The following is a 128,676-nucleotide window of genomic DNA, read 5'->3' as shown; positions in this document are numbered from 1 at the left end:
CGGTCCGCTCGGGCCCGCCGGCGGGCCGGGGTGCGGCGGCCGGGGTCGGGGAGCAGCGGATCCTGGGCGAGAGGTTCGTGCCCGGGCTGGAGCGCCGCCCCCTTGCGGCCCTGGCCGGGGTGCGCGGATCGCACGTTACCGGCGGGCACCGGCCGGGCTCCGGCGCTCGGGGAGGCTGGAGCAGAGCGCGGCCGCTGCCGCCTGCCCTGCCCGGCTCCGATCGGGGCTGGCCGGGCYCTCTCCGGTGCGGCCTGGGGTGCCCGTGCCGTGCAGGGGGCGGCGCAGGCTTTGCTGCGGGGTGACCGCGGCGTCACAGGTCGTGCGGAGCCACCCTGCTCCTGCCGCCCTGGGAGGTCTTTGGGTATTGGGCTTCTCTTGTTCAGTTTCACACGTGCTCACAGCAGCCTTTCAGAAGTTTGGAAACAGCGATTTGAGCTAATTTGCAACAGCTACTTTCCCCACTTGATGTCACCTTAACATAGCTTTCTGTTTACTTCCTTGTTTATGTCTGGATATAATTTAATAAGTGGGCTGTAATCAAGTATCTTGAAGATGAAGAAAGGAAATACGGTTCAGTACAGAAGCTGCTAATTTGTAAAAGCAAAGGATGACGCGGAAAACCTCATTATAGGCAATGCATTAAAACKGTAGGCACATAGTGCAGTGCTGAATAAAATCTAAACCCTGCTTAGTCTGGGGGTATATGTGCATTTTGCCATTGCAAATAGGAATCTGGAAGGCCCCTCCAATCTTGTGATCCAGTCTCAAGCGTCCAGCATGTGTGTGTCCTGTTTATTAATGATTGTCTGCGGGGATGATAAACCTATCCTAATGATGATGTGTTAGAAGAAATTCGTCATAGGATAGTCATGCCTTGCTGTGCTTGRGTTATGCTTCCTGTTTGGGTCTTTGTTGCACCACTTCCACTTCAGGGTGAAAGCACCTTCATAAGCCAACACACGGGGACCGTGGCACAAAGGCCAGTTGTGGCACCAAGAAGTTGTCCAGCTGCCCAGGTATTTAGAACTGCAAACTCACTGCTGCCCTKTGGTTTGCGGCTCCCACGGTCAGTCAGGTGAGAGGCAGGACACATGCGTTCCAGTTGGAGCAGGCCCTCTGCTGGATTTCTGGGAAGGAAACCAGCTCGGAGCAGCATTTACCGTCCGTGACAGACATGCAGCCCTCCCACCCAAATGGTTCTTTCTTAGGAGAGACGTTGCCAGATGTATCAGGAAATCCGGGAATCAGTCTTCATGACTAGAGCAGAGATGGGACTCCCTAGAACTTGAAGGCTGAATGTTGATGGAAGTACTTAGAGTTAATTGCAGTTAAACATTCTTATTTTCTGTGTGTGTATGTACACATACATATGTGTATATATATTKCTACACATGCATATGTCTGCACTGCATAGATGTAATGCTAGAGCAATCTGCTGTAAGCAGTACTTCATCATTTCATTTTTGGGCTTTGTCTAGATGCAGTAGCATGCTCTGTTTGCTAAAAAGTGCTTGGGTTACTGCAAATAATCTTTTAGAAGTGGTTTTCTTCTATCCAATATGCTCTAACATAAAAATCTCATTGAATTTCATAGGCAATCATTCATATTGCTTATTCYATTAACATAAATCATTGCAGCTCCTATACACTATTAGATCATGTTTTGTGCATATATGGCTTTCTCAGCTTCCTGGCTCATTTACAGTTATAGTAAAACACATGAGACCTTATTAGTGAAACTTGAAAATGCTTAACTGTTTTAGTTAGGAAACTAAAACTTACTGTTTACTTCATGCTGATTCTGTGATCATGTTATACTTCTGCCATAGGAATTTTTAGCCAATGGCATAGTTTGTGTAGACTCTAAAATCCTTTGTCAATGAATACATTCAATTTTTTTTAATGTTACAGCTTCCAAAACTTATCATTTATAGTTTATTTATAGTTTCTGTGGAAGATAATGTGCTGTTTCCTAGCCTTTGTTAGATTATGATCTCTCCAATATTTTTTTCTGAATTTTAATGATCTTACTCTTTGCCTAGGTCTTTCAGTGAAAGGACACATATTCTTGCTTCATGTTTGCTCTTCATAATTAAGACACAAGCTAAAATGTAGATTAGCTTCCAGATTTTGAACGACTTTTTTTGTGTGGTATGTCTGAGCAATCTGTGTCTTTCTATTTTTATACTGTTTGCATAAATAGTGATTGCTGCTGCTTCACTGTGTGCATCATCTTTAAAGATAATTAGCTTTACGGTTGCCATTCAATGGCTTTTCAGCTCATGCTGCAGATCAGAGAACAGAGTGGACAGGGCAATCAAGATCAAGCAGCTGAAGTAATGAATATAATTTCATCTCTATAGTCTCCTTGTCACGCCATCTTCAGAATATTTTTTGCTTTAGGATTCTTCATTTACAGACTTGTGCTCTGATAATATTTAATGTTAATTTTCTCTTTCAAAAAATACTCAGTCCTAATATCCTAGCTGGATGCTATTCATTAATATTCTGAGAAATCAAATTGCACTTTAGGTATCTGCATCTTTGACACTTTGTGATTGTAGTTTCTGAAGTTCTGATGCAGAATAGAACCATTGGTATCCATATCCCAGGTGTGTCATTTGGAATGTGTGACTTAGGCTAGTCTTATTTCCCTGATTGCCACATTTGTGGAGAAATTCAGAGTCTGTAGAATTTGGTCTCATGCTAATACTTGTAGAAGTTACCCGTTTYTGAATCTGTTGATTTTGGTATTTCAAGGAAAAAATAATGTTTGCCCAGTTCTTGTGCTCTCTCAAAGTGCTGCAGTCTCCCTCTCTAACATACAAATGTTTACATGTATGTATATGGTAAAGGGGTGGGAATTAGCTTTATGCCCATGTGTAAAAACTTTCCATTGTTAAACAATCAAGATATGTTTCATTGCCTCTTTAGGTCATTAACCTGTGCCTGTTTTTCTAATCTCCTTTGTCTGAATGGCTGTGTCCTGCTTTATCTCTAGCTTTCACCCTGATGAGTACACAACTGGAGTACAAGATCAGTATCTCTCCCTTACTGGTTTTATTTTCTTGCGGCACTGAACAGTAAGTGAGCCAGAGGCATTTGTCCTGCAGGTCACATTCCTTTAGCCACTTTGCAGTTTTCTCAGTTTCCTCAGAGATGCAAATATTTCGTGTGATGTCCTCAACACGGCACTCTTGATGAGGCTTCCCTTTGTATTGTTTCTCTGAGCTGCTTCTGTGGCTTTGTAGTGGCAGCAGCTTTTACTGTGGGTTTATTTTCCCTCTCAGAATTGTTGCATTTGAATAATTATACTGCCCATTGTAAAACCTAGATAGTCCTGTGAAAATACTAGTTGGACTGAGGATAGTGAGGAGCTGGTAGAGGTTTCTGCTGCTTTACCCTGTGTACAACTGAGGAGTATGGTGGTGTCTCTCTGCAGAGAGAAGACTGTTTATGAGAGATGTAAAAAGTTACCAAATCTCCGTGCCATACATAAATAAGAGCTTAGTCTTTGGTGTTACAGATGTAGGAAAGAAACGTAACTATGATGAACAAAAGGAAAAAAAGTGGGGAGAMAATGAAAACTAGGATAGGATAAATAGAAACAAAAATGGAATCCCCACAGACAAACTTTTTCTGTGGTGTGTTGATTCTCCACCTTCTCCTACTATATCCCATTCCTGTGTTAAGACGTTGAGCTCGTAGTTTTACCTCCAGCTGAGGAGAACTGGGCATGATTCCAGTGTAAGCTGTCGTCAGGCTTTTTTCCCTCTTCACGCCTCTCTCTGAATTAAAGTGTACATGCATCCTTAGAGTAAGTTCTGCAGAAAGTGGTTGACCTTTAGGATTAGTGTTGCTGCAAAGACAGCCTTATTTATTACTTTAACTGAGTTGGTGTTTTCTAACTCACACACTGAATGCATGAAATGTTATTAAGAAACTTCTATAGAAGAGATAAATTGATTTATAGTAAAGCAAGTTATGTTGCCTTAAGTAAAGCTTTATGTATTTGGAATTGAGAGAACACCGAAGATGTTCTCACTCCAGAGATTTCTGACTAACTTTCCTTAGTAATTATGTGAATGTAAGTGYATGCAGAATTCTATTCATTTTTTCTTTGTATGAATGTTTTTCTTTTTGTATTGAGAGTCTTAGAAATTCCGAATCTTTATGTGTGGTGGAAGAAGACATTACTGTTTTAAGGCAGCTGCTTAGCAACACTGCTTGGCTGTTTCACAATCAGCCAGCTCTTCCCACACACTGCACTGAAATGTACGTCATTTCACGGTGACTTGCATTCCAGCTTTTCTTTTGAGTTAGTCTTAGATCTTAAAGAAAATTAAATAATAAGAGTTGGAAAAAAGTACAGGAACCTTTAGTGTCTTAACTTTTTTTTTTTTTTTTTTTTTTTTTTTTTTTTTTTTTTTTTTTTTTTTTAAGATGATTAATGCTTTAATATCCTTTTGCAATAACCATGTTCCAGAAGTTCTGGCTAGAAAAACCTGGGTGAAACCCAAGAGCTAATTCATACCACTTGGGGAAACCCCCTTAAAGATCCCCTCAGTTGGGTCCCAGCATTTGATGTGTAGCTGGGTCATATTCCCATTTGCATCTCCAGACTTTCAGTATCAGCAAAGGTTGCATTTAGTAAGAATGAATGCTGAAGGAGATAACCAGTGAAAGAACTAAAAAAGCTATCTGTTTACATGAACAGGTAAACAGGAATCAGAGGAAGTAAATACAGGAATCTGAACTTCCAAGTTTGAGATTGAGATTACCAAACCACTTTACCTACTGGCAGCTACTGAACACTTTTGCTGTACTTAGCACTGTAATGCAGGTTACAAAGCCTACCTCTCAGTTAATGTCAGTGAAACACAGGTAAGGTGATCAGACCATTTATGCTTCTTGTGTTTTGTGGTGGGGTCTAAGATTGAAATATTTTCCCATCAGGGCTTAAACCTACTGTTTTAATACTAATTTGTAAGTTTTTCTACAGTTCATGTAACACTGTAATAAAACACTCCTACAAACTTTTTCCAATATATGCATTTCCTTAGAAAATTTTAAAGATGAAGCTAGAATTTCAAAGTGATGTACTGGTCTAAATTGCTGATCATTCCTACAAACTCAAAATATCCAATATCAAGATTATTACTCAAAATCATTGCAAATCTTCTAACATATAATTCGTTACAAATTAAATTTTTCTTGTGAATTCACGGGTACTTGGAGCAAACCAGCTTTTTAAGAGGTTGGTGTACCATTTGGTCTCGTATCTTGAAAGTTGAGGGCAGTCAGTGCTGTAAAGTCAGGTTTTTAACAGGCAGTGAGGGAGGAGTATCTGATAAAATTAACCTAACTGGATTATAAAGGATGTGCTGCTTTAGTACAGTGTTCCACATAGAGCAGAAACTTCTCATCATACCCTTAGGAGAGGAGCAAGTGTGTCCAGCATTTTCTGTCATGTACTTTATTATCTAGGTATTAGCATATTCTCAGACCTGCTAGATAAAGTCATCGGTGATTTTCACAAGACAAGAAGAGGAAATAGGATAAGAAAAAACTTGATTCTTTTGATGTTTCTATTCAGTCACTGCAGATGGAACTAAAGKGGAATGAGTATCTTTAAAAAGGATGAAAATGTGGGTTTCTGCAATGTGACAAATATAGTATGTTGTTTTGTGTGTGTGTGCATGTGCAAAAGCAATTTAATACAAGGCTTCATACCCAAATTCATAGCAGTCATTTATTCAAGTAAAATATCCTTTCAGAAGACATAAAAATAACATTGCATTTCCACATTAACTGGAAGGGATTTATTTGTTAAAATTACCATGCAAAAAATCTTTTCCACTATTCTCATTGATAAACTAAAATGGATTGTTACCTGTAATTTGATGAGTCGTCAACTTTGGAAATTGGCATTAATTTCGTTTGTTGTGACAAGTGATACTGGTGTGAAAGAGGTCTCAAGAATACCAAGTACTTCTAAGTAGTTAGTCATTGAAACTTAATAATGGTGGGGGAAACTAGGGATTATAAAATAGGTACGTGATGTACCTTGTTTAAAATTTAAAGCTTCTCTCAGCTAATCAATGTAAAACGCTTAAACTAAAAATAAGCRATTGGCTTTTCTGTTGAGAAAAGCCAATTGCTTCCTGTCAATAGCTATGTATGCTTAGGGATAGAAATAATATTTAGAGTTCCTGAGTTTCTTGATAYACTGAGCTCGCATATTGCTTCTGAAATTGTTTAACCAAAAAGGGCAATAATAAAGTTTTAGGGATGAGGTGCTTCCTCCTTGACTTGGTTGTTCAGTATTACTAAAATATGCTAAATTACTAAATTAACTTCATATTAAGAAACATGGCCATAAATGTTTGCTTTTCTCTTCCATGAGTCAGAGTATATATCTACAAAACCATAAGGTGCTTGCTGTTATGTTGCCTTTGCTAAATTCTCTTCTTTCTGTGTGGCATGCAATCTTCTGTTGTCGTTTGGAAATCGCACATTGCTTGTCGTCAGTCCTGTATTTTGCAGTGCCCATGTGTTCAGATGTTGGTATAGCGGTGCTCTCTATCTGGTGGGAGGCTTTGTGATGTTTTCTTAGCTTGTGTAGAAAGGCTGACTAGCACCCGGGTGATAATGAGGCTTTTTGCAATGTGTTAATTAAATTTTATAAATGCATGTTGAGTAGATCCAGTGGAACCGGTTTTTGAAGTAAAATACAAACACTACACACTCAGACTTCCTCCATAAACAAATGATTGTGATTCATCTTGCAGTGTTTCATGAACTGTACATTTCTTTCCTGGTTAGTTGTCTGTTCATTGAACCTGGGTTGGCTTGCTCACTCTCCATTTCATGCTACATACATTTCATGTATTTAACAGGTACTAAAATGATGTATAAAATAAATTTCAATTTTTGTTTCTTCTTTGAAGATCCCTTGTAAGGTGATACTRAGATTCTCAAGAGCGAACAATTTGTTAAACACAAGGGTGGAGTTGATAAAACTTCACTAGCAGAGATGCATATTTTCATATTTGGCACCAGTGTTTTCTACTTGATGGCAATCTAMAAATATTTACATACTGCAAAAGTAAATGAGTTATTGTGGTAGCTGTTGCTGTTTCTTGCTTTGACAGGAATGAGTCAACTCTTCRTGTCAGAGTTCAGTCACAGACTATACACCCAGGTGTGGAGTGTTGCACACACAGCTTCTGCTGCAGTTGCCATTTTGTCATCTTGGATGGAGTCTGTTCAGACCTCCTTTTCCTTTTTTATTCCTGCTTATTGTGCTTTAGAGTATTAACTGATAGTTGGAAAGGAGCATTTCCATTCATCATTTATGTGTCAGTGTTTCAGCAGTTTTTTCTTTGAACTGCATATATGTTGTCCTTAGGACCCGTTTGATACAGAGCATATGCGAACTTGTGGATGTCGTACTTGTTTCCTAAGAAAAGCTCAGAGGGCTCCATGCAGGATGGTCAGTGTTGTGACAGGTATTGAACTCAAGGCAGAGTAGGGATATTCTGGATGAGAGGAAGATGGCTGTGCTATCTGTCTCCCACTGAAGGTATGCGTTTCTGTACTGTAGAGCTGGGACACGGWATATTCTGGAGAGCTGTCCATCACTAGTGTTGGCCAGGAAGGGTCACCCAGGCGATGAGGGAGCAGATCCTATTGACACGCTAGATCTGGGAGGARGAGAACTGAAGTTCTGTATTTGCAGTTTGATGTGGCTGGCCTGGTGGTCTAGGAACACTTCCTGCATTTCATTAAACGCTATATATGAATTTGATACTCTTAGCAGGCACTATAACAGCTGGATGAGCTCTCTTGCATAGTAATAGTATTGTTTTAAAGCAAGTGCCAGATGTAGAGGCTTATTGCCCACACGCACTGATCTGTTCAGCTGCTAATATCAGCTTTCTACTCTCTTGTTCTGTCTGTAGCAYGATTTTCCCCCTTGCGTCCTCAGATATTACCCGCCTCAGCAAACTGGCGCCTTGACATTCTGAGGGCACGTTGTGCTGCTGATGGTCCCAGTTAAGTGACAGTTAGATTTGCCCACTTTCCCTTCCCATAATATGTGGGTTTACTTCTGTGCTGTGTCACATCCATAGAAATCTTCCCTGAGCTCACCGGAAAAATCCCTCACTGCTTCTGGGATGTTCATAACAAATCTGCAAGTTGTTGGATGGACTGTGAGTTTAACAGGGTGGTGCTCATCAGAGGTTTCACATTAAAATGCTGACAAGCTGGAGCTGTTGCATTGCACCTGTTGTGTTGGTCTTGCTGCTGTTGCAGCTGCCACCTCTGTCCCGCCTGTGTTCCTCCCTGCAAAGTCTGCATCTCTTTAGGAGCTGAGGTTCTGGAGAACATAACTGTGAGCGCTCCGGAGCAGTGGATTGTCTTCCTCAAGTATAACAACTGCCAGTGGTAATGGCCAATCAGGGCCTTGGAGCATTACTGYTATACATTTAATAAATTACAAACCAAATATATTTTAAGGCAATACAGATCATTTGAAGTTTCTGCTGCTCAATATGGGGCATTTGGGATTATCTGTTTGAGTCCATTTTGGGATGTGTTGGAAGAACCATTTATAGTTGCACTCTTCAGAAGAGAGTGTTTTGCACCGATGAGTGACAGTTCTTTATCATATTGTTCTCACCACAGTGCTTAAGCAAAATGTGTCAGAAGCATTTAATAGTTAAAAGGTTAGGTGTTTTCTGTTTCCTATACTAGCCTTAAAATTTCTCACTGCTACTAACATTTCCTGTGATCCACAGGAAAGATTAGATGTATTAGTGTAGCAATACTTGTAGTGTGCTCTATAGATTTATTTTGAACCTGTTTGCCATCAAGCTTTTCTGTACTAATGYTTCCACCTGGAACAGCAATGCTAGCAAATGTTGTCTGTTTTAAAAACACCTCTAAAAGCTATCAGATTTTCTTTCTGTGAGTGATGCATGTACATGTAAAAAAGCACAGCCGCTGTCCAACATGTTGACAGTCTAAATAAATCAAGAAATGAACCAGAGGGGATGGGGAAGAGAGACATGTCTGTTCTTAGATGAGACTCAGTAGATGGATTTGGTGTATTTTTTCAGGTTAGATTTGTGGTTGCTTTTTGTTGGTGGCGATTGTCTCTTRCAGGTATGTAGCTTTGACCTGAGATGTGCCTTTGTTTAGAACCAGTTCAGCATCCTCAGAGCAGTGAGATGTCCAGACAAAAAGGAATTCYATCTAGTCCTTCTTTTGAGGAAAGCATAACAGGAAAGCAGCAGAGTACAGGCTGATCAGCAGATCTTGTACTGAATGCCAGTTAGGAACATCATACTCTTAACATGAAAATGGGGGTGAAGCAGGATTTTGGGTGCAAGATATGAAAAGTCCAGTATGTGCAAGTAAACCTTTTTCTGGAGTGCCTGGTTCTGAATACTGAAAGTCATAAAGGATAAGAGRGTCCTGAAGATCCAGAGGGAGGTGTTGAGAATGATCATAGTCTAGGAAAAAAAAATCAGAAAAAGTGTGGATAGGCAAATCTTGTTTTTTCTCAAAAAGAAGACTGATGTGACACATGGTAAGTCTTCAGGGAAGTAAATAGTATATAATGGAGAGGAACAAATTTTTCTATTTCCATTGTGMGTGGGGCAGCAAGTACTAAGTTTAAGTAGAGGCAGAGGAAATCTAAATTAGTAATTAAGAGGAGCATTCCTTTCTAATATTCAGGATAGTCAGGCACTGGAATGGATGGCTAAAAGTAGTTGTRGAGTCTCCGGCATTAACAATACTTTTTAAAAAAACAGCTTGGAGAAGTAATGACCTGTACTATTGATTGAGCCTTTGGAGAAGAAAGGATTAGTGACTTCATGTGGTTTCCTTCTCAATCTTTTTTCTAGATGTGTTTCAAAAAATGTGCTAAAGTAATKCAGGAATATCCTGGAAAAATAGCAAAAATTTACAGTGTGGCTCTGCAAAAATGTATTGGTTTACATCCATTCCTGTTTTCCTTCCCATTTGGAATATTTTGATAGTTTAGGTAATGTAAAATATACTATAAGTTGAACTSTGCGTTATTCCTGTTTTTTGGTAAGTTTATTAGAAAGGTCATATGTAAAAAAAAGAAACTTGTATTAAAAGAAAAAAGGAGCCTGCATTCAGGCAACTATTGAGTTTTATAATTTCTCCAATAGTTCAAAAACATCTTTGATGTTTTTTATATCTTAAGCTAAAACAGTATTGCTTTGGTGGCAGCTCAGACCATCATATGTGAGTTATAAATTTATAAATATGAAAATAATTTGAGATTTCAGAAAAGCAATGCATTTATTTTAAGTGGCAAAGTTACTACAATCCAAATCTGTCATTGACTGGAAAAGCTAACAAAGGCTGAAAAATGCRTTTGAATAAAAACCCTTAACCATCTGGTGTTGTTTATGTCTTGCAACTGTGTTGTACTGGTCATCACTTAGTCCACATGATCTGCATATGATTGTTCAGAGGTTTTTGTTTGTCTTGCTTTATAGATGACTTTGATGAGCTTGTGGTGAGTAACAATGATGTTGTGCTCAGAAATATCGCTGAAGATTTGAGGAATCGCTTACCCATGGAGGCAATGTTTACTTCAGAACATCAAGCTGTTCAGAAAGTAAGAGAATTGTTATKGTCTGCTTTTGCTGAACTGCAGAATTTAGTCTGATTTCATTTTTAGCAGTAGTTCACAATAGAGAATGAGTATGGATTGAAGTATAGAAAATCTAGCTTGGTTCTCAGGTCTGTTGCTCAGTGTTTGCATGACTCCAAGAAAGTTGCTTCGTAGTTTTTAATACTTYGATCATAAGTTATTTGGCRTAGTTTTCATTCTGTGTGGTATGGCACCTGTCACAGTGATTCTTTAATGCTAGCTCCATAATAGACTCTAACAGCCCACTTAAAGAAAACGAATACAGAACCAATGTTTTGCTTTTGCTGCAATGTGGGCAGCCCAGAGATGATATCCAGCTCTTTTCATATTCTGATGGCTTGGAAAGAGGTGGGCTGTGAGTCCTGTGGGAGGGGAGTACACCTTTTCGACTTGAGCTGTCAATATACAAGGAAAGTTAATGCATTTCCCAGAAAAGTGATGTGTGGCTTTTCAGTGGGAAAAGAGGATTGGCCACWTGCAGCAAGCCTGGAAAAGGGAGAAAAGATGAGTAGGAGGATGAAGATTATACCCCTTGAAATGATGAGAAGGCAAGCATCCCAACTGGTACGCTTTTGATTGAAAGTGACACCCATGTTAATCAGAGGTGCTTCTAGATAGAGGCCTAAGGCATGAAGAAGAAAATAGTTGAGGCTGAGAAGCAAAATTGACTTTTCTCCTCAATTTAAGTTACATTCTAATTAAAAGAAGAGGAAAAGCTTCCTTGACCCTGTATCTTCWCTATAGCCAAGCAAGCAGTAAGGAGACATCAGGTTGACATCAGGTCCCCTAGTCAGTTATGAAAACCAGATTGCTTTTTGTTTGTTGACTGTCTTTTAATGTTTATTTCAGTGGAGTTTGATGATCCAGTTTACAAGCAGGATTTCTGTTGTTTAGTTTTGCTTTCTAATTGTTGTTTTGAGGGTTTTGGAAAGGTGGGATGGTGGGACAGTTAAGACATGTTGACAGTGTAAGTGCAGTTAAGAGGCTTGGTTAAGCCTTTCTAAGGTTTTGTTCCTCTTCTCAGATACACCAGCATCCACTGCCCATGATTCATGTTGATGCATTCCTTTATGATGATGATGYTGTTGATTCATTGTGTGAGGAGGGGAAAATGAGTAGGAGCTACTGCACAGAGTGTGGCTCTTACAAAACTGCCTCTTTAGGTAAGTGTTCTTTCAGGAACAAGAGAAGCAAATTGAGTTTAACTAAACTGGTTTGTGCAGTGACTCAGCTGGACAAGACAAMATCCAGCTGATGGAGGACTTTGTCCAGACTGGTGCAATGCACAGCCCAGAATTATTTCCCATAACCAATGGAAGGAGACTCCTACACATGTAAGTTGAATTCATTTGCTTTGTATGAGGGACTGGAGTTGCCCACAAAAACTGGGCAGGTAAGAGGCAGGCTGTGTACCACTGGAGAGGAAGATGCACRAAGAAGACAATACTGTAGGAGTCCATGCAGTAGCCTTGGTCTTCTCTCACTCTGAAAAATGGTTGAAAGCACCATCTGTCTTAAAGCTTGTGTGTGGTGTGGTACAGATCAGTGCTGTTGTCAGTATAGCACAGCCATTGAAGGAATGGTTTATATGGAGAACATCCAATTCATTAAAACCTTGGAGTTGAAATTAAAGCTTTTAATATATCTGCCCATAAAATGTTTTGCTCAAATTCAGTTGAGCCTTAGGTACCACATTTCCTTTTTCAGTTAAACAGTTCCAAGTTGCTTTGTTTTGGATTCTTTARTATACATTACTATGCAGAAAAAGATAATTCAGTTTCATGAAGGACTTCAAAATTCTCCACATAAGGCAAGGAATCCCCAGACTTGGGACAGACTGCTTGGCAGATTACCTCTGGTYTGGAAACCCTGGTGTTCCAGGGTGYCCAGCACTAGTGCAGGCAGGAAACCATAGTGGTTTTCCGTGAAGATAGCTCTTCAGGTTGTTATTTCAGTGGTTGATAACACATTAGTTAGTACTGCCCACCCAACACCTTTGTTCTGTTCTTATTTCCCAGAGTTTATTTCGCATTCCTTTTCCCTCATGGAACTGAAGTTTCTTTATCAACATGTACTGCCTGACCTGACAGGAAAGGTAGTGGTTGACGTTGGCTCCAGGCTTGGTGCAGTGCTATTTGCGGTAACTTCCAGCACAGGAATTCATATTTTATTACTGTGACAAACATTTTCCCTCTTTTCTGACTGCCTACTCTCATTGCTCGATCTTGGATAGGTCATTTTGAGAGGCACCTCTGATCTGACTTTCTGAATAGTGTAAGGTGCTGTTTACTAGCAATTTCAGTTCTTCCTCTGTTCCTCGCAAGAGAGAATACAAATGATCTTGCTTATGGAGAGGAAAAGTCTGTTGTCCAACAGAGTAGCAGATTGCTGTCACACATGCTGCTCTTTTGCTAGTTCCTGCTGTCTCTTTCATAAGTTTGTCYTCTTATGTCTTGACCATGCCTATATATAGATTAGCTATGTTAAATTCCTTTATGAAGCTGACAAACTGTTAAATTATACAAAGGAAGACTTTGATATGAATTTGTCTCCAAAAACATATTGTCCTGCTCTGTGTTTTAAAATGCACATAAAATACTTCATCGAGAAACTTGAGTGCAATTTTGATTGCTTTTGGCATGGCTGGTGCAACATATGGCCAACAGCAACGCAAAACACACATTACTACTTTCTTTAAAAAGTCAATGGCTGTTYAGGGCTCAATTTTGGAAACATCGAGCATGTGATTCTACTCATTTGAATGGTCTAATTTTGGGACTRCTCAAATGAGAAAAGTTACTCCCATTTGTAAATATTTGCAACATTGGGTCCTTAAATRGTAACATTTTTGCTGTATTTGTTTCGAAGTAGTTAAATACTTGTATTATTATAATAGAAGATATTCTCACAGCACTCTTTTAAAAAAGAGTTCTGCTTTGTAACATGTTCTTGCTTTGGAGGAGGAGTAATTTCATCTTCAAGGGTTGTTTTTCTTCTCTCTGAATTGAATCGTTTTGGAAAACATTAAATATTAAGTTGTAATACATGTGTATCTCTGATAGATATTCTGTATCTTCAGCGTGATTTGTCTTTGCCATTGCTGGCAAAATGTRATTATTGTGCTCAATTGAGACTGTGGCACTTAAAGCAGTGTGTTTGTTYGGGCCCTGTACCCTGAAGTATTGGTACTTTTTTTTYYYYWAMMWTYYCMAAWWAWTYCCMAAAWYYTWWKYCMAAAMMAARSYWWTTTTTTTGCTTAATATTAAGGCATAATTTAGCAATTTTTTTATATGTACCTGTATGAAGCATCTGAAAATGTCATTAATACAGTAACTTAGAAGTGCTGACAAATACTTGATATCAAAATATCCTACTATRTTATTGGTACATTGTCTTCTATTTTCACTCATTTTGACTACATGTTATATGTCTCATGTTTTTGTTCTTTTCTCTTGATATTTTCTTCATCAATTSTCCCAAGAAACAAAAATGTGTAGTCTTTTCTCTTCACACTATTTTCTTAATTTGTTTTGTACACCTTTTTTCTTTCTTAGACTATTTTTCATCTGTTTTGCAATTGAAGTGAACTTAGAGCTTTACTTTTCTTTTTGTTATTTTGACATGTTTTGGATCTCTTACCAAAATTCTTGAGACATAAGTGGGAATTTCCAAATCAGGGGCTTAGCTCTGAAAAATATGTCACATCCACTGAAAGACATTTCTCAACTTCCTGTTTTTTTAATCTTAACTTGTGTTTCAATCTCTTCTTTTTAAATGAAAATTTTCAACTTGTTTTAACGGCATCACAGTTACTAAATTTCCTTTTCATAATGTAGGGTTATCTTTATAGCTCAGCTTCCCAGCTGTGTGGAGTAGAAATGAATGCAGACTTTTGCCAGTTGCAAGAAATGATGATTACAAAGTACAAGTTCATTGACAGAATACAGGTAACTAAATATATGTTTTATTTTATATATTTTTAACCAATGTGTACAAGGTATCTGGTTTAAGTGAGTGGCTGGTAAATCAGCATTCTGAGAAGTTTCTGTCTTTGCTTGTTTTGATCCTAAACAAAGGCTTTGCATTAGGAGAAAAAAACTCACAGTAGAGATGAAGAGGGAAATTATCAAAAGGTGAATCACTCAGCTTTTTTGTGACTGGATTTACCCATTGGCTCACACAAAACCGAYAGATATATATTAGCAGTTTCTCCAGTGAAATCAATGACATTGCCACTCACTTCTGTGAAACAGAGTGTTTGAAGAACTTCTGTCACAAATACAAAACTAAATGTCTGTGATTTGCTTTTGTTAGCAGAAAGGTGTTTGTAGGAATTGCAAGTTTGCATCTAAGGACACTTAAAGGACTTTCCTTTCATAGAATGTCAGTGTATATATACCTTCCACAAACAAAATGGCTTTCAAACAAAGTGCTGTCATTATGAGAACCATTTCCTATTTAATGGAACTAGTTCCATTATGGGAATAGCTACTAATATTTTAAAGAAGAAATAAATATTCCATTCTGAACAAAACCTGCTATTTTGTTACCAGCAAAAGTTGGTAAGTAGAATATGCTGGGTAGGATACTGGCTTTAATCCTGTGTTGTATGCATGCACTCTTGAAYGAAGTCACACAAACTGCTGAATATAGTAATTTCTTGGGAATTAAGGTAACCCAATTTTAAACTAGAAAGAGATAATAAAAACAAAATATTTAACACATAGTAAGCAGTATCATTGGGTTGCTCAATTCAGTCTCAGTTGCTGACAGTTTATCTCTAACCTTTGGGTTCTGCAAATGTTTTGTGTTCATAACACCTTATTGTGATGAAACTGAAAGTATAGTTAGGAACTCTGTCAAGTTAATTCAGKGGAGCTGGAGATCTATAAACGTGCTTTTCAGCCTTGTATATTTTTTATTATAAGCTTTTATGGTTTTCCTTCACACCTTGTAATTCTGCTGAAGTATTCATTTTGGAGCATAAAGATAAGATAATGGGTTTTCAAAGCAGTGCCCCAGGACTTACCTATTTGAGTCTCATTAGATGCTAATTTAGTCATGTGACTCCTGTTATCACACTGCTTTGAACATTTCAATCTTGAATTTTTATTTCACCCCCAAATGAATCCTCTCTAGGGGTACAYACCAGCTGAAAAATTGTGAGAATGCAGTTGCTGGTAACAATTCATGACACAAGTGTGAAAAACTTCTAACACACTCTGCTTAAATAGAGATTGTTTTTTTCAAGATATTTTGAATTTGTATTAGAATATTTTCCTAAAGGATAGCAAAGTGAAGTTATATCTTTAGTGGATAAATCTCTGAATGAAMCTTGTGTTTCTTTGGTCAGCATTTGGTTAAAGTACGTAGAAGATTGCTCAGCATCTTTTGCTATTTGAGCACTTAGACACTGGAAGGAAAATAAACAGTTCAATAGATCTCAGGGAATTTGAGACCTCAACTCAGAAATTGCCTATAATCATGAAAAGTGTGTATTCCAAGGGGCAACAGTGCAGTTTGAAAAACAGTTGCTGCCTCCTCTGTTGTGCCAGCACACAGCCAAGCAGATCAGAGAACTGGTTCAGGTGAAAAGGAGCCCAGCAATGTTGGGGTTTTGACTCGAGCAGTACTTGGAGTCTGGCTCATTGTGCATATGCTTATGTGGTCCGAAATTYCCCAGCAGGAATGAGGATGTGTTTGGGGATAATGAGGTGCTTAGGTCACTATGGTCACTTACTCTGTAAATGCAGATTAATTTTAGGTCAAGTCTTAAGTATCATTCAAGTCAAGGAAACATCAATAYACATTCAAAGTTTTCTAGCAGCTTAGGTATTTTGTGAATTGTGGCTTAAAATATTAAGACTGCCATTAGTATCCTATCTTGTGTATGGGGTAATTCTTCCCCAGGTGAAGGGCCCTGCATTTGCCCTTGTTGAATTTCAGGTTACGCTCTGCCCATTCCTCCARCCTGTCCAGGCCCTTCTGAAGGGCTGCATAACCCTCTGGGGTATTGGCCACTCCTCCCTGTCATCAGTGAACTTGCTCAGGAGGCATCTCCCCTTCATCCAAGTCAGTCATGGACGAGTTAAACAATACTGCATTGGTTTGTATTGATCCTTGGGGGATACCAGTRGTGACAAGGCTCCAACTAGACCCTGGGCCATTTTTTATGACCCTCTGGGATTTGCCAGTCAGTCARTTCTCAATACACCTCACTGTCCACTCATCCAGTCCTCACACCTGAGTTTGCCTGTGAGGATGTTGGGAGAGACAGTGTCAGCAGCCTTGCAGAAGTCACAGTARACAATCAGTGCTCTTCCCGGATCCATCCAGGTAGTTGGTTCATCACAGAAGGCAATCAGGTTRGTTAAGCATTACTTACTTTTAGTGAATCCATGCTGATTACTACTTACCTCTACAAAAGATATTCCAATTAACRTTTCTCATCAGATTTGGGATGCAGAATAATAGAATATCCTGAGTTGAAAAGGACCCACAGGGATCATCRAGTCAGATTGACAGATTTTTCTGTCTTTAAGCGAAAATCAAACACATCATAGTGTTAATGAGCATCCATATTCTCTTCTCTCACCTGTTTTGAAAAGTGACATGATGTGCTAATAYCCTTTTTGGTAGGTGAAGGTAGATGAAATCAAAGCAGCTCCTCCTATGCTGACTGGAGAGGCAGTTGTTTAGTAAGGTCCTTCCGTGCTACCTTTACAGCATTCCCAGTCTCAATATGCTTTGTGAGAATTCAGCTGTCAAATCTGGGTCTGTAGTGTCTTTTCTAGCTATAATCCTTCAGTAACCCACTGACCCTGTGAGATGCCTTTTAATATTCTCAAGATAGCTTCAACTAGATTAACTCCTTCCCTGMAATCACCGGGCATTTGTGATAAAATATGGGTAAGTTAAATGTAACAGCCATCACATACATCATCTCCTCTTTTATGGCACACAGTTTTAAACAAAAATTGAGATGTACTTTACCTCACTTAACATAATGGATAGAATATTTTAATTAGAAGAGTTAAATCTGATTTTTAAAATACTATGTAAAATACTAGTAAAATACTACTAAAATTCTGTGGTTATGGTAATGTATGTCAGCTTTATCTGCTATGAACCCAGTGAATTGCCTGTTTCTGTGACTGGTTCAAAAGGGTGGTAGCAGGTGCTGTATTAGGCTGACAGGCGTCATGACTACTCAAAGGCTGTATTTGTCTCTTAATTTATGCCTTGGGAAATTTTTCTCCTTCAGGTGGTTCATGCAGACATCTGTACTCAGCCCTCACTTCTGCAGAAGGCTGATGTTGTTGTAATGAATAATGTCTTTGAATATTTTCTTGACAGACAGGAACAGGCCAGGTAAGCTCTGTGTCCAAACAAGTTACCAATTTCTTTGGCAATGTGTGTGTAACCTTGTGAATTATGGAAAACCTTAAGGTTGTGCTTTTTGAAGGCACATACGTAATTTATATAAGGAAATTGTTTCAGACTGCCTATATTTAATTGTTATACTTAACTGCTAAGGTGTTCTGGCAGTTGTTTATTGTTAAACCCACTAAACACTGCTCCTTTGTTTACCCAAATGTTGCCCTGAATCCTTGCACTGATCTTTTAAAATAGTATCTTGCTGCTAAAAAATCTGAAATTACCATATCAGCATAAAGCTTAATCTTCAGAAATAAGACAGATCACTGACTTGTAGCTGTCAGAGCTTTAATATATACAGACTATAAAGCATGGTTATTAATGATATTTCTAATAGATCGTCATAAGGATGTGGTAGCAAACAAACACGTGGCCAAGGTTCTCTTTCAGGTAAAAGACACTCACAGATGAGATTTTGTAATCCAGCAGCATCAGTTTTAAATGTAAATAACTCGATCATCCGAAGTTTAGAATGGACAGTCAAAAAGGAGTATCTGTGTCTTTACTTGGTCCCAGCCAAGTCTGGCATTCTGTACCAGTCTCAGCTAAGGCTTGTTTTGCTGCCCTGGATACCATGTGGYAGTGCTCACCAGAGAGGCACAGAGTGGATGGGTGAAGGATAGTGGGTGTTTCAAAATGCCAAGAGATGCATTTCCAGGCACCTGACWGAGAATTCATTAGATTCTGTCATAACTCAGGGATAGTTGTTTAGTGTTGCTTTAGTTGCATGAAGACAAATGACATTTGAATAATGCTGGAAATCAAATTCTCTTTAGCCTAAATTGCCATTCTATGAGAAAAGATATTACTTGCAAAATAAAAAAAAAAAAAAAGGAATGCTGGGGGCTATATTTAAATACTCTGATTACTAATGTCTGAAGAGAAGTACTTTGTCACGACTGTACACGAAGTATGTATGTAAAGAGCAGTTTGTTGTGAAGCTTAATAAAGCACTGCACTTCAGGACTGGATTTTTTTCAAACCCAAAAATTTAAAGGGACCAAATGTCAGTGTTTAATTCTAGTTCAGAGTGAAAGTCTTGACAATACCAGTTAATATGCATGTATGTATGAGAATAAAAAGTTACAAAATCTGTCATTGTAAGACCATGTATTCCCTGTGGTTTTAACACAAAGCTTGATTTTATTCCTGTGAATATATTTGCTTAGATATTGGTARTGACTAATAAGTATGTATTGCAAGTCTTTAAGCTTAGTCTACCTCTGGCCAATAACCTGTAAGTTTAAGATTCCTCGTATATCAGAGATGGGTATTTTTTCCCCAAAAAGAATGTCACCTACCTTTACATGTGTTTCAGAGCTTGGGAATTTATTGCTTGTAATGTAAGGAAGAGAGGGTCGTTATTAGTGACCGTTCCAAGTCTTGAAGAATCACTTTCAAAGCTCCAGGTAAGTTCCCTCAGCCAGTTTTGGCTGACACACTTTGCCATTTTCTATCAAAGTGGCATTTCTGTAGTTGAAGTTAGCTGCTTGCCAGTATTGCTATAAGGAAGGATATGTAATTTTGTGCAGAATTAAAAGGTGTAAGAAGACTTTGGATTCTGTTTCGAGTTTGACCACCAACATAYCTTCCTGTGCTTTGATTATGCTCATGAAAAGTGAAAGTCCCACCCTGTATCAGTAGGCTGCATGAATCATTGTATTATCACGCRTATTATTAAAATATCTGTGCTGGGAGATTAAATACTTGAACACTTCCAGGGATGGTGACTCCACCACTTCCCTGGGCAGTATCCCTTCCAATGTGTAACCACTCTTTCAGTGGAGAAATTCTTCCTGATGTCCAACCTGAACTTCCCCTGGTACAGCTTGAGGCCATTTCCTCYCATCCTGTTGCCAGTTGCATGGGATTAGRGGCCACTCCACCTGGCTACAGCCTCCCTKCAGGCAGTTGTACAGAGTGATAAGGTCTCCCCWGAGCCTGCTTTTCTCCATGCTAAACTTCTCACAGGACCTGTGCTCCAGATCCTTCACCTGCTCCATTGTCCTCTGGACTTTCTCCAGTGCCTCCATGTCTTTGTAGTRAGGGGCCCAGAACTGGATGCAGGATTGGAGGTGCAGCCTCACCAGTSCCGAATGCAGGGGAGCAATCAYTGCCCTAGTTCTGCTAGACACACTCATTTTGATACAGGCCAGGATGTCAMTGSCCCTCTTGGCCACTTAGGCCACACTGCCATCAGACTTCTTCCCAGTTTAGGGGTAGATCTTCGGAAGTACAATGTAGATATAAACTTTTAGAGATAAAACTTGTCTCTATTTAGTTCTATCTTTGCACATTGCCTTGAAATGTGAGAAAACTCTTTTGTTAAGCCAGTGGGAGAAAGGGACATATTAAAGGAATATCATCCCACAGGACACTGTCTTCTGATCTGTTTTCTTCATAGAAAGYTACTCATAATATGCTGGTAGGAGCTTTTGGAGGCACAGATTAGGGAGAGATATAGTCTCCTGTCTAGCCAAGTGACTACCGTAGGTGTCTCAAGTCAGTTACATAGCTTTAAATTGGAGTTGGAAATAAACACAAGGGCTGTGCATCTTTCGAAGATGTTGAACGCCCTGTGCTGTTCTCTGACTATTAACCACTTCCARTGGACCACGCTCTGCTCTCTGTTCTGCCACTGATCATTGGTAGGTCATGTATGTGATGCCTAAACAAATTTTGTGTTCTAGCTTTAGTTAGGAAGAAAAATGCCGATCAGACATGACAAGGTTATGTATAAAGTGACTTGMTCACCACAGTAGTTAGTTTTAGAGAAATTGAATCATTTGTTGCCTGTATACTGATGGGTGAAACAGATCCTCAGCCCCAAGAGCAACAGTGGTGTCATTTGAACTTTWCTTGGAGCAGGCTGTAGTCACACAGAAGCTGAGACACCCTTTGTAGCCTTAATACAATACTCCCTGAGTGTAAAACAAAAAAATACCTGCGATTCTTCCATGATACTGTTAGCTRCTCCTTCAGCACATCTGTCAGAATGTCACCTTCTGATCAGGATGCTTGAGGTTTACACAAATGCATATGGAAAGGCAGTAGTAATATGCTAGCAAAATATCTAGACTATTGACTGCAATAATATTTGAAGTTATTTTTATTATCTCCTATTAATTTATCATTGTCATATCATTTGGAATGACTAATCTCTCATACWATGTCTTGCCTTCTTAGTGTTGTACTGACCTTGAAACCCCTGCTGTTTCTTAACATGGTGTTGATTTAAGGATCTGCTTTCATTGTTTCAGACAGATGTGCAACTCAGTCAATGGGTCGAAGAGGTGCAGCTAAACTACGATGTGTATCTGGAAAAGGATGTTGACAGAGAAGCACTCGAACAGATACATTTATACAAGATTCTCTAGTGCCTGGAAAAATTTACTAGTATCCTTATGRTATATATTTTGGGCTTAAAATTAATTTGTATTGATTTGTGTGAATAAATCAGGTCAAAAATCATKCTGTGATTCATCTGATTCATATATACGGTTTTTAATGAAACAGAGTCTTCTGAAACAGATTTTCTTGTGGAGGCATTTTGCCTCCACAAAGAACAGGTTATTTTTACTTTTAACTAGGAGATATCCTCATGGTTTAATTTTTGCAGAAATGTTATAAAGACTGACTACATAGTAATGCTAAAAGAATTTTCAGTCAGTAGCATTGTGCACTGCCAATGTTTGCTAAATATATAAAACCTAAGAATAGTGAATCCTTATAAATGTGAATGATAAGAACGCATTTAGCATAATGCTACTTAAAAGCTGTAGTGCTGTTTCATTTTGGTATAAACCATTTATTATTATCAGTAATAATATTTATTATTAACAGGATTATTTTTAGTCTTCTCCTGTGGAAGGAAGGRTTTTTTTCCAGGGTCTGCTTGATAACCAGGTTATCTACTGGCATCTGTTACAAGAGAGACAAGTTCATTTAGTTAGTTGTCATTAAGGTGGGTATTAATATAAAATAGTGAAGGACACCAAGTAGCCATTGAGAACTAATACAGCAAGTCCAGGATGATGGAACTCCTTTCCACCTCCTGCACTTCTGCTGCAGATGGTAGGAACTGTAATAAGGGGTTAAGAAGCTGAAAATTCTGAACAGGTGTCAGGGCTTAGCAGAGGCTTGGTGGTGGCGTAAAACACTGGAAATTCGWAACAGAGCCTCCTCAGAGAGAAAAGATCCACATACGCCCACCACATTTATATTTAGATTTTACGTTCTAAGGATGTAAAGCTTTTAGTCAGCTGAAGAATGTTTCGGGTTTTAGCAAACATTAACAATCCCAAGTGCAAAAATACTAACTTCAGGAGTTTTGGACRAAATGTGTTGTGAATTTAGAAGCACTGTTAAAAAGTTTGCTGCATAACTTATGTCTAGTGTAAATGGGAAAACATTGAATTGGATTTCAGTCTTCAAATGATGTGCAGGTCAATGACTTTGATAATGCATGTAAGCAAAAAGGATCAGTGCCTTCAGGCACTCCCTGACACAGTTATAAATGGGAATGTACAAAGGATAATGAGTTTTAAGAAGTCTTACTTTCATGGCCTGTTAGGAGTGGAAGACGATGTTTTAATTTGAGTGATACTGAACTGCTGCCCAATTGCTGTGTTGAATCTACATGCATTTAAAAGTGAATAAAGATGGAAAGCTTTTCTTAAAACATTTATGTTAGAACTGAACTGTAGATTACTTAGTTGCCAATGAGACAAGTGCCTCTAGGAAAGAAGCCTAGGAGAGGCTAAGCAGCAGGGTGTAGGTAATGCAAGGCTAATAGATCTAATGAGGAGAGAATAAAAACTGAGAAAAGAAACGCATGTGCAGTTCAGAATGAGGAAATGAGCACTGTAGTAATCAGTACAGTGGAATCTGTGAGTGAATTGGAGTATATAAATAGGCTGCTATAAAAGGAAAACTGAATGGGTCATAAAAAGCTACTTCATAACCCTACTACCATGTGAGAAAAAAACCACCATGTCGGAATGGTTTTTACTTTTTTTCCAGAGGTCCTGCAGGATCTCCTGAATCAATTGTCAGCACGTAGAGCTCTTGATACTGAGTATGATCTGTGCCCTGCACCTTGTTTTGGTAATATGGGAACTACAACTTCCATTGCAGTTGTTTCCCCTCTTCATGCTGAGTCTTCAAATACTTTTTTTGGGTGTTGATCTCAGATAAAAAAAAAAATTTCAATAGACTGGAGCAGATCACCAGCATATTTAATGACATCTGTATCCTCTGACTCTGAAAATAGCATGCTCACATCTGGTGCTCATATGCAACAGAGGGTGCAAAAGGGAAGCTCCCCCTGTCTCTTTCAGACATCAGGAGAAACTCAAGAGGTGAGTTCAAGCTGCTGAAATGTGTGTTTCCCTCTCCTGCTCTTCATGAGTCCTTGACTAAAACCCTCACATCGACATATTCACAGAGACAAGGTGGTGGTAATTCAGTTTGGGTTTGTTAAACTGATACTAAGAAATACAACTCCTCTGTCCTTGTAAAAACCTCTTTCTAACTTGACTTCATAGGGCCAGAGCTCACAGGGCTGCTCTTTAAGCTGTTATGAGCTAATTGGTTCACCTACTGAAGAGCTAGAAACAACTAGTGTATGAAAATTGTCTCTTTTCCAGCTGGCCCCTCTTAGACCTGTTATACATTCACACACAAGGGTAGCAAAGGTAAAGTGTGATGAGGTTTGCAAAACCTCATGTGAACGTGGGCAAATCAGTCCTCCTTGTGCATGCTCAGAAGTCTTCAGACGTCAGCTGAAATCYTCCCCAGAGTGTGTGTCTTGCCTCAACTCAGGTTTTGCTTGTTCAGCTCGAGGAAGCTGCCAAAGGTATATTCAGCATGTCGAGTCCTTGTTCTTGGTTGTGTTTCTGCTGAATTGCAAAGTGTTTGGCCAATGATTGAACTTTTCTCTTCTTTGGTGTCTACAGTGAAAATGAGAACAACAAATCCAAAATTGGAGGAAGGGTGTGAATTAATCGATTATCAATTGCTTTGAGATTGTCATATAAAAAGTGTTAAGCAGCTGAGCTCTTCTTTTGTAAACTGACCTAATTTTAAATACCTGAAAGGCAAAGAAAATAGCAGTACCTCTCTGAGATACTTTCTGGCTCTTCACCTGACAGCATCGAAAAGGAAGCATAGATTAACTGCACTGTAGTGCTGAAAATGTGTAAATAATTACCCAGTGCTCTCRGTTTTTACACTGCCTTTGCTGTTAGATGACCACTGGTGTTGGGAGGAAGGGAGAGGAGAGAAACACACCCCAACTGGTGCCCAGATTTTTGGGTCTGCATGCAGGACAGCCCTGTGRCAGCTGCTGCGGATGCCACAAGCTGCCAGCACTTTGTGCCTTCTGCCCCCCTCAGCTCTGGGGCTGCACAGCTGGTGTGTGCTGCGACTGCATGTGAAACACAGCTCTGGAGGACCTGACAGAGGCCCCAAGCCCAGCTAAAACAGCAAAGCACCGTGGTCATGAACAACTTGTAAATCACAACATTTCACATTTGTAGACCTGAATTAGAACAAATCAATGAGGGGGATGCATCTGCAGCGCTTGTTACCACCAGGAGTTTCTGTCACACATGGAAAGCAGCTCTGCTGTTCCCCAGTAGCATAACTTCCCATGCAGTATCCGGGTTTCTGCAGAAAGCCATCTGAAATTTAATGCCATCAAGAATGACTTCTGTACTAGTAATAGAAGAAAAAAACTTTCTGGATCCACTGTAATAGCACAAAAGATGTCAAGCCATAAGAATGATGGATTGACTTTGCAGACAGGAAACATTGCACATATTTTTACTTGAGACTTTGTTTTCAAAAAATCACCAAATGCCTAGTGAGGGCAGCCCGGCTCTCAAAGGTGCATCATTTTCCATGTATCTTTTTTCACRATAAGCAATTCTAGGAGGGGCTAATGACCCATACTAGGGAAAACTTGACAGTGGAACAAGTTTGAAAAACCCCAAGTCCAGCTCCTTCATTCCTCACAATATGTATCCTCTGTTTCCTAGGTTTCTCTTGTCTCTTGTCTCTTCTTAGTTGTATTTTCTCTCCCTGCTGTCAGTGCCAGGTCCAGCCTGTGGTGCTCTGCCTGAGTGTGGCTGCAGCCTGCATGTTTTCTTTGTTTCTGGAAGACAGAAATAGCAAATGTGACTGGTAACTTCAGCTGAGCAACTTCTAGGGTTCTCTGCAGACTGGAATAATGATGGAAACTTTTTAAGGGGCTGCTTTGTACTCTCCAGGAATTCCTTGTGGGGACTCCAGTGAAAAGGGCACAAYCTGCTCCATCTCTGAGGGCTCACAACAGACTCTGGCTCTGGCTGCCCCCTGCCTACCCTCAGTAAAGCAGGAGTTGACGTGCACAATGCCACCACTCTGCCAGCATTTTAACAAATGGCCTCGTATGCCTTTGGRCTGTCACAAGCCCTCTGTAGTAGAGGGGGTTGTACTTGTAGAAATAGGAGGTAGAAGGTGGCAATGCTACTTGGCCAGCAAATGCATGTTAAATGTTCCTGCTGGAAATGTCTATACTTCCACTCACTCATTATTTGAGAGTAGATTAATGTGGCACAGTGTTTTGGGAGAGGAAGAGAGATGGAACATCATGTTTAAATACGTACGTTTTCAAAATTACTGAAACTCAGTGTAGCTTGTRTCTCAAAAGACTGACATATTTGTGTTGCCCTAGGGGTGAGTCTTTTCCAACAGGAGCAAGGTAGCAGTATGCTTGATGGTTTAGAACTGATCACCTCCAGAGTCCCTTACAGCTTGTAACAGAGGAGTCTGCTATGTGAAAGGGTGCTGGAGTCATTCCCCATCCAACAAAGAGATCTTAAAATCCCAAACCCAGGAGGTCACTATTAGTTGTAAGTCTTTTGTATTAGCATTTGCTTTCCCCCTTTTTTCCTGCCGCATGACCTGTGTGATGTCCCAGCTCCTCCTGCAGTTTTACTACTGCTTTACCTGGAGACCCTGTCCTGGGGATTTTTGYATTCATGCTTCTCCAGAGACTCAATTCCTCCCACTTGGTGAGACAGAAGGAAAGAAAAACAGTTTTCATTCTTCATCACAGGATGTATCAGAGTCCTAGGTTCTTCCTGATCTGCCCCTCTCTCTGTGAAAATGTCTGTGAGGGCTTACTTTCCATCCCCTGGCTCAAGCCCCACCAAACACCTACAGGGCAAGTGGAGGAGAGGGRAGGTTCTGCATCTTTGCTCAGCTGTGCTTCCCCAGGTTTACCCAAACAGGGAAGGCAGCCAGCCAAAACTGTCAGCCTGAGCTGGAAATATCAAGGATGGGGAAAKTTGGCAAGAGATTTCCTGCCTAAATTTGAAGCTAGAGAGTTGCTAGCAGCCCCAACAGAAATCAGGCCCCTCACACAGTATTGTGTGAGCATATGTATTGTGTATGTGTATATATATATATATCCACCCACATAATGAGATTCTGCTTATCCTCCAGAGTCGGCTATGYGCACAGACAAAGGTAGGAGAAAGGAAATAATACTTCCTATCTTCCAGATGGGGCATTGAATTTTGTGTGGTTATTGTGATTGTTTAATGAGGTAATTGCACGCACATGGTTTGCTGTAGGATTGTTGAGTGCACTTTTTGTGGTCATTATATTTAGGGACTTAAAATTGGGAGCATGGAAATACATAGCTKTTAAATAAATAGCCTCTATTTTAAAAATAACATTAAGAAGATAAATAATACACAATTTTCTGGGGGTCAGTAAGGGAGGGGAACGGAACATCACTGACAGCTTCCTGGCAAAACAATTTAAGACACTAGAATACAAGCACCAAGCTGACACACAGATAAACATTGTAAGGGCACTGGTGTAATGAAGAATTTGGGTGGAGCTGCCTGCTTCCAACTGCTTGAACAAAGAAACTATAAAGGAAAAATTACCAATTTTAGTAGTAAGCTAAACAACTGACAAAACATGAGGCTTAGTATCTTAAAATGAGACTAAGTGTGAAGTTGCGGGAGCGCTTGCCAGCTAACTAGGAACAGTATTCTCTGCTAGAAATCACAGATACCTACATGTTTTCTTCACTCCTGTATAAGGTGTACATGCTGAGGATGTAAGTAACAAGTACGTTTGCTTCATAATATTGAAAGCATTTTGAATAGTAAGTACATTTCAGTTAGGAGCTGTGACRACGAGGGAAATTGATTCCTTGAGCTGATAAGCTCAAGTAATCTTGAACTACTATGTTGCAAATATGCACTAGGGGTGTCACCATCRGAAGTCTACACAGGAGCATCTCAGGCCATTCCCACTGATCCTTTCYCACTTGTGCATGTTAGAAAGACTGGACCAGTGACTTACAGGTCATTGTCAGCACTCCATTCTTGCCAAATAACAGAGCTGACAATAACCCAAAAGGTCATCAGCAAAAAAATCCAAACCAGAGCCAGGCAATAAGGGGTCACTAAGCATTCAAGGATTTTATAGTCAAAACTACCATATGTGTGGATACAACGTGTRTTGTTGCAATACTGTGAGTCTGTGTTTCTAATGCATTTACTGGAATTAGTATGGACCTCCACTGTCTGGTTAAAATCTGTGTGTCATAGACTGACTGTCTACTTCAGTGTCATAAAGGTGTCAGCCAAAAATTCTGAAGCAGCAGAAAGATTTGCTGTGGAAGAATCCATTGCTATGGAATAATCAAAAATGTGTACAGCTTTTGGCCCTCTTTCGCGAGGGGGCTGACTGTGGAGTACAGTACATGTTGTTGGCCTTTTTTTTTATTTTTAATGACTCACATTTTGGACCTTATTCCTGTTTGTCTTTCAGTGCCAAACAGAAATTACTATTTAGGTCAAGCTGCTGTTGTGGTACTAATGGAAGCAGACATCAGTTTCATCGATAGATTTCACAGCTATGCATTTTGCAGAGAGAAGTTCCCTCTCTAGGCTACTTCTGACATTTAGCTGTGATGGTGTTAATACCAGCTTCTAGTGCTACCCCTGCCATTTTACTTGTGCACACTCAGCTGGGGGATAGAGCTGGGGWGCTGCCTTTCAGCCACAGCTTTTTTTTCATTCAGGCTCTAAGTACAGCATCTTCTCCTCATAAATCCAGCTTTCAGGCCACTTAATGCTGCTGCTGCATGGTCCTGGCTCTTCCCTTTTCAGCTCTTCCTATCCACTGGTGTGATCCTGTCTCTTGGCCCATCCCTGGCTGCTGCCAGCTCTGCTATGTTGTGCTTCTCTACAGGGTTGTTTTCTAACTCTGGCTCCCCAGAGTCTTGCTTACTGCTTCCTAGTAAGTGAAGCTTTGGAGAGGAGGCTCAGCTCATGCCCAGAGGTTTTTAGCCTGTGTTCTGCTCCATGCCTCGACTCAGGAGCTGCTGTGTCTCTGCAGTAAGGTTTGCTGCACTGCTGCCCTGGACCCAGTGCCTCAGGTATGTGGGAACAGGACACCTGCTAGCTTAGGAGCCAGAAGGCTGTCACCAGCAAAGGAGGTCACTGCAGGCCTCTGATCYCTTCCCATCAGGTGACAGAGTGAATTGAAGTGTCTCTGCAGTACAGAGTTTACCCAATTTAAGCATCTTTCCTTTACAGGAGCCACYATGACCCATTAGATGGTCCTGAGCATGCGAATTGTCAGATAAAGCTAAAGGGGTGTGGAGCTGGTTTGGCTGCCTGCTGGTGTAACCCCATGTGTGCCAAGGCTTCACTGAATTTCCTCCAGTTCTCATCTGAGTAATATTTGGCTCTCCAGCTCTGAGTACTGAGACTTCTGAAGATGGGTCTTTAGACCTGTTCGTGCACAGGTGCTCAGCTCCTGAGCTACAGCCAATGATATGGGATGAGAAAGAAAGTACAAGAATGGATTTAAGCTACCTGTGAATTTCTACCTTATCTGTATTATTTTGCTTGCCCTAATTAAAATAAATAATACTTTAATTTGTAGAATAGCCAAACATGAGCTCATTAGCAGTCCCAGGGCCTCTTCTACCAGCTAATGCCTAGAAGGCTGGAAGTACCTCTTAAGGCTATTTTCTTCCCTTCCATCTTCAGATTTTTGGGCAGGTAAGAGGAACCCTAAAATCACCTGGTTTTTGTTCACTTTCTGAGAGGTCTTTGCTAACAGAACAGCATGACTGAGCACAGCCTGATAGTTAGGTCTGGTTTTACTTACACAGATAACAAGATGGTTTCTGTGAAATTTCYCAATCCCTTTCAAAATGATCCTCTTCTACAGTACATGTATGATATAAAATTCAACACTGCATTATTTTTTTCTGCTCTTCTTGGTTTTGTCTCTTGTTTTTGTATTTGGATATATTCAGTGGGGTTTTCTTTCSTGGTCCACTGTTTCACCCAAACTTCGCATGCAGAACAGTTGATGCCACCCTGAAACTCTCTGGTAACGCAAGGATGTTCTTACCACTTATTGCTTTGAGTTGATAGTCATGCTCTGAATTAACAGAAGTTACTTGCAGCACCCACATTTAATCATGACTGTGCATATGGTTTAGCTCTCACAGATAACAGGGATGAGTTTTTATTTAGTGGCTAGAAAGAGGTATTTCACTAAGACTTTGAAGCAGACCATTCAACCAGAGCTAATGGCCTTTCAATAATAAGGATTTTTTTTTTTTTTAACTGTCTTGTAGCTACAGTGTTATGGTATCCAGACTTGGGATTATTCCTTTGTCCTTCCTGTGAGTGGCTGCAAAGGGCATGGAGAGAGTGGAGAAGACASAGCTGGTCAGGAACTAATTCTGTCCCCTCCCCATGCAGGTCTTAATAGTAATGAAGGACCCTGGCAGGGAGGAGAGTTGACAAACATCCTGTATGTGTGGATGATGTCCCTGCTCACAGCCTAAACTGACTGACAGATATCCAGGCTCCAAARCAAGTATTTCCAGCTCGTGGGAATGGGCTCACCTTCCTGCTGTGATCAGGCACAGGAGAAACGAGGTGCAAACTGCTCAGCATCACCAGAGCAGCCTGGTGGCTCTGGGCGGGGAAGGCAGTCACACACTGCTTGGTGCCCTAGAGAGGAGGTAAAGCCTACAGACCCTGTGATCACCTGAGCCTCGGGATAAGCCCTGTTTAGCGCTGCACCATGGCTGAGCCCTTTCCATCGCTCACAGCCTGAGGAGCCGTCTGTGTATTGTTGCAGCCCCTGGCTTTGTCCAGTCAGTCAGGACTTCTCCCCATAGATTCCCATTTTGTTTCTGACATGACCCGGACTGTTTTCTCTCCCCTGCCTTGCAGAGCCATCCCACCTCTCCCAATCATGTTTCCTCCTTTACTCTTCCTACAATGTTTTCAGAAATGAGCTACATAGGCTGTCCAATTACCTCACTCCTCGGTGAGGACAGAGGTCAATAGACTGGGATCTCTTTCTGCCCAAACTGGTTCACCTGGATGCTGGCTCCCAACCAGCCTTCTTGTGAGGTGRGAAAGGGGCAAGGCAAGAAGGAAAAGTAGGAAAAATCAGGAACAGCAAGACTTGTTCTGAAAGAATTGGGAAGATTGCTGCAGGCAAGGAGCCTCTGTATCTGTCCCTGGGAGCTGGGGTGATGCACAGCTGATGGACAACCTTCCCTTTGTCCTCTGTGTGCCCCCTATTCCCAGGACAGTTTTAGGGTATCCAATGAAGAGGAAGAGGTGTATCAGGAGGACGAGGGAGCCAGGAGTCCATGGAGGATGGGCAGCACCTAYTGAGCATGCAGCATGGGACAGCAATTAGCACTGCTCCTCCCACCGGGAGCAGCCCTCTGTCAAGCTCTGCTCTTTGCTGCTGTGCTCACTGGCCACAGAAGATCCTGAGCTGGAAGTGACCTGTAAAAGCCACTGAGTGCACCTGTTACCTGTGTTTTCCACAGAAAGGCTTTCCAGGCTGGCTGTCAGGAAGGTTCTTTTCCATCTCCGCTCTGCTCAGACCCTGGTCTTTGAAGGAGTTCTCCCGGTGAAGCCTAGGCTCAGCCTAACACCTTTTAACTTTTTAACACTTTTAAACCACCCCTACCAGTGTTTTTTTCAGAAGCCATTTATGACAACATATACATTAGATACAGATTGCTTAATCTGCATAGGTGCCAGACACAGAGATGCACAAAATTTGGCAGGTAAGCCCAGACACAAGGTGTGTGAGTGTTGCAAGAGGGAGGAGACGCAGCCCTTGTTTGTTTTCCTGTGGGATTGCTGCTGGCAGTGCAGAATGAGTTTAACTGGAACCCCAAATGTTTTGGATCAAAGCTGTGAAAGGGCTTTTAAACATATTCTGCTCTCCTCCTGCACCGCACCAACACTCACTTATGCTTTGCTTTGAGCAAAAACTTTGACTGTGGTCAMATTATTATGCGTGTGAAGAAAGCRCCACACGAGGTGGCTGCAGCACGTTTTGCCAAATCAGCTGAGTCTGAGACATCCTTGTGGAAGCCTGTCAGGTTCAGCACATTGTCCATCTCCTGTCTTCCCCACCTCACTGCCAGGGGCCCTCGCCCTAGCAGTGGCCAAAGCAGGGACTTGCTGCCTCCACTGGCCAGACTCGGCAGAGAAATTGCCCTTCTCAGCATCTGCTGTCGTTTCCCGCTGCTGGGACAGACGGCACTGGGAGAGGGCACAGCAGACATGGGGGAGGTAAAGCGTTACAGACTGCTGCTGCTCAGTCCGGCACAGCCCATCTGTCAGGGCCTTTAAAATGCATTCAGTCCCAAGACGGACGTTTCCAGCACAAATTCAGCAGTTTTAGTTTAATGCTATTTAGTAGGATCTGCTCATAATGAACCAAAAACTTGGATAGGCACCTCTGCCAAATCTAGCTACGCAGTTCAATGCTGTAGCGTAACCAACTTGCTGCTCTTCCCTGCAGAGCGGAACAAGGCAGATAACACACYTCATCCCTTCCTGTGCACAGCCCAGGGTTTTGTCCTAAGCCAATAATAATGGTGGGCATGAGCAAAAACACCGACCTGTAATCCTCACAAATGCTCGAATCCTGCTCCGCTATCTGGCAAAAGAGACTAACTTCAGTTATGATATCTCAAGATGGGAAAACCATTAGCGTTCTGCAGACCTTTTGCTCCTGAATAAGAGGATCTATGTAGAATTTAAGATGTCTTAAACTGTACACATTTTAGCTGATTCGTCTTGAGTTTTCTACGTGGAGACATGGCAGAAATTTGCTGAAAAGTTAATTGAAATTTTGCCTGTTGGCAAAAGGCCAACTACAAGTAATTACTGTGAAGACATCTGTTGACAAGTGAAGTTACTTAAACCCCCTTTGATTTCGTCACTTGTCTTTGTTAAGCAGAAGGCACATCATCGGAAATTCTCTATCTGAGGATGGCAGCAGATTGGGGATGTGGTTGTGTGCCTTTACTTACTACACTCGGAACACTCCCTCTCAGAGGCTGAGAGGGATGGCCAGAAAATAGGGAGGATGTGGTTTCTGAGTTCTGAATCATAACAGTTTTCCCCCAATACTCTTACCTGTAGTAATTAAAAAATTCCAGCCTGGTAATTAAACTGTAGTTGGTCTCACACTTTATGAGCTTTGACACTAGCTTCTTAAATTTCATGATTAACCAGACTAATCAAATTAATTTTTTTAATTAACAGTTCTCCTAAACTGATACTCAACTGGAGGCCAAGCTGAGCAGCAGCATTTTAGAATGTTCTTTTCGTTCTTTCGTTCTTTTCGTTCTTTTCTTCTACTCCTGTTTGCATTTCTTTCCAAGGAACTCCAATTCCCACCCTAACTCTTTTTTGCAAAACCTTGTAGTAGAGTCAGATCCAGGCTGCACACTAGAAATAGATAATAAGAATGAAAATATTCCAGCAATTTGATCTTTGCTATTTCAACCTGTGTTTGAATAGATGACCTTCAGAAATCCCTTCCAGCCCTATTTGTTCCACTCTTCATAATATCTATGGGAACACGATGACTGAAAAGTGGTAGGGGCCTCTTGCACCTAGATTTATTTCTAACTGGTAAACAAGTTAATTACATGTGTAAGAAATTTAAAAAATCAACCAAACCCAACCAATCAACTCACCAAAAAACAACCCCAAAGAACCTTAGGAGGCTTCTAGAACCTTAAATATGTACCTCAGAACAGCTGAACTCTATTTCTCTATTTTAGACAGTAAAGATACAATTAATATTTCTTCTCAGATCAGGCTAGAGCACTTGGAAGAAAATCTTGTAGTTTTGTCAGTTTTTATCCTAGTGCTGCCTGAATAGGGGATTCACTCGATAGCTGGTTCACTTCTCTCCTGCATCTGGATAACAGCAAGTGAATAAAGACACAAGTGGTTAGCAGTGGTTCCTGCAGGACCCCAAGAGGTGCCTTTCGGAGACCTCTCAGCTGACTTCAGCTCTGCCTGGATTACCTTGGTCCCTGACCAGAACAAAACAGTGCAACCCACAGATATTGCCCATGAGAACTTGTGCTTGCAGCCTGAAGCTCTGCTGCACTAAGCACCAACTCCAGAGGCATGCACAGGATTAGATATTGGTGTAGTACCTGATTCTTTATGTAGTTTAACACCAAACTCCACATTCAAGGTTCACTTGATTTAATGATGACCTTTTCTAGTGTTTTCTCAAGTTAGAGATTAGCTGACATGTATAAACCTGTTGTCACTGTGATATTAACCTTTATCCTGGCTACTGTTCAGCTTATCTCTGAAATTCATCTTCAGGCTTTGGACTACTTTTACCCCGAAAGATGAGCAATACTAAAATGCAACAATCTCATGGTCACAGCACATCTTAAACTGCCTGTGCCTCATGGAAAAATCTGACAGATGCCTTACTTAGAAATGCTTTGGTTTAGGTTTGTCATTCTATTTTGTTTCCTTAATACGTTTCTATGAAAATAAGGTCATGGTTTAGAATTTAATCTCCTATGTATTCCCGACTTCAGTCATAACTTCTGTCCACATCAAAATTAGCTGGGACATCATCTTTACAGCACACACCAGATTTGAAAGACATCTTTTCGTCTTCTTTTTCATGTAAAGATCTGAAACCTAAGCAGAAAAATAATCAAAGTTTTCTCATCTTTTTAAAATTATTCTCAGAGTGAATTGATTTTGTGGTATTGATTCTAGGAATACTGTCTGTAAGCAGTTATATTTTTTGCAATATATTAAATAGTAAAAACAATTGAGTGCATGTATTTATAAAAATAGAATAATTATTTTATATATATAACACGTGCACTTACATATACACACATAATCATAGAAATTCAATCATCCAATGTATCTGCTCCTTACACTAGTGCATTTATTTTTCTATTCTAATCCTCACTAGAAAAGATGATAATGACCTTGCAGTTGTCTTTTCCAGAGCAGAACAGCATATATATTTGAAACTTATTGGGGAAAAAAACAGCCCATGAATTTCCATGCATAGCTGAAAAGCTGAGTAAGAGGCATTGTAGCAACATACAGAATAAACCAGGCAGCACTCTATGCCTAAAGGTACATATTCACTACAGGAAAGTGGATTTAAATTCCATGTCAGAATGCCATCATCTACCGTAGCTGAAACAATGCCTTATCTTATTTTGGTTTTAAGGTGGGTGCATTTAAGCTATTAAAAAAAAGAATCCCAAAGTAAGCAAACCCACTTTGCATGGAAATTTCCTGATTGTTTCTCGCTTCAGAGGGATCCAGGAAATAAATGGTGAACCCATGCACACTTCAAATCAAAGTCCAGMACCTGATTAATGGGCTACCTGACCTTTCCCAGGGAGATGCAGCAGGGAGGGCTGGAGAGGACTGGTGTAAGGAAGAAGGGCTGTGCAGCTCCATGGGGCTCTCCCTAGCTGGGGCAAGAACTGCATTTATGCATAATAATTTCTGAACTGCATATTTTCCAGTCCTTTATGAGTTGTCTGCTCTTGCTTAAGGGYTCACCTACATGCTGGTTTTGGGATCCATTTACCTGTAGATCAGTTCAGAAAGAGGTGGTTATTTAGGTATAAACTATMGTGCTAAAAGCACAGTTAGCCTAGTATGACTGTGCTCACCCTAGCAGGGCAGTAAGTATTCTTTAATTATATTCTTAAATTGAAACATTAAAACATATGTTTAAATCATCCCYGTGAGCAAAGATAACAGATGAATGAGCTACATTGCAAAAGCTAGTTAGAATACTTTAATGTTTATAATGCTAATATTGGTACTTTGGAATTACCTGCATTGTMACTTAAAAATAAATTCATAAATATTCCAATTTATTTTAATTGTGATTATTTTGTCTTCAGCTCCCTTGTCAATGTGTGGCTGCGTAACAATAATTGAACTGCACCTCATGAAATGCATGTACCCAAGATGGTTTCTTAGCTTCCCATGAATTGCTTTAGTCCACTTGGTATTGCAGGCTGGGACTCATCTGCCTTACCAGGGTAACGAGAACCATTTAAATAATTTCACTTGAGGTCTCGGTTAGCATTTTTTACCACCATGAAATGATCTAAGAATTAAAAGATGACAGAAAACTCCCTCAAATCACATTTTCAAAAGTATTTTCCGAAAGTGACTATGTTAGGAGACTTTATTGTCACCAGAAAGCCTCTGTTAATCTTACAAAGCATCTGCAATGAATAATCTTCCCCTCCCCCATGCTTATTTGTTGCCAGAAACAGCTTATAAATGCTTGGTTGAAGACTGTGCCAAATTTTGCTTTTAGGCACAGTTGTAAACAGAGAATATTTCTATTGATTTTGGTAGAATTATTCCAGATTTACGCAGATGTAAGTGAAAGCCCAATTTTTCCTTGGTCTTTCCTCATCGGTGCCACTTGGTGCCCTGATCAGGACCAGAACTGCTGCCTCTGGTGTCAGCGGAAGGCAAGTGCTTGAGCTGAGTCTGCCCATAATTTGACAAATTATTATAAACAGATTTGAACAAATATTTCTTTACAAAACAAACTGGTCAGCAGGCTCCAGGCTTTATTCTCCTGATGCATTTTACAGGAAATAATATTAAGTTAGCTATTATGAAACTACCCCCTCCTCACACAAACATAATTGCTTCCAGCTTGCTGATTATTACCCTTTCCTTAACTGATAGAGTGAGAAGAGAAATAAAAATATCTCCATACAGTAGGCCAAATCCTCATCTGGTATGAATCGACRTAGCTCCATCAAAGTCAATAAAACCATCTTGATTTACACCAGTCAAGGAGCTGATGCACTATAATTTTTTTACTTGCTTTTAAAAATAAAACCTTATGTGATTGTGTAACCAACATTGCAACAGAAACCAGTATTTCTTTTGTGAAATCAAACGTGCCCTCCCTTTGACTTTCAAACATTTTYACTTAGATAGTCCTTCTGCAGCTTTTTTCCCTTCGCCTTCTGGCAGAATGCTCCTACCACCCTTGTGTCACGAGTGAGATACAAACTGGACTGAAAGATGATCAGGCACAAAATATTAATTTCATGGAGTAATGAGGACAAAGAATGAAATGCTACCAMTACTCATTCACCCAAAAGGGGAAAGAGGGCTAAGCAAAATACAAGATAATTAAAATTATTTCTGACATTTTCTCTGATCTTGATCAACAGCTCTTGAATTAACAAACATATATTAACAGCACCAGGAGATTAATAATTCCTACTCAGGAATGACAGTACTGTAAACTACAATTATAGATTAAGTTTCTTAAATAATCTTTAAAATAATACAATGAGACATACTACAAGATTTACTAAAGCTGATAGAAACTATGTGCTCACTCTGGACAGATTTCTTAAGTCTTTTTTTGGTGTTCTCCTGGGGCTGTGAAACACATGGTGGCTTTTTTGGGAATACTCTTTGTCTCTTGTACTCCTCAAAAGCACAGCGAGCTGTTCACAGCAGATCTTTTACATCCATTTCAGGGGGTTCTAGGCATTTCAGTAGGTATATTGTCAATAAAGGCCTGCTCTTTCCCAAAACCTTATTTTTTTTGTTTCATCTGCATATTCATAAATTCATGATAATTTCAATAGCATCTTGAAAAATTAGAATTTCATTGTTAACGCTGACATAGTTTTGTACTGGTTCAGCAAGGACTTTTAAGAAAAYGTGCATTTATTAATTCTTGGTATTTAGCAGCCCCAACAGCATGCTGGTGGTTTTATTAAAGTTAATGGTGATATTTGCAGGATTGCAGCTTTAATTTTCAATAGCTTTTTKAAATACTGTAAAAGATTAAAGTGTAACAAAAAATTAGATTAGCATGAATTTCCAAATGTTTTCATTCAGAATGCAGTCAAGATTAGGCTTGCTTTAAAATATATAACCCATTGCTTTGAATAACATCTTGAAAATCATTCTATGATGTCTGGAATTCGGTTGCAAAGACTGAATTGGAATTCAGTCACACATTCTAGTCTCTGTTTTAATACACATTTTTTTATTCATAGGCCAGTCTGAAACACATTCAGAATTGACTGGAAAACTTTTTATAATAAGACTTGAAAATATGTGTATCATATTTGGTGTATATCAGTACACTACTTATTTTGATTTGGGAAAGATTGCTTATCTCTATTACCCTATGGGCCCTTTGGCTTTGGGATCCTGCTTTCTCTGAAACCATCATTTTAGACTGCAGCCTTTATTTTGTGATGAGGCTTTTCCACCTGGTTGAATGAATGTATGAATAACTGAGATACTGATGCAGAAAAATTAAATTCAGGTCCTTCATTACCCCTCTGTTTCCATGGCAAGATATGACTTGAGAATATGATTCCTGGAGAAAACAGTGGTTTCCCAAATACCCTATAAGCAAGTATTTATAGGCAGGCATTGTCCAGATCTGTGCAGAGGAAATGAAAAATAAAACAGAAATTGACAAACACTTTTCTTTCAATCGGTATTGGAAGAGTGGCCCTGTCTGTAAAGAAAGGCAGTGGTAAATCTTACCAAGCAATTCTGTCACACATAGGGCAGGCCAGCCTTGCATAATATCAGCAAGGGGTGTTAAGTCCTGTTGGGGACAAAAGTTGTTCAAAAAGTCAGGTCCTGTCCTCCCTGGTAAGGATGGGACCAAACAAGTTGCTACAAAATGAAGACAATGAACCAAAAAAGATGTTACTTAGCTAGAAAGTGCAATCTTTCACAGGGCCTCCGTTCAGCTTGCAATCTCTTGGGAGGTTTCTGAGGCTGGGGGAGGCTGCCTTTCAAGCTGCCAGTTCAATAACCCAGAGCACGCAAGAGGCTGCTCTCTACAAAGCTGGCCCTGTTTCCTACAAAATAGTGGAGCAACAGTCTCATGCCAACACGGACCCTTGCAAGGTTTGAGCTTTTCTTGTTCTTTGAGGAAGTTGTCAGCAGGTATCGAGATGGATGATCTGGATGCTCAATGCACAGGCCATTTACCAGCAGGTTGGAGACCAGAGACCTGGTCGGTGTGCTGCCCCATTTTGGGGAGATAGATTGGCTTCAGCTCTGATTGCTGAAATTTTGTCAAAGCAGGGTGCTTCCTGTGACATGCTTCAAGCTCAAAAGTAGTTTCAGCAGAAAATGCAAATGTAACCAGTTCCATATCAGGGTTCTTTCCTCTAAGCATGAATCACATCTGGAATTAAGTGTAGAAGGTTTAGGTAACATCTTAGACTGCTTTTATTCCAAAGTATAGCAACGAAAAAGATCGAAAAAGAGCACAGTGCTGTCTTGCCTTGAGCATGYTGAACGTTTGTGGCATCTTTAGATGGGATTCTTGGCTGTGGAGACTAGAGAAACCTGAAAGTGTAYGGGAAGTGAAATCAAAACAGCTTGTTACCCAACTCGCTTTTTCCACAAAGTATTGAAATATTAAGAACACAGGCAAATAACGCTTGGATACAACTCTGTTTGTGTTGAGTTCCATTTGTTTATCTGAAGCCAAACTGGGTGAATAATTTTGCATTCTTTATCTTAGCAGTGAATTGTGGGGTTCTGAAATTTGAGTAAGATAAGATCACAAACAAGTAAAAGCATGTGTAGGCTGAAAAATCAATATGTTTCAAAGAACAGTTGAGAAACAAATTATTCCTGCACTAATACGCTGAAAACTAGATTTAGACATTCTGCTAGGGCTGACAGTATTACTAACAGTAAAGCACTATTAAAAGAAATTTGAACTGCCTTCACAGTCAGATGTTAATCACCTAGAAATAAGGTGGTCAAAAGACTGAAAATGGTAACTCTAAGGATTTTTGAAGCTTCTCAGTCTTTGCATAATAATTAGATTTAACAACCGTAGTTATGTTTAATTACTCATGCTGAGGTCTTTCCATTTATCCTGTAATTTTCTAATATTTCACTTAAATTATTCAGAATAGCTACTTTCTTGCTRAGATGTTTCTATTTTTCAGTTTGGGACTCAATGTCAGTATCACCAAAGAGTAGCAGAATTCTTGCCCACTTAATCACATTCAGACCTATACCATGCCTGACTGACATCAGAAAGCCATTAACAACCAGCTTATACCAACCCAAGTCTGTTCTCTCAGTGATGACACATCTTAAAAATAGTTTCCTCTAAATGAAATCTACATTTCTGTCCTTAATTGTTACCTTCTAGGAGTCACTTGGTAACCTTTGCACTTTGCTGAAACGAAACACTCATTGCCCTTGAGAAACACCTGAATAAGCTATCCCTAATATACAATTCAAGAATAATTAAAGGCAGTAAGTGAAAACTGTAGGCTAGCAGCAATGTTTCCTTTGCCCCCAGAATCAGCCCCTGCTTCCCCTAGAGCATTTAAAATGGTGTAGAACTCAAACACTTGACTGTTCAAAAATAATCTGCAGAACCACCGGTCTCTGTGTCTGGTACGTAATTCACAAGGGCAGAACTAAACATCACCTGTTTATCTTCCTCTCTATGCGCTGAAGTCTCCTGAGTGCTGACTTTGTCAGCAAGCAAGCTATACATGTACTATAAACATCAGTGTATTTATAACACAGAATTCCCCATCCCCTCAGCAGATGACTGWCTTTTTAAAAAAGCTACGCAGACAGTAGTAATCTCATCCCCTTTGAAGGTATTTGTTTGGTCAACAGCATTCTTTAGAGAAAAGCTGTGTTGAYAGGAAAAAGGACAGGTTTTTGAGTTATGAGGCTGTGGAATGATTGCAGTAGGGAGGACTCAGCAGCTACAAGTAGAACTGTAAACCAAGATGGGTGTCAATTCAGCCCTTTGACAAAGCCAGAGTGACTCAAGTGGCATGTTGAAGCACACCACACAGAGTCTTAACTGCTTAGTTCTACATAAATATATTAAAATGAAAAAAAAAAAAAAAACCAAGGAAAAAACCCACTCAGAAATCAGATGAAATCAGATGAAGCTGAGCTACATCTTCCCAGTGTGGATCATACCAACAGTACTTAAAAGTACAGGAGTTTGGACTAGAGGCCTCAGCATGTGAGAAGCTTCCAGTCCAGATTCTTTGATTTTTATGAGATAGGGGAGAAGTGCTGATTAAGGGAGCTGTGTAACTTACAAAATGAAAATCCTGACTTGTGATATTAAATGGCTAAAGAAAGAGTAGAAATCAAAGAAGGCTGACCTATTTTTAACCTATTTAACAATGACTGGAAATAGTTCTATCTGCATGCCCTTCAAGTTCCAAATTTATTTTCTTGGAAGTTTTTCAACAGCTGGGAAATCACTTGTAACTTGCCAATTGCAGTGTAACATTGAATAATCAATGACCACAGCCATTCTAGAAGAAAAGCAAGCTGGTCACTGAGCATATGTGTTTAAAAGGATGATTATGACTGGATGGCGAAGACCAGAAGTTGGAAGGGATCAGGGCTGGAAGCAAAGGTAAGGCCAGAGGCAGCAAGTGGGAGTGCTGCACACAGGAGAGAAATGTGTTGTTTGAAGGAAGGTGAAAACTCTTGAGTAGTGCTAGGAGCCTCATGCAGGTTGTGTGAGAAGCTGCTGTCATTTCCAAGGTAGGGGGGCTTTCTAACCTGGAGAAGCCTGAATGAAATATCAAATCCGATCAAAATTGGCAATTTCTGTTGGAATCTGGCCTGTTGGAATCTGTGAAGATTTGTGATGTTGTGAATTGATCCTGTCATTTACAGGTCAATAATTTCTAACTTTAACAGCCCATTGACAACTGTCCCAGCTCCACGTCTGGGGTCCTTCTGGACCCAGTGACTGGAGCTTGTTTAGATTCCAGAACTGGTATCCCAGCCCWTCTGAGTTCCCAGTGGTCCTCCAAGTTCCTCTAGCCCTTCTAATCCAAGGCAGGATGCACTGTGGCCATCTCAACATTTGCAGAGGCAGCAATCCACAGCCACGTACCCTGGGGGAAGAGAAYGCATTCCTGGGGAGAGCCTGGGTAGGCTCCTCCTCCCTTCCTGAGCAGAGGTAGGAGCAGGGAGCCTGTGGAAGGCAGAAGCGAGCCAGCAAGAGAGCAAAGAGGACTCTTTACTATGCAGGTCTCTTGGCCAGGCCATTCAAAGGTTGGCTGTGCTGTTACAAGCCCATTAGATGGTAACACCATTTAGCCTGTGCCATTGATCCCTCTGTTGGAGCTTTAAACATAATCCAATGGAATCCATYGTGAAGTCCATAGAATCAAACTGATGGCTAAAAAACCCACTTGAGAGCTGTATTCAAAACAAAAATCTAAACAAAAGATGGCATTAACAAGGTCCAAATGGAATTCATACAGTAATACAGACATGGTCTTTATTTTTTCTGCAAAGTTTAATGTGGGCCTGGTTTGAAACTTACTACAATATGCATTACTTGTTATGAGTAAGAAAACCACTTATGACAGAGTACCCAATGGCATCTGCCGCTACAAGTTACTTAAAAGCATTCTTAAATACTATAAATATCCCAAGGAAATGTGACTTCTTTCTCCCACAAAAACTTTTTGTAACATCAGAGCAAGCTAACTTTGATGTACACTACTGTTGTAAAACTGGATATGACAGTTCAGTGCTGAGCTATGTTTCTGATTGATAAGGATGCACTTAAACTAAAACTAAAAATTGAGTTTTCCTGATGGTCTGAACTATTCTGGAACTACAAGTTCTATGAAACTGTATCAAGTTCAGAGATACAAAGGAAAAAAAAAAAACAAAAAACCAAACAAACCAACAACAAGCTGAAAAGGGTGACATTAACAGAAATGTTATAAATTTTTTATTTTTGAGTTTGGGTAGTAAAAGGCAAGGTGAAGTTCACCTTGTACAGATAACATCTACATACCACTTTCTTTGCAAAGTGTCAGAATAGGAAGTCATCTGAATCATCTGGTACATAGTATTTTTCTTACCTTTTTACGAGACAAAGTTCATATAAAATCATAAGGAGATGGAGCAAATTAGAAGGTGAGTGTTGAAATGATGAAAAGATCACTTTCAAACATGTACCTGTGTTGCCTTTTAATTTTTTGGTTGTCATGTGTTCCTGTTGCTACCATCCTTCCAAAATAGGATACAGATGAAAATCTTTCTTTGAACCAGGGTTTCATGCACCTGCAGAAAAAAAGAGGACAGGATGTGATCATTTACACCAATGAAGCAGCTTTAAACAGGCTGAAATCAGCATCTTTCTCAGGTGTCCTTGTTCTGCTCCCTTCTCAGTCAAACCTAGAAAGAGACAAGTCTGAGTTTGGAGATCATTAACCATCATTTAATTTTGCTAGGCGAGCCATACAAGTTTATGTTGTCTCCAGATAAAGGGCTTTATGTGTTACTTACTACACTTGAAATTATTATAATCCTATCCTTGCATAGTTCAGGCTGCTTAGCTCCTTGCCTGTTGGCAACCAAAGGTTTAGTTTGAGGGTGTGAAGTCCTCTTTTTCACCTAACTGGCATCACCTATCTCTTAGATGCACATTGAATGTTCCTCCCACTAAATGTCTGATTGACAAAAAAGGAAAAATAACATTTTCTTCCTGGCATAAGAAGTTATTACTGGAAAGTTTGAATTAATATGTCTATCAGGAGGATAATAGGGCAGTATCAATCATTTCAAGTCTTTGTAAATAAACAGATAGTAAGAAATCTTGTCTTCTCAAACCCTGTGCTTTGCCCTCATGTCCATTCAGTGCCCCAAATGACCCTTTCTCTCTTTTCTTTCTTCTTTTTTCACACACAGTGTAATACCCAGTCAGCCCCAGGATTTGTTATTAATTATAAAAGGGTAAAGGTTTTATATCACTTTAGGCAACAAGAACACTAAACCAAAATTTCCATCCCCTTGCTCTAGGCAAATGCTAGACAGAGGGTTGGGTTTTTCGTTCTGTTTTGTTTTGGGGTTGGTGGGGTTTTTTGSTCCTAGAGGCAGTGCCTTTGCTCTTCATTAATTCACATCAGCCTGGGAAAATCACATGTACTGCCTGGAGTATTTCTTGCTCAGGCCTTCAGCAATAGTTCAGTTCCTTGCTTTGGAGAGCTGCTACCTGCATGTTTCCAGAGTTACCACCGTACAAAGACACRTACCTCAGAGCACCCTCCAGTTAGCCTGAAAGAAGAGACAGTAGGGCAGCCAGATATACAAATCAAGCAGATGACTGTCAACAGATTAAAACCTTTTGATGTTGATTATTAACAGTTTTCAACATTGCAAAATATTGACTTCCTTTTATTACTCCACAAATTGTCATTACTTCCTCATCAGACAGAAGCTTGAGAACACGTTTGTATAAACAAGCAACAGGAATTCTAAAATGATACCTTGGATGATTCACAAAAGACCAAGGAAAAACAACATGCCCAAACCCTATCAGCTGACATTTAATAGTTTCTCAATGCTTAATTCTATCCTATCTCTGAAGATGAAGAATTAAAAAGAAACCCAGAGGATACAAGAAGAAAGATATGATGAACATTTTGTTTAATTATCTTGGAGTTTGTTTTGTTGTTTAAAGAATTAATYAGCTGTACCTAGCCCAGGGGAAGCACTCTGGAGGCAGAGACACACTGCAGAGCAGGTCCATGCTTCCCATGCCTTTTGTTTCTCTATGTTCTGGGAATCAGAGTCCAGAAGCAGGGAAGTGTGCACTGTTTCAGCAGGTCTGTGCCTGGCAGAACTGTTTCTGGAGAAGTGAAAATACTTATGGCTGGAACAGTTAAGCTGGCTCTAGACCTGTTTTGAGCTATTGGAGTTGAGCCAAGGACCTGGCTCAACTGATAGATTTTGTTTTCAAGTTGCATAAGCACAAGTAACCTGCAAGACTTGATTAATTTTTTTTTTTTGTACAGAGGTTAAGTTCAGATAGGATTATTTAAATAGCAAGTGCAATAGAACCCATATAAGCAYCTTTTATTTTACCTTAATCTCCTCGCTCGGTGCTGCATCCTTGCTTGTTGGCCTTTGGGCTCTGATCTTACAGCTGCTCAAGTGTTCTGACATACTGAGCACCGCAGAATCTTTAAAGATTCTGCCCATATTCCCTCAGAAAAACTGTAGATCTTACTCATCCATATTATTTTTATTAGGAAAAAATAATCAGGTTTCATAATGAAAAGAATAATTTTAATGTGATTGAACTTATGTGGGCAACTTTCCCTCCTTCTGAATACTTTTTCATCTTACTGTGGACTCTTCATTTAATTTCTTTAGAAGTTCAAACATACTAACAAGTTTTTCCCCTTGCAGACCTTTTGCAAAGACGTTTAGAACATATCCATCTAGGGGGACATAATTATCTCTTGAAACACATTGYTTGTCAAAAGAATTAATATATTACACTTCAGTGTAAAGGAAAGAGCGTGTAGGTCAGCTGACAGAGACAGATTTTTATCTTTACTACTACTATAGGAGGGAAGCACACATACAAGTACACATATTTCAGACACTTCAAGACAAATGTCCCTTTGGTGGGACAAGCATATCCTTGCACCAGTCATCTGATACAAGAAGAAGCAGACTTCCTACATAAGCAAAWTCCAGACAAAAGGAAAAACTAGTCTATGCACAAAGCTTTCACTGGCTCATCTAGACCCTTTTCTACTCCTACTTAATACCTTTAAAACTCCGTGTTAATGTGCTAAAGTTGTGTTTACACCTTGTTTTTCCATGTGTCCACCTGAGAGTTCACAGCACAGCAGGTAAACTGATGCCAAAATAACTCTAGTTAAACTAGTTCATGGTCTGGGCTGCATGCAAAGCTTATGGTACATCTAAGAGTATGATTTAGGAGTAGACTGTGTTAAAAAAAAAAATCAGGAAAGTTCTGTCCTGCATTCCCTAACACTGTGAAGCCTAACAACTTACATGAGCTTTTATCTTTCCCTAAATCCTTATGAATTGATAGTTTACAAAATAAAGGGAAAGAAGGGACAGATTTAATTTTAGAACAAAGGATGGTCACATGCACAAGGTCTATACACTACTGAAATATGAATCACTAGTAGATTCATTCTGGTGTAACTGAAGAAACAAAGTCCAAATTATTCCCAGGAGTATTTTGTTGTTTGACCTCCACTGGAACTGATTACATTTTATGACTCTGGGCAGAAGGACCTCTTAATTTCCGCGATGTTTTATGTATACCACGCATTGACGCTAGCACTGGACGTGTTCTGGCTGGTGTGGGAGCACAGCTCAGCTCCCAGCGCTGAACCGAACGCTGGTTCTTACACTGCCGGCCAAAGGGGTGCCAAACCCACTGCCTGCAACCCACRGGCTTCAAAGCTTTTAGGTGGCCTGGAGCCAAGAGACACTTCCCACCCAATTCCAGCAAAGGTCTAAAAGGTCTAAGCAGGTGGTGACCTGCTCCTTGGTGTCCCTGCAGTGCAGGGCTGGCACCAGCCCCAGCACTGTCCCAGTTCCCACCCCGCTGTTTGGAGACATGAAGGACGGATGTGCTGAGGAGGCCAAGGTGATGGGCTTTCTGTGGCAGCTGCAGCACCGAGCCTCCAGCACTGAGCCTACCTCCTCAGGCAGCAGGCCTGGGCAATGGCTGCCTGCAGCCCCTGCACAGCCCCTGGAAGATGGTCAGTGAGCTGCGAGGGCTGTCCCTGCATCACCTCCTCAGCTCGCTCGGGTTAAGCTTTAACCAGCCCCTTATCCAGAGGTGAGCAGGCACACACTCCATCTGCAGTGAGGCCAACCCAAACGGGCAGCTGTGAGGGTCTGCCCCTGCTTAGCTGCCATGGCCCATTAGGGCCCCCCATATGGATGTCATGGCCCCCAAGTGACACCTGTATGACTGCCATTGCCCATGAGAGACCCTCCATATGGATGCCATGCCTCACTAGAGACTCTCATCATCAAACTTCTCACRGTTTAGACACAAAATGTGTAGCTCCCGAAAGTGTTTTTCTTCCAGATCCCACTGTTAGTGCCAAAATCCATCCAAATCCCACTGACAGGCTGGCCTGCAAAGTGGTGCCCACCAGGGTGGCAATGATCAGCCTAACAGATACAAATTTATGGCAGTGAATAAAACCTGTCTGGTAGCATTTCCTCATTTATACAGCTGGGCTGAGCTTCGCCAGGCGAAGAGCACTGCTTCTATTTGGTTCTGCAAAGCTGTGTATGTGTTGGACTCAGAGATGGGCTGTACGCACAGGCTGTTGTGGAACTCATTGAGAATCACACCATCAGCACAGACGTGTTTCCTGGCATACCTTTCCCTTTTCTCCTCCTGATTTTTTGACAAACTGTCCTCTTGCCTAAGAGATTCCTAAAGACGGTGTGAAAGAAGTATTACTGGGGGCGGGGGGAAGGAAGTGCTTTATTTCAACTTGTGTCAGCTGCTAAACATTTTTATCCAAGCATGTGAGCATGCAATATGCACAAGTATTAGATAATGCTGAGGCTGTAGCTCCTTTTGCCACTAACCTCTCAGTTGCACAACAGGCAAGAAATGGAGAATTGAGGTCATGCATATGCCTTGCATGGTTAAAAACCTATCTATGAAGCAGGAAATTCTATCACTGAGCTTCAGTTTTGTAACAAAGACACAACACAGCCACTYACAAATATTAGAAAATAAAAATCAAGGCAGTTCAGGATAGTGATGGGAAGGTATGGACATTTTTAAACTTGTTTTGACCTTTTAAATATTTTTTCTTGGATAGTTACCAAGATAAGGTGTAAAAGGARTATCTTGCCTATTTTCTCCTATTTCTCATTATCAGCTGCATTTATTTCACTGCACCTCAGATGAGTCAGTGATACAGAGTGCAACCAAGCTATTTTTGAAGGAGGGGTCTTATCGATTGCATCCAATAGGGACTAGGCAGAGCTGCAGATGATTTTTTTTCACTGAGTAAGCTTGCAGCTAAACGTAAATTTCTGATTTCAGGGGGCAACACAGTGGTTGGTATGTTGATCTAAGTGGTCCTGTCTCTACAGATCTGGGTTTACAGATTTATGACATTCTAGAATTATAACAAGGATGCAAACTTTTAAAATGTATGTTAGGCTGAGATATTTATGCTGATTCAACCTCAAACATGGGTACAATTTAGAGATGTATAATGATACACTGAATCACTAGAAAGTATTCCTGTAGAACAATAAACCATGTGGATATAAGCATTTTTGCTACTTTACATCTGTGTCTATATTGTAGTCTATAAGTTCCATGTATGAAGGGAATTCTAGGATTGCCTTTGCCTTTGTTTTTWGTCCAAAAACTTCTTGGATGACTGGAAATTACAACTGAAATAATTGCTGGTTCTTAATTCTTAAGTTACTGAAACTATCAATTTTGTTCTATCAATTGTGCACTAAATTGGTACTGGTAACAAAAAGGTTTACATTTTTTTCTCCTTGCTGTGAATGCTTAGCAACTGTATGGTAACAATCCAAGTAACTTTCCAGCTGTCCTAAGTATTCCAAAGACAGCAAGATTAAAGTATGCACTCGATTTACCACCTTTAAAAGTTKTTTTTCCTTTAGTTCTGTTCTCTGTGCATGCTTTATAGAAACCAGACATATTTATGAGCGCCTAACTTTTAAGAAATGCAGAAATTCTATCGGTGTTTCCCTTTGTCTTGGGTGTGAGGCCCCCAACATGAGTATTGTGGACAGTGCTGTCCACCTAGAACATGTCTGTCCCTGGATCTGTGGGGAAAGGGAGAATGACCATGTGGGCTTGTGCTGTGGAGCTCTCCTTTCAGACGATTTCCCTAAACTATTGCCTTTCCCTAAGGACTATCTTCTGTGGCTGTGATGTAGTATGGTTGGCTCCCCTCCAGCTGTAGGACTCAGCACACTAGGCTTGGRGCATCCTGTAAAAGCATGAAACAAACTGAAGCTTGCTTTGTACCTGGACAAGCTATCAGTTTACTCCAGCTTGCTCCAGCCCTCTTCTACCTTGGCTCAAGTGGTCTAAGCACATGCAGAAGCATCGTGGTGGGGCTGTTCCACCTGTACACAATGACTCACCCATGTGTTGTCAAGTGGGGAGACATGCAGAGGCTTTGTCAGCCAGCTACCCTCTCCTTCCAATTCTGTTCTTCTGTGGGATCTGCCATCTGAAGAGTGCCTGGAYAGTTAACCCCTTTGCCTTAGCTTTAAAGCCTTCTGTGAGAGATGAGTAGCAGGACAGAAGAAAATAAGGTGGAGGTCAAAGGAGTCTCATATTAAAGGGATAAGTAAGTCAGAATGCTGGTCACAGTTGTGAGTCATCACATTTGTCAAATGAATGACTCAAAGGAAATCCAGCACGGTCTGTATTTGATTGGGCAGATGTATATGCTTCAGATTGACTCATCAYTGTAAACTTTGACTAAATAACCCAGATAGCTACTGGGCCAACTTCTTTKCATGTGCTTCTCTACAGAAATTGCACTGTATGGGATCATTTCCATGTGCAAGCAGGTTTGTCTAATCTCTGTATAAGTGACCAAAAAAAAAACCCAACCCAAACACATCCTTGAAATTGTTTGTTCTACTCATCGACTGGGCAGAGAGATGTTCAGTGTAAGCAATTCAAATAAGATGAATGCAAACTTAGTAAATGGTAGGTTAGTATTATGCAGCTTGAAAGTTTCCAATCTTGAATTCGACTGCATAAAAATATCTCARTGACACCAGTCCAGGTTTCAAGCAGGCTGATGCAGGATATTTAAATCTATTGGAAAATGCCATACATTGCTCCAGTAGTGACAATGTGCATATGTAGCAAAAATTAGGAAATCTGCCCATCATTCATCCAAAATATTAGTTAGAAATAGCAATTCAGCATATTTTAGTGTAAGAAAATTACAATAGTGTCAATACTCTGTATCATGTGCACTACAACTGTAAGAGAGAAAATGGAGTAGCAATCCTCTCAGAGTTTAAGCTGGTTTCAGAGACACTGTTAGGAAATGAATAGTGGTTTCACAACATCATTTTATCATTTTGTAACTAGGTTAGAGGCCAATCATACATGGTCATTGCCATAAAGTAGATAAGGTCAGAGTTCCTCCCAACTAGAATGAAGTTATCAGCTTAAATACATTTAGTAGTATTTTCTGAGGGAGAAAAAATAGGATATGATTTTAAAGGAATATATCTCTTAATTTCTGCAGTTGCACAGAAATTAGACATGCAATATCCGTCAAAGGCAGCGAGAACCATGTGTCTAAATCCTATTAAATGGTGAAAAAAAAATTAAGAACATGAAATGTCTTTCACAGAATAAACCCAGTGATACAAGAAACATCCCAGTGTTTCCCGAGGACTTTGTTGAGGGATGGGCTCTGTTGTCCTGGGTGTTCTTTAACCTCACCAAGGGCCAAAGCAGACYCCAACCATGACTTACTGCCTTGTATAGCAACAGACACAACAATTATGCCTGCATTTGCAACTGTGGGGTGTCTGTCTTAAAATTTTTAAGAAACTACCAAAAAATGTGACCACACCAAAAATCCACTGACAACAGGGATTGATTCTTTACCTTTATTTGTGACTCGTGAAAGCAACAAAGTGATGAATGCAACCAGCAACTGCAGAATAAGGAACCTTCTGTCCTTGTGATTACAGAACTACTTTAAAAGCACGTTGAAATACAACTACACTAGAACAAAAGAAAGATTAAATGCATTGTGAAAAATCATCTGTACACTTTGTTGTGGCTTTTTTTCTGACTGAAATATGTTACTTATAAGTGAGTATGTTATTAAACACTGAATATAGTGCTTTACAGCCAGTAAAAGACAATAGACCAAATGTTACTGTTACCCACAGCTGGAGTGGATTGATAAAACTAGCACATTGTCTTTGCTCACACAGTTTAAAGTCTAAATAAAGATCTATGATCAAAAGAGTAAATTGACTTYGCAAGGTGACAGGGAAAGGGCAAAAGGTGAAAAAAAGCTGTATTGGTAAGTTATAAAACACATAACTGGATAAATATTTTGCTGGGTGCCCTAAGCTTTAAAAATGTGATCTACAGTTAATGTTTATTTTACAGAAATGAAGGTTTTCAAAACAGTATTTGGAACAAAAAGGGATGACACTATTCCCCCAAAATCTACCCAGTACATTAAAATGAGTCAATGCKTACCTATATATTATACTTCTTCCTTTGAATATGATCCAGTCAACTGGAAAGGTAGACATTATTGATATAATGTCATTTCACAGAACAACTCACTAGCAATCTATCATTTACACATTTTCACATTTATCTTTTCAACCATATGTTTTTCACAAAAATTAGAGTCGAGAACTTAGCATGCCATTTAAGGTCCAACTGCACTCTTTACGAAGACATCCAAATATTTTTTTCTCTAACTTCAGCCAAACCTTGAGAGAAAAAAGTGGCAWTTTTGGGGAAAAATATAAAARGAATAAAAAAAAGCCAGAGAGCAAGTGGCTAAACACACTCTGCAAAAATACTCTCCCAGTTGCATGATAATATCGGTAAAATTGAGTAAAACTTCTGCTTTTGCACTGTTTCAAGTRTATGATTTGGATAAATATTAGTTATTCCAATATAAGTGTAAGTGTAACTTCAAAGTGACAATCCTTCAGTAAAATATTGCATGTGGTCTACTTGTTCCAGAATAAYGGTAGTCATATATGAAATTATTTTGTAAGGGATATAGTTGAATAGATATTTTGGAGCATCTTTATGTAAAGCAGTTCTTGGTAGTTTAAAGAGGGGAAGGAAAGGATAAGGAAATGAATCTGTAATACTGGAGAGAACCAGTGAAAAGAAATACAAAATTTTCAGATTATGAGGAGCTTTCAAGGAGCAGCTGGGCAGCAATGGGGGAGGCTGTCCCAAGCCAGGGTTGACTCTGTTCCTAGGAAATTGTTCTACCCTTGTAAAGCATAGAAACCAAGAGTTTTGTAAGAATTCATGTTCCAAATACAATATTTTAGAAGTTCTGTGAATGAGAACGGCAATCTCCCTGGCTAGAGAACTACATTTCATATATCTGTTAGAGTCATCTTTTAAAGAAAAAACAGCTTCATTTTTGCTGCTTTGTGGTAAAATCCCCATCAACAACCCCACTGAATGTTGTCAATCATCCCATTCCTGCATCTTGAATTAAAACTGCTTTCAGTAATTTGTAAAAAAGTCCCAAATTATTGTAAAGATTAAACATATTGTTAAAATAAAGGAAAGTAAGATTTTTCTGATGTTTCAGAATTATTTTACATTGATTTCTCAATGCCCACTTAGTAGACATTTAGCTGGTGTCATAAAAACTTGTTCTAGGTCCTGCTGACCTTATTGGAAGAAGAAGCAGAGCCTGGATTTGTACATTTTAAAGAACAAAGGTGAAAACTAAATGAACTGCTTCTCTCTATCACAAGAACATGAAAACACAGTGCAACCCTATTACTCACTGAGGATCTGTTCACTGGAAAATCACTGAGGGAATAATGAGGGGGGAAGAACAAGAGGAGGAGGAAAAGGTGAGAATAAAAGAGAAAGGGGGCAAGAGAGAGCAAAGAGGAAAAGGGAATTTGCTTTTGATGTCACAGTTCTATCAGCTCATGCATTTTTCATGGATACCAACGAGTGCTAAAATAATGCTGTGCTGACAATACAAGTATGAAAAAAGCAGTCAGGTTCCCAAACACCATGATACTGGCTTCAAAATAATAAGATTTACAAAAATTTGAAACTCAAAGCTTTTCTTTCCCTTCTAATTCATAAGCCTTTTGGGGGTGCCTATTCCACCATTTCTCTCAAACTTGAGAGTTAGGAACATAATTATTTTTAAGGTGACCTGAGGTTCCAATTTAATTGCATCTGCTGAGGAGCTTAAAACAAAGCTAAGTGTTGCAAAATCTCACTGTAACCATAAAAGCTGGCGACACTAAATGTCATAACCATGGCATACTATACAGTTTTGAGGCAAAGTAGACTAAAAATTATCAGATACTAGACACAAGTGCATTAATTCAAGTAGTATTTGTGCCCTTTGCTAGAAAKAAATTGAAAACTGAAAAGGAAGCCAGCTGATAAATGAAAATAAAGTGGTAGGGCTCAGGAGTTAACCTGTTTTGCAGTTCAGGCTTTGTAAATTTAAGGAAGTGAACATTAACATTTCTCAGTGCTTTTGTTTAAAACCTGATAATTTTAAAATAAATTAATTCATGGATTGTATGTACACATTCTTTTAGGTTTTARTCACACATGCAACAGCAGTGCCGGTTACTGCCTTTACTTGCAGAAGAAAACAAACCATGCGCAGGTGCAGGAAACAGCACGGGACCTTTATTTGCAGGAACGGCATTTCAACTTGTTAAATTAATTAGGTATCAGCCTTCAGATATTAATCACCTCAATAGTTCTTTGGATTTTCTACAGTTATTCTGTAGATTTTTCGTGTAGACGCTGCACTTTGTTATGATGAATTATAATGGATATGGACTTTCTGTGGTTTTTGTCTTCCGAACTGGCTAGCACTCTGAGGAACACAATTAATTTAATACTCTACTTTTAATTACGGATGACACTATAAATGCATTAGTGTTAAAAAAAAAAGGTGGCGAAAAATGAATACAGTAATGAAACCATTTAATGATATTTTCGGTGAACTGGAAGGAAAACCGATGTTAGGGGGCCCACGTACAACCCTCACGCTCATCTTAATTATATACAATCGCACTTTCTGCAAAATACACCCGTACGCCCCCGCACGCGTCGATAGCACTAGGGCTCGGGGGCTGTAACTGGGAAAGCAAGGTCCCCGGCACCGCACTGTCAAACGCCGAAAGCCGCAGGCGATCAGCCCCGCAGGAGACGCGCCGGGGCCCCTGCTCGCAGGGCAGGTACCAAGGGCAGAGCRGCGATCGCTCCGGGGCCGGGGGTCTCACAGCTGCTCGGCGGCCCCTCGGCACCGGCGGCTAATGCCGCTGGCGGAGGCGCGGGCGGGCAGCGCCGCACCATGCAGCCTCGCCGCCCCGCCGAGCCGAGCCGCGACCGCCGTGCCGGGGGGGCCGCGCTGGTGCCGGCCGCAGCCCAACCCGGCCCGGCCGCAGCGCCGCGCTCAGAGAGCCGCCTTCCCCCCACGGGCGGCCGGGCTGGGCCCACCCCTTGCACCGGAGGTCTCCGGCTGATAATTCAAAAATGGAGGATGCGCCCTCTCAGCCATTAATTAATAATGTAGCTCGCTGTCTTCCTGTGTGACACACGCTGGAAGGCACCGAGCGGCCAATAAAGATGTAGGGGAGAGCAGGGTAAGGCTCCTCCCCGCAGCTCTTCCTGATTGAGGGCTTGAAGAAGTAGATCAAAAACTTCCCAGGAGCCGGGGGGGGCTGAGGGAAAAGGAAGAAACGCGGTAAGGGGTACCGCTCTCCGTACCGACCGAGCAGCGAGCGCAGCCTGCGGCCGCACCAGGTGGGCAGGAGGGGAGGGAGCCCCGCAGCCCCGCTGGACGGGCCGGAGGCCGGGCTGCCTCCCGAGCTGCGGCCGCGCTAGCCCGCGGCGGGGGAGCCCGGCGGCCGCAGGGCCGGGACGAGGCGCGGGGCGGAAAGGGCGAGGACCCTGGTTAGGCTGGGACCCAGCAGGAAGGGAAGGAGGGAGATAAGTGGTCGGCGCTGCCCCTCCTGGGTGTTTGCTTTGCGGAGAGGAGGAGGAGAAGGCGGAGGCGGTGGGGGAGTGGAAGTTGGTGTCCGGCCGGGCGTGTGTGGGTCAGAGGCGGGGGAAAGGGGGTGACCCGGAGGCAGGGGAGCCGCAGGAGACAAAGCGCGGCCGGGGTATCCCCGAGCCGAGCACGTTGCGCGGCTGGCGCGGGGGTTGCCGCCTCCGCCCGCCGCTCGGCGTCATGGCCCCATTGTGAGGCGGGCGGAGGCGGAGGAAGGTGCCGCCGTTGGTCCGCGCGCAGTCCCAGGCAGGCAACGGCGTGTCGGGCACACAAAAGGCTCCGCCAAGCGCCGCCGCCACTCCCGCTCGCTCTTGCCTCGGCTCCCCCGGGAGGAGGGACACGCCGGGCCCGCTCCCTCCTCCCCGGGCTCGTGGGCGCCGCTGCCTCGCTTCCTCCCTCCGTGTTTTAATTTTTCTTTATTTTCCCCCCTACCCCCTGAAGCCGATCCTGGGGCAGGAAGAGAGCCGGGAGCGGGGCGATGCCGCTGCTGCACCGAAAGCCCTTCGTGAGGGTGAAGCCCCCCGCCGACCTCCGGCCGGACGAGCGTGTTTTCTACTGCAGGGTCACTAACGAGATCTTCAGGAACTACGAGTAAGAAACAGCCCTGTGTCAGTGTCCGCGTCCCTATGTCTGTCCTGCACTCCCCCGCCACCCCCCTCCTTGCGCTCCGGTGGCTGCGGGGAGGGAGCGGATCGAGCCCCCAACGCCTCTGACACCTGGGCGGGCAGGGAGGGAGGGAAGGGGATTCCCCGGAACGCCGCGGGGAGCCTTGCCGGGGGGTGTGAGGGGGACCGCGGCTGGCGCCGAGCTTGTGCCCTCGCGAGGGGGGTGGGGGAAGAGAGGGCGGATCTTTCGCCCGGGGCAGGGGGAATCCCTGCCCCTCCTCGGCTGGGGTACCCCGCAGCCCCCTTCAGCGCCGGGCAGGAAGGCAGCCGGATCCTTSCCCCGGCTCCTGCCGCTCCTTCCGCGATGTCGCCCCTGCCCCTGCCRGGGAAGTGAAAGTTGCGCGTGTGAGAGGCGGCGGGCGGCAACGAGCGTCTGCCGGGCTCGGGCTCTCCCTCCCGTCCGCCCCCGCCGGCAGCCGCGTGTCGGTGGTGCTCGGCGCTAGGCCGCCCCGCGGAAGGGGCCGCGCGGGGCCGCGTTCAGCCGGCGCGGCGGGGCCGCCCGCACGGCATGTGCCGGTCGCCCTATTGTTGTGACGGCCGGGCGGGGGGCACCGGCTGCGGGGCCCGCTAGGCTACGCCGGGCTGGGCTCCCCGGCCGGCTCCCGCCGTGGTTAACCCCTTGCTGCCGGCCCTCGCCGCGCCGCTCAGGGCTGCGCTCGCCCCGCCTCCACGGGGAACCGCCGGCTGACCCGGTTGGAAATGGCCGGCAGGGGAGCGCGGCGCGGGGTCGCTGCACCTGTCCGGCGAGYAGGGGTCCCGCCGCCGGAGCTCTCCCGTCCCGTCCCGGCCAGGCAAGCGGCACCGCCGGCGGTCAAACCCGGCCTGAAACCCAGCGAGCACACCTGTCCTTTTAGGGGCTTTTTTTCTAATGAGGCTTTTGTCGCTCTTCTCGTCCTTTTTTCTTCCTCTCTTTTTCTGCTTTTTTTCCTTTTTTTTTTTTTTTTCCTTTCCGCGTGTAAAAAGCTGAACAGGAATGGTGAAGTTCCCGTTAACAGTTACAAGCGGCTGGTATGGCTAGTCCCGAACTTGTTGTTGCTCACTACACCGCTTGTAAGAACAATGGACAGAAAGTATTTAGCGAGAGGTTTTTCAAAAGCTGATAAATTACGTGTTTTCACCACCCTTCTAATTCAACGCCATCCCCACCTACAAAAAGCCCCCACATCCAAATTCTGATTTTCTTAAAGATGYGCAGACAAACTAGGTTAAATCTGAAATGCTTTCCCTTTGCAACTTAGGAAATAAAGACACATCTAAATATTTTTCATGTTTAGACTTGCTTTTGTTACACAAATACTCTTCACTTAAAATTTTAAAGAAGAYGGACTAGGTAACTTGGAAGGGTAATGCTGTACTATTGCCTGAACTATATACTCGAGGGTTCAATATGTTATTGAGACTTCTGCAAGGGATATTGGAGGGCGTATAAGAGCCTAACAAGGGAGAGCTGACAGCTTCCTGTTTTTGTAGGAATTCAGTCCCACTCCCTCAGTTTCCAATATTTTGAAGCTGCTTTTCTGATTACAATTGTTATCACATAATTGCATGTGTCTCATGTCTCATGCATTTGTTGACACTGCATGGAAACATGTTTCAGGTACATGTAGTTTTACTAAAATTCTAGAACAAAAAGCATCCTTATAAAATATCTGTCCTCCAAATGTCTGGTGATTATTTCAGGTATTCTGACAGACTTCTTTATGCAGCAAAGGTGTTATTAAGATGCATGAAAGACCAAATTCCTTATATAACCAAAGTTCACAAATTGAGGGGTAAATTTAGATGTGTTCACAGAGGCGATCCCTAGAAAGATCAGTAGGTGGTTAGCTCAGAGGTCAGGCTATTTGTGGTATTTGGGAAGACTGGAGAAACTCTGCTGTGCTTGTTTTTCGTATATGTGTGTGGGGCTTTTTTTTTGTACTGTGTTTCTGTTGTTTTTGTTTCTGGCTTTTTTTGTTAGGTTGGGTAAAATTGGTGCATTGAATTTAAAAATGTACTTTTTATTTAGCAAAGTGTTCTGGCTCAGATGGATAGTAAATTTAGGTTAATGTTCGTTATGGTGTAATTGCTGGAGAACATRGAGTTGTCTTAGGAAGTTTTAAAGATGCTGATTCTTGTCTCTGCTGGATGCTGATGCATAATGTCTTCTGAAAGCAACATTCCCTATTCCTTTGCCTAAGCAAGGGCAATTAGATTAAATGGGATAGGGAGGGCCCACTTCTTAAAAATTGAATTAGCTGTATCATGAAAGAAAGCCATTGTGTAAATTGGGCTTCTCTGAACCTACATTTTGAGGGGAGAATTAAAAAATTACAGAGTCTGACTAGATCAAGAGTGTTGTACAGATATGTATAATAACCTGAATTCACCCCCTTCCTCAACTATATGAAAGCTTTTAAATAATACAAACAGTTAAGACTCAAGGTTTTTTTATGCTTGGTTTTTGGGGTTGTTTGGTGGGTTTTTTAGCAGAGCAAACAAACTTACTGTTGAAAAGCTGCTTTCAGGCCTGTGTCAGCTTTAGTAGAGTTGAATGGAAATCACATATTAATRTTACTCTTTTCTATATATGAAATTGATATACTAATATGAGAAGAATTTGGCAAGACTACTATTTTGAGAAAATGATTTTCCTGTTAAGAATGTATTTCCTCTTTAATCTGAAATACAATCACATAATTTTGTAACCATTGCAAAAGTGGGGCCATGTCCAGTTGTATTTATCCCTAGTAACAGAAACTGGGGGAGCTGATGTTTTCCATACTTGGTTATACTCCTGGTTAGAGGGACAGATYGGCAAGGAGAGTCTGTGGGGTTGTACTATGAAAATTAAGTATGGATCTGCATGAGATATATGGGATGCATGAAAAACACATTGAACCAGTGGGATGTTACCACCAGTCTTTTGACACCTTGTCTGTGAAAGTTAATAGCTGATATAGATGCAGAGAAATCTACTATTAAAGTGTGGGAAGTCTTGCATGTGAAGACAGTTTGAAAAATAAAATGATGAGTAGTACAGATACAGTGGTAGGAATGTTTCTCATTCTAGAACATGAGAGGGGGATGAAGAACAGTTTCTCTTCATCTTCAGAACCTAGTGAAACTTCTTTATAGGTTGGCCTATGGAGTTCTTGGTTACAGTCAAATAGAGATTTTTCAAAAGGTTTTTTTAGTGTCCTTAGTTAAATTAGGTGAATTTTTGTTTTTCCTTGGAGAGAAATTAATCACTTTCAGGTATATTCCTTAATGCATAATTTACTTGTAAATATTAAGGAATAAATTTGTTATAGGGTTTTTTGCTTGTTTGTGCATTATTTGTAGTACATATTCTTGATTACTTCTGGAGATGAAGAGTATAAGAAAACTCAGATCCAGAATGGCAGARTTGGTCTTCTATGATTACCCTCCTGTGGTACACTAAATGACTTGTTTTTAACATAACTAAGAAAAAGAATGGAAATAAATGGTTTGCAACAAATGCTCWTGAAGCACTAAAAGCACTAAAAATATAGTAGATCTTAGACTCGAGGGGAATACTTGGTTAGTTCAAGCAAAAGCCACCCGTAATTTCTAGGCTGGATTTTTACATCCATTGCAAATATGGTCAGCAGAGATTGCAAGTACTTTATTTCTAGCTTCTGTTAATGAACTGCCCCTTATCAAATACCTACTGAATAGCAGCATTAAATTACTACTCAATGATTTGCTGATAATTTTATAGTTAGCCTTACCTTGCATAGAAAACAAACTAATTAAATGAAAAGAGACATCCAGCTGAGAAGTTGGCATTACTTACAACTACAAAGACAGCTTAGTTTTTTAGTCCATGCTCCTCAAGTAGTTGAGTTGATGTGGACATCATCAGGGTGCTGCAGTTGGGTTTGACTTCTTGCATGCAGATGTGACTMTGCCAGTGAACTTTGTGGATGTTTTGTATGAACTTCTTCCTCCATGTTGTCAAGAGTCACAGAGATCTTGAACCATCAGGGAAGCCCCAAAGGCCATAATACCCTAGATGAAGATGTTGGTAGGGCTTCAGATGTGATGTAGCAGCAGAGGCTCTTGCTGTTGTGAAGCTGAATGTAGAATATGATCAAGGGCATTATTACCCTTCAAGTAAAGGGAAAGGCTRTGACTGCTGTTGCTGCCATTCCCTTGGTTTGGTAGCTGTTGTGTCTGCTCTTTGTATCATTTTGTGATAACTGATGTGCGCTGGAGAGAGACAGGGACAGAAAGAGTACTTTTAGTGTTATACTGTGGGATTTTGTTTTCTCAAAACAAGTTAAAGTGAGATCCTTAAAACTTAAAACATTGTTATGAAACTTTGCTAACGGACTAAGCCACAGATGGTTTTGATGCACTATAGGTAATGATAGCTAAAGACAAATAATGCTTTCAAAATTGAATGCAGTTTTTTTTCACACTGTTTTTTTTTCTTCCCTGTAAATTCACAGGGGAAAAATCCACACAAAACAAAAGAGGAAATGAGGGAGAATGAAACTAGATAGACAAAATACGCTTGTATGCAAATGGAACATGTTCTCTTCAAATATGTTTCAGTTAAAGTAATCTTTGCATTTTGGACTTGTACTAATCATGAAGTAGAAATTTTTATAGAGAGTTTGTTGTTTGGGATTAAATTTTTTTTAAGAATTTTTTTTCTCCTCTAAGTTCAATGCTGCTGCTTTAAATAGCATGACTGCCCAGTTCCCTCACAAAGAATAACAGCAGCTCTTAAAGGGACACTGTCAGTGTGAACCTCTGTCTCTCCCTTGCTTTCTGATACCTCCTTGACTTTTTTTTTTACTTCCATAATTAAAAAAAATATATATTCTGGTGCATTTTTTAGTAATTCTAAAGAGTGTTTTTCTGTTTCCTGGCTAAAGATAATTACCAATAGCCTCTTTGGTAAATGAGACACAAAAATACATGTAGAAGCACAGCTGAATGAAGATTTAAGTAAGTRTTACTTTCTCTATTGACTATCAATCCATAAAAATTACTGCCAGTCTAATACAGAAATATTGAAATGCAGGGCAGGAAGAGACCTGAAGAGATCACATTTTATCTATTCTATCACTTCACAAARAACCTCAAACCAAACTCACGAAACAGATTTCTGTCTAACCTGTTCTTTAGTATGTTTAGGTAAGTATAGTACACAATAAAGATGCACGAAGMATGACTGACAGCCATCTGTTCTTCATATATTGAAGAATAATTTGTCTTATCCTCTCTCCTTTGTTCTTCTTTTCTTGTTTAGAGTAAACAGGCCCACATTATCTATCTACTGCCAAATATATTAAGTAGATAGCAAGTGATATAAAAATCTGAAATTTTGTAGCTATTAAATATTCAGATAATGTATCTATTTCTTCCTCTTATGTCCCTTTCCCCTTCTTGCAGCTGATGTTCTTCCTAAAGAATATCACACTCAGAAGAATCCTGTGCTCATACAGAAAGGATTATCTGAGCCAAGACTCTCATTGTCCTGAATCCGAAATTTCCATTTTCATTTACAAAATGTTTTGGTTCATCTGCAATGGAACACTGTCATCTGCATCAGTGTCACTGATGAATGTTTGCCAGCTTGGGTTTGAAGGGAGACTGCAAGAAAAAACACAGTGTGAACTGTAATTACTAGAAATTACTTGTACAGGTCTATCCTTTTAAAAATGGGACCTCTCTGTGGTTTAGTTTTAGGGTTTTTTTTAAGGAATGAAGTGAAACTTCAGTATAGGTATCTCATGTAGCATGCAGTTTTCTGAAAGTATTGTGTGCTTTGAAATAGCTATGTTGGACTGATGAAAGAGAAAACAAACCTCGGTTTGTCATGTGTGTTCAGTAGGTACCTAGACTAGTCCATTAATATTTGTAAATGCAAATAAAAGCATAGTCTGAACTGGGGCATGTTGAAAGATTGCTTTGCTGTCTGTTCACTGATCCATAGTATATGATGTTTTAACATGGCTTTGTGAGTAGCTACATCATCTGCTTCATCTAGAAAATGTTTAATAATCTGCTGTTCTTCTGATGCTTGTCAAAAATGGACAGATTTTGGCTAATGATAGCTCTTCATTCTTGATACCAATATAATAGCTAGTAAGCAAGCATAACAACAATGCAATTTTATCATTAATTGGAAATGTGTGGGAGGAGGAGAATCAATATTTACTAATGGAAAAAGGGAGAAAAAGAATCTATAGGAAAAAAATATTTCAATGCTTTTTGTAAGAGCTGTGCAAACAGTGAARGAATAAAAACTATTTAGAGAACCACTTGACATTAATTTTTTACCTCTCCCATCTTTTCGTTTGTGAGTTAAGGCACTTGAAATCTGGAACTTACTCAAGTTGCAACATGTTTCTGTGATCTTAAAGTTATTTCGTGTTTGTACAGTTTTAGGTGCTCATCTTGCAAATATTTGTGGAAATGGGGGAGATGTGAGTACGATATGACAGCTATTAAACTCATTTTTTTWAAAAACTCAATTATTATGCATAATAATAATCATGCATAAGGCCTCTTAAACATGAATATTAGTTTGCAGCATTTCTAGGTCTTGGTGCTCTTACTGCAGTCTGTAATGAGAGGAGACTTTGGTTGCACAACAGCAATTTACCATGCCTRGCTGAAAAATGGCAAATAACTCTTGATTATCTACAAACTGTAGAGTAGAGCCGCTTTTACATTTCAGGCTTATAAAACATATTTGTAATTTGCTGCTGTATTRACTGTGAGCAAGGTGAAAATGTTAGTGAGAACTCAACTGTTTTCTTTCTTTCTTTCTTCCCCCTCCAACCTTTCTTTCTTTTCAGTGATTTTTTTGAACGCACCATTCTGTGCAACAGCCTTGTGTGGAGCTGTGCTGTCACAGGTAAACCAGGACTCACATATCAGGAAGCACTGGAATCGGAGAAGAAAGCCAGACATAATCTTCAAAGTTTTCCAGAAGCACTCATCATTCCAGTTCTCTACTTGGCCACCCTTACCCATCGCACCCGACTTCATGAGATCTGTGATGAAATCTTTGCTTATGTCAAGGATCGGTATTTCGTTGATGAAACAGTGGAAGTACTTAGAAATAATGGTGCAAGGTAAGTATTTTTAAAAATAAATACGGATTTCTTTTTTTGTTTGGTGTTGGCGGGTTTTGTTTGTGCATTTTTGAATCAGGGTAATAAACTCCATAAAACAGATGCATCCAAGTGAGGTGTGATGCTTAAGCTGGYGATACTATTGCTATGCTTGCCTATATTAACTAAGAGCAGGATTGTGTTGCTCTGCTTGATACCTTTCCTTAGCTTTGAAGCAGCTGTGGAGATATTACAGTGCTCTCAAGTCTTGACACTGTATGTTTTTTGGTCTTTTGGTGCATTTGCAAAGGAATACTGTTTTTTTCGTGTGAGAAAGGTGGGTTGTTTGTAGGGTGGGATTAAATGAGAAATTAGAGGAGGCTATGAATTAAAAAAACATAAAAGTTTCGATGAATCATTCAGAATGAATGGCCAAACTGTTGAAAGCTTGAAATAATTGATAAATGTTGGATTTTTACTTTTTATGTAGTGCAGAAACTGTGTTTTTCGTATCAGACAAATATCAGGGAATTAACTGTAAAATGTTTGTAATAGTTGATTATCTGGGATTTAGGTTGATATGGTTTTATTTCCCACTCCAAGTGTTTTGCTTACTGTTATACTAGTGTATTTATTGCAAATGTTTTTACTGTTATCTTAGACTGATCAAAAACTAGAAAGAATTTTGAGCTTCAGATGCTTTCTTTCTTGTATCATTGGTACATATGCTCTGTAGTRTAAGTAAGCTTGAGCCTTTCTTTAAAGCAGTTTCTGGGAGAGATCTAGGAAAGATCTATGTTTTGTCTGAATGAGTTTACAGTTTCATCTCACTGAGGTTTAAAATAGGAAAAAAACAAAAGCTCAGCTTGGAAATACCTGCAGAATGGGTGCTGAAGCCTTTGTGGATTCAGCTGTTGCTGCTGCATTTTTTGGTGTATGTAGGGTCATTTTATATTGCATTTTTTTTCAGGAGGAAGGCAACAGCTCACACTTAGAGTAGAAGGGACTTGTGTGGGTCGCCTGATTACTTAGTTGGTGGTGTGAAGTGTGGTGTTTGTTGGGTGATAGGAGTGGGCTGATTCAAGATGGTCACTGGAGAGCAGTTATTCTGTGTGATTTTTTGTAGTGGCTGATCCAGATGCTATTTATGACAAATTTTGTACTACACTAGGAGGAAAAGTCTTAATGCTTTGAAGGAGATAAGTTATATCAAAATTGGTATGGGTATGGGCATAAGGCCAGTGCTTAATAGAAAAGCTTTTTGTCTCTTCACTACTCTAGTCTTTTCAACCAGTAAAGTTCCAGTCTGCAAAGCTGGGAGAAGAGCAACTTCAGTAGAGTTACTTTTTTGTGGATGGAAAACCTGTTATCAAAGTTTCTTTATATCTTTCTCAACTTTATACTCTTCAAACAACTAGACTGAGGGTACCACTGGTATTACAGTCATTTTACTTGAAGAATGAGGTGTTGGTTTGTTTTTTTTGTTCACTTGTTTTATTTAGAAACTCAAATATTATGAGCTGTCAGTATAGTCCAGGTGTTGGTTTTCATTTGCTTAATGAAATGCCTTTGTTTTTTACCTTGAAAATACTGTCAGTTTCCAAAAGAATAGCAAAAAAATGAGATTATTCTTCTAAAAGTTTTTCCCCTCAAGAGTGATGGTTTTTCTATTACTTTTTATAAATATTTGCATGCGTGCATCGTAGCTTTCCAAAGATGTTTCCAAAGGTAAGGCTGTGATATGATTGTCTCCTTAAGAGAGTGCTATCATTTTTTACCAGTCTTTTATTCAGCATTCTTGGTTACTGGCAGTTGTGTTGAGATAAACACAAAATTATTAAATATGTATGTTCTACTTTCACTGATCACTATATGAATAGGATAGAAGCTAAATTTCTTAAGCCTCTGAGATGGTCTGGATGCCATTCAAAAGATGAAATGTCAAATAAAATTTACTTCCATCAAAAACTAACCTACCAGAGATTGTATGTTTTAAACTACATAAGTATAACCTGGTGCCTGGTAAAATGAAGAATAAAAAGCTTGCCTTAGCAGATTGTATGCCGCTGATATTTTAGACAAAGGTGTAGCAGGGAGCTAGTTCAGACCTTTAATACTAAATTCAGGAAACACTGCAAATAGCATGGTAATATGGAGGGACTTTTGTGCTTAGGGGTACATAATTACAGAATGCAAAATGGTAGGCGGTGAGGCGTAGTTATTTGTCTGCCAATTAACAGTTGACTTTGACCTGTATTTTGAAGTGCTACATTGGGGATTAAGTGTACCAACTCATATTACTTGTACATAATATGTCCTTTCAGCAGAGCTGTTTGCACGTGTTTGTCATGTGCAGTTAAGTTTCTGTGCAAGTTTTCTTGCAAAAATTATCAGTCTATCTATATTGTAATAGTATGAGACCAGTAATAGTAATATGTAATATGAGACCAGCAGAATTTGACAGATCATTAAAACCCAGTTGTTTTGTGGTGTTGTAAATTCTTCTACTGCTTTTATGTATGAAGTTTTTTGCACATGTAATGTCAGCAGGATCATTTCGTTTTCTGAGCTCAGGGCATCATTTAATGCCAAGCCTACAACATAATGCATGTGTAACCAAGGATTGCTCAAATAATTTAAATTTTGACATTTTATAACTCCTAACTGTGCATGTATAATATTCTTGTAAGGTAGATTGCTTTGATGCAGCTTTCTAGATTTTGAACCAAGTAAGCAGGAGGGGGCCCAAACACTAGAAAGTTTAGCATTTTGGCTTAATGTAAATGTTTTTATCTTGAGCATATGAAGTAGTCTATAATACTGCGAAGAATGACAGGTGATCTAGAAAGAGACGATCAGTGTCTCATTCAGATGTTCAGAGTCTAGGTAGATGTTGGGTTTTTTGGTTGTATGAAACCTGTTTGTTTCAGTTGTTGCAGTGTCTAAYGCCCCATTACTTATTCTGGTCTTAAAGTTTCTTCTGGTTTCTAGCATTTTATTGTGCTGTTTGGTTTTGAATTAGGCTACTTCTGCCTTGTTACTGAGGACTGGTAGGAGGAACTCAGGAGAGTTTAGGATATGCTGTCCTTCTCTTCTTTTCCTATGTCTGGCGTCTCTAGCAACCCTTGTCAACCAGAAACAAATTGCAGAGAAATGCCYCCAGTCCTATCAAGTGGCTTGTTCAGGCGATCTCTAAAAATTATGGGTGCATTTTGGYAAACTGTTAGAAGTAACAGGGAGATAGCTCTGCTTGCTCTTTAACCCTTTCAAGGGATGTATTGATTAAAAATGTCCAGCTTTCTTGGCTTGTGTCCAACTTTTCTGGCCAAAATGGGGCTAACTTTTCTCCAAACTAGCAGCTGTACTATGCTTTAAAACACAAGGTGCTTGGATTTCCAGTTAAAGAAAGTAGGAGTTGTGAAACAACATTTTCCTCATACTACCTTCACAAAAGACTAAATTATTATTTGAAACAAAAACATTATAGAATACAAAGAAAAAAATTCAAAATTGAGTTGCTATAGAATTGAAACCAGTTGACACTGAAAATACTGTCATTTAGAATGTCAAACTGCTCTTTATGGAAAGTAGTTCATTGAAAAAAGCATGGAAACTGAAATTTTGTTGGGGGGTGGAAATTAGGGCAGTATTTCATGTTAGTTGTGGTCAATTAAGATGTAAAATAGCTAATGATTTAGCTCACACTTTATTGAATGAGAGGAAGAATGTTGATCACGTTAATAGAAATTGCTTCTTATATTTGATGTTCAGAACTGGAAGTTCAAGCCCCATCATGTACTTGTTGGTCTTTTGATCTTCCACAAGGAATGGCATCTCTTGCAGTAGCCTGTCCATTTGTTGCTGTCATAGTACTGTGTTTTATTATTGGTACTTAGAACTTGTGAAATTGATTTTCAGCCTCCTGATGTTATCTGACAGCAATTACATGAAAGCTGGAACTATGCAGTATGGAAGGCCTACCTGAAATAATAACCTCAGCTAATGCCTCAGACACACGCAAAAAAATCCCTCCAACAGCCTAACTTACTCAGCGATAGGACCTGTTCTTTTCTGTTTCAAGTCAGCAGCATGCTTTTTGGGTTTTATAACTATTTAAATTATTGGAGGAAAAACTAGACTTGAAATGTGTAAACAACCAAATGTAATTTATTTTCTGTTCTGAGTCTGGTTGCTATCACAAGAAATAATGGCTATCTTCATTAGGCTATACAAGTAAGCAGTGAGAGAATTAGTTAATTAAGCTATAAGCTTTCGATCTGACTTGAGCAATGAGATCTAAGGGTTTAGCTTGGACAACTCTACTAGTTCTTCAGTTCCCCCTCCSCTGCTCTAAAAAATAGCTTATGTGGTGATGTCTTCCCTTTGTGTAGGTTGGGGTATAACAAATTCTTGTCCATCATTTAGTATGGGACTTAATTAAAAAGTCAACCACTTACATACTGAAATACGTTGCTGAAAGGTTAGTGTATAAGAAATAAGAAAATAATACAGAATGTGGCAGTACAAAAGAGGAATATATTTTTTTCATTGAATTTGACCACTAGATGACACCACTGCAAAAGAATACTTGCCTGAGGTCTGTGAGCAAGCAGCACCAGAATGTTTTTAAAAATGAACCTACTTGCAGAAGTAGGAGATACAGCAATATTCCTAACAGAATTTTATCTCATAATAGGTTTGATATAGGTTAACATCCTTTCTCTGCTTTGGATGATCTGATAGTGAMAATTGTCAGGCTGCAGGAAACAGATAATTACAGGTCAAACTTTTTTTAACTCATCAGTTGTTTGATTGGTGTCCCAGTGCTTTAGGACTGTTCATAGTGGATTAACCACTGCATTAGGCCAATTAAAAGATTTGCATACTGTTTTCATCTCTGTAAGTCTTAACTGGGACAGAGGAAGCATGTTGCTGATCATGACTATAGCTGATAAGGACTTAGGATGTTAGAAGATAATCTTTGCAAGAGATAAAGTTATGGCTAATTTTCCAAATTTTTCATTCAAACTGTCAACTTAGTGTCTGTCTGTCTATGTACTTACCTACTGTTGTCTTCTGAGCACTAGGATAARTTACTAAAAGACCACTGGGTTGTAAGTGACAAAGTGTCTTCCATGTTTAGACTCTAGTGAGTTAGAGAGATAATTCAATAATTTAAATTATTTTAACTATAATTACTAACTGTAGTGTGTAGTCTATTTTTCTAGTGATAAGGCTTAAATGTAAATTGCTGCATACAAAGGAAGCTTTCTACTTTATTTTGAAAGGTGAATCTGAATTCCAGAAAGTATCAAAACCAGTGTGGTGTCTGTGAAACAGCATCTCTGATGGTACTGGAGAGCAGCTTACCTATTCGTAGAGCAAGTACAGTGTGCATTTTTTCAGCAGAGCTATTTAAGGATCAATCAACTTATGGCCTGGAAAAATCATTATTTAAGGAATTTATTTTCCACTGCCCTTAAATCCTTTGGGATATGAACATATTTGTTTTGTTGACTAACAAATATATTTGTATTTGACTAGTGGAAGCTATGAGATGATGATGTATGGGAGAGCACCTGCAACTCCTTTCTTGTACATTGTTGAACAGCTGTTGCAACAAGTGGCACTGCCAGTCTCTGTTAGCTCTCATTTCTGTGTGCACCTCTATTTTTATAAATTCAAAGGTAAAAGTTTTGGTTCGTTTGTTTTACGTTTTGTTTTTAATCAGTACAATGTTATGAACCAAAGGCTGGGCRGTCAAAATGCCAGTAGTACTGTCAGAATTCCACAGGAGACACCTGATATAGCTTTTCTGTACATACTCTTGTCCTAAGCAAAACCATGTTTCTTACTGGTCTCTTTGAAGCATACAGTCTTAACTGTAACTTGACAGACAGCTAAGACAGTTAAATGAAGATGCTAAAAATCGAAAGCAGCATCTCTTTCCGTACTTTAGGAAGCCATTATGTGCATAAAACGTGTCTCCTTGTTGTGTGCTTTTGTTTTGCGTGTGCATTAAACAGTATCAGTTAGCTTAGTAAAAGATGTCACTTATTCCTTCAGATCTTGTCTCGCTTTTATCTCTTTAATTACTCTCAAGCATATGAGAACCATTGGGACAAGGATATGAGTTACTGCACTTATTTGRCATTTACTTCTTAAAAACTTACTGAAAGCTGACAAAACAGAATGATGCCATATTTTGGTACTTTTTGGCACTTGCTACTACAGCTTCTTGTATTACCCTTCTGGGGGTTTCTGTATTCAACTAACTTCACATACTGTTACAAAATGTGGGCTTTTTTAATTTTGACATTTGAAAAACTTTACTTTCATTTGTGTATCTTAAAAAGTGAATTTACTTCTAACTCACTGATCATTGTGGTTTTTATTTTAAAAGTTGGCCTCAATGTTGCAGTGTTCCCCCACTGTCTCATTTGAAACAGCCATGTGCATCCAGGGGGTGGTTTTTGTCTGCTTACTGTAAAGCATACAGAGGCACATTTATAACTCAGCTGAGCCTTCAGATTATCTTGGTTTTTTTTTTTACTTGAAATAGGGACATAGCAGAGTGACACACTATTATTTCTGTCAGAGTATTTGGTACCAGCCAGATCAAAAACTGGTGGGCAGAATGCTCAATGGAGGAACTGYGATACACAGTCTCTCCTCCCAGAGCCTCCAACACCAGCCTTGGTTGGATGTAAAGGCCTATGTGGCATTTGGGAAGAACTTTCCAGAGAAGCAAAAGTGACAATAATTGCATGGTCAAGGTTTTTCACTTGATAATCGTGTAAGAGTTTTGACCTGTTACATAGTGGAGTGCAGCTTCTCTTCTTCCTCTTTAAATKGTATTCTTCTGCTACTCCAACACCAGTAGAACAGATACCTGTCTGTTCTGCAGCTCGTRATAGCTTGTGTACATGTTTTTGAGTTGCTGAGCTGAATGAGACAATGTTGGTTTTTTCATTCTAAAGAGAAAGTGGAGAGGCTGAGGGAGTATCAAGGAGTGTGAGAGAAAATAGACTGGTGGAGTTACATCCTTCAGKCCCTGAGAGATATGCTGGATGGAAGCTTGGCAAGTGTCAGGGGAACTGTGACTCTCTCACTGTCAGGCAGAAGGGGGTGTTCTTAAAAGGTGAGGGTGAATGGAAACAGATTCCTTTCCAGGGAGATGGGACAATCCTCCCCAGCCTCCCTTTCCTTTCCAAGTGCCCTCATAGTGATTTATGAGACTCTGCAATATGAGGGTCAGGCAGATATAAGTGGAATTGATTCTGCCTTGGGGCTTGCCTGGAAGAAGTTGGTCAGCAAGATGGATCACAACTTTGGGTTTTAGGAAAGAAAGAAGAGTAATTGTTGTAGGTGACTCCCTGTGCAGGGAAACTGAGGGTCCCATATGCTGTCTGTCCCCCAGGGAAATCTTCTGCCTCCTTGGGGCAAGAGAGATGTTATCAGGAGACTCCTTGTACTAATTGAGCCCTCTGACTACTGTTGGTTGTTGTGTAGGGTTGGCAGTGCCAAGGTTGATGAGAGAAGTTTTATGGCAGCCAAAAAGCTTCAGGGCACTGGGGCAACAGATTGAAGGAGCAGGAGTATAGGTGGTGTTTTCCTGAATCCCTTTGGTAACAGGAGGAATCTTACAGAGATGAGCCAGGGACTCCTAAGGTATTATAAGCTAARGGGAAAGCACCAGAGAATTATCCCAAAGGAATTAAGGGGTGTGTTCCTCTAGGAAGGTRACACAGCCAACAGCCCAGCTGAGGTGCCTTTACRCCAAAGCATGGGCAACAAACAGGAGGAATGGGAAGCCACTTTGGTGCTTGAAAGCTACAATTTGCTGCCATTAATGAAACATGGTAGGACAAATCCCATGACTGGACTGTGAGCATCGATGTCTGCAGGCTGTTCAGAAGAGATGGGAGGACGGAGAGGCAGAGCCGTTCCCCCCTACATCAACAGGGGTCTCTGAAGAACAGCCATGTGCAGGTCAAAAGCCTGCTGGTAAAAATGAGACACTGAGACAACGAGGGAAGCAAGTGGTTAGTGTCTGCTACAGGCTCCCTGCTCAAGGGGAGCSTGTTAACAAAACCTTACTGCTTCAGCTACAGCTATCATTGCACTCACAGGTTCTTGTCCTTTTGGGAGGCTTCAACCACCCTGACAACTGCTGAAAAAGTGTCACAGTGACCTGGCTGAGTAGGGACCTGATGGCCAAACTAAGGGAAAAGAAGCAAAGGTACAGACATTTGAAGCTAGGACAGGTAACCTGGGAAGAGCAATGCAGAGCTGGACTTGAACCTTCAAGRGATGCAAAGAATAACAGGAAGGGCCTTTACAGGTGCATTAACCAGAAGAGGAAAGTCAAAGAGAGTGTAACCTCCTGATAAACAGTGCTGGAAAACTGGGAACAATGGATGAGTAGAAGGGTGAAGTAATAAAAACTTCTTGCGGTCTTTGATGGTAGCCTCTCTTCCCCYGCCTCTCAAGTAGATGAACAGCTCCCCATCTACCTCTGCATTTATCTGTAATCAATATTTGCATCCTGCATATGCCCTAATTCTCATCTGATCATTCAGTGAGTTTAAAGTAGGTGATAGGACACAAGCTTACCCAAGCTTTCACATTGGGTTTGGGATTTTGGGAGTTAGTTTTTTTTTAAATGTATATTCTTTTTAGTTTTTTTGTCAGGTTGAATTCAGTTTAATGGCAATCAGTAAATGAAACTGACTGCCAAAACTGCAAAAAGCAAGCACCATGTATACATGTATATGGCAGGAAAGAGGAGTGGCAAAGAAAGATCTCCCCTTTTGACAGGAACCGTTAAATGATCTCTGCATCCTTGTGGAGCAGCAGCCTGAGGCTGCAGGTGCAGTTTGCTTTTGTATACCTTCAGCCTGCTTTTCCTAAGTGTTCTGGGAGTGACAAGGTTCAGTCAGACCTTAAAAGTTCTCTGTTAGTTGTGTTAAGCTGCAGTTCAAAGCACAGTATTCRTGGAAATTGATGGAAGTTCTCAGACCTTTTCATTTGAGAGAGTAAAAAAAATTACGTTGGTGATAGCCCCTCTGGTTTTGTGTTGAAAACTTTTAGACTCCTGTGTTCTTTGTTTGGTTTTTAATTTTTTTTTAACAAAGCAAAGATAAAACCATAAGGCTAAGCATTTACTGGAGCACTTTTCCATAACGTAAGAGACCTCAAAGAACTTAGTTTCTAAGCTTAACAAAAAACAGATCTKTAAGTATGAGGCCATCCTTAGGGCAAACCAGAGGATCCCGTTGTTCATAACAGCCTGTAGYGCAGAAATAGGTAAGCAAAATTAAGTACAGTGTCAGTGTCTGAGCTAGACTTGCTGGGAGTATTGTGTAAAAGTTTCTGATGGCTCTATTGTCTATTTTAAAAGCCTTTTGGATTCAYTCAGTGTGGCTGTCTGCTTTTTTACAACCTTTATTGAAGAAAGTGCTTCCTGACTGATGAGGATATTAGGGTACATATGTACATTTGATGCTGCTGTCTTTTTAGATTTAGCTGCCCCTTATTTTATGGGAAATAGTGAGCATGGTTGATGTAATCTCTGTAAAGATCTTGAAATATCTTTTAGGAAGTAATTCCAGTAGTATSCTTCATTTAAATGTCTTGCTTCAGYTTTCAGCTATGCTGTTTTATGTGCCTTATAATATAAAATAAAAGTTGTGATGAGTGAACTCCGAGAATGATCAGGTTGATAAGAAAGGCAGCTGTATTGGGGATTTTGCTGCTTGCTGAATCAAGTGTGTTGGATATATAATTTCCATTCTTGGAGGAGATGCGATGCCCTATAAAWTACAGGGCCGCTTGATGGATCAGGAGGTAAAATCAATGTTGGAAAGCTCCTCGGTGAGTCGAACATTGAAGTGTTTCYGTGCAGGAGGATGGACGGGGGGTGTGTGCACTGGAGCCTCTTTGTCCGTGGGGGCGCGGGGCGCGGTGCGGCGGTTGCGCAGTGGCTGCGGCGGGTGCGCGCTCCCTCTAGTGGGGAGCGGGGCTSACAGAGGAGCGTGTCGGTAGCCTTAGCCATTGATGCTTTCGCTGGTTTGCCAGTAGAAATTAAAAGCGTTTAATTTAAATGGGACTCCATAACGAATATATTGTGTTATCTGAAAGAAAGCTAGTTCTATTAAGAAGTCTTTCAGCAGGTTACCTTTCTTTTTTCAAAGCTGGGTTTTTCAATCCCCAGCCTAATAACATACATTCTGCCGTGCAGTCAGCTCTGTGTTATTTAGGATGATGGGGTGACTGTGATGTTCCGAATACTGGAAAATCAAGTTACTAGGGATAGACTTTTCTCGTAGAACTCAGAGTCTCATGCTGGGCCAGACCTTAATAAGCCTTGTTGGACTTGGACTTACTTTGTGAACAGTCACCAGGTTCTACCTCCATTATACTTGGGTGCTCTTGGTTCTTTATACAGAGTCTAGTCAGATTTTTCAATTAATAACTTGGTCTCCACTGGCTGGGAAGACGTGTCTTCCAGCGTCAGAGCAGCCAGCTTTGGAAACAAGATAGGCTGCATTGGAATGGCAGTGTGCCAGTGGCCAGCAAGTCCAAGTGGGCTCAGGCTGCCTCTGCGTGCAAACAGTTCTGGTGTCCCCRTGGATACTGTGAGCATGGGTCATATTATTGTCTTTAGGAGTATATAAGGATGTGAATAGTTATTTTTGTTTTTTATTAAATTTTCATATTTTTTAATAACCTGCTGGAGCATCCTGGAGCTTTCTTCCTGTTGGAGAGAGCAGCTACCTGGTCTAACTGCATTACTGAGCCTTGCTAATGTCACAAGAGTACTACCTAGGATATTTTAATGTTAYTATGTTCTTTGAATTATTTGTTTTTTTCTGCCATTACCACACTCTTTCATCTACTCCCCCCCCACCTTGTGTGCAAGTTTTGGGTAGTATTGAATACTTGAAGAAAGGCATGCTCAATAAATATTTTGACATTGCTTCCTTTTTGCCAGTGTTCAGTTTAGACAGAAGAACACTTAGAATTTGCCTGTCGTGGATTTCTTGGAGTTTGTTTATTTTTAACTTAAGTGTGACACTGCACTAATTCAAGTCCAGGGCTTCATATATTCTCCATCTTACTTATTCCAAGTGGGAGTGCTTGGTGCCCAGAGAAGAGAATTATTATGTGTTCTTTTTCCCCCTGCTTTGAGCTTTTAGTGTGTGACATTGTCCATTGGCTACAGCAGTTAATATTCATGAATCAGACAATGCTTTTGGGTGTTAAGCTAAAGAATAGGAACCATGGAATTCCAGAAAGGGGTGAAAGTTAGTAGTTAAGAACCAGCTATAGTAAAGTTACCCAGCATGACGTGTTGATTAATTATACTTTTTGATATGTAGTTAATTCTGCCTTTTATAACTAGCATTCAGGATGGCAAAGGAATAGGCTTGTTTTGTCAATTTTGTGCATGCCAGATGGAGCCTTAATATGTGTCAACAGATAAATGGGCCATTATTAAGATTAGATGCATGATGATCATTTCAGCCTTGTTTATTTAGGTCATCGACAGTAGTAGAAGATGATCTCTCACAAGTAAAAGTACTTAGGATCTGAAAATCTTTTACGTTTCTTAGACTGCTGTCAAAATAACAGAGTTTTGTTGTCTAGTTTTAAAGTAACACATTAACTTTTTCATTTACTTAAATGAGAACTGAAAAAAAATTCACAACCACAAGTAACTTGATTTGGTTTCCTGAGAGGTGAAACTGATAGCTGTGTAAGCAGACAAATTTGTTCATTTATTAAGTGGTACTTATGAAATTAATATTTTATCTAGTATTTCAGTGCAAGGCTTAGTTATTTTCTTATTTAGTACATATTACAGTGTTCAGTTATGYGTCTATTGTTAAAATAACATCTGCTACAACTTTAGATTCCTTGTACTCATGGAAGTCTTTTGACATTAATAACTGTCTGTGTTTTATTTCAGGTTGCAGTGTAAGGTTTTGGAAGTCATAGCTCCAGCCCATCACAATGGAATGGCAAATGGCCACACCAGCAGTGCAGATGGGGACACAATTGTCATCAGCGACAGTGACGACTCAGAAACGCACACTAGCTCTGCACAAAATGGGTACATGATAATTTTGCAGTATAATTCATTCAGACTTGGTAGAAATAAGACTAAAGTAGATGTGTCAGAGTCTGACCAAAACAAATTACTTGATCTGTATGGATTGTGAGCACTCAGACAGCTGAAGGTGACAAGCTGAACTCTCACAGATGCAGGTTATGCTAATGCACTGGAAAACTGTGCATTATGAGAAACTGAATACCTKCAGAATAATTGTTGTTAATCTGTTTGCAATTACAGTGTTTTTGCTGAGAGATGGTAGAAGAACTGTGTGTACCTGTTGGTTGTTCTCTGTGCTGCAAAATGTATGCTGCTGTAGCAGAAAGTGCAGCAATGTTGTACATTTTTGCAGTCKGGTATCACTTCACTTCCATCATGGGACTCAGAATTGAGATTGCCATATGACAGGAGACACATACTGGAACTCCCTGAAAAGTCTTCCCGGAGACTTCATGTGTCTGTGTCCAAAAAACCAAAAACATACAACATATGTTCATATAAATATATAATTATATTTAAAGGATTTGATTATGATTTTAGTTGCAGTGAAATTATGTCTTGTCTTGAGGAACTTTGTACAGGCTGGATATATTATAGCTTAATAACATTGAATAAGAGAGCTTCTTGGCTGTAACTGTGGTGTTTAACTTGGACTATTCCTTTACTGACCAGTACTTGAGCCTATTCTAGCAGTGAAATGAGAAGAAAGATACCTATGTTTCACAGGCATGATGATGAAAGAGGAGGGTTTGAAGTGAAGCCCCAGTCTAGGATCTAGTGATRTACAGGCTTTGCAGGAACTGTTACTGACTTTAATATGTCACATGGATGCAGCAGTTAATCTTGTTGATTGATTCATTGTGAAGTCATGTTCTGACATGCCTAGAATAACTAGGGTGGAGTTCCTCACTTGGTTAAGGAAATAAGATGGAATAAATAATTTTTAAAATTCTGTCTCTTGAAGGCAGTGTCTAAGTTGTTCATGAACATGTCCTACATATTTGAGAAAATAAATGCATTTGCAGTATTYCAAAAGGCATATGGCATTTGAAAGGAGGTTAGTCTTGGAATTAGGCAAGGATGCACAGAGCTGACTGTAGGATTCATCCCGTTATAGTGCTGTCACTTCCATGCATGCAGAGCTGGTAGGAAGACTGTCTTGCACTCCCAGTCAGTCTGTGGTTCTCCAYAGCAGAATAGTTATTTTGACAGTGCAGAGAAGGGAGGGAAAATAATTTCTTTTGCTTACAAAGGGAAATCTTGGGAGAATGTACAGACTTCTGAAGCAGTGTTCTSTGATATATCCAACTTAACATTTATGCTACAAGTTAAATTGCAAACCTCTTAAGGCTTTAAAATGCTTACTGGAAGTTTTAAGTGAGTCTGTTTATAACTAATATGAGAGTGTAATAACAGTTATTTTCTAGACATACTCTGGGTATATGAAAACTTAGAAAGTATTATTTGCTGTGTGTGTAWAACCTATCTGAAAGTAAAGCATTGTTGTAAATTTTTGTTTGCGGGCATATAAGATTCTTTATACAATTACTCATAACAATGAGAAATCCCGCTGAGCTGAATGACATTGTTTTGCAGCCCTAATCTTTCAGAGACGGCATTTTGCTATTTATGGAGAGACTTGCTTGTAGAGAGTATGGATGTTAGTCACCTTGGGACCAATGTCAGGTTGATATGTGCAGAATGAGAGTTCTGCCTTAGCCTGCACACAAATCTCCAGGTTTTGAGACCCAGCCTTTGTGCAAAGYGGCAGTGCTGTTAAACAATGGTGCAGCAGATGCTCAGGGTGTTTGTGAAGGAGGGGGAGGGGAGCACAGCACAGATTGATAGGCCATCTGCAAATATTTTTTCCTAAAGAATCTGTAAGGCTAGAGAATCTTAAGAAAATAGATGTCATTAGAGATCCCAGCCTTTCTGTGACCCCAGTCCTGTCTGTGTGGGTCAAAAATAGCCATGCAGTCTGTACAAATGTTCCTGCTGACCTTTTTTATTGTGTTCTGTACATTAAAAAAATGTTGGGGTGGTACAGGGAGAAGGAAGCTATGATGCTCTCACTCTCTCTCAGAAAAACAGGCTGCCTTCTAAGGCCTGGGTTACAAAGCAAAAGGTGGCAATCTTCTGAGTTCTTAAGATGTTTAGACTATGTCCTGGGACCCTCTGATAGGATAGTGGTCACATAGAATTGCAATATTCCCACCTTAAACTGCTAGACTTAAACGGGTAAGGTTGAATTCTTGTGTTGGCTTTAGCACTCAGCAGCAGCCTGCACGCTGAGGGGCATTTGTTGCCAAATTCTTACCATTCACCAGCAACTTAATTATTCATGGCATTCCTTTTGCTGGGGCTATGAGTAATGTGAATCATCAAGCATCGTTAGAAATAMTAGAAAAAAATACTTTTGGTTTGCTGGCTGGTTTCTGGCAGTAAATTTGGGTGTTTTTTCAGTTTGGAGTGAAGACTAATTTTGGGGAAGGGCTAATTGTTTCTGGAAATTTTGGGATATGAGAGGTGAAAGTTTTTGGAAATAATAGTATTAAATTGGTAATACTGATGGTAAGGTCAGAACCTTACCATCCATGCTTTTTACCATCTTCAAATGAGTTTTCTAACTTTATTTGGAGAAGAAATTATAAACTGGATATGTCAAATGTGGGCAYAGCTTGTTCAGTAAAGCTGTACAATATCTTCAGTACAAAAAGTCTTTCTTCATCTTTATTTCCTAGCTTTCTTCCTCGCTCATTCTTCCATCCTTTGAATCCAAGAATAATGATGAGGGGTGCCAGTCTTCTTTATATTATAAGGAAAGGCCAAAGTACTTGGGTCAAAGGCATTTTAAAATCTTCATCCAAGGATTAAAAGTCAGGATTTTGTTGCCAAGTGGTGTTGTCTTTTCCCTGGAGTGTTGTTGTTGACAGTCTTCAGGTTGCTCTATTTTGTTGTTGAAGTTTTAGTTAARTTCCAGAAAATATTTGTAATTCCAAATGGGCAGTTGTTATTATTGCATGGTACAGAGTTGCTTGTCAGTGGCAACTTTCAAGGATGTGCAGAGGCCAGGTTTGCAATGGAGATCAGTTTTCTGACAGGTTACCTCTGTGTAAGGCTTGTGCTGGAGTATGAAGAGACCATAAATGATTGTGTTACTTAGCTAGCATTCTTCAAGGGATTTTTTTTCCATTCCCAAACTTAGTCAAATAGARGAAGAAAAGCCACTGCATCTTTCTGAAAAAGTGGGACAGCAGTTATTTTAGCACTTCAGGACAGCATTCCTGGTCTTCTAACTCTCAGTATTTTAATGTGCAACTTTTCTGCTTCTGTTAAATGCMATAAGGCAAGACYCAGATCAGATAGGGTAGACTSTTGTGTCTTCGACAAGATAATTGATAAGGACAAGGTTGAGGGAGCTGCATTTGTTTAGCCTGGAGWAAATGAGACTCAGAGGAAACCTTATCACTCTCTACAACCACCTGAAAGGAAGGTGTATGTTGGTGTATGTTGGTCTCTTCTCCCAGGTGRCAGATGACAGGATGAAAGGAAATGGCCTCAAGTTGTGCCAGGGAACATTTAGATTGGATACTAGGAAAAATGTCTCCACTGAAAAGYCAGGCATTGGAATAGGCTGCCCAGAGAAGTCATGAAATTGTCATCCCTGCTATCCCATCTGAAAGTGTTCAGAAGGCCATGTGTATGTAGCACTTGGAAATGTGGTTTAGTGATGAGCAGGGTGGTGCCAGGTTGGTAGATGGACTCAATCTTAGAGGTCTTTTCCAGCCTCAACGATTCTATGGTTCTAAGGTCTCAGAAGGAGAAGTTAGTTCTGTTACTTAATAGCAAAATAGAACATTATTTAAATAAAGTCTTATTAATTTAGCTCTGTTGATAAAGTCTGTCCATAAATACAGCACTCTTTTTAAAGTATATTGCCTATGGCAAAACCCSTCTCTTCCTTATAAATGAGTGAATTTTGTTTTGTTAGCACACTAGACCTGAATGCTACTCACCTAGGGAGAGGTGTAACAAAACAGTTAATGGAATGTTAAGCCTGAAGAAATACTTTCCATGAGGAGAAAAATAATCTAGTTTTCTCTAGCAATACCTGTAAAAGGGAAGTGCACTTTGGCTAWTAATGTAACCTGATAAGCATTTATTTTAAAGTGTAAATGTGTTGCCTTATGATTTCTGTTGTTTTCTGTTATTTTATGTTGTTGATAAAGTGTTTGGTTTGGGGTTTTTCCTCTAAGGTGGTATTTTGGAAAAATATTTTGGGTGCTTTTTATTTGTTATGCAATGCAATTGGTAGCTCAGGGGCTATGATTTTTATTAATTTTATTTGATTCTGTCTTTTGGACTCCTTCCTCATCATCTTTTTGCCCTTTTTCCCCCCTTCCTGTTGCCATCATGATCGCTCAGAGTATTGAGGAGACCATTTTCTGACTTACAGGGATGTATCATTACTTGCTCTCTCTTCATTCTTCCTTCCYTTCTTATCTCCCATTTCCTTGCTGTGAAAACATCCCCGATTGTTCTTCCTGTTCCTTGCAGGAACTGCTTTTGATGCATGTTTAAATATAGTAGCAGAAAAGTTGGCACAAATTAATAGGTTCTCTTTGGTACCAGTGGAAGTTCCAGCCTGTATTAAATACAGCTGGGTATTTTCAAGAGGTCCATTATGTAGACATATAAATATATTAAATGTGTACAATATGAGSTTGATGTTTGAATGTGAACTTTTAATTTTTTTTTTCCTAGGGAGAAGAAAGCCATAATTGATCCTTCTTTGTTCAAATACAAAGTCCAACCTATCAAAAAACATCTATATGAGCCTGTTATCGTTAAAGCATCTCAACTAAGGTAAAAATTAGTATGTGGAAGTTAAAATTGTACTTTATAACTGTGAATTGTGCAAGATATTTTTGATATAAAATGGCATTTAAAAACAGTGTTAGAGCTGTTAATTAAAAGCACTGGAACAAAATATTGTACTACAGGCCTTCTGTATCACAGATTCCAGGCTTTGCTAGCATTAACACAGGTACCAACTCCTTGCAAGTCTCCGCTTTTGTTGGCGCACAAATGAGACCTGCTGTTGTTGTCTTCAAAAATCTGATTCATTACCCRGTGTGCAACAAGCCAGTCATTACACACTTGAGAGGAACATTGATTATTTATTTCAGAGATGCACAAGCTTAGGTGATTGATCCAGTGGTATTCTGTAAATCAAGCACATTTTAGTAAGCAAAAGAATTAGTGTTCATTGGCTACAAATTACATAATACTGAGTAGTATTGTTTTCTRTTGGTTAATGATTCCAATTAATTGATTAATTATTGCATTTTATGCTAATTAGTCCACATGCTCWGTCTTTCTCTTTTGAGTCAGTGGGTTTCTTGGGTCRGGGGTCCTGAGTCGGTGGCYACAGATCTCCCCCTGAAAGATTACCTTTTACCCTGTTRGAGCTGATTCAGCACAGTTGCTCAGTTGGGTTTCCTTATCGTGGGAGTTGTGGTAGCTGTCTTTGTRACCTTKGAATTCTGAATTCTTTGTGTCCACTGTCAGTGGGCATTCTTCATCCCAAGCTTTGTTAACCTCCCCCAGGTCTGAGACCATTGAAACATGTCCAGGCCTAAACCTTAGCAAGGCAGTCCTACCAACAAATGATACATTTTTCTAATGCCTGGACATCATTTGCAGGAACCAAATAACCAAGCTCTCTTTTTCATGGATTAAATTTCCCRTCTTGTTGATTAGGCTTAAGAGTATACAAAGATCAAACATCAAAGAACATACTTTTTTAAGAAAATTTTTATATATTCCACATGTTGCAATACTGTGATTTCTGATATTTTGACTGCTGTTGTGATTGATGGAGTAGGTGGTGAAAGTCTGAGAACTCAATAAATGATAAACAACTACTGCCRTTGTGAGCACTCTCTGATAGCATTGCTGCTGTGAAATGTTGGAGCAGACATGGACAATCAGATTGATTTAAAATAGAAGGGTGTAGAGATTTTGCTTCCTAAATAACAAATTTGTCTCAAATTTAGTTACAATACATGTTTAGAGTAGATTGTGCATCAAAACTTACATAAACTGCATGCTGTAAACAAACTTCAATTTGGGTGATTCCAAGTTTTTTAGTTCYAGCACAAATCAGGATTTGTTTTCATTGACTGCTCCTGTGTAGTTTTTTCCTTCCCATGAATTTGTACAGGTTCGCTGGAGTGCCAGGAGCTGGTAGAGTGCACACTGTCCTGTAGAAAGGAGTGGCATGGCTTGACTGAGTTGTGTCTATATTCACTTTCTAATTTATTTGCTTGCCTCCCCGCTTAAGAGATGTGAATGCTGCTTTCCTGCTGTCCCTGTTTGTTTCTTTGTMTTCCCTCACTTCCAAAACAATCAGAGTTGTTTTATTTGGGAATTTTAAGAAGTATTTTAGGGGGTYTAATGTGGATCAAAGGGCTGTGGAGTTTATATGTGTTTATAAAAGAGGATTTAACAGAATCTTCAAAACAAAAATTGCAGATGCATAAAGTAGTTTAAGTACTACTTGGGTTTTGTTTTATTCATAAGGAAAATTTTCATTCAGTTGAGGTTTCAAAGATTGGTTGTTAATTACAATAGTAAGGATGTTATTTATAATTTAGAAAATAAGAAAAAGATCAGTCATATTGGCTATCACATGTATTCTTGCACGTGTTTTTGACWGTACTTAAACAGTAATTAAAGATGTTAGTTGATAATACTACCTTTCTTTCTTACTACAGCCGGAGGAAACATCTCTTCTCTCGTGACAGACTTAAACTTTTTCTGAAACAACACTGTGAACCACATGATGGAGTAATTAAAGCTAAGGTAAGTAAGAAGAAATGATTTATGGGATAGAATATTGACATCGTTCAGGTTTTTGTTTCCCTCCCCTCCACTCTTCTCGCTGCTCAGAGCTCCTTTTTAAAACTACATCWGTGTAACTTTTCGTATGTATAATACACTTTTCCAAAATAAAAGGTGAATATTTCAACTTTTTGTTCAAAAAACCAAAGGTTTTTAACTCCTGCTTGTACACAAGATTATAATTTTTCTGTACATGAAGCATAATTTTTTRATTTCTTCTTTGGCTATTAGCTTAGACAAATCTCCAAAATAACAAAAAAAGAGCATTTACTTAGCAAAATTTTATTTGTTAGAACATGATGTACTTTTGCTTAGTCTAGCACATGAGTTGTTTTCATTCTTCAAGGTATGCAGCTGGTATTTYTAAGTCAAATAAAAATGAACTGTTTCTGTTTTGGTACAGTAAGCTAATATTATTATGTTCTAATACTTTTAGCTGGAAAATGTTTTATGGTAGATTGAATTCAATCTCCAGATCTTYGGTGAGACAGACGTTCCAAAGGGTTTAGATAGCTGGAATAGGATTTTGAGAAGGCCTTGGATGTTGAGTATGCATGTTTTTGTAATCYTAGATATGTGGTGATAGGAAGTACAAACACATCTTCATGGGCGCCAGATGGCTGAGAATTTGGGTTCAGCTTTTCCCACAAGGCAGCAATTTTCCTTGTCTTGCTTGCTGTGCCACAAGAGATCCTGGACTCTTTCACTGTGTATTGCAGCCTTGACCCTGAAATTCTTGCTATCTTCTTGTTTTCAGAAAGGAGCAGGACTTTTTATTATGTCTGGTATTTTCTCATACAGCCATGTAGCTGCTCATTCTGCACAGGAAGGCTTGGAGAGATGAGAGTCATTGAGAGTCTTGCCTCTGRAAGTTGGGGAAAATTACACAGGCAATGAATTTCTAAATAAGTTYGTAACTTGAGAGTCTTTCTCTTCTAAAGAAATGGAAATAGAAGAAAATATAGCTGAAAGGGATAGACTACCCTATTCCTTGGGTTTGTTAGTGATCATGTTGATCCAGCTCACCATACCAAATCAAGGATTAGTGATTTGTTAGTGATGCTTTCCAGAGCCTCAGGAAARTTGTTATATTCTGTATATATGTATTTGTCATCTTGTCTTTCTTTGGGCTTTCTGTCGAAAGCCCTCTTGCTGATTGCCTTGCAGTTCAGTTATCTGAACATGTTCTGTTTGGAATGTCTCCTTKGTATCCTCATTTGTGTTGGCCTGTAAGGGCAGACTTCCTGAAGTCATCAGGCTCAGAAAGTAGACTTGAAAAGAAACTTTGGCAATTTGGAACAATCTTCCTCCAGAAATAAATACCTACATAATAGAGAATTATGTAATTCTTTGATAGCTTTCTTCTTYTATCTCTCAAAAGTCATTCTTGACACACTAAAAGTAATTCTCTAGGAAGACTGTGTCCARCTGTGTTTGCTAAAAGGCATATAAGGAAATAATATCATACCAAATGAAGCCAAATTCTAGTTTCAGATGTTGTTTTCCACTTGGTAGATTAACTCTTCGCTTAGACTATTTCAAAGCTTTATTKGTTATCCTCAGTTAACCAGTTGGTGAACATGGTTACTTCTATTGTCTTTTTTTTAAATTAATGATTGTTTAATTATCTTATCTTTATAAAAAGGTAAGAGTTTCACAGTGAATATCTATTTTTGTCTTTCTTACTAAGGCAACATCAGTTGAAAAATATAATCTAGCAGAACAACACTTCTCCTATTTCTTTCCTGATGAACCACCCACATTTATCTTCAGTCCTGCAAGTAGACGGCGAGGGCGACCTCCGAAGAGGGCATCTGCAAGTCTTGTAAGTAATAACATTTTTAATCTCAAATGAAGACACATCAGCCTACTCTGTTAAGCTTTCCATTTGTCTGAATCTTCAGAGAATTTGCAAGTTGACATTGTGCTTTTTTATTTTGAGGGCAATTGGGATATATTCCACAGTTGCTTCTAAAGTGATTGCTTTATGGTCAACTTGGTAAAAGGGATCATACTTGATATGTTATGTTCTCATTTTTATCATTATTTCTRTGATCCCATCAAGAAACTATTTTTTAGCGTGTTGTGATGACACAGAGAGTACTTGTCCATTCTGGGATTAATAAATAATTTGCTAAAAACTTTATTTGAACTCTTAGACACAATTATGTCACTTACTTTTATTTAACACAGAGAATCGCAATCGCAAAAGTACTTTGTTATGTTCTAGAGAACAGTTGCAAAATTGGGAATATGTTTTGCTGRTCATTTCACTGTAGGTATTATGTTCTTTTTTTGCTTCTCCACCTCCAAATTCTCTATCAGGAGGACAGTATTACTGCTAAACAAAACACCCCAGGAAGCAGAAGTAAAGTATCAAGGGAAAGGGCAAGGTTCCAGAAGCAAAAAGAAGATGTGCAGGCCATAGGTAAGTTAAAGTTTAGTCATATGACCAGTAGAACCAGTTTTTGCAGGTTTGAGAGYAAGCCATAATTAGAGTATTTTTGGGGTTGTACCTTTCAAAGGGAAAATGTAATAAGAGTGTACTGCCACACCACTATGGCCAAGTGCTCATTTCAGTGGTTAGAACAGCTGTTTCCTGATATTTTGTTTTCCTTTTTAGTTAACTAGACTGGGGAAATGTAGGAAGCTTGTGATCCAACTGTATTGATTTCTCTCTCAGATAAATAAAGAGCTCAAKAATTTTTTGTGGAAGCTTGGATGGTGAAGTCATGTGTAAATTTTACCTGCTGAAAATATATCAAAACATGAACATGTAACACAAGTCAGTTCAATATTCCATTTACGCATTTTCCTAATATAACAGTCTCGTAATTTACAATAACTGAAATGTATTCTTAATTTTTCTGATTTAAAAGAGCACAAAACACTTCAGAGATTTCTRGTTTGGACTGACTGATTTATTCTGGCTTGGTTTTGACCTGTTCCTGATTGATTTAAACTTGATTTCAAATGAAGTAAGGGGACCCATATGCCTTTTGTATGGGTTTACTAGGTAAGCTAGTTTACTAACTAGGTAAACTAGATACACCTTCTTGAGGACACAAAGTTCAGACAAGGAGATACAAACCAGAAGAGTAAGCACTCATGTCCTTCCTAAGAAAAGGTGTTCATCTGTGGAAATGGTTTATTGAACTTCTGGTTCCAGCGTTTAATTTCTTTGAACATAGAATGTCTTAAGATGGCAAGTACATTTCGAAATTACCTATTCCAACATTGGTTTAAATAACTGCAAAGTTGTTTGATGCTGCTTTAGGCCTGTCCTTTGTAGGAGAYGGGGACACTAGAATTTCATGTTTTCCATTAAACTTGTATGTCCACATTTTTGCACAACACTCATCTATTTGTTCRTGTGCTGGGAATGACAGCATAGAACGAGGTAACAGCTGATCAGTATCCAAGCTGCTTCCTCTCTTGTATGGACAGGAACTACAGCTTCTAGAAGACTAGTTAAGGCACATTTTCGCAATGTGAAAAGGTAGCAAAACGCAGAGTACTTTGAAAAATTAACCTTCTCAGTATGTCAAAGACCCTGGAGGATCAGCTTCATTGCATCTGTTCGCTGGTAGAGACATTGCTGGTATGTGCGGTAGCTCTCTGTAGAAGAAACCTAGCCCATTTTCAGAATGTTTTAGGAAAATATAGTTAAAATCTTTATTTTAGTACTATTCCATTTTTAAGAGTAAGGATCTTTCCCCATTTTATTCACTTAATGTTTCTAGCTTCCCTGTTCATTCAATTAAAAGAATAAAACCCCCTTTTATTTGTTAGCCTATGTATGGTTGACAGGCACTGTCTGTCCACAGAAAGGGGAAATTTGTATTCTGTTGTTCTTTTACAGATGACTGCAAAGAAATCTGCATCTCCTTAGGGAGTAGCATTTAGTATCATTTGAAGTTCAGCTTAAACTGTGTAGCTGAAGTAAAATTTGAGCAAAACATACTGAAATACTGCATAGGTTTCAAMTGTATTGACTTTTCAGTAATTCAGTAATAGCTAAATATTTAAAGATCCCTTATTTAAAGGTTTTTACTGTCACAGATATTTCATAGTTGTGTGCCACACCTGGTTGTGACACACTTTTATTAACCGATCATTACTAAGTGTTACTGTAATTATATGTGGTTGGAATCAGTTCTCATCTTTATATGTCAATTGATAGAAATCATTAAACAAGTAATAACCTTCTGTATCTTTAYAAAACGAGATAAATATAACTTTATTATTGTGATGACAACCTCATAAAACACATCTAATATTTAGGCTTGAAACTCTTATTCTGTAAAGAAGTTTCAAGTGTTTGAATTTCTGGTTGGTGTGGAAACAATTCCATCTTTGTACCAATATCTTTTGCATATGGTAATTATGAAAAGATCAGGCTGTTTATCAGTTAGAACTAACATTCTACAAGAGAAAAAAATAACTTAGTTTTTTTTTTCCTTTTACAGCTTTTGAAAAAGCTAAATTAAAACAAGAGAAGGCAAATGCTATTGAAGCTAGAAAAAAGGAGAAAGAAGATAAGGAAAAAAAGAGAGAAGAATTAAAGAAAATTGTGGAAGAAGAAAGGATGAAAAAGAAAGAAGAGAAAGAGAGACTCAAAATAGAAAAGGAAAAAGTAATGCATTTTAAGTATATATATGTTTCATATAGGAACAGTATAATGGATTTCTGGTTTCCTTGTTTCTTGCTGTTTCAAGTTATTTTCTGTTAAACATTTTAAGTTCCTAGAAATGCACTTTAGAAGAATAGGTGGTTACAAGATTAGAACATTGGTTTGTGTTTCTGGATAACATTCTCTTCAATTTTAGTTTACAAAAAGTTCATTTTCAATTTGAACTTACTTCTGAAGTAATGTGGTGGGCTTGGGTTTTTTTTTTGCCAATAATACATAAAAATACATAAATACATTCTATTTGATAGTTGTCTTCTCTAAAGAATCTGTACTGCATCAGATTGACAGCTATGTAATGATTGTGGGTATCTGTGGATTTTTTCGGGTGTAAACTGCTAAATAACTTTTTGTTAACTTGAATGAAGAAATTGTATGTTCCACTACATTTTAGCACATCCACATTCATCGTCTTATTTGGATGGTCTCTTTAGAGGCAGCTTTCATAAATCTTATATTGCTTCTGTGATTTTTTTTTCTTTAACCACTTCCATTAAAAAGAAGACAAAACTCAAAACGCCCCCCAACAAAAACAACCACTAATCCAACCAAGTATCACCATATGTAAATATTTTTGCTAGTATCATTTTATACAAAATAAAAATTAATAGATTGTTCCACTTTTATTAAATGTGATGTTTTACTTTTCAGTATGTTGAATAGTAGGTTGCGCAGTTTTAGAAATTGCAACAGTGCCATGAGGGAATATTTTATACACAACTGTGACATTTTTTCAGGAAAGAGAGAAGCTGCGTGAGGAAAAAAGAAAATATGTGGAATACCTGAARCAGTGGAGTAAGCCTAGAGAAGATATGGAGTGTGATGACCTTAAGGTATGATTGAATTTTGAATAGCTCAAGACTGTAGTTTGCAGGGTCTCCAGACTGATTAGATTCCCTAATGCAGAGGCAAATCTAGGTCTGATTGGGATGCTAGGGGCTGTGAGTCACCTGCAGTGTGTAATACATATTTCCTAGTGGCATTGTTAATAGGATCGTCTACATCTGCATTTTTAACCTCTAGAAAAGCCTTATAAACTGTACTCAGTTYACACAGGGAGTATGTTCAAAGTTACTGACTGGAGAGTATTAAGTATTCCTGATTTTTCTCTTCAATATATAAGATGAGCTCACTTAGAAAAAATGTGAGTTACTTAAAAGATGTGAAAAAAACGAAAATATTGACTGCAAAAGGTAAAAAAGACATTGGTTTGTTACTCCCTGTGGCATTCTTTTGCTTTAAAGTGTAGCATTATTCTAGATGTACTATAATATACTATATATATAATGTTTAATGAGCATCTTTCATGATGATACTGGAACCCTATAGAAAGTAAAAAGAATTTGCTTCTCAAAGAACTTAGGTTTCACATAAGAATATAGTGTGGCTGTRTGCAACATAAGATTTTCTAGTGTTATACATTTATGTACACTTTATTGTGATTAATTTTGGCATAGGATAGTGAAAGGAGGCAAATAGTGAGAAACATAAGGATGAGAGTTTGAGATACACAGGGAAATGTAACAGAAGTGCAAGGAGGGCAAGTGGAAATAGAGGAGAGTGTTAAATTAATTCAAGTGAAAGCATTGATTGGGAGGGATATGAGAGGTGAATACATTTCCAAGGTAAGCTGCAGGGCTGTTGAAGATGAGAGTGAAAACTCTTAGCCATGTAGAAAGGGAAAGCAAACTGAAGAAAAAGAAAAGACCATTGCTGAAAGGAGATCAAGTTGTGTAGACAGTGCTGCTGTGTTTCTGCTGGAAAGAAAGGAAAAGCAGTGTCATCACYACAGTGGGACTGCTGCTCTACTCTGCCCACTCTGCACTGGTGCAACCTCACTTTGAGTACTGTGTGAATTTTGAGGCACTGCAATATAAGAAAGACACTGGACACTCTCTAATAGTTTAGAGGAGGGAAGAAAGGATGGTGAAGGGCCTGGAGGGAAAGCCAAATAAGGAATGGCTGAGGTCACTTGGTCAACCTGGAGGAGACTGAGAGGGCACCTCATCACAGTCTACAAATTCCTGGTGAGGGGTAGAGGAGGGGCAGGCACTCTCCTGAGTTGAGATCTCCTGATCTCCTTTGTGTGGTTACCACTGACAGGGCCCAAGGGAACGTCCTGAAGTTGTTCAGAGGAGGTTAGGGTTGGATATTAGAAAAGGGTTCTTCACCCAGAAGATTGTTGGGCACTGGAACAGGCTCCCCAGGGAAGCGGGTCACGGCACAAAGCCAGACACAGTTCAAGAAGCATTTRGACAATGCTCTCAGGCACATGGTGTGACTTGGGGTGGTGCTGTGCAGGGCCAGGAGCTGGACTTGATGATCCTTGTGGATCAGTTCCAACTCAAAATAACCTGTGATTTCATGATTCTGTAAATTGACAAGAATATGAAAAAGGATGAGTTTAGTTGAGAGCTGCATTTGAAAAAAAATCCTCTCTCTGGAAATTTATCAAATATTTAACTGTGTTCTTCTGAAGCATAGTATTGGTTTTCTTCTTTTTATTATTTGTGAACTGCCACATTTGTGGAAAGGAGACATCCTTTCCCCAAATTCTGGAAATTGTTCAACTGTGTCTGCTAAGAAACAGTAAATCTTGAAGAGTTATATGAAGACAGTAATTTCAAAATCAAGCTTGATGTTAGGCACTGTTATCTGTGATTTGGAGGTGGTGTCTCTGTTAAGTGGTCTTGTTACATGGTTACAGCAGCTCCCTTTAATATGTCCTCAGCTACCCTAAGTGCCTTACAAGGGCAAAACACCCAGTACCAGAACACACGGGTGTTAGACATGATCTTGCATATCCTAGTATTAGAAAGGTGTGTTTTATTTGAACATGTTGGGTTTTTGTTTGCTTGTCTTTGCAAGCAATCATAAGTAACTTTTAAGAATGTGCTTATTTTTGCTTGTCTGGGCAGTTACGAAATTGAAATTCAAAACTCTTGTGAAATAATACAGGTATAAAGGAGAAATTTTCACAGACAATATTCTTACAGTGAGATTAATTTCATTTAATAAAGATGCAAACTTCATGAACATTAATAAACTCCTTTCTCAAAAAGTTTTGCATTCAAGTTGCATGTTCGTTGGTTTCCAAAGTTAGTACTATCACCAGCATTGCCACGATAGCTCATTATGTGTCCTGTGGGACTCTTTTTACTAATAATGTAAAGAAATTCAGTACATTCCTTAGAATAATAGACTCTCTAGTTTTAATCACCCGTGTGCTCTGCAGAAAGCAAATGCAATACTAAGTTGTCCCATTTGGTTTGTAGGAACTTCCCATTCCACTGCCAGTGAAGACGAGACTTCCTCCTGAGATCTTTGGTGATGCTCTGATGGTTTTGGAGTTTTTACATGCTTTTGGGGAACTTTTTGATCTTCAAGATGAATTTCCTGAAGGAGTGACTTTAGGCAAGTTTTCATTTATGTGGCAAGGTGCCCCAGTTTGGTGGTGTCCCTTTTTCTGCCAAACAACATCTTAAGTGCACCCACTGTTTGGCTTTATTCTGTCAGTGCTAACACATGGGTATCAATCCAGTTTCCATTTCACAGTCATCTCTGCATTGTTTGTAAAATCAAAATTAATTTTGGTGTATGAGTTGTTATTCTACTTACCAAAATATCTACTTGTACTTTTTTCTTGCAGTTACATATTAAGAAAACAGTTTTGTCAGCACTCTTTCTAGTGCTTAGGAATATATGCAGTAAATTATGGAAAAGTAACTTAACTGTCATACCTGAAGGAAAAAAATGTTTTCATTCTTCAGTACATAATTTGTTTTCCAACTTCACGGCAAAAGTGACACTTCTTAAACTTTATTCACAGAGGTTTTAGAGGAAGCTCTTGTAGGAAATGACACTGAAGGCCCACTATGTGAATTGCTGTTTTTCTTCCTGACTGCCATCTTTCAGGCAATGGCCGAAGAGGAAGAAGAAGTGGCCAAAGATCAAATAGCTGATGCTGAGACCAAAGGTCAGATCCTTAATTTTTCTGCTGAAATTGCACTGGAATTAACTTCAAGCTGCATGATTTCTGGCATTCCTTTGTTTAACCCTGTCTTCTTATGCATGGATGTTGTATGTAAATGGCCTTGTTTTTTCTCTTTTATCTGAAATTAAAGCCTTAAACTGGTCATGGAGTGCAGAATCAGGGATGAATAGAGAAAAAGGAAGCTCATTGTTACTATGACTGTATCCAGCAAAGCATAATAAACATTTAACAGCATTGCTTGTTTTTGGGAGGCGCAGGAAGCAACTTTACCTTCCTCCTCTTCCTCCAGCACTGTTACATGTTTCTCCTGAGGGTCAGGAAACAAGTAATTTTCCTAAGTATTCTCAAAGGTATCTGTATCTGTAAAAAAATCTATACCTAACTAGATTAAAAACTAAAACTTCCCCAGCAGAACTATAATGGAGGATTCACTATTCATTGTTCTTCAAGACTTGAGGGTATGTATCCACAGCTCCTGGATACTAGCGTGTGTGTACTCTTCTTTCCAGTAAAGAGTCTCAGGGTGACTGCCTTTTGGTCTTTGCTCTAAGGCTGACATTGCCCCCATTTTCAGAGGCATTTGGTGTACACTAACCACTGATCAGAGGGAAGTGCAGACTTYGTTACAAATTTGTGGTCCTGTGTTTCTGGACTGCCAAATTTGCTGACTAAAGAAGAAGCTTTACCCATCCTACTAGTTTTTATTTCATTAGAGGTAGAAGCATAAGAACGCTCCCTGTTTGAGGTCAAGTGAATTCCGTGGTGCCCCTGCAAGACAGATGTTTGAGAAACACAAAGGTTCCTTTAATTCCTCCCTTGAAGATTGTTTACTTTCATGCTTAAGATTTATGTCCAGTCTATAAATTACCTTTATATAAAGCATGGACACTACCTTTAATAACAAAAGCTGCTCTTCTTAATTGAATAAAGTTACAGATTTAATATGATGTTAATAAATTTAGACTGTATTTTAATTACTGTTAAATTTGGCAATGAACCCGTATTTGTTAACTACTGAGAACATTGCCTTGGCAATGCAGTGATTCCATTATCAGGTAATCAGGGAATAGTTGATTTGATTCTATGTTATTCATACGAGTGATCAATAAACATAATAAAATGTTCATATTTTAATTTGACTTAATGGKGCAAACAATTGCAAAAGCCTGCCATTTTGTTTCTAGATTAGCAGGATTGTGGGTAAAGCACTTCATTTATTATGTTTTACTTCCTTCAGAACTTTCATTTCTTGTCAGTCTTGTTTAGATATTAYCTTTCCCAGAAAAGAATTACATGGTTGGCTTTGTAATTCTGGCTAACCAAACTAGTAGTAGTCAGCATGTTTGCTCAGTTAAATTCTGTACAGGCAATGTTTCTGCAACAGAGAACACCATGGCTGTTTAGTTTTAGGATGTACAGTACTTTCTCAAACTGTGTTATGTAGAAAGGGAGAGATTAATTTTGTAGCRTCTGGGTGACAGATTTCAAACAAAATTAATCATAGAGCACTGTTGTGGATTTGCATTTTATGTAGTCTTAGTTTGGATTTGTGGTTTTGTTTTGACTTGGTGACTTTAACTGCTTAATAATTTGGATTTTAATTAAGTGAAATTGTTGAAGCAGCATGCAGTGCTGAAATAATTCTGCCAGCCCTCTGGAGAAATACCTGTAAGTGCTGAGGAGACCTTTGTTTAAGAAACAGGAATTTGCTGTTTCTCTCTTCCCTGTTTTCCTGGTCACTTTGCTTATGTATGATGATCATTAAGTGCAGGTGTGTTTGACTTGGTGAAATATGATTTAGTTGCAATGTCTCTGTAACTGTATTTGTGCAGACCAAGCTGTATCCAAGTTACAGACAGAAAGTAGAAGGTGAATGGTGCTAGCCAGTATCAAAATACATGATTGGTTTCAGTTATGCTTCCTAAAAACAAAACTATGATAAGAAAAACAGCTTATTTGGGGAAAGGAAATACAGGTATTCTTGCATTGCTGCTTGTCTGCGCTTTCAGGCGTGTTCCTGGATTTGCTTTTGCTGCCTTTTATGTTGCCATTGTGCATGTTTTGTGTGTTGTGGTTGCTTTAACAGCTTACATGGTGTTCTCCCTGTAAATAGCATGCAGTGCATGTCCTTAGCTCTTAGTTGGATTTTTTTAGTTGCATTTAAAGATCTTTAAATTTTAGTTTGGATGTTGAATTGACTTTTGAATACATTGATGCGTCTGTAAATATCRTCCCTCTTTTTGCTTTTTCTGCAACTCTAAAAACACAGCTTCCTTTCTTCCCCTCCACAGTACAAGTTTTAATTTGCACTAGAATAAAGTGTTTATTTCCTTAAAGATTTAACAGAGGCTTTGGATGAAGATGCAGACCCCACAAAATCTGCACTGTCTGCAGTTGCAACTTTGGCAGCTGCATGGCCCCAGTTACATCAGGGTATGTGTGGGTTTCACTTCTTGTTTTGTTACTGTTRTTATTTTGCTCTGTATTTTAAAGCACTATTTTTATATTAATCTACATTTAAATGTCTATATAAAATAACTGTTCATTTTTCTTGACTGTAGGCTGCAATTTGAAAAACTTGGATCTTGATAGCTGCACTCTTTCTGAGATTCTCAGACTTCACATTCTAGCATCAGGTGCTGATATAACATCAGCCAATGCAAAATACCGTTACCAGAAACGAGGAGGGTTTGATACTACTGATGATGCTTGCATGGAGCTGAGATTAAGTAATCCTGGTCTCTTGAAGAAACTTTCAAGTACCTCAGTGTATGATTTGTTGCCAGGTAATAAAAGACAATATGTGTTAGAGATTATTATATTACTCGCTAAGTGATCAAATTTGCAAYTGCTGACCAGTAATAGTCAAAATTTACTGTATTGTAGAGTAATTGAGGTTGGAAAGGCTCCCTGGGGGTCACGTAGACCAACACTCATCTCCTATGCTTCAGTCCCGCAAGCACATCCCACCACATCAGAGATTGCAGAGCTAGGAAGTCTCATTACTTCTGAGTAGCTTTTTTTTTTCCATTCCATTTAAAAAATGTTAGTGTTACTTGCAGGAGGGGATCTCTCTGGAAGAAGCATTGGAGTGTTTGATTCAGCCCCTGCTTTTTTTTTTTTCTGTTCTTATTTGGTCATTTGTTCATTATTTGGAAATGGAGAAAAAAATTCTATCTACTCTTATTTTATCTCTATTTTAAAGAAGGTTTGTGTCTCTGAGCAAAGCAGATGTGTTTTCAGGAAATGTCTCTGCAAATGCAGCTGGTGCACTACAAATGTTTGACTGTTCACTTGTTCTTGAGTGAGAACAAATCCAGTCTGGAGTCTGTAAGAGTTAAGCTTCTTATCAGTTGTATAGTGAAATATAAACATTGGTCCAAATTTTATTAGGAGAAAAGATGAAGATCCTTCATGCCCTCTGTGGGAAACTTCTGACTCTGGTCTCCACTCGAGATTTCATTGAGGACTCTGTTGATGTGCTACGACAAGCAAAACAGGAGTTCCGGGAATTAAAGGCAGAGCAGCATCGCAAAGAACGAGAGGCAGCAGCAGCAAGGTAGAGCTAGGATATGGAAAACTAAATCTTGGTGCTACAAATKCCTCGGTTGCCAAAGGCATATGACAAACAACAGTAGTGTTTCTGTTTTTTGCTGGTTTCTTGAGACTGTAGACAGGCGTGAAAAGTAGTTGTGCTGAATGTTATGTTTTCCCATGTTGCTGTAATTTTTTGATGATGTTTTAGTAGAAAAGAAAAACGATGTGTGCAGACCAGGTAGCAGATTTATTGCAACTGGTTTTCTATATCCTTCTTACCATTAGGATACGCAAGAAAAGAGAAGAAAGGTTAAAAGAACAAGAGTTAAAAATGAAAGAGAAACAAGAAAAGCTGAAGGAAGAGGAGCAAAGAATTCCTGCTGTAGAAATATCTGTTGGGTATGATATGTAGTATTACTGTGATATYTTATGACATAGCACTTTCAAATTTCATGACCAGACCTGACCTGTGTAGTTTCATTGACTTGATCATACACAAAGCCATATTTTAAGTGTATAGCCCTTAACGTTGATTTTATTTTTCTTCGTAGTGATGTAGAATTGATTTATGAAAGTGATTTATTTTTAAAATTAAATTATTAAATTGTATTATACTCATAATTCTGTTGAAAGCTTGACAAGAGAAACTTGCAAAATCTAGTTTGTTTTTTGCATTGCTGTGTCTTGCATTGATTTCATTTCTGTGAATATCTTCATACATACTGTTATAGTTAATTTTTAATTTGAGGAATTGATCTGATCTGAGCTAGATAGTACTGACCTCACATAACAGTTTGTGAATCAAATTTAACAGCATTAAAAAAATGCTGGCTTATGCCAGCTGATCTCCATAAAACCAGAGGGTTTTCATTATGTTAATAAAACTGTATGGTGTCAGGTGGTAAGATTCCGGCACATGCAGCTGTRTATGATTCCAGGAAGAAAATCAAGCAATGCTATATCTTTGCCTGCATGACAAAGGTTAAATAAATAAAAGTTTAATAAATCTGCTTGTAAAATGTGGCCATGGGCAAGTAGTAGATTTGTGCTATGTTTCGGAAATTATAGTTGAGAAAAAAGTAAAATAAATGGTTCCCTGTAAAAACTGCCTGTGGTTCTGTAGGTTTTTAATTCTATTTGTAGATGAGGCAAAAATGTGTAACAAGCATTTTACAGAATGGTATGTTTTGGGGAGGAAACTTTTCTTAGATATGAAAATTTACATGAATAGAACTACACTAAGGTATCTCTGGAAAGGATCTAATTATAATAATACTCTTCAAATGAAAGTCTGGGTATCAAAGAGCAGGTTTTAGTCTTTAATAYAGAACTTCACATTTACAGTTCAGTGCATTTCTTTTGGGTTTGACTTACGGTTTACTTTTAAAAGCATTAAAAGTATTTTACTGGCTTGAGTACTTGGGAGAGAGAAGTAMTCTTTGTGTCAAAGATGCCGCATATTTTAGTGTATTTTTTATCATTCAGCTTACGTTATATGGTTGGTTTGTTAGTCACCTTTTGCTTATTTTGTTGTGTCAGGGAGGAGGAACGGGAAGACCTTGATACTAGTACAGAGAGCAAAGAGATGGAACGGAAAGAGCAAGACATGGACACAGTCACAGAGGATGAAGAAGAGCTGGGACCAAACAAAAAACGACGCAGAGGTAACGCTATAATGAATTTGAGTGCCTGTATACCTACACCTGGCAAGCTCTTGTGTTTTRTAGTAAAAGTATCAATCTTTACTGTAATTTTTTTAAAAGACAAAAATCCACACCTGAACATGATTATAATGGGCTACAAAGTGCTGCATTGAGCCAGACAGAGTAGTTTTTATGGTCAGCTATATGCTCTGTCACACTTAGGTTTCTTCTGTCTTCATACTTGCTGTGTGGATTCCTCTTTTGTCTAAAAAATGTCAGCCTGTTGCATAACAAACCATTGTGAGTACTTCCCCTCATAGAGACAGTTGCAGGAGTTTCATCAAATAGGCAATAGTGCGGTTTAGGGACATYTTTTGTTCTGTGGTTTTGGTTTTTTTTTGTTGTTGTCGTTGTTGTTTAGGTTGCTTTGGGGGGCTTAGCTGTTTTTTTCCCTTTGGTTGGGTTTGGTGTTTTTTTTGTTTTTGTGTAGTTTTGTTTGGTTGGTTTTTTGTTTTGGTTTTGGGGGGGTTGTTTTGTTTGTTTGGGGTTTTTTTCTGTGGCTTTTGGGGGGTTTCTTTTTTTGTTAGTAAACTGCAAAACCAACTAGTATATCAAAAGAAAATGTTATATCAAGCATTTGGGTGTAGTTTGATAATGAGACAGCATGCCTCCTATACAAGAAGAAAACTGGACTTATGMCTAGATTTAATTTCCTTTAATTTAACTTCCTGGCAGTGTGCTAGTAGGAGCTGCAGTGCAGTACATGGTGCAGCCTACTGTTGCTAACTAAACATAGATGTCACCACAGGAGGATGATTTGTTGATGGCTTTGGGCTGCTAGCTCATCTGTATCTCTCTGCTGGGACAGCTTTGTGCTGGTATCTGTGCCAGTGAAAGTCATGGGTAATTGTGGACTTAAGTTGCAAACTTGTACAGCTCCTAACAGTACCTGGGATGGAAATTGAGTCATTCAGTAATACAGATTTGCRTGTTTATTACAGCTTTGTCATGGCAAAGCAATGAGAACCTAAGCACAATTTCAGGTTTCTCAAATACCCATGTTTGAGACGTTGTGACTGGTTGACACAGAAGTGTTATTACTTCATTCCTACAACTYGGGAACTCCAGGTCACAGTGGGAACATGTGGAAATTGAATGCTGACAGACCTTTCAGGTTGCATGTATCAATTATGAGACCAGAACTTACTACTTTGGTAAACTAAAGATGCGAACTGAAATACTTTCAGCTGGTACAAATTGAGGTGTGGAAAGWAATAGTAAATACATTTAAAAACTAAAGTGATTAAGTAAGATACCCGAGTTTGCCATTAAAACACTTATATAGGGATTCTGGTCTTTCTGAGACAATTGGGAGTTTAAGATCRTAATTTTGAGTATGATAAATTAAGTCTAAGTCATAGTTTGTATTCAATAATGAAATAGCTAGAATTTTACTTTATCATTATAAGATGTTTCTCTAATACATTTTTGAGTTCTTAAAATTTTTGTTCTTTTTGCACGGTATTGAAGATGACACTGTCAATAAATGAGACTTTGTCTAGTTTCTGCAAAGTGAAGATGTATTTAAAGTGGCTACTCCTTCATCAAGGAAATGGGTGTTAATCACTTGATCTTTTCTTTAATAAAACCAGTATTGACTCTTGACTGAGCTGATGGTCTTCTAACAGTTCAAGTTTAAATTACCAGAAAGGGACAGAACTAAAGCTGCCCTTTACTTGAGTTTTTGGTTTCAAAGATACCTGTAAWTTAATTGCTATCACACTTCTTTTAACTTTAGGAAGGAGAAGCCAAAATGGATTTAAAGAATTTACAAGACAAGAAGAGACTACTTGTGAAAAGAGTGAACCTCTTACTGCTGAAGACAAGGAAGCTTTAAAACAGGAACAACAAAAGAAAGAGAAGGAACTGTTAGAAAAGATTCAGAATGCAACAGCCTGCACAAATATCACCCCATTAGGTCGTGACCGTCTCTACCGACGCTACTGGATTTTCCCTTCTGTTCCTGGATTGTTTGTAGAGGAGGACTATTCTGGTCTCACAGAAGACATGTTGTTGCCTCAAACCTCTTCCTTTCAGAATAGCGGACAGTCTTGCACAAATGAACCTCAGGTATTCAGTAAAACTGGAGAGTCTTTGAAATCCTCTGAATCTACCTCCAATATTGACCAAGATTCACACACCAGTGTTGTTGTAGAGGTGCCAAGGCCAGTATACAAACCAAACCGTTGGTGCTTTTACAGTTCTCGGGAACAACTGGACCAACTCCTAGAGGCTCTCAATTCCCGAGGACATAGGGAGAGTGCCTTAAAAGAAACTCTTTTACAAGAGAAAAGTAGAATATATGAACAACTAAGCAGTTTTCCTGTGGAGAAATTCCATATTCCAGGTAAATGAAAGGTTTTTGGTCTTAATTTGCTTCTACAGGTATAACTTCTCTGTAACATTATGGAAATTTCTAATTCTAATTTAACTGTAATTTCTAAGATGTAAGAATTATTCTTAAACTTTGTTTCACTTGATGGAAAACACGTTTGGTTTTTTCCTTCCTTTTTTTTTTTTTCCCCTTGACAGACCTTTGTGGTATTTTCCAGTGTTCCATCCTAGAAAAAGCAGTAATTTTAAAGTTATCTCATACTTAGTAAACCAGGATTGGCTTTTAAACAAACAACTTTAGGAAGTAATTTTAGCTTTGGGGAAAGGTTACCTGGGGAATAAAGGTTACTATGCCCTAAAAAATARTGTARCTCTATTGGTTTTTACGTGGATTAACATCAGTGCAGTGGCATTTTGTGATATTATTCTTTTCTGCTTTATTTTTCCCTTCTTTTACTTTGGCAGACWGTACAGAAGGAAAGAGCAAGATAGCAGGTGTTTTTATGGATTTTTAAACATAGGACTGTACTGAAAACCTTCTAGATTTAGGATTTTTCCCTTTTCTCCTAGGCAGGTATTTTGCCATTTACTGGCAAGGCGTTGGCTTCAATCACTGATAAAATTCTGCACATACAAGCTTAGAGCTGGCTTGCTTATGGCTTGTTGGTGGGTAGAGGATGTTACCCAAGCGAGACTTCCTAGTGTAATGTTTAAGAAATGGCATTTTGTTTTCAATTACACTGAACTGCTGTTAGGATTTTGGGTTATTTGTATTGGGGCAAGGGAGAATATTAGCAGCAAACACGAATTCTGTTTTCCTGGAGTCTATATGCTAGGACATGCTATGAGCACATTAGATACTGCTGAATTTATAACTGATGTACCATTTCTTTTGGTGGAAACTAGCACAGTACAGAGTTTTTGTGTAGTAATTAAGCTTTATTTTGAGGCCTTTCTTCTGTATTTGAGTTTTTTTGGTTGTTCTCATCTTCTGAAACGTTTGAGTTTATTCATATGGTTCCTTATTTTGTTAATTGCTGTACCTTTATCTGTATTTTGTGTGCTGCTTTCTGCTCTGAAGCAACTTGATTTCCACAGTCATAGATTTTTCGTCTCTTTCAATGTTAGAATTGTAGAATAACATCGGTTTTAATAAAAAGAAGAAAAAGGCAGCTTAGAACTTCACTTTAATAGAGATCAAGAAAATTCAAATGCAGTGGTCCAATACCAATGGTGCCACCACTGTGTGACAAGCAGGGATAATTTGCCACATGTAGATGCACTTGGTTGGAAGCTTTTCTGCTGTGGACTCCAGATTTTGCCCTATTGCCTTCTCTCAAATGATTTGCAGGACAAGAGGGATTCTCCTGCACYGTACGCTGCGCTTCTGCCTTTATCAGTTTCCCCTTTAAAAGAGCACAGAAATAGAATTGATATGTGCTATTACTTGATCTTTTCCCAGCATTCACTAACTTTTCCTCATCAATTATTTGAAAAGTAGTTATTGCTTTTCTAGTTCTGCTTTAGAAAAAGTGTTGTATTTCAAGGATGCTTCCCACATCCAGGCATCAGAGCTACTAGTCTACATTTTGAGAGTATTTGCATGATTACTTTCAGTTACAGGGATTTGTTTCAGTGACTGAAAGCACCTTATAAATTCCTCCTGTGCTTTCTTAACATCTTTACAGTGTTATGTTTATTAAATGCCTCTTAAGTTCTTGCATGTACCTTCTCATCACTGCATTCAAAGGTTTAAAAGTGTTCACCACCTATGCAAGCACCAGTTTAGGATTTGGGCAAACTTTCAGCTCATTCCTATGGCTTTTGAATTTTTGCATAAACTTTGAGTTCTCTTAGGAGGAGATTTTTACTTGACAGCCCATCATCAACTCTGACCTTATTTTCATAAATTATCATGTTGTCTTGCACTTTTTTTCCCTGCCTTTAATTAGAGAACACAGTCAGTCTTGTCTGTGCCTGTATCATCTTATCATTTTGTTCTGTTTTGTTTTGTAAAGTTTTTAAAAGAGATTTTATCTTGTTCTGTTAGGTTTTATGATTTTCAGTTGTACATGCTTATTTTAAGTGTTTCTATGATAAAGATACATGCATAAAAGACAGCTGAAGAGTTCTCTTGTGAAGTAAGAACCATCAGATACTAGAAATGTAGCTTTATTCTCTTCTGGTTTTTTTTTTCCTCTTTGCACTTAAAGCAGGGTTGGTATTACTTATCTACTACTTTTGAAAGAATTTTAAGACAAAAGAACTACTTTTAAATTAGCAAGGATTTCTCTTACATGTTGGAATGAGTGGATGGCAGTCTATTGGTCACCCCTTGAAAGAATACCCTGCTTGGTTCAATCAGATGCCTTAGCTCGCACAGAGATGTTGGTGTTGGCARCTTGCTACAGGAAGGGAATCTTGAACCCATATGTTCAGCTTGTTCTGTCTTGTACTTTTGTTCCCTCCACCAACAGCTGCATTAAAGTAACAAGATCTGCTAACACCAAATTACTTGCTGTTCTTGCAGAAAAACCTCAAAGTGACATCAGATCTCCTATAGGACGGGGAAGGATGCAGATTACCCATGATGGGTCTCACATATCTGCAGAGAAGCAGCTTGAACTGAGACTTAGAGACTTTCTTTTGGACATTGAAGACAGGATCTACCAAGGAACATTGGGAGCTATTAAGGTATTTGTAAATTGTAGGAATGTAGGAACAGAGTGGTGCCATCAAGTCTGTAACTTAAATGAGAACTCTWGCATGCTTTGGTTTTACTAAAAGCATAATTGAATTAAACATAGACAGAAATGGGTACTAAAAGTTTGTGTCCTTTGATTCTTTAGAAACCTCAAATTTGTATGTTTGCTTCAGGTTACAGACAGACAGTCTTGGAGAGCTGCCTTAGAGCACGGGAGATACGAATTTCTGAATGATGAAAACAAAGAAAATGGTATTATTAAAACTGTGAATGAAGAATCTGAAGAAATGGAAACTGATGATCAAGATAAATTTATTGTGAAAGAAAGGTAAGAGTTATAGTTTAAATAATGGCTCTTATCTCTTCAGTTTTATAGCAATGCTCTGGATTTGTTTGGTTGGGGGTTTTTTGACCTTCAAATTGTCTTTACCCTCAAATTCTTCAGCATGATGATTTTTAAGCTTGTAAATCTTAAAATGTGAGAGTTTTGCATTGGTTTATAGTATCTAAATGATGCTGTTCTATTAAAATATAAGACTAAGACACCAGTTTTTACAGCTTTCAGTATTCAGATATTACACTGCTCAAAGTGAACATTAATTATCAAAAAAGGAGCATGTGGATTCATTTAAAAATAATTTCAAATGCATAGAAAAATTAAACTGGCAATTGWTGTTTTGTTTTCCAGAAGAACCTCCCACTTCCCCCCAGAAAAACCTCAGATAAAGAAAAACACCACCCCCCAATAAAACACAAAACAAAAAACCACCAAACAAAAGGGCAAAACCAAAGCACTCCTATTTCTGGAAAGAGTAGAAGTGTTGAGGAAGAAAAATGCTAGTAGTAACAAATTGCTGGTTGACCTGGCCAGTGTACCTCTTGAGGCACAGTAGGAGCCACCAGGGCAACAGGCCATGGTCTGGATTAACTCTAAGCAGGGCAGCAAGATGGAGATGTGATTTTACAACTTTACGAACGCTAATGCTTCCATAGAACAAGCTACAGCATAGGAATCTTCAGATCCTACGGTGTTGTAGTTGTAAAGAGTTTTGTGTTGCTTTTGTTTGGTTTTTAAACAAAGATTTGAGAAAGATGTGCATCTCCGATAGCAGCTCCTGTTGTAAATCAAACTTCAGAAATCACAGAAATGGTGAAGATTTCTTAATTCTTAACTCTCAGAATTTACACAGTTCTTAGAAATAAAGGTCTACCTTAATATACTTAATACATATAAAGTTGTATGTCTTGATATTGAATATTGAAATACTTCAGGAAAAAAGATTGATTTGAGACAATCATTATACTAACATACTGTTTGCTTCTGTATTTTGTGACACTTTCTGCTGGTAGATTTTTATAAAAGCTGTATTTCTTAAAGGACTGATGAGTGCTGTGTTGGATGTTAGGAATTTAAAATTCTTCAATTTGTTTTTCTATTTTATTTCAGTTCTTATTCATCCCTGAATTAGAATTTTCCTATAAGACTATCCTTTGAATCACAGTTCTCTAGTTGAATGCAAAAGGGATAGGGTCATCCTTTATATTAATGACACAATTTGCAGACGTTTGGATCTATATTGAAATATTGCACTGTTTTAACTAAGAAGCTGAAATTTATCTCTTTCTACTTCCGCTGGCTACTTGTTCTGTTGCCAACTCTCAATTCAACTGCATAAGTTTGTTGCTTAATTTTTTTTTCCATTCAGTACTGACTCCATCAGAGTTTCTGAATAAAGTGTACTCTAATAAAGTCTTGCATATTAAATCAGACTATGGGATTCTGAAATCATGTGACAGATTGCTTTTGATGCTGGGCTTTTTATCCACCTCAGAGCAAGTGACATCTCATTAAGACCTTGAAATGTAAATAACTATGCAGCTTKCTTTCTGTTTGCTTTTAGGCTCTCAAAATGTGTGTGACTGCAAAATATAATGAACACCTTTTAAGTGTGAAAAAAGAACAGGGACAACCAAAAGCATTGCTTATTTACGAGAATAAAGCAGAATCCAGGCAGTCTTAGTTACATTTTTTTTAACCCTACCTAGAAACTGAATTTTATTTTCAGTAGTGTGAGTTGCTCTCCTACATGTTACGTAATGTTTGTGGTTCAGAAAGATGAACTAACTTTGAGATGATTACTTAGTCTTTTGGTCCTGTTTTATTGGATAACTACTTCTTTGGTGTTTTGTTTGTTTGTTTGTGGGTTTTGTTTGGTTGGTTTCAGCAGGGTTTTAGGGTTGTTTTTATTGTTTGGGAGGTTTTTTTACCACTCTTATATAAAAGTTCGTATTTTAGAAAGATCTTCCAAGGATAAGAACATGTAAGTTAACAATTCTTGATTTACATTTTAAAACTTTGGTTTAATTGTTTTTCTTTTCAAAAACCTTCTGAATTGTAAGGAACGATGTAGTTGAACTTCAGCAGATGGAAAATCTGCTCTTGTCACTGGAAATGTTTTCAATGAAGAACTTCTGGGATTATATGCTTCACAGAAATTTGTCATAATCTAGCTGATGGATGTTTCATCACCTTTTCTGGAAATCTTAATAATTGTTTTGAAATTTGTCACTCACATTTCTTACAGTTTAGATAACTGTTACCTAAAGATGATTTATCTAGATTAACTAGGCTAATTGGTTATCCCAGTTCTTATGTTTGCTCAATCACAACTGTGTAGTATCCGTTCATGTCCATAATCTATGCATCTGCATGAAGCTAGAATAAGAAGCTGCTGTGGATACATACATGTGCAAATATCTCTGGTGTTAAGTTCAGAGAATTCAAAGATAACTTTATGTATTTCTCTTCTAGACTTGTTGGGTTAAAAACTGAAGCTCCAAGTGCTGCATCAACAAGTACAAGTACTCCTCAGCCAGTCAGTAATGTGGTCCACCACTTGGCATCTGCACTGCTTCAGATAGARCAAGGCATTGAGCGCAGGTTTCTCAAAGCACCTCTTGGTAAGTCTCTGCATTGAAACTATGCCTCTAGTCTTGTGTAAGATTTTGTAACTGAAACAAACCAAGCACATCCACCCCAGCACTACAGAAAAGTCCCCACCCCAAACCCACTTGCTTATTTTGCTGTAGAAGGAAATCTTGAGGAAAAGAACAAAAAATTAACACACACCTATACATATATATAAAATGTATTCATTAACAGCAAATTTTACTCTTAAGTACATGCTTATTTGACACAGATTGTTTCAGTGACCTTATTTATGTGGTGCTACAATTATAGTGATGTGTTGGGAGACAAATTGTACCCTTCAGCAGAAATGATCAAGCTTTCCAGAGGAATACTRTAATTCAGAATTACTGTTGAGGCCAACATATCATGCAGTTCTAGGTTATAAAAATGAGTGCTTCTTTTTATACTATTTCATTGAAAGCAGTGTAGGCCTGGTTAATCTGGATCACCTTGTTCAGCAGTTACAGAATACTTACAGTAAAATGCAGGAAAGATTTACATTGCAAACTTTAAGATTCTTAGGTTTTGCATTTGTGCTGTAAAACTTGGAAATAAAAGATTGCAAGAAAAATTAAACCTAAGCCAGAATTATAGCTTGACTTTGATGCATATTCCTTACTTCGTTTCTTCTGATGGGGCTCTAGGGGTGAGAGAGGGGATTCAAACTGCATGAAGTTTGTATTCCTGTGATCCCTCCGGTCTGGATTCCTTAGGATGCTTCTGCAATTCAGAATCGGAGTTTTATCATAGAGAAATGTATAAAGTTGGTTCCTCCTTTCCAAGGTGGCTGTCTTGGTCAGAGTTCCTGTCTGGATGGCACGCTGGGGATGAGCTGTGCTCTGTGCTTGTTGGGCTRCTTTACCTTTCACTTCTGGTTTTGCCAACGTACCACATCCAAGGGTCCTCCAGAGCAACAACTGCTACACACCATGTTAGACTGATACTCTCCTCTTGATAATCACTGTATGAARTCCTTGTGCTCCAGCAGACTCTGCTGTAGTAGGTAGAGATGAAAATGCAGGTTTTGGTGTGTCATTCTAGATGGTAGTGGCCTGTGGCATAGTTGACCTAAATATGTTTCTGCATCTTGGCTGCTCCTGCATGGAGTCTGCTGTCCGTATCAGTTGCCACTGAAGATGGGTTTGAGCTAGATTTGTGCCAAAGACCGACATGTGAGCATGGGTTCCCTTCCACAAGCTTTTGATATCAGTGTGATGACCTCTAGAAAAGAGAAGTGCAGCAAATGATTGAGAGGAAAGGGGAGAGCACAAGAATAGTTTAAACTGCAACTGTTTAAAAGCTGTACTTGACTGAGTGTTTGGTCAAGTATGTCTCGTCTTTCTGAGCCAGACATGATACAGCTTATTTCCTGCTATATGACTAGATTTGCAAACTGTGCAACAGTTGATTGACAGTACATCTAGCATTTGTCCTACTTTTCATAAGCAAGTTGTAAATACATTGTGCATTATATGCCTTCATTTCCATATGGGGTCTGAGAGTATTTTGCCAACAGCCTCTTGCTGACCTTTGTGAGTTTATTATCCCTCTAGGGGGAAAAACATGGTTATTGGCAGGTTATGGCCATTGATTGTGCATCCTGATTTAGAGGAAAAAGCCTGAAAGAAGAAAAATGTCCCGGAAGTAGTGGAGATAAAGTTTTTTAGCAGTCCTTCTRTGTCTTTTTTTTGTGGTTTCGACTCTGCCATAATCCTATGTTGCTTCATGTTTTTGCCATGCCTTTGCAGTGATGGTGGAATTTTTTTTTAACCTGAAAATCCTGTTCCCTCTTAGGTGTTTTATACTGAGTGACAAAGAGAGTATATAAGGAAAGCAAATGTACATGTTTTGCATGTCTTAAATCTCTGATGTTTGTTTAYTGTAGTATGCCCATGCATCTCTTCTGCTGTGAAAAATGCTGCTGCTCTAAGATTACAGTAATGTGTAGAACAACCTACATTGCTGAGGAGCAGGAAGGATCCCAGGTGTCCTCTGCTCTGGCTTACTGCCTTAAGCATTAAGCGACAAGTGTCAGGTTCCCTCTTCGTTTTTGGTGCCAAATGTCTCATGTTTTCAGTTGCGTAATGGGCTGCTTTTAGCAGGAGGTGAATTTGAATGAAGGCAAGATTGCCTGTGTATAACAAAGAAAAGTTCTCTACTTAGCTTGACAAGGAGGTGTTTGTAGTGGTACTAAAACTTTTAATAAAAAATGGACACTTCTTTTTCAGAACTGCCATGTGTTCAGCTRTGATGCATTTTTTCCCTGATCCCTCTAGAGTGAGGCCAACAGTATTCTGTTGATACAAATTAACTTTTAACTTTGTAACCACTAGCTTTTAGTTTGAGGAATTTTTGTTTTTGTTTGACTGTTCTTATATAGATTATTTTGTCTGTATAGGCTTGCTTTTTTTTTTGAACAGGAGAGGTATTTTTTTAATAGTTGTTCCAGTTATGTAAGGGAACCAGCCCCTAGACAAAATGCCTCGCATATCTGTTTCTAATGTTAAATCTGATAATCCCAACTTTTTASGTTGATTGAGTTACCATTGAAGTAAAAAAACTGAAACTCAAGCAAGGGCTACGAGTTCTGTTTTGGTAGCAGTACAGGGGAACACTTGCAGTWAAGAGTGCCCCTGTGTTTCTGTTTCAAACGACACTGAAAATGCTCTTTGTCATTATTTCAGTTCTTGCTTTCAYTGCAAAGTTTCTTTGCCCTCTTCATCCCCCCCCCTTCACTCTGCTCTGTTCCTATTAGGGAATGGAGCCATACTTAACAATTTTTAGTTTTCATTTATAGCTGCTAGTCCTAAAGCCAGCACAGTGAAATTCCCTGCAGTCACTGGCAGGTTTATCCCGGTGGCCTCCAGGGTGCAGAGCAGACAAAGGGACCCAGCACAGCAATAAAAGGACCAGCTGCTCCTCTCGGCTCTGTTTTTGTTTGAGGCTCTATCAGGCTGCCAAGAGCCTTGCTGGTGATTCTGATAGGTTTAGAGTTGAGGTGCATACCAAATGTTCAAGTGGAAGAGTAAGAAAAGACTGACAGAGATAGCAATGTRAAAGGAGATCTGGGAACCCCAGAAATGGCCCCCTCAGCCTTGCAGAGCTGCTAGATGCCCGCTAATCTTCTGTTGTGTGGTGACTAAATGCAACATTTGAATTGCATATGTTTCCTAATTTTGAACTGTTTTTAGGAATCCTTTCATTAAATGTTAGCTATGAAAATTTGGTTTCTCTTCCTTAAGTAGAGCCCAAGGTAATGTTTGGGGAGAATCATGGAAGGGAGGGAGTGCAGTTGCAGTACATTGTTTTCCTGCAAAAATTTCAGAGTTAAGATTCAAAAAAAACCATTTTCTTTTTAAAATAGTTGTATGGAGGAAACTCTGAAGTGCTGCTTCTCAGAGAAGAAGTGTTTGAGTAGGAAGTAATACAAGCAGTTTTTGTTACGAATTTTGCTTATTTTTTTATATAAATATACTTTCCTTACATTTCAAAATATTCTGCAGTGCAGTAATAGGTCTCATCATTCCTTTTACAGAAATGTCAAAGTTGAGGTATAAAATGATGAAGTGATTTGGTTGCCCTGGAGTTCAGTGAGGCATCCAGAAAAAAAGGCTGCCTTCTGCACTAGTTCAGGACTTCAGTCATTTAAGCATCCTTCAGATTTCCATGCAAAAGGTTGGATTCTAATTCATGGGAGCACCTTTGAGACTGATGGAGGGAACCATTGCCTAATTTGTAACTTGTGCCACACACTTCTTGCGGGACAAAAAAACCCCAAACCAACTTTTTTGCTCCTTTTTGCTTGTCTTTATTCTATTCCTTTCTTTTTAGATATTGATTATCTTTATTTCCTCTGCTCCCAAAATTGTTTCCTGTTTATAATTGTCCTCATAATAGCATCAGACATCTTCCAACAGTATCCTGGGATGTGATTAGTATATAYACGTACTTTGTTCTCATGCTTTCGTTACTTCCCTGCAGAGTTTCATGAGCAGAGGCAGCAAAGGTGGAAATGGGCTTTTTTATGATACAGAATTTTTATTTMCTCTTCAGAGAAGACAGTCAAAGAAGGTGCCCTGTAATTGGATCAGATTAGGTTGACTATGGCTCTTCTTCCCTGGGAGGTTAATTTCATCATTTTAATACTTGAGAATGCTCCTGCACAAAAATATCCAAAGTACGTTGTTTCAAGTGGACAGTTCAAGTAATTCTATTGATCCTTGAGAACTGTGCCTATAACCTGGCTACATTTTTTGAGATGTGAGGAGGTTTGTGGCAGCACAGACCAGACCAGTTGTTTGCTGAGAGAGAAACCTGTCACTAGTACCTGCTGCTGTGACCATTTGTATCAGAGATGGACAGAAAGGTAAGGCAGGGTAGGCTTCAGAGCTTTCAGTTCAAGCCTTGTGTTTGTAATGGGAATCAAAGTGAACACTGGGATGTGCAATTCCTCTTGCACAGTGCTCTTACCCTTCACTGTCTACCTTCTGTGTAGTGGAAGCACATACTGTCTACCTTCTGTGTGCACATATTGAGAATCTCTGTTCAAGTCACATTTTTAGACTACACAAGTATGGAATATAAAAATTATTTTAAAAATAATCTGCCATACTTCAAAAAGGTATTGAAATAACTCTATGAATTTAATGTTAGGTAATGCAGAAGATGATGAAAGGCACCACTGGGGGTATAAAAGGAGGAAGAGAGTGAAAGACAAGACTAGTCAGAGAGATGGTAAATTTTAAATGTTACTTGTATTGCTAAGAATTAGAAAACATTGAATATTTTATTAGGTTTTCTTTTTCTATTGTTTTTTACTTAATTAATTTTGTAGCCAGTTCCTTACATTGAAGGAGTTGTGGTATTGAAACCAAAGGTTTAAATATRGGTACTGAAACAAATACAGCCAAAATATTTGAAAATAAATAAAAGTTTTCTACAACCAGTAATAAGGAACTTTACTTTCTTTTTATTACTTAGGGACCAAAATCTGCATGTTCACATAATTCCGTTTTGTTGGGTTTTTTTTTTCCCTTCTTTTTAAAGTCCCCATTTTTTTCTGAAACTTCACAGCATTGTGCAACTGCATATCTTTCTAGAAATACTAAAATGGAAAACCTTTCCCTGAACTCAATTAGCTATTGATAGATGAGTGCATAGATCTGTCAGACAACTTCATTTGCATTGTAGCAAGGCTTGGAGGACTTAGCTGACAGAAGGGTATCCCACTGCGCAGTGTAGAGCTGCTCAGACACAAAGAAAGAGTCCTTTTCTTCCTCCAAGTTAGCAATATAAATGAGAAAGATGATGGATGGAAGAAAAAAGTGTTATTCTTACTTTACAAATTGGGAACTGAACCCAGTGGGTGTTGTTTGGCATGTTTGTTTCAGCAGCAGGACATGCTGAAGCAGGTTGTGGTCAGTAATTTTTCATCCCTATTTGCACTGCAAATTTGCAGTTGTAATATATTTGTTGTGTTGTGTGATGAACTATATTGGTGAACCAATCCAGGCTGAAAATAAAGTCCAAATAAAAGAAATAATGGTAAAGCTGCGATTGCCAGAAAAAGAAATGCTTGCCAAACTATATATATGCTTAAGACAAAGTGTTTTTGCAAGACTTATAGTACAAATCTGACTTAGGTGATTTTAATTTTCTTACTGAATTTTAAAATACACATGGAGATAACTGCAGTGCTGTAGAGATGAAACACTGTCTTCGGAAGACTGAAGTTAACACAGGAAGTCTAAGGATTAAGTCATAGGAAATATTATGAAATACAGGTTTGCAGTTCAGGAGTGACTGTATTTTATTTATGAAGCTGTGTTGCCTGTTTATCCTCTGCCTTCTCCCATCACTTCTCTTGTGCTGCTTGCTGCTAATGCAAATGTATGCAAGATTATACAAATCCTGGCAGCCGGTTGATGAGAAGGCAGAAGGGCCCTGCCAGGAGAGCAATTAGTCTCATTTTTGTTCTTTCCTTTTATTTGTTATTAGATATTTTCTCTTCCTATTCCTGAGAATAAATCATGTGGCAGACAGGTGCATCACAGGCCATTCGTGTGCCCACTGTGAGTTGTGTTGCAGGCAGGATGGCATTATATACTGGAGTGCATCATTAATCAACTGAGATCATGCTGTAGTGGCTAGACTGTCACTTTTAGAAGGGAAGTCTGTGGATATTTCCATAATCAAAAGCATTGTTACATTGTCTCTTCCTGTTCTCAAACCTTCTTACTTTAAAATGCAAGAAATAACTTTCAGCTTTAATAAAGAAATTAGCTTTCTGCTGAACGCAGCAGTGCCTTCTTTTTTCTCTTGGTCCTCAAACAGCCCATTTGCTTCTCTCATTCCCAGCTGCCCATTCCCATTCAGTATTGTCCCCTTGCTATTCACTGTGTGTGTTTGTGTGGCCGCTTCTATGGCCTGGATTGCAAACCCAAACTATTTGAAAATACCATCTAATTCCTCACCCCTGTTCCCCCCACCATTTATTTCTAAATTAATTAAGAACCGAGGTGTTACTTGGTTTGACCCTTGATGTGTACCACAGATTCCTGTGTGCTACATTGTTTAAGAGATATTAAGGAAACAGCTGTATTTCAGCCAGGTTAGTCACCCAATCTGATCAACTACACAGGGATGCAGTGCTTGTGAAAGTAGGGTGCAGGGCAGGAATGAAGACACTGAGGCATGGGCAGAGGGCTGTAAGGCTCTCTGGTAGACTGTATTGGAGCAAATGTGGGTGAAAAGTGCTCTTTAAGCTGCCTTTTGCCAGTGAAGTTTCAGTTACTTTCTTTAAACTTTTTGGGATTTCAAAATGTACATACAAAGGAAGGTGAATTAGACGTGGTAATTTTTTGTCATCTTAAATAATCACTTATGCTTCATAAATTAAATCAAATTGTTAGGTTTCCAGGTCAATAGCTTACTGTCTTATTAATGACCTATGTTTGTGCAAGTTCTAAGTTGAATAGGTTTTGAAGAGTTAAAATCTTAAAGCCTCAGCATCTTGGAAATTAAAAAGAAAATACTCAAGTATTGAAGAGATAAGACAAAGCTTGAAATATTATCCCAGTTTGCTACTGCTGTCCATTTGACAGASTATTACCGTGTATTCTAGAATAACCTGGATCTTTGAAAAAGAAGTTTGATAATTCTGTGGGGTTTGTAATTTTTCTTATTTTTTTAAATCCCCTTCTTCAATGGAAGATGCCAGTGATGGTGGACGGTCCTATAAAACAGTTCTGGATCGGTGGAGAGAGTCACTTCTTTCTTCTACCAGCTTGTCCCAAGTCTTCCTTCATCTGTCTACTTTGGATCGAAGTGTCATCTGGTCCAAGTCCATCCTCAATGCTCGCTGTAAAGTATGTCGGAAGAAAGGCGATGCAGAAAGCATGGTGCTGTGTGATGGCTGCGATCGAGGATATCACACTTACTGCATCAGGCCCAAGCTGAAGGTATCTCAGGAAAAAAAAGTGCTTCCTTTTCACACAGAACGTTAATAGTTCTTACAACTTAATTGCATATCGCTGATACTTGTTTTCTTCTTTTCACTTTCTGTTTCTAGGCCATTCCTGAAGGAGATTGGTTTTGCCCAGAGTGCCGACCAAAACAGCGCTCTAGACGCCTCTCCTCCAGACAGAGACCTTCTGTGGAAAGTGATGAAGAGACTGCTGAACAACTGGAAGGGGAAGAAGAGGCAAACTATGATGAGATGGGACAAAGTGAGGAAGAGCGTTATGAAGATGAGCAAGATGAGGAGGATGAATCTCAAGAGGATGAAGACATAAGGTAAACAGACTTTCATTAAACTAAAATATCACCTTGATCATTACATGGAGTAATTGTTCACATAAGCATATAACTTGAAAATCTGGTTTGAAAAATATGTTTGTTTTTTAGAAAAATAGCAGATTGTTGCAAATTTGGCTCTTACTGAAAGATGTAATACTAGCAAAAGCTAGGAGCACTGGACTTAGGCTCACTTTTCAAGGTAAAAATTCCAGCTTTGGGTGTATGGGTGGGAGAAGGCCATCAGAGCTGCAGTTCTGTACAGCTACTGTTTGAATGTAAAGTGGAAAGAGCTTCAAACAGTAAAGGTTTTCTGGAGAAAAACCTGGACTTATTTTTGTCCAGCTTTGAAWTTTGGAGGACTATATACATACAGTAGGTATTAGAACATGAGGGAAAACAATCCATTGGAGGCCATGTGACATTGGGAAGGCTTGAGGACTAATACTGTAGCTGTTTAAAAAAGGCCAACAAACAAACCAAACCACACTTACCCCCTGAAAAAGCCCCCCCAAACCATAACAACACCAGAACAAAAAAAAACACAAATGAACCAACAACCCAAGAAAACCTCCTTCAAAAACAACAAACCAAAAAAACTGACACAATCAGCTAAATAATACAKACTGATAATTTCAGTAGAAATTCGATTTGATAAACATGCCAGCAGCATCACAATTGAAGGAAACTTTTCTGATCTCAGAGTATTTTTCTTCTTTTTGGTGCAGTCTTTTGAACTGACTGAAGCAAGGTTATTTGCAGCTCTGACAGTTGAGATTCAATAGTAGGAGAGAATGTGCATGTCCTTGAGAAATAAATTTATCTCTGGGATCKTCTCTCTCGCCTGTAAAGGAAGAGGAGTCTTGAGTATTAGTTATAAACCCTAACCAGAGTATAACTCCTTATATATCATATTTTACAACTGCAGTTTATTTATGTGGCTGGTAATAATGTTCAGAAATCCTAGCRGTTATACATGCTGTGAGAAATAAGTGATTTAAAGAAATTGATAGGTGGYACTCCAATTAATGTATTCCTATTACATAAGCAAAGGTGATCAGAATTCTGAGCATTTCTTTAAAGTATGTACTCCACATAACATTTAATTTCCAGACCCCAGAGCAGTATTTAAGATAATGGTAATTGGGTGACTGACTGCATCAGGTTGCAAGCCAGCTGCTTACCAAGTCAGTCTTGAATAGTTGCGTTTTTTAAATGCTGAATTAGAAAACTGAGGGAAAAGAGACGAATGGAATTGTGGAATAAATAAACATTACTGTTCACTTTGTAGCCTGTCAAAGCAAGGAAGATCCCAGGTCAAGTTTCCATTAAAAATGAGAGCAGCCAAACTCAACAATCCATTCTCAAGTCAGAACAGCCAGCGTCAGGCAAGATACGCTTCTCGGAGCCAGCAAATTGAATCTTCATCAAAAATTACCAGAAGGGGTTTAAGAAACATAAAGACAGCCTCTTCAGGAGGGAGAAAGCCAACTTTAAGACTTAATAGCAGGACCACTCGTCAGAGCCAAAGTTCATTACAAGCAGATGTTTTTGTGGAATTACTTGGTCCTCGAAGAAGACGAAGAGGAAGAAAGAGTTCTAATAACACACTGGAAAACAGCCCTTCCAACTCTCTTGGATTTAGAATTGTTGATACTGCAGACCCCAGTGAACAGCTTAGGAAGTTTCCAGTTTCTGCGTCAAAGCTTTCTCTTCCTGTTGCTGAACCCAAGAGAAGAGGCAGAAAACGACAATCCGCAGGTTAGAGAAATGTGTTTRTCACAGCAAAATCCGCGTTCCTTGCTAAAATATTTGTGTGGTAGAGCAAGGAGACTGGAAGTGGTAGTTGAAGGAAGTTTTGCCATTGTCAACCAGACAGTTTCTTTCTTTTGCAGTGATGGAAGTGAACCTTAAAAAAATTTACAGCCATTGTATCCATATTTGAAATTTCATATTTGGACACAATATGCTCTATAATAAGTGGTTAGAAAATTTGAAAGTGCCTTAATCCACGCAAATGCAAATAGTTACTTGTAGCTTTTATAGGTTTGTTTTATTGAAGAATTAAACAGTAAAGAACACAGATAYAGACAAGGTGATGAACCTAGGAATATATGTATGCAACAGGAAACTGCTACCAGAAGGAAAATGTTGTCTGTCTGGGACAGGGCTAACAGTGTCCTTGCTTGTTAAGGTAATACTTTGATGGTAAGAAAATACTTGGAAAGATACAATAACCTTTTAAAAACAAAAAGGACCCAGTGTGAGACTGAAGAGTGTAAAAGAGCTTGCACTCCAGTGTGGCAGCCTTGTATTCTGCACCATTTCTATGTGTCACCATTCAGAATTTCTGGGCTTTTCCTTTAACTACCCTTCTGTCTACTCTTGAAAGCAGATAAAACCACTCTTAATAGAGGTTTTGTGAAAGTAGAAGTTATCAGTAGGCAGCTTATTATGTTTTTTCTCTAATAGGGCTTTTCTTCAAGTGTTTAACTAATTGTTTTAAGATTGAAATCAGTGAAAAAAATAATTTCCAAAATTAATGCAATGGAGGAGGCACCCAGCTACATCCTGGTACTTAGCATTCTGTGTGACAAGAGAGACATCTTAGTTGTAAATGACAAGGCTGTAGTATAGTTAATACTTTAGGCCAAACTACATGCCTTGTGCTTTTAAACTACAGTTTTAGAACCCAAAAAATGGTGTTTCAYTTTTTTTTCTGATATTTTGTTTTCAATTTTTCTTGTCAAGTTTTAATTTTTATCTGATGGGGTGTTGGRTTGTTTTTTTCCAGAATCATCTCCTCCGATACTGAACAGGAGAAGTTCAGGACGTCAAGGGGGAGTCCATGAACTCTCAGCTTTTGAACAACTCATAGTGGAACTGGTACGACATGATGACAGCTGGCCTTTCATGAAACTGGTTTCAAAAATCCAGGTAACTGAAYGAACTGTAGAGGGAATAATAATGGCCTGAGAGTCCTGCTTCCTGCTGGTAAAACTTGGGAATTTGTAGAATGGTCTGAACAGGGGGATAGAGCTAAGCAATGGGATACCAGAGAACTCTTACATTTCAGCTCAGATATTTGGTGCCAGAAATAACTTTTCCAATTGACATGGTATTGGGAAAATTTTAAATATGCTTTTCATTGGGCATTTAAAAATGTAAATTGCTTTGGTTTGATAAAAACACAACGAAACAAGTAGAGYACAGGACTGCCAAAGGTAAGCTTGTGGTTATTAATAAATTATTTAAATTTGTCTTTGCATAAATTGAAGATTTTCTGAAAACAGACCTGCGATAAATAATAAGATAGAAACAACTTCCCTCAGATAGTAACTATAATGCAGTAAAAAGATGATTTTGTAGCTTGTTCTAAATTTTCCTCTTTTTGGGTACCCAAAGGAAGAGCTGCTCTAGAGGTTTTTACTACAATAAAAGTTCACAAAGCTGCCTTCTGCAGGCTGCACTGGCTTGTCAGTCATAAGGCACTTCAGGAACTGTGTGCCTTACCTTACCCTGCCAAAGTGCCTGTCCTTTCCAAGCCTGCTGGGGTAACTCTGCACAGACATTCTTGGGGACCTAGAGTTTGATGTTTAAATGCTCTGTTAAAATTCAGTTATTGCTGTTTAATGAAGACTTGAAACTCTGAATTGCGAGTCATAAATAGTTGGAACGATTAATCTATCTGGACAAAGAGCATAATGTCCAAACGTGAATGAAAGAAGTAAGCATAGAGGAGGAGGAGGAGGAGAGGAATTTTGAATAAAATGGAGATTAGGGACTGCCTACTAGAGTATTGGAATTACGCTGGGAAAAGCAAGAGTCTGCTGAATGCAAGGGAAGRTGGACAATTCAACTTAGTTTTGATCCTGAAACTAACTGCTAGAATTCAGTGCATTCTGGTTTGACTGAATCAATCACTGAGGGATAGTCTCTGTATAGTTAGAAGGAAACCAAATTTTCTTCATTATGATAGAAGTTTTGGTTTAAACTTTTTGCTGCCTTTCAGACAATGTAAAGACTACACTGAATGGTCAGTGCACAGCAAGCCAGCAAGAGAAAAATACTTTTCTTTTTAGTAATTACATAAACAGCACTCCTAAAAGAAAAGGAATGAAAAGTGTCAATTGTTTTTCTACTAATTCTTTCTTTAGGTTCATTTGCAGGTTGCACTTAATATGTTGTAAGGTTACAGGCCATAAACAAAAACTTAGTTTTAAAACATACATGATGGTGCATGTGGGTCTTTCCTTGGGGGKAAGGAAGTCACATTTGGATCAGACACCTTTTTCTTTTGCTTGCCCCACCCCACTTTGTGAGACAGTCACCCTAGACTTGGTGCTTACCAAAACTCAAAACTAGAACCAAATGATCAGTATACTTAAAGGTTAGGCACTCTTTTTCCTCCCCTCACCCTTTGTCACATAGGTGTTGCTCTGGAGTGGCAGTTCATGTGTGGTACTGCTTACTGCAGAAAGGTTCACCAACTTCTATTCAACACAAGTAAATGGAATTTCAGAATTCTGAATGAACGGTGGTGGAGTCAAAGTGGTTATTACTTGTGATTAAAGAGCTTTTAACATTGAAATATATTACAGGAAAATAAAACAATTTAAAATATTGGAAATAATTTTTGTGCTTGACWGATGGGAATAGCTGGAACAGCCTAATGCTTATCTGCTCATGCAGTTTTCTTGCAGTTGTTCACAGGGTATTTAGGATTAAATTTAATTGCTGGCTAATGTTTGTTGTAGTCTGCTACTTTAGTGATACAAAAATAGGAAAAGCAGTGCCTGAAAACTAGCATTCAGTTCAGGAAGTGAAGGTAGTTGTGTGGGACTCCTCGGTTTATTTTAAAACAACAAATGCTTTCTGCTGATACATGATTTCCTTAATGTTTTACATAGGCAGAATTTAAGCTTCCATTTGTTTGTCCATAAATCTTTCTGTTTGGATTTTTTTTTTTTAGGTACCAGACTACTATGATATAATMAAAAAACCTATTGCCTTAAATATAATCCGTGAAAAAGTGAATAAATGTGAATATAAGTTAGCATGTAAGTATTATTTCCTGAAAAAGGTACCATGTTCTCTCACTTTAAATTCTTGTCCCAAAATAGAACTGTCAGATGATTAGAAAGCTGAAATTTTGTTTGGTTTGAGGTTTTGTGGTGTGTTTCATTTTTTTTTTAAAGTACAGTTACTAATATTTTTTAAATAAGATTTATTGAACATAGTTTCTTTACTATGAACATACATGGTGGGCAGATAGATAAGAAATGGTGGGCAGCTGTGAAGCTACTGGTAATTTCTTTGATCAAGCCTTTGATGTCAATGAGTGACACTGATGAAATAATTAGAAAAGGTACTGTTCCTGTCTGATTTGTATTTCCTGTATTGATAATCAGAGAAATKTAAGAATGTTTACATGACACAGCAGCGATACAATGATAGAACTGGAGACACATAAAGACATTTTTGTCTTGCAGTTCTGTGTAGGATCCCGCTAAATCACTAAATGTACTGATAGAGTGATGTCAGCCTGCTTTATCATGCTGCTCTCTGATGACTTGAGACATACTAAATTAATTTATTTTACTCACTAGCTGAATTCATTGAAGATATTGAGCTAATGTTTTCGAACTGCTTTGAATACAACCCTCGTAACACAAGTGAAGCAAAAGCTGGAACTAGACTTCAAGCTTTCTTCCACATTCAGGCTCAAAAGCTTGGACTTCCRATCACATCTGGTAACGTGGACCACACTGCTCCCACGGCGAAGAAGTCACGAATCTAACCTCTGCCTTCCAAAGGATTTTTTGAGGGAATTTATTACATTCATTAAAATGGATTGGTAAATTACACAGTCGTCATGTCTGTTTAAAGCAATAACAACTGTTTAACCACCTTGAAGTGTGGCCTGCACTATATTCTCAATGTACTATTAAGCACTCAGGAGAATGTAGGAAAGATTACCTTTGCTACAGTTTTATTCAGTGTCTAATAATTTTGATAGATGTACTGGATACAGTACTGGTTTACAGAGGTTTTGTACATTTTTAATACATTCATGTGTCCAGATATCTTCCAGAAGTACTTTGTTTTTTCCTGCACAAAATAACATTGTTTCATCCTCTAGATTTTGTAGGAGCTGTGGTATTGAGGGCTTTATCAACTCAGAGAAAATCTTCTGCTGTAGCACAGTTGAAGAAACTGTGTGTTGTTAAAACTTGTTTGAGCATATCTTCTCAACACTAATGAGTACAACTGCATATCTGTTCAAGTACTGTACCAGTGCTGGCTGGAGGTATTCGGTCTGAGTTTATTAAGTAGATATTTATTTAGCATTCAAAGTAATTTGTGAATTTGTTTTGTATTTATAAAATTTGTACTTGGGGCAAAAAAAACCCCCAGTCCCGTAACTTTTTTAATTTTGGGGGGTGGGGGGTTTTTTGTTTGTTTGTTTATTCCCCTCTGACTTGATGATCAATCAATAAATACCTTCTTGTGTCCCTGGCTGTTCTTCTAGCAATGAGTAAATTTGCAGGACTGTACTCTTAAGTTTCTACATACAACTTTGGAAGTGTACAAATAAAATGACACATTTTTCTAAAGTATGTTGAGCCTGGACTTCCTCTTGAGTTGTACCACTACACCATTTTGCCATTAACTTATGAGGATGATTTACTGGAGGGAACACAGCAGAAGCTGGCTCCAATATGAGCACTCCAGCCAGCACTTTGGGCAGCTGCAGCCACTGTGATACCTGGTCTCTGAGAAATCCAAGTGTCCATCAGTATKTAAGAAGTAACGTAAGTAGTGTAATTTATGTGGGTCTTTAATCAGAGTCTCTAACAGGGTAAAACCTCACAGATTTGTTTAGTTGACCAGCAGCTTCTTTAAGCTATCCTCACTATTATCCTTGATAGTTTTATTTTCAGTATTTTTAAATTCAAATTTATTAAGCACAGTTTGAGTCAATYGGTTTAAATCAGTCGTGCCCTCCTGGAGATGTGCCACATTCCAAGAAAAAAGTATGGAGCAGAAGCTCGTGAATAGGAGGGAAAGGTAGAAGAAAGAATGTGAGGCTTGCTATTGCAGCATCTTTTCCCCTGTGTTTATGCAGCTTGTGTTAGAAGGTTAAAACCTGAATATTGTCCTAACAATTACTTGCTGTGTATTTCTGAGCTTTCTTTGGCTTCTGTAGTGCTTACCTTGCCTTAGAGGTACCAAGAATGGGCATTCCCTTAAGCTAGGGAATAGATGGGAGTGGATAGGAGATGGATCCGTTCAAAATGTGGCATTTGTGGGCTGGGTTTTTTTTTTTTAAATAATAATAATTAAAAATCTAAAATAATTAAAAATCTAAGAAATAATTAAAAATCCCAGGGGGGCTGTTCTTCAGCAACGTCTGCTAATACTTAAGAGTTTCTATGGAAGCTTTCTTGTTCAGAGCTGACATCTCTGTCCAGATTAAAGAGACATTTTTTGTTCCCACAAAAGAAATGCTCCCAGTAAAGAATGTTAAATTCTGCAAGGAGTATGAGCAGCAGAAGACACTGGTGCAGGRTATAAGTTGTACTCGATATTCCTGCATCTGTGCAGTCCCAAGAGGCTGTGAGCATCCTGACTAGCAGGTTGCACAAACAGTTGTGYTCGTCCTTGTTCACATGAATAATCCCTATTGACTTGAATGTGAATACATTTTGGGGAGGGGCATGGTAAGCTGAATGAGTCTAGCTGTGGCAGAAAGAATTTAGATCAGTTCTGTCCCAAACTTACYTCCAGCTGTTCATTCCTATCACTCTTTCTCCAAAGTTATTTCCTTCAACAGCGTCTCCTCGGCAATGCAGCTATAATTCTGAGTTTGGATAGAGAAGTGGGAGCAAAACCCAAATCTCTGCTTATGACAATGGTATTTTTATGCTTGTGCTATGAGCAAAGTTGCAAATTTGCCATTAAGAATGGATTATCTTGGATTCAAACTATTGAGGCTGTATCAAACTCTAAAGGAAAACAGGCGGTAGGCTTTCTTGTGCTCCAAGTGTAGCATCYGTCCTCTAAGCAGGATTTAAAAATGATGCAACAGTGAATGTTGCCCTTGGTAGTTYCAGTAGATCTTAGCCCTGGCCCGTATCCAGATACTGCTCTATCAACTGCTTTTCCTGCTGTGCAAATTCTGCCCCTTTCATTCATGTCAGAGCTGAGTAACAACCCTGGGCAATTTCTTCTGATGTTTTCTGTACATAACCGTTTAAGAATAGTGGGACCAGTCCTTTTGGACTCCCAACCCAAAGGACTCTATGAGAAACACCAGCATTCCCTCAAAGAGAGCTTGCTACCACAGGCTACCAAAGATGCAGAAGACCAGTCCTTACAGTGACTGCAGTTTTTAGAAGCAGCCCTTCCTCCCCAAGCAGGGGGAGGTCACAAGGAGAAGGCTTCTTTAAATGCTGGCTGTAGCCTTCTGTGGTGCTTGYAGTCAAGCTGATACTGGCTGTTCAGGTGTCAACACCAGTGTAGCTACGACTTCTTGYGTCAAGTCCCTTCACCTGTATTAGGAGGCAGGTGATCACCTAACTAGTATATCCAGTGTCMGATTCACCTGCTGGAAGTCTAATTTCTGGAAGCCTGTAACAATGCTGGAAACTTGTATTGCTTTGGTCTGGCAGCCCCTATGACAGATGTGAGCTAGCTCTCTTCTTCGTAAGGGGTTTGTGCTGGGGCCAATGCCCCAGCACCCACTGCTGGCTCTTGTGGAGGGGCAAGGCTTTAAGTACTTAGGAGAGTGCAATTAAATGTTAGTATTAACAATAAAGAAAGACGATCTTAGCATAATCTTAGCGAATATGGGCATTAGAAATCAGTAAGTAGCAGCTGAAAATCAGCCTGAACTTACATATACAGTTACAGGGAGACAGACCCTRAAGAGCCCCAGCCCTTGCTGCAGTCACCAGCTGCCCCACAACCAGCCRTCCCTGTGTCTGTCACAGTCCACAAGTGAGCAGTCTTCTATGGACATGTGCAGGGAGCAGGTCCCTGGGGACACCAGACCGTGCCAGAGTCCTGCCCAACACTGTGTTTCTGCTGCACTGGTAATCTAGTACTTTAGGATTTAGGAGATTACACTGTGGTTTATGAATCATTGATGTAACCACTGAATTAACYCTTATCCTGCAGTGATCTTGTCTCTTCCAAGTTTTATCTGTTTGTATTCAATAAATAATACCTAACACTGGTCATGTTACCAATTGTTGATTACTGCCATAACGGATTGCAGCAATTCTAGATAATTCTTCTTGAGATCAGCAAGGASTATTTCTACTCTGCAAGAGCCTTCTAAAGAAATTGCCAGTGTCCAGATGACTGCAGGAAGTTTTCTATACAGCATTTGGCTGTAACTGTGASAGATCTTTCCCTTGCACTGCTAAACTACCATGATCATCACAAGAGTGACTTAGTCTACTTCTGCAGAGGTGTTCCTGATGCTTTACACAGCCTGCTGYGAGGGGATGTTCTGACATTTCTGAGCCTGCTACTGAGTGATGTATTCTTCCTCCTGCCCTTCATCACCTATCTACTTCCCTTAATTTGGTGCTTCCTTAGTGCTCTATTAAAACCTTGCCTTGAAGTGCTCGATTGTGTATATGTCTATTRTCAAGCCCACGTAAAAACCCCTCGGAGCATGCTCAGTTACCAGCAGTAAGAAAGCTTCCCATTTTAGGGCACTCAGGTTTGAAGATGATGTCTGGATTAAGACTGATGCAAAAGGTAAGAAAAAAAAACAAACAAAAAAACAACTTGTGCTGCAAACCAAAAGAATTATAAAGACAGATAAGTAAACTGATCACCTTGTTTCCCAACAGGGGTGCTGACATACCGCTACCCCTAAAATATGTTTGTTATTTGGATATTCRTGTATCTACTTGGACCAAGTTTGGGATTTTTAACTGCTCTAAGCCACTGACTATTAAMACAATGGTTATCATTCATGAATCATAGAACTTAGAGAGTGGTTTGGGTTAGAAGGGACCTCAAATATCATCTTGTTCCAACCTGGCTGCCATGGGCAGGGACACCTTCCACCAGACCAGGATGCTCAGAGTCCCCTCCAACCTGGCCTTGGGGCCAGGGAACACTGCCACAACATGCCAGGGAACACCGCTACAACTTGCCTGGACAACCTTCCACTGTCTCACTAACCTCACAGTGAAGCATTTCTTCCTCTTATCTAACCTAAACCTTCTTTCTGGCAACGGGAAACCATTCTTCTTTATCCTATCACTCCATGCCCTTCTAAAAAGGCCCTCTGTAGCTTCCTTGTAGGCTCCCTTCTGGTACTGGARGTGTGTTTTGGAGTGCATTAAAATACACATCAATACAAGCTACACCTGAAATGTTCTTGGGGGCAGAGAGYTACAGGCTGCATGTGTTTTCCAAAAAGTGCACTGAGGCCAACTTTAGGTTTGCTTCTTTACGGTAATGTATCCGTTTCCTGGGTTTGTAGCACTTCTTTCCTGGAAAATTGATTAATTTTAAATATATTTTCTTGGGTGCAACTCAATCTTTATTTCCTGGGCCTCCAAAGACAAGGCTGCATCAGCTGCTGCCCTGTGAGAGGCTCTGGGTAGGGCCAGCAGCCGGCCAGGCTGGAGGTGCTCAGCCCACGCGATGTCCCCGCAGCCTTTGCCAGAGGGGGGAGAAGGCAGCAAGCTCCGGCATTCCGCCTGCGCTCCCTGCTTGCTCGCAGCGTTTATCCAGCTGTTCAGGTCACTCGCTTTTGATGAGAGAAATGTTTGATTGGGCCAAGTTTCCTACAAGGATGTTACATGACAGCATACTCTCCAAAACGCTGGCTGATGGCCATGGAAGATCARCTTTCACTTGTTTCTTCTCTGTTGTTCGTCGTTTTCTTTAGATTGATTTCAAAGAACCACGAAGGAACCGTTCTTTATTTAACTAACGGGGTGCTGCTGCACCAGCATCGTGTCACAGTATYGTGATCTCTAGAGTTATTCTTCTGCTTGTGCTGCCTGGTTTGACCATGGCATGTGGAGGAACTGAAAATGGCATGCTTGTGCTGTAATTTCCCTGTAACAAAGTTAGAAGGAATCCTCTACAAGGATTTCCTTGCTCTGCTAGGAGCAGTCCAACTTCAGCTTTGTCAGTCTGACAGTCTTATCAATTTATTTAGGCTTTATATCAATAGTTCCTAGATTAACAGTCCTATGAGAATGTGTATGTGCTTTCCAGTTTTTCTCCTTCGAGCACCCTACAGATGAGATTAGCTCTGAGAGGAAAGGACTGAAGAGACAGGCAGTGCAGTGGCTCAGCTGTGAATCCTGTGTTCAAAATGGCAGAAATGGGAGCCAGGATGCTGAAATGTTTGGGGTTTGGATTGCAGTTCTGCATTTGACTCTGGGCAGTGTGGGGCTTCACAGTTGCTTTTTGTGAGCATTCCTGTGCAGATCCCACATCAGTCACATGCTGGGCTCTGCAGTCCTGGCACAGCTTGTGAGGGCTGCTGTCACCAGAGGACACTTYTGCACTGACCAACAGTCCCACGATCCAGCAATGGTTATAAATATTCCTGTGCCTCACTCATCCTAAAGCCCGTCCTCAACCACCAGAAAGTGATCTCAACTCATGTATTTAGCATGTTAGGCTTAGCTAACGTTTTATTTCTAGATTGCTGTCTGAAAAAAACCTTAGTGGTTTTAAAAGGTACTATCAACTTTTTAAGCACCATACCTTGTGAGGGGGCTTTGAAATGCTTGAATAGATTTAGACTGTGCATCTTTCTGCTTTTAAGAGGTTTCTTAGAAGCAATCCTTGGATTCAACCTTCATCAAATGGAATTTCCTTCCATTGAGATGCAATGCTGCAATCTAAGTCCAAGATCTGTCTGGAGTAATTTTAAGAGTATTAAAACTCCAGAACCAAAAGTGTCTCTTCTCCTTTTTCTCTGACGTTTACAACTTCCAATCTAAACATGCCATATGAATTAATCTCTGCAGTCTTGGCACTTTTGTCATGGCTTCCTCTATCTCCTGGAGAGTATCTGATCCTTTGCTGGTGATTTTTTTTTTTTGTATTTAAAAGATGTGTCCTTAAATCAGACCTGCACTGTCATAGTAGTGCTGACCATGATTAGAAACAGTCCATTTTCCAAGGACCTTATTCCATCCTGATGACATAACCCCAGCAGGAAAAGCAGCCCAGAACAATGAAGGTTAGTAGCAGAATCAGGCCAAGCCTGGAAGACTTGGGATTGATGCCTGAAATCTGTGTACAATCTGTATAGTGCTGCTTTGCACTTGTCCAGACACATAAAAACAAGGATTCCCTGTCCCACCAGGGACTCTGGCTGTCTCAGGGAGCCCATTTTTATGAGCTTTTCCATAAGAAAGAACCTTAAAAAGTTGAATCATTATACACCTCGTGTGCCAGCCAGCCCCAGCAACATGAAGGTACGCACATGCTTGTCGTRAAGGCAAAGAGCTTTTGGAAACCAGCACCATCTTTTCCTGGACGTGCACCAGCTTAAATTGTGCCATCTGCTGAGATGGCTGACTGTATCTTGACTTTTGGCAGTTGTCCTGCTGCAAGCCAGGCTGAAGCTGTTCAAGAAATGACCCTTTCCAGCTGTCATGCTCATCTGCTGAGAGAAGTCGCTGTTCTGTGGCTCAACAAGTTCTCAGAAACCTAAACAAGACAAACTCACTGCAAGGAGAGTTGTAGATGTGCACTTTGATAACACTACTGTTGTCCTTACTCCTTCTTTGTCTAATATAATATAATATAATATAATATAATATAATATAATATAATATAATATAATATAATATAATAATAAAATTGTGAATAAAGAACCAACTGTTGAGCCACAACAGAGTAAAGAAAGAGGCTGCACTTCTATCTCCATTCTGATTTTAAAAAGAAACAAAGTTTTCTGCTTCTGGGCTGTGGTAAGTCTATTGAAATACTAGCATGAGAGGCAGCAGAATTTGACTCTAAGCTTGGGGAGTAAAACTTCCAGCATATGAACTATCACTCAATTTGTAAGACATGGGGAACATGTTCAAAATTGCTGAGTGCTGTTGATGCATGTGCATAGCAAAAGGACACTGCAGCAGTTAGAGACACATTTTGCAGGGCATACACGAATTACAAAGGCTAGCAGGATAAAYAGTTATTTCTTCTAGTGCTACAAATGTGGAAACCTTTGTGGAAGTCGAATATGTGCTAATTATGTAAAGGCAATTTTATCTTCTGTTTTTATTAATAAGGCTGAGCGAAGCTTCCCTGTATTTTAGACTTCAGGGGATTTTTTTGTTCTGTTTAGCCTTTTTCCCGCCATTATTTCCCATGTTTCTCTTACAGGAGGAATTTTTATTTCCTCTTTTTTAATTTTTTTAATTTTTTTAATTTTTTTTTTTTTTTTTTGCTTTGTTTAAATACCATCCCTAACACGGTGTCTTTACAAGACAGAACATTTTAATTAAACCTTTCTTTCGTTGTCTATTGACAGGCCCGTGGCTGCCCGGCGTTGTGATTCAGTGGCACGTGTGAGTTACCAGCACGGCATTGAGAGTCTCGGCGGGAGAGGGGGAATTCCACCCTGCCCCGAAAAACATGTGGCTGCTGCTCCTCGAGCATCCCTGCTGGCCCTGCCGGGCTGCTGCTGCTTCCTGCTGCCTTCTTCTGCCTGCTTTTCTGGCATACAGCTATCAGGTCGACTCCTTCAGGCAACGCGGATGGTCGACCAGCTTTGTAAASGGAGGAGGGAAAAAAAAATAAAAAGAAAAAAAAGAGCTTTTCTTCAGCCGCATCCCAGCACGGGCTGAAAAGCCGCTCCATTTAGCAGGGAAAGAGTCCGCTTAACCCGAGTGAAGCATCACCGCAGCACTCAGGCCGGCATCGCCGCCCGGGCACCGCGCCCCCGGCTCTCGCAGCGCATCCCCTGGGGCAGGCGGAGGGGCGGAGGGGAAGGCTCCTGGGGGACGCGGGCAGCGCTCCCGCTCCAGGGCAGCAGCTGGCGGGCCGGGGCTGTGAGGTGGCGGCAGCGGGAGCAGCCTGGGCCGTGACTCACCCAGGAATGTCCTGGCACGGGCGGCCGCGGCTCCCGGTGAAGGTGACGCAACGGGCTCKGCTCGTCCCACCGGCCGTGAGCGGCTCCTCGGCGGCCAGCGCCTCGCTGTGCCCGCGCCACTGCCGAGTGCAGGGATAGCTCGGAGCCCCACAGAGGTTTGGGACCGCACCGGTGCACGAGGCTGCTTAAACCAGCAGAAGTGATCCGTGGAAAAGGGATAGCGGGAGTCCGGAGCTTTCCCTATGAGGCCTGCTGGGGATCCGTGCCTGACACAGGCACATGCATCCTGCCCCTCGCTGCAGGCTCCTGGAATTAGCTCCCAGGAGGSGCTGCAAATCTTGCTAACTTGCAGCAAAATCGTGCCAGTATCCACAACTTATAAGTCAAATACATTGTATTTTTTTTAAAGGAATGTATCTGCAGCGTAAGGAAAGAGAAAAATCTCAGTGTTAGCATTTCATAGGTTTTCTCTAGTACTCTYTTACATTACAAGAGGTTAGATTTTGCTTGCCATTCTTTTCACTCYCACTGAAAACTCGGAACTGTTGGAGGGAAACTTGACATTTTGCAGGGGTACACAGGACAGCAAAGGGGAAAAAGAACTACCCTGAGTAACAGACCTCATCAAATGCAGTTTCTAATGGATTTCTCTCCCTCGACAGGTTGATTTTTCAAACCAAATAGTATTAAGACTCTCTGTTGTTTCAGTGCACATCTATGCAAGCTTCTCTGCTTTTCCTTTCTCTCTGCTTAGTCCCCTTCTTGAAGGGAAACTGGCTACACCATAAGAGCTCCGATGTCTCTTGGCAGAAACCACCAGGTCCCTGAGTTGAACTGCTAGACATATAGCCCTGCTTTCTTCTGTCTCAAATGAATTATTTTATAAAACTTACTTAATGAAGGATCTTAATTACTTTTGTGACTTCTATTCTTCTGTCAGATTTAACTCAAGCTAACAACTTAAAAAGTCACTAGCCCAAGTGAGAGAGGGGATGCCCAAGGAGGCCAAGCAGAGGCCTTGCTTGAGTTTAGCAAGGAGACAGAGCAGCAAAGAGGATACTCAGTGTACTAAAGGAAAGGATACCAAAGAGTTTCAATGCATAGGACAGCTGAAGCTGCCTTAGTCCATTATAATAATTTCTCACTAATGAGCATCCAGGAGTTGCATCTAAACAAACAGTGCCTCCTGCTTCCGGGTGAGTCATTGCTTCCATCCACAGAGGGTGAGGGGAGGCTTGGAGGGCTTCCTCAGAGGCATGCGCCCCACAGAGGGTATCATTCACAAAGCTTTCAGTGCTGCTGCTGCTGGCCTCTCTGAATCATGGGGCTATTTCAGTGGTGCCTGGTGGGATGCAGGTCTTGTGGCRCAGAGGGAGTGAAACTCGATGCTTCCTGAGTGCAGTGAGATGCCAAAGTGGGGAACTGGCTTTGTCTGAGGGCACTCCAACATAAGATTTGCTTGGTCATTATTGCTTTTGGCTGGATACTGGCTATTTTTGTCGCCTCTGAAGTTCGCCACTGGGCTGTATCACAAGTTCCTTGTCTGATCACTGCAGTCACCAGGAGTTCAAAATTTATTTCCTTGAAAATTAGTAGTCCCTTTCTGTTTACCTGTGACTTGTTTTTCACCCCTAAGAAATGCTCTCAGAGTCTGGTAAACTCATTTCTGTGTCAGAGATTCCTGTAAAGTCAGGAAATACTCCTCCTTCAGCCTTGTGCTGCTTTTGTWCTCTGATGGCTGCAAGTATCAGTCAGTGATGTGCAGCAGCAGCAGCTCTCAGTGCCTGGGTACCTCAAGTAYTCACCTTGCAAGGTGAAGAGAGTAGCAAGCACTTCTGATTCATTATTCAGTTTCCATGGTGTTGAAAACAGAGAGTGAGTCATGGACAGTTTTGGAGTTGTCATCCCTGGAGCACCTATCCAGCCAGGCAACTCTGAAGCTGGAAACTCTCCACCTTTCATTTTAGGAGCCTGGGATATGCAGTGCTGAGGCCCCATGTGGGTGGATGAGGGTGCACTGCAAGGGCATGAGATCGGGGCACTCACACACAGCAGATTCTTGGTCTTGTGCATGTGTTAGAAGGAGTTTGCTGAGCCCAGGCAGTGACTGTGGTCACTGGCACTGTGGAGGATGTACTGCACATGAGCACAGCCACACCTGCTTGCCMAGGCAAAGGAACTCCAGGCTGCCATTTGCCTCCTGACATTGTGCGTGGCTGCAAGGCCCTCTGTCTGGGGCACTAAGCAGGACATGTGTCACACACAGCATGCCATGACACACTGTTGTCACACACAACCAACAGACCGGTTGTCACACACAACCACACAAACAACCATGAAGGCTGTTTTGGCACACATTAACCTATCCTGATGATGAGGATCTCAMACATTTAAAAGTCCACCCCAACCCATGACATTGCCAAGATCAGCAGATGCCCAGGAATGGGGCTGTCAAGACATTCCCATGGACTTATGYTGATTTAAGCCAACCATAAAACTGTGTCTTGACAGTTAACCAGTTTAGGATTTCAGCTATTAATTCCCRTAACAATTTTCACCTCTCCTAACTAGTCACTTGTTTGAAAAACAAACAGCRCTTACTGTATTTGAAAACTGATTTGTGTGGCGGATGACTCTTTACACGCAAATGTACAATAAAATGTACTCCTTCCTGAGTCCCACATTGCTGGCACTTGAACTGGCAGTAAGAGTAACTGAGTGTCCATCATCCGGAAAACAAAAAAAGGCTTGAGTCTAACAGAGCTTAGAGGCAGCAGAAGTCCTGTCTGTGTGGCTGTAAGGAATTGAGGAGTAATTATAGGTCCAGATTAGTGATTTCAAGGTTGATGGATTAAATTTAGAATACGGATAAATGCAAATAAGTTTCTGCATCCAGAGGCAGGATGTATCCAGAAGGCAGGATGTAACTCAGAAAGGATATGGGAAACAGTGTCTCAGCTGGTCATCATAGTATACAGTAAAGGAGAACAGGGGAAACGTCAACACCTCCCTTACACAATGCAGCATGAATATATGTATATATATATGTATCTAAACCACAAATATGTATTTAATACACATATATGCACRCTGAGGAACTCTGGCTTGTCGGTTTCCACCACTAGTGGAACTAGTAGCAATTCGAATGTTCTGGGGAGAGAGAGCTGGCTGGTCACAACGGAGGCTGGAGACTCACAGGTACAGCTGCCTAAGGTTTAGGATCTCTTGCTTTTCAGACACACCAGTCCAGGTGCAGAGCTGCATAGGACTAAGAATCTTTTTGTCTGCTTGGATGAGCTAGACATAAAATGCTCTGTTTGTCGTCCTGAAGCTCTGTCCAGCTCAATACGGAACAGCGAAACAGTGTCGGGAGAGTTRTCCATCCTTGTTTTCCTGCAAGTCATTTTCCCATCTTTTAACGCCGCACCTTCTGCCCTACGTGCTGTGTCCCGCCCCATTGTCTGGGCCGCTCTTCCAAGACAGCAGAAAGGGCAGTCTTTACGCCAGGCCCCCGGGCCTTTCCTTACAGAGCCCGGGGCAGCCGCGGCAGCGGCACAGCTCCTCCGCGAGCGGGGACAAGGCGYGGTGCACACAGCAGCGACCCGCAGCCGCCTGAGCCCTGAGAGGCGTGAGCGGGGAGCCAGGCAGCGCCCGGCCGCGAACCGTGAACAGGGGGCAAACCCTTCAGAGCAGCGGAAAGCGGCTCGGCCAGGGAGCAGCGCCGGGCAGGCGGTGCGCGGCAGGGCGGCCAGCGGTGTCTCCCTCAGTGCAGCCGCGCCGCCATCGTGCTCCAAGCCCAGCGGAGGGGCCACATCGCCCCCGCCCCCCCAGCAGCCAGACAGCCACCGCCGGGTGCGGCCGAGCGGCCCGGCCGAGGCTGCGGGGCCCGAGATAGACCAGCCGCGGTCCAGCTGCGACGCTG

The 128,676-nt window shown here is 39.8% G+C and overlaps 2 protein-coding genes across 7 annotated transcripts in view; both read left to right on the top strand.

The window, feature by feature from the left end:
* Positions 1–21,634, top strand: part of LOC130585124 (uncharacterized) — a 22,085-nt gene extending 451 nt beyond the window's left edge. Inside the window, exons 2-8 of the mRNA XM_057385502.1 lie at positions 10,545–10,666; positions 11,727–11,865; positions 12,721–12,842; positions 14,539–14,649; positions 17,967–18,073; positions 19,458–19,548; positions 21,400–21,634. Coding sequence (XP_057241485.1) covers positions 10,545–10,666; positions 11,727–11,865; positions 12,721–12,842; positions 14,539–14,649; positions 17,967–18,073; positions 19,458–19,548; positions 21,400–21,516 — 809 coding nt within the window. The 3' untranslated portion in view covers positions 21,517–21,634. The remainder of the gene's footprint in view (positions 1–10,544; positions 10,667–11,726; positions 11,866–12,720; positions 12,843–14,538; positions 14,650–17,966; positions 18,074–19,457; positions 19,549–21,399) is intronic.
* Positions 21,635–53,651: 32,017 nt separating this feature from the next.
* Positions 53,652–117,279, top strand: BAZ1A (bromodomain adjacent to zinc finger domain 1A). Of its 6 annotated transcripts, none has more exons than XM_057364874.1 (28): positions 53,652–53,757; positions 54,606–54,755; positions 61,651–61,929; positions 73,883–74,026; positions 78,791–78,892; positions 80,806–80,893; positions 82,623–82,757; positions 83,258–83,360; positions 85,402–85,568; positions 86,360–86,455; positions 88,898–89,036; positions 89,452–89,598; positions 91,954–92,049; positions 92,178–92,402; positions 93,010–93,175; positions 93,439–93,552; positions 94,693–94,817; positions 96,595–97,203; positions 99,721–99,884; positions 100,068–100,222; positions 102,707–102,855; positions 107,519–107,599; positions 110,078–110,325; positions 110,436–110,659; positions 111,951–112,420; positions 113,454–113,596; positions 115,632–115,719; positions 116,269–117,279. In XM_057364874.1, exons 2-28 carry the CDS (start codon positions 54,643–54,645, stop codon positions 116,457–116,459), a joined length of 4,761 nt encoding a protein of 1,586 aa, XP_057220857.1. In that variant the 5' UTR covers positions 53,652–53,757; positions 54,606–54,642; the 3' UTR covers positions 116,460–117,279. The 6 variants fall into 6 exon arrangements, with proteins under 6 accessions (XP_057220857.1, XP_057220684.1, XP_057221021.1 ...); XM_057364701.1 differs by lacking the exon at positions 53,652–53,757 and adding an exon at positions 53,771–53,917; XM_057365038.1 differs by lacking the exons at positions 53,652–53,757; positions 91,954–92,049 and adding an exon at positions 53,771–53,917.
* The last annotated feature ends 11,397 nt before the right edge of the window (positions 117,280–128,676 follow it).

This window comes from Malurus melanocephalus, unplaced genomic scaffold (assembly GCF_030028575.1).
Source record: "Malurus melanocephalus ecotype Western Australia unplaced genomic scaffold, MMel_1.1 scaffold_0, whole genome shotgun sequence".
Taxonomy (NCBI): domain Eukaryota; kingdom Metazoa; phylum Chordata; class Aves; order Passeriformes; family Maluridae; genus Malurus; species Malurus melanocephalus.
This window is presented reverse-complemented; position numbering and strand designations above follow the sequence as displayed.